Source organism: Lytechinus variegatus, chromosome 9 (genome assembly GCF_018143015.1).
Source record: "Lytechinus variegatus isolate NC3 chromosome 9, Lvar_3.0, whole genome shotgun sequence".
NCBI classification, from domain to species: Eukaryota; Metazoa; Echinodermata; class Echinoidea; order Temnopleuroida; family Toxopneustidae; genus Lytechinus; species Lytechinus variegatus.
In genome coordinates, this window is record NC_054748.1 from 26,864,376 (window position 1) to 27,008,554 (window position 144,179).

At 37.5% G+C, this 144,179-nt stretch overlaps 5 protein-coding genes across 5 annotated transcripts; 3 read left to right on the top strand and 2 right to left on the bottom strand.

The window, feature by feature from the left end:
- Nucleotides 1-15,571: 15,571 nt before the first annotated feature.
- LOC121421910 (uncharacterized protein K02A2.6-like) lies at nucleotides 15,572-17,569 on the bottom strand. Its single transcript, XM_041616711.1, has one exon. The coding sequence runs from the start codon at nucleotides 17,567-17,569 to the stop codon at nucleotides 15,572-15,574; it is 1,998 nt and encodes a 665-aa protein (XP_041472645.1).
- A 5,619-nt stretch (nucleotides 17,570-23,188) lies between these two features.
- On the top strand, nucleotides 23,189-31,858 carry LOC121422136 (RWD domain-containing protein 3-like). Its single transcript, XM_041617026.1, has 5 exons — nucleotides 23,189-23,367; nucleotides 26,280-26,588; nucleotides 27,498-27,661; nucleotides 30,129-30,238; nucleotides 31,422-31,858. The coding sequence occupies exons 1-5, from the start codon at nucleotides 23,259-23,261 to the stop codon at nucleotides 31,558-31,560; spliced, it is 831 nt and encodes a 276-aa protein (XP_041472960.1). The 5' UTR covers nucleotides 23,189-23,258; the 3' UTR covers nucleotides 31,561-31,858.
- An 8,880-nt stretch (nucleotides 31,859-40,738) lies between these two features.
- LOC121421596 (carboxy-terminal kinesin 2-like) lies at nucleotides 40,739-65,298 on the top strand. The gene is given in 17 exon segments (XM_041616350.1): nucleotides 40,739-40,794; nucleotides 41,998-42,123; nucleotides 42,726-42,951; nucleotides 44,675-44,749; nucleotides 45,889-45,980; nucleotides 47,546-47,691; nucleotides 48,017-48,227; nucleotides 49,733-49,900; nucleotides 51,831-51,909; nucleotides 51,912-51,973; nucleotides 54,889-55,011; nucleotides 56,114-56,287; nucleotides 57,323-57,487; nucleotides 58,345-58,483; nucleotides 60,544-60,757; nucleotides 61,525-61,600; nucleotides 65,243-65,298. Coding segments are annotated over 17 exon segments (2,133 nt in total). The 5' UTR covers nucleotides 40,739-40,782; the 3' UTR covers nucleotides 65,288-65,298.
- A 9,494-nt stretch (nucleotides 65,299-74,792) lies between these two features.
- LOC121421599 (DNA damage-binding protein 1-like) lies at nucleotides 74,793-113,277 on the top strand. The gene is made up of 25 exons (XM_041616353.1): nucleotides 74,793-74,993; nucleotides 77,884-78,032; nucleotides 79,840-79,956; nucleotides 80,762-80,907; nucleotides 86,733-86,808; nucleotides 88,837-89,049; nucleotides 89,869-90,027; nucleotides 91,155-91,238; nucleotides 93,840-93,956; nucleotides 94,713-94,815; nucleotides 95,118-95,193; nucleotides 97,264-97,372; nucleotides 98,190-98,368; nucleotides 98,881-99,038; nucleotides 99,866-99,973; nucleotides 100,433-100,640; nucleotides 101,930-102,279; nucleotides 103,050-103,233; nucleotides 103,609-103,684; nucleotides 104,312-104,482; nucleotides 104,836-104,945; nucleotides 105,835-106,004; nucleotides 106,894-106,996; nucleotides 108,217-108,340; nucleotides 112,512-113,277. Exons 1-25 carry the CDS (start codon nucleotides 74,933-74,935, stop codon nucleotides 112,590-112,592), a joined length of 3,432 nt encoding a protein of 1,143 aa, XP_041472287.1. The 5' UTR covers nucleotides 74,793-74,932; the 3' UTR covers nucleotides 112,593-113,277.
- Nucleotides 113,278-117,390: 4,113 nt separating this feature from the next.
- LOC121421911 (meiosis 1 arrest protein-like) lies at nucleotides 117,391-144,018 on the bottom strand. Its single transcript, XM_041616712.1, has 13 exons — nucleotides 144,008-144,018; nucleotides 140,005-140,084; nucleotides 135,714-135,871; nucleotides 134,959-135,117; nucleotides 133,432-133,545; nucleotides 131,878-131,986; nucleotides 130,570-130,659; nucleotides 128,038-128,123; nucleotides 125,400-125,534; nucleotides 122,285-122,398; nucleotides 120,231-120,458; nucleotides 119,380-119,511; nucleotides 117,391-118,166 (listed from the first exon to the last, which is right to left on the bottom strand). Exons 1-13 carry the CDS (start codon nucleotides 144,016-144,018, stop codon nucleotides 118,020-118,022), a joined length of 1,563 nt encoding a protein of 520 aa, XP_041472646.1. The 3' UTR covers nucleotides 117,391-118,019.
- Between the last annotated feature and the right edge of the window lie 161 nt (nucleotides 144,019-144,179).

Genomic DNA, 144,179 nt, shown 5'->3' on the forward strand with positions numbered 1-144,179 from the left:
ACAAAAAGGGCGACAAACATGACATTACTAACTACAGACCAATTGCATTATTGCCCCTTTTCTCCAAATTGTTAGAAAAAATAGTTCACATTAGACTTTACAAATTTCTTTCCATCAATAACATTTTAATACCCCAGCAGTTTGGATTCCGGAAGAACTTCTCAACCGATCTCGGTGTACTGAATTTATTTAATGTGATATCTGATAAAATAGACATTGGAAATTACTGCCTAAGTGTTTTTATGGACCTATCTAAGGCCTTTGACACCATTGATCACAACATTTTGTTAAAAAAACTAGAATTTTATGGAATCAGAGGGGTCCCACTCCAATGGTTTTATAGTTACTTATCACACAGAAATCAATATGTAGTGATCGATGGTGTCAAATCCCATTTTAGTAATGTATCATGTGGAATTCCACAAGGATCTGTATTAGGCCCACTTCTTTTTCTTGTTTACATAAATGACATTATCAATTGTTCTCCAAGACTTAACTTTTCTCTGTTTGCTGACGATACCACTGTTTCAATATCACACAAAAATATACATCATCTTGTATCGTTAGCAAACATTGAATTGGATAAATTAAACAAATGGTTTGCTTGCAACAAATTATTCCTTAATCTTGAGAAGACCAAATATATGATTATTCGAACAAAAGGAAGGAATGTACCATCTAATCTTCCTGATGTTCACATTGGTGGTAATCTCATCACACGGGTCGACAATATACAATTCCTTGGTGTGACTTTAAACGAACATCTCTCTTGGAAATCTCATATTATTTCTATTAGTACAAAGATATCAAGATCCATTGGTGTTCTGTCCAAGTTACGACATTATGTTCCTAAATCAATTTTGATTACTTTATACAATAGCATCATACTACCCCATTTGAACTATTGCAATGTTGTCTGGGGCTACACCTTCAAATCACACTTAGATAAACTACGTATTTTACAAAAAAAGGTAGTTCGCATTATTTCAAACGCTCCCTACCGCACTCATACAAAGCCTCTATTTTCTCAACTGAACATAATGCCATTACAGGACTTGATATCGTTTCTCTGCTAAGAGCAGCAATGCCCGAATTTTTGGGGACCTGCTGACTGACTGGATTCTCCCATTGGCAATCCGACAAAGATAATGCGGATTGCCAATGGGAGGATCCAGTCAGTCAGGTCCCCAAAAAGTTGCTTCGTTTATTCCAGTGATATTCATGATTGGAAATGTTTTGCATATTTAATGAGCTGGGTGCAAACGAAAACACATCTTTAAATTCGGGCATTGCGGCTCTAAGTATACATCAAATTTTTTAATTTTGGCGTCATTAAAGAGGAGAATTATTCTTTCAGGTCATGCGCTTGTATTCATTAAAAATTTTGTGATGAAGGTGAAACGTTTGATCTAAAACATGCTACAAAATATTTATTCTTTAACCTGACAAAAGTTGTTAATTTCATTTCTGTTTAAGCCTTAATGACTTTTAGATCATGATATAATCTTTTGACTTCTTGATGACCTTTGACCCATCATCCTCATGGATACACATATAGTATGACCCAAGAATTATATGTGGAAAGTATGAAAATGAATGATGCAGATATAAAGAAATCAGAGCAAGTTGAACAAAAACTTCATAAAACAATGGACATGACCACATATCATTTGACCTTTGACCCCTAGTCGACCTTCGACCTTATCATCCTCATGGACAGATATGTAGAATTATCCAATGATAATATTAATCAAGTATGAACATACGTGATGTAGAAAATGAGAGCAAGTTGAATAAAAACTAGCAAGAAGTCTGATGATCAATATTTAATAATTTTCTGGCATTTAGAGCAAGCCTTTTTTTTAACCCCTCACAAAAACGTCTAGTTTTTGCTCAAGCATGAAGAAACATTTTTTCAAAGCATTAGAAATATAAAACATCAGAGCATCTATTAACATCAAAATATAGACATCGTAATTTGAAACAAAGTTTTGATATACTTTTCCAAACTGCTCCGTTTTTTATACGCACTGTATAGTAGGTCATGTGCATATTTTCAAAGAATACATTATAGAAGAAAAGGGGTGTGTATTAAGGAGCAAAAAGAGACAGTTGGGGCCATTTTCACATGTAACATCACACATTTTTGTCGCATTGCCAATGGGAGGATCTCCATAGTATTAGTGATTGCAGTAGGCTCATAACTTTCTCATTATTTGTCTGATTTTTCTCAGAATTTTCTTTGATCTTATTTTTCAATTTTCTGTTTCAACACAAGCCCACTTGTTCCAAAGATTTATTGTCTATTTTGCATGTATATTTAAGATAATACTTAATAGGACAATACTAATCCTATTTTGTAATGTGGGACTGTGTCGAAATTTGTAGAATGATGATCTAAAAATGGTCGAATTCTAAGGCTTTTCACATTTCCAAACTATCATCACACAATAGTTCGCTCAATATCACGACATAATAGGCTTTGAGATATCAAGCAGATAAAGATATATAACATATTTGCAAGCAATTCGTAGGCGTGACCGCCATATGCATGTACACTTTGAACCTTCAATGAATATATTCTCGAGCGATAACAATCATCTTTCTCTTAAGATTAGTACAAATATATAAAGTATAATAATCTTATTTGTTCAAATAAAACACCATATTTCCAGGTAATAGGCCAATGTACAAGTCAATATTGAATTCAAACATTCTTGTTTCTTGTCTTGGCGTGCAAGAATAAACCAAGGTATCAAACAGTCATCTTAATGTACTTCTCCGATAACCTTGCCATTATTGATAATGAGTACAAAGCTACACGCTCAGAAAGGAGAACGATCGAGTTGGACTAACAAGTATATTTGCAATAATATATCTTTACTTATGTTTCATTGCTTAAAGATTCGATTCAATTTATGCTCGAGACCATCCAATTATGAGTACATCTTTCTGTAGCTTATAACCACCAGTTTAACTTATTTATGGTCAATTCAATGAGTGCATGGGCCTGATATGTAAAATCGTTTATCATTAAAAAAAGATATGGTATGTCCAGTGCGTTATCCTGACAAGCCCGCTCGAGGTGCATTTCGAGGGCGTCTCAGGAGTACAAAAAATTGTATTCCCTATGTCTCTCAAACGTGAGCAGGGGGCGCTCTATCCAATACCTCGTAGAACTTGATTTAAATTCCGCAGGTGCAAATTTATGTCAAATCGATCAGATCAATATCAACATTATCATTTTTTTTAACGCAAAATCATTTATAGTAGAGTAAATACTGACATTCAAGGGCCATGTGATAAAGTGAAAGTGACAATAAAGGTGCACACATAGATTAATTAGGTGAAAACATCATCGATTACATCATTAACCCCCCCCCGAAAAATATGAATAATTATATACACTTTGCTCAGGAAGGTATTATGGTCACGAAAAACAATAATTTGCTAAAGTTTAGTTCTCTTTAGTCTTGACTACACCCTGTTATAATGGTTGCCATCCTGGCAGCCAATTTGAAATCTATGAGTCCTTTTGAAATATCTGATAAGAGCACTTTGTGTCTTAACTGCGAGATTCTCCACTTTACGTTCCGCATCAGGGATATTGTTAACATTTAATTCAGCAAGTAATAGGGCTCGTTGAATAATAAATTTAGGGCAAACATATAAGAAATGGTATATCGTTTCTCTTTCATTACAAAATTCACACAATCCAGTCGTGTGTCTTCCCGTCTTAAAAAGGAAGTCATTTAAACCCAAACCTCCCAAACGTAATCTGTGAATCATTTTTTCACCTCTTTTATTTCAGATTCAGATTTTATTTCCAACAGAAATAGCAAATATACAAATCATTTTCATACATTTTAACAAATATTTACAATACATTAATGATAATAACATATAAAAAAATACAAAATATTTTATAGAAAAAATTATAATACTTTGGAAAGAAAAGTATCTGTGGAAATGGGGGATTCACTCAAAAGCATCGCTTGTATAATGTGAACCCCCCTAAAGGAAGAGAATAGAGGAGAGAGAGAGAGACGCAATGGTTGCTATTTGCCTACGAAGATTTACAGAATAGATGAAAAAGAACAGGATAACTCACAGAACAAGACAAAACGAAGAAATAATAAAAAGAAAAAGAAAAAACAAAACAGGACGACAAAAGTAGAATAAACGTAAAATAGAATCAGGACAAATTACGACCGAAAAGAGAGGATAAAACAAAATGATAAAGACAAAAACATAACTTGAAGTCTGAGAGATGATAACGAGCGGGAATTAGTAATGAAGACCTCGGTAGGATTGAAGTAAGAAGTTTTTCAGTTTTCTTTTAAAAGAATGTATGGAAGGGCTGTTTTTTATGTTAATGTCGAGGGAGTTCCAAAATCTAGGACCATCGAACATAAATGTACTCTTTGCCAATAAAGTTCTAAAACGGGGTAAATGAAATTCGTTAGATTGCCTAGTAGGGTAATTATGAAAAGACCGATTAAGAGGAAACATAGAATCAAATACACGTGGAAGTGTGTTTTTGTCAAATTTAAACATAAATTGTCCTAAATGAAATAAGTATAGGTCGCTTATCTTCAGCAATTTGCTATCAAAAAATAGTGGGTCAGTGTGTGAACGAAAAGCTGAATTATGAATAACACGAAGGGACTTCTTTTGCAGTAATAACAGTCTATCTAAAATGGTTTGGTGGGTGCTGCCCCAGGCAAGTATCCCATAATTCAAGTAAGGCAAGATCAGGGAAGAATATAGCATTAAAAGTGATGACGACGAAAAATGATATTTTAGTTTATTGATAATGCCAATATTTCGCGAAATAATCTTACATATACAATCTATGTGGTATTTCCAGGAAAGCTTATTATCAACGGTAACACCGAGGAATTTAATGAATGTGACACTTTCTAAATTAGGGTCATCTAAAACAATGTCCATGGGAAGTGTATCAATGGAATTGCTAAATAGCATATATTTAGTTTTAAGTAGATTAAGAGACAATTTGTTGGATCTTATCCATTGTGTGACTTTTAAAAGTTCATTATTAACAGTATTTACTAAGGTATATGGATTTTTATGGGAATAAAATATATTAGAATCGTCTGCAAAAAGAATGAACGAAAGGATAACAGATGATTTACAAAAGTCATTAATATAAATGATAAATAATAAAGGGCATAACAGACTGCCTTGCGGGACTCCACAATTAATGTATTGCATGTTGGATGCATGACCATTCAAAGATACAAATTGACGTCTGTCGGACAAGTAGCTTCTGAACCACTCCAAGGCCTTCCCGCGCACACTATAATGAGAAAGTTTATGTAATAAGATATCATGGTTAATGGTGTCGAAGGCCTTGGAGAAGTCCAGAAAAATGCCGACTAAATGTGAGCAATTATCAAAAGCGTGGGCCACTTTATCAACGAAATTCAATAGTGCATGTTCTGTGTTGTGTTTTTCTCTAAATCCAAACTGAAAGTTAGAAAAAATATTGTGAGATTTAAAAAAATCAATTGTTTTGCTATAAACCACTTTTTCTAAAATTTTTGACAAGGATGATAATAAAGAAATTGGGCGATAATTACTGACACTTAACTTGTCACCCTTTTTGTACAATGGAATGACCTTGGCAATTTTCATGCGATCAGGGACTTGACCGGAGGTTAGAGAAAGGTTAAAAATATATGTCAAAGGATCGATAATTTCAGATATTATACCTTTTAAAATAAAGTTATTGACATCATCATAACCAGGACTTCTTTTATTATTCAAATTAGATACAACGTCAGTAATATCTTTTTTGACTACGGGAGTGAAAAATATTGAACTAGAATTAGGTGTACCTAGGTAATCATGAAAGTGTTTTGTTGAAGGGGGAGGTCTCAATCTAGGTTAGTTCCTATAGATGAAAAATGGTCATTAAAAATATTAGCTATATTTTCAGGATCACCAATAATATCACCGTTAGACCTAATTTCAGTTATATCGGACTTGTTACTGGATAAATTCATGGCTTGTTTAAGAACTTTCCATGTCTTTTGAATGTCGTGTTTATACAGAATTATTTGATCAGTAAAATATCTTTTCTTTGCCAAACGTATTGTTTTAGTTAAAGTATTCTTATATGTGGTGTATTTAGTTTTTGCCTGAAGAGTACCTTTAAGTTTGGAATTATAATATAAACTGTTTTTTCTGTTGATTGAACGCAAAAGTGCTTTGGATATCCAAGGAAGTCTCGGTGATTTGTTGTAGTTAGTTTGTTTATCTTTTACTTTTGGAATATGCTTGTCTAATTCACTGTTAAAAATATTAAGAAAGTTATTGAAGCATGTGTTTACATCGTTATTGTTATAAATAGGCGACCAGTCAACAGATTCTAACGAAACACCCAATCTTGCAAGATTCTCGGGAGTAGGTCTCCGCCTTGATGGCTTGGAAGGATTAATACACGAATTTTTAAGGGGAAAATGTGACATAATGGGAAAATGATCTGTCAGATCGGATAGTATTATTTCAGAATCAGGAGACGGCATGATGTTACAAAATATGTTATCAATAAGGGTTGCAGAGCGATCTGCAATGCGAGTGGGTTTTGATATTAATGGCAAATATGAAGAAGTCAAAAATGTTTCAAGAAATTCATGGGCAGTATTGTTGCTGTCATGCTTCAATATATCGATATTAAAATCTCCTAATATAAAAACATCTTTGTTCACCAACAATGGATTTCTAACTAAGTTAGAAAGATAAAGTAAAAAATCATTGTGGTTGGAATTTGGTGGTCTATATATAACACCTACAATTATATTTTTGGAATTTAGGACATTGATTTCGATAAAAAGTGACTCTACATATTCATTCATAGTAGTGATTTCGTCATGAATTTTGTATTCATAATTGTGGGAAACATATAACGCAACACCACCGCCATGTCTATCTTTCCTGTTATTAAAAACGAAATCATATTGATCTAATGCAAATGGAATATTGGATTCATCAGTTAACCAAGTTTCTGTAAGTCCAATAATGGAAAACGAATGTCTAGATGAATTATTGTCTAAAAGCAGTTGGAACTCTTCGAAATGTTTATTTATGCTTCTTATGTTTAAATGTAATAAAGAAAAAATATCTTTGGAGAATTGTTTACTAGTGTTTTTGAATTGAAGTTCAGTGATGTATTCTGATGAAGGATTGCGAATTAAGTCATGATCAGTGTGAAAATCTAGAAGTTCTGATGATGCATTGATGTTGTTTGCTACAAAGTGGTTGTACGCCAAATTAGCCTGAGGGTTGCCATTTGAATTATGTGTATTCAAATTAATGGAGAGGTCATCATTACTCAAGGAATAAAACGGCATATCAGTTAAAGTATTCACGGAAGTACAGTTAGTGTCTCAACATTCACTACTACTTTCGGCATTGAGTTGGTAAAAGAAGAGTAATTAAAATAAAAGGTCCTGTGTGGGAACAAATAAGTAACAGAGATACATAGAAACACGAACACATAAAAACAAATAACGAATTCATAAAAGTTCGAGAGAGGGCAGCATTTAGCAGAAATCTTCGTAGGCAGAGCGGACAAACGCGTCAGAGAGCAAAGATGGTAAACATACATCATTGATAATTACTGGAGAGATGCCCAAAGAAAAAAATCAATATAAGAAATGCAAATGATGAAAAATAACGATAACCCCATACAGGTTGGCAAATAACAAGATTAAGCATATCAATATAAGCAAAATCCATATTGTGGACATGAAAAGAGGCGACAATAATTTTTGCCACGTACAATTGAAAATAGATAAAATTGTTGCTGTTGCTAATTTTGGTAAAGACATGAAAACAGGCAATTTTCTATGAAAAATATACACCAGAGCAATAAATACATAACAAAGGAGAGTACGCTATACCAGGCCAATCAATACCAATCAGCCAGTCTAAATTTTAAAATTCATGAAAACACAAGAGAAAATTGGCAATGAGCATTTTAAAAGCTTCCATGAAAGCAATGAAAAATACAAGAGCGTCGCTTAGCCAAAGACAAGCTATACTTAAACCGGTCAGGGTCGAACATTCACATTTGAATAAAGCAATCTCAATTGAGTCAAAGTATGTTTAGAGAATGCATTATTATGACATAATCGGGAAAAGGCGTGTAACAAATGTACGATTAGAAACATGCATCAAAGTATTGAACAATGAATAACAAACAACAAAAAAAAAACGGAGATAAAAAAAGTCGAGGAATACCCATACTAACCAGGGTCTGGTATTCACATATGAACAAGGTACTTTCATGCTTATTAGGAATGGCATTGTTGTTCTTTTTTTGTAAATGAATGTGGTAAAAGCTTACAAGCAAAATTATGCAACGATCGCTTGACCAGAACCAAGCATGCAATTTTCACTACCCATAACAATTGGGATCTGGAGTTCTGGCCAAATGCATGCTTAGAGAAAGTGATCATTGTTGCCATTTTATAAGTATGAACAACAAAGGCATGCAAACAAGGCAATGTATATCGATAAATAGGCGATGGTACATCAATAATGACATTTTATCAAAACACGCGCGGGAAATCGTTGAAAAGTCATTTCAAGAAAAAATACATTATAACATAAAGCACTGGATAACATTTTGAGGCGCTCATCCAAAACCGAGCGGCGCCCAAAACCAACCGATACTGCCTTTTACATTCAAACTTTAATTACCCCCAATTATAATGCACTGCTTAAGAATGTGGTTGTTATGAACAGGGTAAATGCATGCAAGCGAAACAATTCGTAAGTTGCAATTATATCCAAAGGGAGAATGCATGAAAACACGCGGGGAAATTGTGAAACACAAAAGCATTTCCCCAAAACATGCAATAAAGCGCGAGATTGATGAAAGGAACATTACATTCCTAAGGACATTGCTCGGCCTTGGTTGACTACCTGAATATAGTCACCAAAACCGAGCAATGCCCATACCAACTGGATTCAGGTGTACATAAACAATTACCTCCATACATTCGTTGAAACAGCCCAAAACATGCAATTAAAATATATTATCGCTCAACCAAACCGAGAAATGACCATACCAGTCAAGATTAGGACTGGTGTTCGCAATTTAACATCCTTCAAAACATGTTTTAGAAGAAGCGGTAATTGTCACTTTGAATAAAAGACAATGTAGAGTCATTCGAATAGATCAATCTTATGTATAATTTGGCGATGGCGCTTAAAAAAAAAAAATCCGAAAGCATGCAATTAAAGCATTATAAAGCATGATTAATGAGCATCGTCCAACCAAAACCCAACGATTCCCAAACAGAGTCACGTTTTTAAAACTGAGCTATAATTATCTTTAATGGAGCCCTGAGAATGTCATCATTGTATTTGAGAAAATGAACAAGGTAATGGCATGCAGTCGAAAATACATTCCTATGTCTTGCAATTTATTGTACTGGGTGTTTGTTTACTGGGTCGAAAATATACTATGAAAACATTGAGCATTTCCGACAAACGTATAACAAAGCATTAAACATGGTTTAGGTGCAACGCCCAACCAAAGCGACCTACGCTATTTCGCCCAGAAAAGACATTCACATTACTATATATACATACTATATATACATACATGTTTTGTTTTTGTTAAAGAGATGCGGAAAATTTGAATATGAACAGGGTAAAGGCATGCAAACATGTATGATTACCAATTCATCACATGCAGGAAAACGCATGGGGGCAACGCCCAACCAGAACTGAGCGAAACCCATACCATCCAAGGTTTAGCGTTCACATCTAAATTATGAATTGCCCCCCCCCCAAATCTCATCAAAGGAATGAGATAGTCGGATCACATAAAAAATACAAACACTCAAATGTATGCATAATGAAGTACATAATAGATGGTATACTTTATTTCAACTTGACATGTTTACACACGATAATATTGCATCATTTTATGTGATGTTGGATGTTTAAAGGTATGCAGTGCATGAGAAGTACAAAACAAAAAGGGGGGGTCACAGTGTATGTGATGAGATGGGCAATCAGGTTAAGAGATACTTTTACAAGCGATGTCAATACGACCCAATTGTAGGGCATGCACATTTTTTTTGAGCAAGAAAATTGCCCTATAAGGAAAATCAATTGTGCAGATGAAAAACCAGGCATATTCATGTCAATTGACATGCAAGTTATTTCTATTTAGAATAAAGGGAGGAACTATGAAAAGTAAAGCTGAATATCAACAGTACTAAACACATCCATTATTCTCTTGTTCATTTTTCATGGTTATTGAGTGACGAGTTTATTATTCAATCTTATATAAAGATTAAATTGAAGAGTGTTAAAGGGAAAGCATACCCCGAAGAAAACCCTGCTGCAAAAATAGCAGAAAAAACAATAAAAAAATACTGGCGAAGGTCTGAGGAAAATCCATTAAAGAGTAAGAAATTTATTAGAGTTCAAAACTCTGGATTTGTGACGACATAAACGAGCAGCTGCCCCATGTGTTATGTAATATAGAATGTATGAATTTCAAATTTTGTATGATTCCTGATGAATTAATTTTGTTTTCTTTTCATGATCTGCTGTGAAACGATTTGTCTATTGATATACAAAAGTTACAGTGAAAACCATTTTCAATTTTTTGAGAAAATGACATTTCATTGATTTTTTACCATTTGGTATGTAGGAATGCTGCTCGCACATGACGTCACAAACGAAATAATTGAAATTCTAATAACTTTTTAATTATTTGATGATTTTTTCCCAAACCCCCGGCAATACCCCTCACTATTCCCTCCGCCATCCCCACAACAAACCTTTTGTCAGGGCGAACCTCCCCTTTAAACCCAATTGTGAGGTTTAGTGCCCAGTGAAACATAATTTATAATAGTAAATAGTGGTAGTAAAATACGAGCTGTGATTGGCTGGATTTGTACCACGTGACCTCCCTTCAAAAAGTTATATTGTACATATGTACAATATAACTTTCGATTTTTGGATGGCAAAATCCATGATGGGGGGCTTAGATTAAGGGATCTATTTACTATAATAAATAGTGAACGTTCTATCATACAATATTACTGCACTATATGAACTCCAAATATAAAATTATCCCTCGTGCAAGCCTATTTCACCTCGGCCTTCGGCCTCGGTGAAATAAACATGCACTCGGGATAATTTTATATTTGTCGTACATAATTATAATCCAGTATATTGTACAATAGATTGTACACTATTTATATAAAATAAGCATAAAAAACATGTAGACATAAACGCTATAAGTTTCAAATTTGCATACAGCAAGCAACATTATGAAATACTTTTTTGGGTTATCATTCATTACAATGAATTTGATAGTTATCAAATTTTCTTACCATCAATCAGGCAGACCGACTAACGTTGTCAGAGACAAACATGAAAATATGTGATTTTACATACATATCAAAATGACAGGTCGACTTATGGAAGGATGAATATTTTCAGTTTAACGGGTAAAAGAGCCTGTCAAATAAACATCGTACTGTGGTCGTGCCATAAATGCAAATTAACAACAACATTCAACTGAGTTATTAGAGGAGTAAAAAACTATAACCAAGGTATCGGGAAAACAGTTATTTAAAGTTTTGTCAATAGCGTGATTAACTGAGAAATACACGAAAAAAAGAAGAAAAAAAAAAAAAAAGAATTGGCATTCGAAAATGCAATGTTCGCTAGGCATAGCGTTTACCTTTTTGGTTGTTGTTGCAAAGTTGAGCTTTTTTGGGGTTGTTGTTTGCATCTACAGGCACGTTTTGCACGAGAACAAGTGAATTGATACACAGAACTTTCGTCTTGCAAAAACCAATTCAAATAGTAATTTTCTTTTTAATAACGAATATTGACGAATACATCATAATAAAACAAATTCAGATACATTTAAATGAGAAATTTCTGTACTAGGCCCATGCATGATATCCTTGTAATGAATATGTTCTACAGCAAACGACATCGCTTATATAAAAAAAAAGGGTTCAGTACAACAAAATGCTGGCACATTCATAGGTCTATTCGTTCCTACCAAAAAATGTTAGTGTTTTTAATTATTTAATTGTCCTTGTTATTTTTTAACGATTTGGACGAATATTGATGATATTGGCTATTTTCCGCCGCATTTCTAAGTCGACTCCCATTCGATGCTTGTATAAGTCACTTGATTATTTCTGCCGCATTTCAAAATCAACTCCTTTTCGATGCGAGTATAAATCAGTTTCTTATGTCTGCTGCATTTTATTGAATCAACTCCTTTATCACTTTATTTTTAATGCCGTTTTTCAGAGTCAACTCCTTTTCAATGCTTATGTAATTTACTTTATTAAGGATCGATTAGGGTAAAGAGCGTGAAAGATAACTTGCCTTATCCTGTCCACGTATCCCAAGCGGTAGGTTGCGATCCACTGGCGGAGGCATGGCGGGTTTGGAGGATTACCTTGGATCCGACAAGACGAATTCGCGTCGAAACTTTCTCTTGCCGCCGGAGTCGATAAGCTTCTGCGGCAAGGCGTCCGCGTTCCTTCTTCAGCTTAGGGGGGAGGTCACTGCGGATGGTGACGCGAGAGAACATCAGGACACTTGTCGCCTGATGAGCTGGGTTTGATAGATTAGACTCGGGGCCTCTCTGGCGCGGTTGAGATTCAAAGGCGCGAAGTAGGCGGTCTCTGTCAAACATCGACGAAAAACGGATGATGATCGGGCTAGGTCCGGGCTCTTGCTGGGGTTGGCCGACTAGTTGCTTAACGTTTCCGTTGCGAGGCTTTGGGCAAACGATGGGCGTTTACTAGGGGTATCTTCCGGGCATCGTCTGGGGCGATCCTTAGGAAGCGGCACAAGATTTCCTGGACAGTAGAAACAATGTTTTCATTTAGCCTGTCGGGAATACCGTAAACGAGAAGATTCTGCTTCCGATGATGTATCTGTGTGTGTGTGTATTTGAGTTTTGTCAGACGTGTATCAATCAGATATGATTATTTACGTCTGGGACCGACCTTTAACGTCACCATCCGAAAGACGTGACCAGGGCTCGAACATCGACCCTCTGCATCAATTTGTAACTTCCCCACAGATTGGATTACAGGCGCACGCCACATCGCCCATCTCGATTAGCGTACCGTAAGGGCACTAGTATTCAACCCGTTTGGAGAGTTTCCTCGAATGTATAGAAACATAGAATTTACCTGAATTTCAGACCCGTCTTATTTCTAAGAGCAAATGCTGGTTATTCTTTTTCCATTATTTTTTTCTTCAACCAGTCGACTGTGTGCGCGGGCGATCGAATTATACGGCGACGGTTTTTTGCACTAGTATTCAACCCGTCTGCACTAGTATTCAACCTAGCGATGAAAGATGGTCCTGTCTCTCAGTCTGCCCTTGTCCCATCCGACTATGGACTAGACCATTTGAGATGAGACCAAACAGGGAATTAATCAAAGCCAGAGACTTACATAGATCTTGTTATGTTCTTGTGTTGTGGTTCTTAAAGGGAGACATAATAATCCCGGGGGGGCCACTTCCATTCACAAGTGGATACCATGCGCGACCAGGAGGTATCGAAAAGCACCCTAAACACGTAATTTCCATATTCTGAAAATACACCCCTTAACAAGTATTGGCATGTGAAACCCTACCCTTAACAAGTATTGGAAACAAAACGATACTCTTGGCAAACTTCCCTGAAATGAACCCCTAAACAAGTACAGGAATGTTTTATTGTTACGGGTTCTTCGGTCGTCGGCTTTACCTTATTTGGTTTAGTACGACCCCACCTTCTACACCTCGTGCAAATCGGACTCTAAACACGAAGTTTTGGGGCAAAAAGGACATCCTTTATAAAACATTTTAATTTTGTTTTATCATCCCCGCATATTCGACCCTAAACACGTAATTTTCCTAGCGAAATAGATACCCTTTTTTCATTATTTTTGTGTTTTTGACACCCTTATCACGTTACGTACGTAACGTGCCCTATCGTGAAAAAGACATCCTTTTTACGTGTTTTTTTGGTCGCGCATGGTATCCACTCGCCAATGTAAGTGGCCCCCCCGGGATAATAATGAGATAATCGCACAGCGATGTAGAGTAGTGTCTGTCATTTAATGTTACGCCATCTTGCTCTCTCTCGCGCATGCTTACAACGCTGCACATCAAGCTTGCGTGGTTAGTCTTCAATTCCATACATCACATTCCTCCCCTTTTAATTGGGAGCATATCCTGCTTCATTTCAATCGGCTAATGTAATACATTCACTACCCATGTATAACACTAGATAAAACAAGTAACACTGTATAACTTGTAACCAGATAACAGTAATATTAAACCAGGCATGCTAGGCTAAACTTCGCCATAATACTTTGCTTACTCAACAATTAACCATAATCAATTAAACACACATGGCTATTTGAAACTAACCCCTTTAAATATACTTCATCCCAAATCTCACTTTGTAAAGAAATAGCTACATGTGGCATATTACTTCATTTTGTTATCTGTTAATTGCTCACTAGCATAAACTGTGTGACTATTATCACATGAAACAGAATATAATAATGTAATCCTTAAAACTGTATCATACTAACCTTATCAATAAGTTTGCATAAATGTGTTTGCATCAATGAATAATGTCCCGTGAATTACTCCAAATACAATGTTCACAAATCATATGACGGCTAAAACCTATGACATTTTGTTTGTTTTTTTAAATCTGACTAGTTTATATACAATGCGAATTATGTGCTTTTCATATTTCTCCAATAAACAACTTTTAAAAATACCACACTTGTGATTGTCATTATTTTCATCCATATCAAATTTAGAGGTAACACTATTTCTATCTACCTATAGAACTTCATTCTTTTCTCTTCACCCTCTGTTTTTTTAACAAAATCATTCAACTGTCAAATTGAATTACCAATTTAAAACATACCTCTTTTCTTTACAAATTAGTATCAATACCAACTAGAAGCCTTCTAACTTGGCTATAATTGTTTCTCTTTACTGTATATCCAACAACTATTTACAATCAAGTTAACAACTTTTTTTTCAATTCTTCCTTTTTTTTTAATTATTTTTTTAGCTGCTAACGTGTATAGATTTAATGATATACAATGAAATCTCTTAACTTTGAGGGTGTCTTTGATTTCCGGGTGGACATTCGTCTTTCTGACATGTCCTGAGAATTTGGCATGTTTGGCATGACAGCTCCATCAGAATCACTTAGAGACTCTGTTTGGACCTGCTGTGGCATGGCTGTAGCATCAGCGTTACTCTGTTCAGTGTTTGAAATTAAGGATTCGCTAGTACTAGGTGCCATATTGGGATTCTCTGTCGTCTGGCTTGGATACTGTGACTGTCGAATCAGAATCTCTGGTTGCAGATTGGTGTACTGATCAGGCATTTCTTCCTTGTCATGATCATTTTCATGCGATAGAGTGTAAAGTCTAATGTGATCCACATGGCGGCGTACCTCTCTACCATCCTGTAACTCTATCACGTACATGACTTCATTGAGTGTTTCGATTACTATTCATATGAGCCAAGTTGGTCCGGCTGCAAAGTTCTTCACCAGGACAGTATCATTCAACTTGAACTGTCTCATCTTTGAGCGCTTGTCTGCAGCCTGTTTCATTGCAGATTGCTGCTTCTGAACCGACTTGTGCATGTTTGGACGAACCTGATCCATTCTACTTCTGATTCTTCTTTTGAACATTAGTTCACTTGGTGTTTTCATGGTAGTCCCTTGTGGAGTTATCCGATAGGTCATCAGGAATACTTGGATGCGCATCTCCAATGATGTTCCACTGGTTTTCTTCACTCCATTTTTCAAGGTTTGCACAGCCCTTTCCGCAAGGCCATTGCTGGAAGGGTGTTTCGGGGCTGTCTGAACATGTTCTACATTGTTGAACAGGAAGTTCGAAAAGTCTTCAGAGACAAACTGGGTGCCGTTGTCACTTACGACTGTTTCTGGAATACCATACGTTGCAAATAGGCGTCGCATGGCAGTGACTGTAGCTGCTGCAGTGGCGTGTGCTACTCTAATAGCTTCAATCCACTTGGTGTAGGCGTCAACAACAATCAGCACGTTCTGGTTATCGATGTAGGCGTAATCGATGTGGATCCTACTCCAGGGTCGTTCTGGGAACTCCCATGGGTGGATAGGGGCAGGTGGTGGGCTTCGCTGGTGCTCCTGACAAGTTGTACAGGTCTTCACCTTCTCTTCCAAACTTTTGTCAATGCCTGGCCACCATACAAAGGATCGTGCAAGTGCTTTCATCTTGACTATGCCTGGATGAGTCCCATGGAGTTCATCAAGGATCCTTTGTCTCATCTGCTTGTTGTCTGGAATGACCACTCTATGTCCCCATAATATGATGTCGTCCTCAATCGAGAGTTCTTCCTTCTTCTGCGCAAAGACTTTGAGCTCTGGTGGAACGTTCTTGGGGTTTGGCCATCCATTCATCACATAGGCTGTCACTCTTGCAAGAACAGGATCCCTTTTGGTGATTCTTCTGACTTCATCGGCTTCTACTGGCCTTGTGTCAATATCCAGCATGTTGATTTGAACTGGAGGCTCCTCATCCAGCTCTGCAAGACTCTGGTGCGACCATACTGTTTGATCATCTGCCAAGGGTAGGCGTGAAAGGGCATCTGCATTCTGGTGCTGTTTGCCTTCCTTGTGTATGATGTCATAGTCGTAGGCTGAGAGGATCATGTGCCACCTGGCTAACCGTGCTGAGGCCATGGGGCTTGCAGGTTTGGTGTCACCGAAAATTCCTAACAGCGGCTTGTGGTCTGTGACGATTGTAAATCGTCTTCCGTACAGGTACTTGTGAAATTTCTTTACACCAAAAATCACAGAGAGTCCTTCCTTTTCATATTGGGCGTAATTTGCTTCACTTCTGGTGAGCGTGCGCGATGCAAATGAAATTGGCTGCTCTAGACCGTCTGTTCCTACATGGCTGAGGACTACACCTAGACCATAGGGGCTTGCATCACATTGCAACAACAAAGGCTTACTGGGGTCGTAGTGTGTCAACACTGTGTCACTCTGAACCAGTTCCTTTGATTTCTGGAAGGCTCTTTCTTGGTCTCCTCCCCACTTCAGGTTTGGATCTGCTTTGTTCCGGTCGCCTCGCTTCTTTGGCACTGAAGCATACTCTGCCTTCAACAGTGTTATTAGTAGGGCTATCTCTTTGGTCAAATTCGGTATGAACTTCCGATAGTATCCCAGAAGTCCTAGATATGCCTGTAGTTGACTCTGGTTTTGTGGTCTTGGAGTCTTCTTTATGGCTTCTATCTTGTCTGGGAGTGGGCTAACTCCATGCTGATCCAGCTTGTGGCCAAGGAACTCCACCGAGTCCATCATGAACTCACACTTTTCCCTTTTCAGTCGAAGTCCATTACTCTCTAGGCAATGCAGTACAGCTTGCAAGTTGGCGATGTGCTCTTCATCTGTCTTCCCGCTAACTATAATATCATCTAGGTATGGGCGACACATTGGTGTGTCGGCTAAGAGTGACTCCATTGCTCTTTGGAAGAGCGCAGGGGCTGTGGCTATACCAAAGGGTAACCTGGTGTACTGAAACAGTCCTCTGTGTGTATTTACTGTAGTGTACTTCCTTGCTTCTTCATCAAGTTCTATCTGGTGGTATGCATGTGAGAGGTCAAGCTTGCTGAACTGTTTACCTCCACCTTAGTCCTGGAGCATATCCTGGAGCGAAGGAATTGGGCACCGTTCCACCCTTAGAACTTTATTTGCTGTCAACTTATAGTTGCCACAGATGCGGACTTTACCATTTGGTTTCTTCACCACTACGATAGGACATGCGTAATCAGCAAACTTCACCGGCTCAATCACGCCTTGATCCTGTAGCTCATCGATGGCTTCATCAATTTTTTGGCGCATTGCATATGGGACTGGTGCAGCTTTGTAGAACCTGGCTTTATCTCCATCGTCTTGTGGATGCACCTTTGCCTGGTAGCCTTCAAGTTTACCAACTTTTGAACAGTCAAACACTTGCTTGTGCTTCACTAAAATGTCTTGTAAGGTAGTTTTTATCTTATGCACGGTTTCTGGATTGTTGGAAACATGTGTTTGAAGTTTGAGGTGATCCTGTAGGAATCTGTAAATTCCTCCTGGTGTGGCTTGCATCCAGTCTCGGCCCAGTAACGCAACACCTTTCTCAACTACAAGAAGTGTCAACTTCTTTGGTGGTTGGCTGGCATCAAACTTGACTTCTACCATTGCCTCACCAATGATTGGTACTGATGACTCTGTGTATGTTTTCAAGGAAACATTTGTTTGCTTCACATCAGCTCGATGTCCCAGTTTATGGAAATCCTGCTGCGACGTCATCGTCCAGGGGCTTCCTGTGTCTATTTCTAAGTTAACTTGGATCCCATTTAGGCTTAGGCTAGTCTGGAACGGTTCACTGTACTTTGCCATCTTATTTACCATTCCACCCCTAAGGTGTCTGAGTTCTACACTGGGCATGTTTTCTGTCAGTTCTGCACCTTCCTCACCATCCAAGTGGTTAGATTTCTTTCTAGATCTGTATTGCTTGATCTTCTCACACTGGCTGCGGGTGTGACCCACTTGAGAACACTGATAGCATTTCTCATCCTTAAATCTACATGCTGACTGGACATGATCACCTGAACCACATCTCCAACATCTTGAGGCAGGTTTTTCCTGTTTCTTTTGACTTGGCTTTTGAGGCTTTTCCTGCACTTCCTGCTTCTGTCTTTGATGTGTATTTTTATGCGATGAGGACACAAATGGTTTACGCTGGCTTCTGCCCTGCATCTTCTGAACTGTAGGTGACTCAGTCCCTTTACTCAATACCTTGAGCTTTTCGACATCTCTGTCGGCTACCTCCATAGCTGTTGCGGTCTGAAGTGCATGTTGTAAGGTTAGGGATGACTCACTTAACAGCTTGCGTTGAATTGCGATATCCCGGCAACCCACTACTAAGCGGTCCCTAATCATGTTATCTAATTCTTTGAAATTACAGCCTTCGCTTAACTGGCGCAAATTTGCCACAAATTGCGGTATGGACTCATCTTGTTTTTGCACACAAGTGTAAAACCTATAGCGCTGAACAATTTCGGTAGGCTTTGGTACGAAGTGTGACTGAAGCGTGTTTTTGCATACTGTGTATGTTTGATCTATTGGTTTACTAGGCTGCAAGAGAGCTCTGAGAATGTGATAGCTCTTGCTACCAAGATTTGTCAGAAATATTGCCCTTCTTTTCCCATCTTCCTGTACATTGTTAGCATCAAACCATGCTTCTAGGAGTTCAAGCCATTCGTCAAAATTGTACCCATCACTCAGTTTGGGCACACTACCTATATGTTGGCTTGCCATAATTTTGTCTCATGTATTGTACAAAATCCAGCTGTTAACTTGATTGTAACTAGACAATAGGTAGCTGTATTACCAAGTATCTAGACTTATTGATCATAATACGATTTTGATCTTGCCATTGCGTGTACGTAAGCAAAGCTTATTTTCTTAGTACTTAATGCAAACAAAGCATTATTAATGTATACCTGAAACAATTGAGCTATAGTCAACAATTGACCATACTATATCACTACACACAACTGGAATATGTGGGACTACCCTCTTGTGTGGTGGGGCTGCAGTTATTCAATGGAATAACAAATACCTGGACCTTGTTGTTGGTCCTAAATTTCATAGGCCTGGTCTTACTTGCATAGTCTTAGACCAGCTGATTGGACTGACTTGCTATACGACTACGGCATAAACTTAGCTTAGTTTATAGTTATTTACTGTATAAACATCAGACCTCAATTCAGTCTTGGGCTTGGTCCTGTTGATTCTAGACCTAGATCTATAATTGCTATTTTAATGACCTAAATCTAAATACTAAAACCAGTGTAACAACTCACCAGGGCATGTACGGTACTTTGTTACATTAGACCAGATCTATGTTTCGACTTATTCTTTACTTCGTTAGTCTACAACGTTGCAGTTACAACCATAATGTATTTTTGGACCTGGACCAATTTGTCTTAGACTTAGTCTTACCTTTAGTCTTAGATTAAGCTTCAGTTAACAATAAATAAATGCTGTGTTTATTATTCATAATAAGTCCATCAAAAAGTCTTAAAGTCTTTGATGTTTTGTTTCTGTTTGATTCAAATACATATGCAGCTTGGCTTGAAATATTTTATCAAGTCTTAACACAGTTCTTGGCACGACAACTTTGTCCTTGCTTGCAGACTCAAAACTTGCTTGGCTGGACTTGACTGCAACACCGTCTGGGCTGAACCTGACAAAAGAGGTCTCGGCTTGGGCTCTGTTGCTTGCTGCTTCATGGGCTGGGCGGGGCTGCTTTAGACTTCGGGCTTGAAGTTGGCTCCAATTTGCTCTGTCATCAAGACAACAGTCAAAATGTAATCTAGTCTGGGCTAGGCATGATTTACAACAGTTATGCCTATATGGTATGGCTAAGGGCTGCAGACACTACATAACTCGGTCTCAACATAGGCTGGCATGAGCGGTGTGAGGCTTCTGCAAAACGTCCATTTCAACAATTAAGCCACTTACATCCCGTCATCCGTCATCAAAATTACGGCTCGGCTGCGATTGTCCAATCGGCGATCACACTATGCTGGCTGGCACTGCAGTGTATCATCAATGACAATGTCCGCGACAATATCCGCGGCCAATTTCCAAAACTTATACGGAAATTCGGAATGCATGTCACTTACTGGAAAACAAGTCCAATGTATAATCTCATCTTTATCCCTGCATCCTCGTCGCCAAATTGTTATGTTCTTGTGTTGTGGTTCTTAAAGGGATACATAATAATGAGATAATCGCACAGCGATGTAGAGTAGTGTCTGTCATTTAATGTTCGCCATCTTGCTCTCCCTCGCGCATGCTTACAACGCTGCACATCAAACTTGCGTGGTTAGTCTTCAATTCCATACATCACAGATCTAGAACTAATTTACCAATATAAACCCTTTTGAGATTTGCTATCTATCCTCACTAGGTTGAATACTAGTGCAATTCAGTGCAAAAGGCCATCGGCGCATAATTCGATCCTACGCGCATACAGTCGACAGATTTATAAAGAAAATACCGACAACAGATTACCCTGGAAATAACAAAGGTATGAAATTAAGATAGTTTCCATATTTCTAAATATTTTTGGAAATATGTCAAAATCTTTGAATTATGCCGGGTTGAATACTAGTGCCCTTACGGTACGTAGCCTTGTCTCAATCTCCTCCTGCATGCTTTTTTATTTTTTCCTTTAGAAGTGGGATTTCGTTCTTTTCCAGGGCAGACACTTTGTCAGTGACGAAATTCACCTTCTTATCAACTTCAGAAATTGACTTTTTGGTTTCAGCTAAATCACACTTGATGGTAACTAATTGGCTCAAAACGCTATCCAGCTTTCCTGACAAAGATGAATTCATGTCGGCCATGCTAGCCAAGCACTCGATCTGAGCCCGCATCAGTAACGTCGCTCAAGTCAAACGTTGAGGCAGAGTCACTTGCCGGAGGTCCGGCCGTAGGTCTTTCACGTAACTCGATCGGTATCAGCAAGATCAGCGGCGTTATAGGTAGCCATACCTGATACTGAAGGTTTTGAAGGTTTAGGTTGATTCTTTCCTTTGCGTTTGGTTTTAGGTTCGTTAGCTTTTCGTAGATTATAAGTGGACTTCTTCGGCGATAAATGTTTACTCATAACGATGAATTTATGTGCCACCAAAATGTAGATTACAAATGCATTTCTCAAAGTAGGTTTGAATTTAGCGGGCAAGAGCTCCCCAGAGACGCGTCCGTTCGCTACGAAGGCATGACGTATTGTGTGCAGATCGAGATAATCAAAGGGAGTTTTTTCGGAGACAGCTTTCTGGTATTTTCTTAATTCTGAAGTTGACTTGTCCCATCTCTTCTGCCATTCCTTTCTTGCAAGGACTCTTACAATCTTTTTTGTTTCTTGGATATTCAAACTATTATTAATCTCTATTTCTTGTTTTAGGGCTGCCTTTGCATAGAAGTCAGCCGTTTCGTTTCCATTAACCCCACAGTGAGATGGAATCCACTCTATGCAAATTAATATACCTTTATATTTAGACAAGTGGCTGTAATTATGGTTTTTCTAACGAAATTATCCTCATTGTTTTCCTTCACCGCTTCAATAGCACTCAAATAATCGGTAAAAATTACCACTTTATTATAATTAAACGTTCAAATTTTCCAACCACTACAGTGCCAAGAATATGGCGACCATGTAATTCCGATCTTCAAATATATGTATTTTTATTTGATGTAATTTGGTAACAGTTAATGGTGTTCTTATTATCTTTGAATCTGTTTTAATTATAATCTATAACATTTATGAACATGGCTTTCACTGCTAAGTATTCTAAACACTTATCTGAAAAAAGTGTGGTACTTCAAATTGAAAAAAATAAATAGATACATTGTAATCTCATAAAACATTAATCTGTGCACACTGGCAGTTAGGATTTCCAGTTGCCCAACTGGTTCCAGTTAGGATTTCCATTCACCCAACTGGATCCAGTTAGAAATCATTTCCAGTTGGATGTCATTTTCAGTTACCCAACTGGTTCCAGTTAGGATTTCCAGTATTACCCAACTGGATCCAGTTAGAAATCATTTCCAGTTGGAAGTCCAGTTACTCAACTGGTTCCAGTGAGGATTTCCAGTTGCCCAACTGGTTTCAATTGGTTTCAACTGGAAATGGTTAAATTCCAGTTAAAACCAATTGAAACCAGTTGAAACCAATTGAAACCAGTTGGAAATCCAACTGCAATTGGTCCTGGGATATATCTTAGAAGTCATAGGATAAGCGTTAGGATTGTGATAGAGTTTTTGGTTCAGAATATTGTAATGATTACGATTAGGGTTTATTTAGTTTTGGAAGTTAGATTTTATGTTTTGCTTAATGTGTAGAATTTCCATCGGAGCAATTGTCGTCGGAGCAAATGTCATGGAACCTCTTTCCACGTGTACGTCTCGCCTCTACGGATCATGTGACTCGTCACGTGCGTAAACATCAGAGATGGGGAAAAAGAGAGTCTAGGCCTACCATAGAGAACAATATACATCTCTATGAGGCCTACCAAAAATAACAAAATTGTTGTGGCATCATTTGCAACGTTCGTCGAGAGTTTGAAGTCGGACAATTGCAACTTTCAGCATTATGAACGCTGACTTAAGCTGTAATTCAGTTACAGATGAGCTGCAAGTATTAGAATCTGTCTTTTGTCAAAGCGGAGAATTCACACTCCATGATTTGAATGCAGAAGCAGGTAATTATAAATAAGAGCGGTCTGTGCCTCTCGAGCCAGCTCCGCGCTCCCCGGCCGGCCGCGCCAGGCGCGGCGCGTTCCGCGCAATGCACGCCTGGCCTGGCGTGCACTCCAACTGAGACTTGACTGCAAGCCAAAGTAAGAGCTCGAGACGAGAGCTCAGTCTCAGACAGAAGTCGTCAGCTTCAGTTGATCGTAACTCAAAAGAGGGTGTTGCAACATTAATAATATAAGAATGTCTCGATCGTTCTTAACTAGGCCTAGTGAATAAGAATATTATTCATTATCATTAATTATGACCATGACAATAATCTATCATGCCTATCAGTAGAGGCGCTGGTCAGAAAATTGGGATCGTCTCAGTTTACAGGGACTGTCTCAGTTTATAAGGATTTCTTCACACAAGAAATCTAGGAAAGTTCATTCACCTGTCAAGTGCCAACACCAATCAAGTGTGCTAGTCAATGTAAACATCAGGTTTCATAACAAGATTATTGGAAGACGGTAAGTCATGAAAAATAGACGGTGAACTGGGGGAAATGAGGTCACTGAATCTATTTTTAGCACTCTCAATTTCCGTAATTGCTTTCTTTGTCCCGTAGGGGGAAGTGAAAAAAAAACGTCCCGATAAACAAGGACAGTCTCAATTTATCAAGACATGATTTGTCTTGGTTTATGAGGATATCCTTGTTTTCTGGGACAATCCCAATTTTTGGACCAGCGCCTCTACTGCCTATTCTGTGGCTTTTGGGTATTCTTCAAAAGGGCTGTGCAGCATATCTCGAACTTCATGTTGAAGATGAAATTGCACTTGGATGCACATTAATTAGGAGTGAGGGGTATGTTTAAGATGATTTAGCTTTTGGAAGCTGTCATTGTCAAGCAAAATTGCATTTACCATTTGATGAGAGAGTTAATTCCATTCAGGGACAGATCGTTGGGCACAGTGTAGACCAAAAGCTTCGGTCTCTGTTATGTTGGTTGTTCAGCTGAACACTCTGTTGGCTTCACTCACCAAATACAGAGACCAAAGTTCTAGCGCGATCTGTACAGGGGACTCAATGGCCATATGTTTATGTACTTAAGATCGGATAAAACGGAAGTGAATTTGCGCGACAGCAGAGGTAAGTCACTGTTTTTGTTTCTTTTCAGCATCAGCAATATAAGGAAGAGAAGGTAGTCCTGTAAGTCTTCCGTTCGCTTCTTCTTAAGGAATTACAGACGATACAGCTTTGAGGGTACGCTAAAGAGTTGGATCACGTGCTACATAGTGAAGGTTGGACCAATGAATGTCCAATAGTCTTTTGAATGTACTTAGACTTGGTGCGGTGACCACTGACTCGGGAAGATTGTTCCAGTCATTGACAACTCTTTGACTGAAAGAGTGCCCTCTGAGGTAGAGTCTGTATTGTTGCTTAAATATTTTCAATGAGTGACCTCTAGTTTCGCGGGCTTGGTGCATCGTGAAAAACTTATCAACTTGGCAGAAATCAATACCATGAAGAAATTTGTAAACTTGAATCATGTCTCCACGTTTCCTTCTATATACAAGTGAATGAAGTTTCAAATATTTGAGTCTCTCTTCGTATGGCTTGTTGGCTAAGATTGGCAGTAATTTTGTGGCACGTCTCTGGACTCTTTCAAGCTTGTCAATGTCCATTAAAAATCTTGGATTCCAGGCACTATTCCCATACTCCAGATGAGGTCTGACAAGCGATTTATACAAGATGGGAAGTGTCACTTCACTCAAATAAGAGAAGGATCGTTTTACAATGCCAAGTATTTGATTAGCTTTGATAACTGCAAGGGATACGTGTTTGTGGAAAGTCAAATCAGGATCAACAAGAATGCCAAGGTCTTTCTCTTCAGTGGAAGATTGCAGAAGTTTACCTTCCATGCTTTAGCTTGACAGTGGATTTCCTCGTCCGAGGTGAAGAGTTTTATATTTAGTGTTGTTGAATTTTAACTGCCAATCGTTGGACCACTGGACTGCAGAGTCCAAATCTCCCTGAAGGTCAAGCACATTGGATACACTTCTAACTGCCCAATAAATCTTTGCATCGTCAGCATACATTTGAATATTACTTGTTATTATATCTGGCTTTTAACTTGATTTTTCTCAGTTTTTTGGCAATTAATGCCAAGAGGGAATATTAATTTGCATTTTGTTCGCGTTAACTTTCAAAATTTTTATTCATTAAAGACAAAAATTGAAGAGCCCCGACGGGGGGATTTTGCATTGCAAGTCCCCTAATGGTGGCTGCACGCTAGCGAGCCGTCTGTGTACGAGGAGAATTTTTTTTTAAAATGTTTAAAAAACTCCTCGAAACAGACGGTTGCCAGCTGTCTAGGCACAGTGCTGCCTGCTGGGCAACACTTGTTTTTTTTACCAAACTATAATTAGACCTATTAATATTTATCTAGCTTCTAGCAGATGTCTCGTTCTAAGTTGAACTTCTAGTTTGTCTCGTTCTAAGTTGAACTTCTAGTTCTCAGTTCTGCTTCTTCTTCTAAATCTTCAATTTGAAAGGGCTCTGTTATTCAAATGCATTGGGTACTTGACCTGAGCTCAATTTTGCCAGGACTGGCAGGTGCAGTACACTGGGTGAATATCCTACTCTCTGAAGAAAAGTGTATTGGTTTTAACGTGCATACGTTGCAACTCTCCTATACACACATTCTTTCCAATGGATGGGGTGCTTTCCTACTGCATTCATACCTGTGCTAAATACAGTGGTGAGGCATGCTAACACACAATGCTATAGCATCAGACGTTTTTGTTAGATGCGTTTCAGCTGAGCAGGATTCAAACCCCTCACGTTGAGATCTACGATCTTATCTGAAACATGCGTGCTAACTGACTGAGCTATGCTGCCTTAACTTATGATATTTTATGATATTTCTATTTTCAGGGTCAGCTCGATACACAATTACCTTATCAGATTCATCAAACAATGAACAATCTCCCAACCTCGGCTCAACCATCGCCATCACCTTCGCACCAGGTCCATTCTACCCTAAATCCGTGCCAGATATCAGTTTGACCTCTGACCTCCTGACCAGGAAAGCTGCTGATAAAATGAAGACCAGCCTTCTTGAATATGCAAATGAGCATCTTTGTGGTGAACCAATGGCAATGGAGATCGTAGAGTGGATCCGCCTTCATTTTAAGGAGTATGCAAATTATGAGAACCAGCAGGAAATGACTCCTGATAGCCAAGGTGAATAACTGTTTCATATTTTTTGATAATTTTTATATTGTCAGGTTAATAGTTCCTATTTTGCCATCAGTTCTAATAGCATTCTCCCATCAATGTAGGTATTTGAGCAAAGGCAGAAAGATATGCCCGAGTGTCTTTAAGGATTGGTCATATAACAGTGACCCCCTGCCCCTCCCCCCCCACACACACAAAAGAAAATAGAATGATGATTTTGTAGGTCTAGGCATGTTAGCAATTAATATTACCACCATTTGAACACTTTGTTGTTAAAAGTAAATGCTAGTTTTGGTAACGATATCAAAATAAGTTCGTACAGAATCCAATGAAATGACCACCAAAGTGGCTGTTTGTATAAATAAAACACATGTGCCAAAGGATTCTGGAAGAAATTGTGTAATTGCTGAGAAATCAGCAAATAAGCACAGGATTCTGGTAGAGCGTCGGGTCCAACGCCCTAACAATAACTATACATTGTCCCACATGCGCTTATCTGTGTTGGGGATCTTCGGTGTGAACATTTTTCAGCGTAGATTTCAAGATTTCACAAAGTTCAGTTAATGTAACTGTACCAGATCTAGATCCCCGATGATATACTGACAATTAAGCCTTGTTTTACAGACTTTCTCATGAAATCAGTGTTTACTGCAACTACTGGAATTTCTCTTTAAATATCCTTAACCACAACACCTCTAGGAGAGAAAGCAAAAAGAAATAAACTAATACTTTTAGAAAGATGAAACTATATAGCAATTACGAAGTCTAGCAGCTTGCAGACGAAACGTCCCTTCCCACTATGTTTGTTACTTTGTGAGACAACTGGTTATTTCTTCTACTCAATCCTTCACCACGATGAACCTCTTCCACATCAACAATTACCTTGTTTATTTGTGAACTGATTTTGTCTCTTAGGGACTTGTGTGACTTCATTGCTGCGGCTTGATCACATGAGGGCTAAGGGTCGCTACATCAAGACATTAACAAGCTGGTGTGAAGAGCTAAGCATCATGGGAAGGATAATCTTCGTTGAGAGACTCATCTTAATCCTTCTTGAAGGTCATCAGGCAAGAGTCAAGGTCAGTATTATTGAAAAAAATGTTATGGTGGAGGTAATTTATTTGTAATTGCCATCAAGCCATGAATGTTTCCAAGCAAGGTGGAAATCAGAGGAACAAAGTTTAATAGTTTTAAAAAGAAACAAGTGCACATAAATTTTCCAAAAATGCATGTAGCATTTTCATTTATATGAGTATATTAGGATAAAAGAGCACTGTCAATTTAATGCACTGCTTAAAGGCAGAAGTGTCAAGGCCGGGAATTGAATCCGTGACTTTCAATTGTCTCGTCGGGCGCCTTAAACCACATGGCCATGGCACCTGTCCACAGGTTTGTTTTCATTACCAAAGGGCACTAGTATGTAACAAGTGAGAATCGAACCCAGGGGGTGTTTTACAAAGATTTAAGTATGAGTCATGTATGCATTGACATTTAAAGGTCCTATGAAATAATTGTAAAACTTTCAATTTTTCGTTGAATAAGTGTTCCCACATCGCAATTCTCCGCACCATTCTCTTTAGGAAAATAAATTTTAATTTCACAGCGAAATGAAAGTGGAAAATTGCCCATTTTCTGTTCCAATACGCCCCGCCCATAAAAATTCTGCAGAACGTCTTTTCGGAGTATCACGTGATCAGTGACGTCACTCGAAGAAAGCAGCACCAGCGCTGGTGGTTTGTTTTGCTGCACGGTCCATAGGTTTCACGTGTGGATCGACAGGGCAAAAAACTTGTATTAAAAATAATACAAGCAGATCTTTCACATTACACAATTTTTACCTGCCTGATAAATAACCATATTTTTATGTAGCATACTCAAAATCTGGATATTGTTCTCCGAAAAGCTCTAATTTTTTATTAGAGTATCACTCACAAGATAAAAGAACGTAATTTCGTGATTTTTTATTTGACTCGGTCCTCGAGCTTGCTCAACTTTCTTCTGGAATTTAAACCAGCCTTTTTACAATTCTTACAAAAACTGTTTTCTGAATCTTAATTTCATGCAAATCTCGATCTTTACAGAATCTAAGGCATACCACACAATCGTGATTTCCAAATAAATTTCGAGCCTCTGGGCCTCGATTCAGTGCAGAGTACGCGGCAGCGCGAGCAGCGTATCCGGCATAGAGATCACTGGCGCTAGTGCACCGTGCATGAACGAATCGAGGAGCTCGCCCAAAGCAAGAGCATCGACGCATTTTTTACACCACAGACAAGTGGAGGCGAGAAAATAAGAGACCTAAATGAGATCAAACATACATGTACAAATTGGGACTATTTATTATACAAAAACTCAGATAGATTGTTATTGAATAGAAATCTGGAATTATAAACCTACCAATAGTTGTCAACAAGCCTTTGTTGATCCAGATTGGCATTGCCATTGGCATCATCTTCCTCCTCGTCAGCTCCGTCACGTCACTGGGAGCAGGCTTAAATTGATATGGATTAATTATTCCATCATTTCCATTTCTACCATCATCAGACTCGAAGCTAGATCTTTCGGAGAGAGAAAGTAGACCACTCCGATGCTGACTCTTCATCCCAAGGGGAGGAATTCGCCATTACTATTAGTAAAGGTCAATCTCCAGTTCAGTAAAGTTAGCTCAGCTCTGTCAAAGTGCACGCAACATTACAGTAAATAAAGCCGAACGCGAGCCGCTAGCGAAAGCCAACTTCTGAAAGTGACGTCGTTATGATTGACAGCTCTATTCAAGGTTTTCGCCAGAAAAAAAGTGGGCTTTCCCTGTCAAGTTCTTTGTCAGGGAATAACTCTGAAACTATCAATCGTACGCAAAAATAGGTCACAGATTCGCAATTTTCATGGCAAAATACCTCTATTAACACATCTTTAGTTTTAATTTCATAGGACCTTTAAGTGCCACTCTAAGTCATAATTAAATCTTTGTGAAACACCCCCATGGTCACCTTAATGCAAAATGATCAAACCACTGCTCTATGTACTGAGCAATCAAGCGTCTTCTTGTTTTGAAAAAATTTGACAAGCCCCCCAAAAAAGAAGGTTATCATCGCAAATGTAAGGTCATTTCGACCAAAATAAATTTGACAAGCAAAATAAAAGTAGGTTATCACCCAAAAAAGTTAGGTAATTTCATCCAAAATATGTGTTTGACTTCGAGTTTGAATGATGTATTTCTTTCCATCATAAAAGACCATAAATAGTAGGAGGGACATTTGATATTCTGTCCCCCCTACTATTTTTAGTAGGGAGGACGCATCCCCCTGGGATTTTCGCCCATGACCAGATATAATGACACTCAGACAATTAAAGATATATAGTAGATGATATACAGCAATTGAAAAATTATTGATAATAATCTCATTACATCGTTCATTCAATTTGAAAAGGTGGGTTAACTTTGATTGAGATATGGTTTCACAAAAAATGCTTTCAGGCCTTACCACTCTGGGAAGTGCATACATCTTCCATGCTTGTAAATTTATTTCCTGATCTGCTTTTTTTTAGGAATTTATTCTTCGACTGAAAACACAGAAGGTTGATGTGGATTCAAATGGGAAGGCGTGCAAAGAGAAAATGATGAATGTGTTGAGTGAGAAGCCTACTGATAAAAACAGGTTTGTCATGGACATCAATTTTGTTATTATAAAAAATAATAATATGTCCATTTATATAGCGCAGTAACTGGCATCCGTCTGTTTCGAGGAGTTTTTTAACATTTTTTTAAATTTCTCCTCGTACACAGACGGCTCGCTATCGTGCAGCCACCATTAGGGGACTTGCAATGCAAAATCCCCCCGTCGGGGCTCTTCAATTTTTGTCTTTAATGAATAAAAAAATTGACAATTATTGCGACCAAAATGCAAATTAATATTCTGTCTTGGCATTAATTGCCAAAAAACAGAGAAAAATCAAGTTAAAAGGAACAAAAACAGTGACTTACCTCGACTGTCACGCAAATTCACTTCCCCGTTTTGTCCGATCTTAAGTACATAAACATATGGCCATTGAGTCCCCTGTACAGATCGCGCTAGAACTTCGGTCTCTGTATTTGGTGAGTTAAGCCACTGGAGTTCAGCTGAACAACCAACATAACAGAGACCGAAGCTTTTGGTCTAAGTTACTGTGTGCATATACTCAACTGCGATTTGCTACTTGGTTTCATATTATTACCCGGCTGTAGCTAAGCCGCCATATTAATAGGCGCTAAAGCGTTCAAGAAATAAATCCTACCAGGTACCCATCCACCTCACCTGGGTCGAGTGCAGCACAATGTGGATACATTTCTTGCCGTAGGAAATTACGCCACGGCTGGGATTCGAACCCACGACCCTATTTACTCAATCAGGGGCCATATTCTGAGAGTTGTTATAAAAGGAAAAGTTAACCTTGATATTTTGGGGGTATTGAAAAAGCAGGAAAATAGAAAAAATAATATTCGTGAAGATCCTTCAAGGAATAACAGAGTTATAAATCATTAATTTGTATCCACCCTTCACTTGAAGAAAGTGGTTTGATTATGCAGCCAAAAGTTGTGCAGGGTAGGTCCATCAAACAGCAAGGTGTATTTGTCCTAGTCTTGTGTCAAGACCCACTAGTTGATCAAATTTTCATTCAGGGTCTATGACTGTAGCCTAGGTTTTGTTGGCGTGACTGTGACATTTGGTCATTCTACCTGAATCAATCACATAATTTTGTTCTTGGATTGTCTTTGCATGACAGGTTAGGATATATGCATGCTATCATTTTTTGTAACAATACTATTTTGTAAGTACCAAACTTCCTTTTACATTTCTACAGGTTTTCATCGTTCGAGGTTTCAGAGATGGGAAGTGTCCAGGAACTGAGAAAGTATTTTGATTCGCTGAATTTATCACAACTTTATGACGAACATCTTCAACCATTGTGTAGACATCCAGTGCAGGGTGCCATAAGATGACAAGGTCATCTCCAGGACACCAATGATCATTTTCTGGTATGCTTGCCCATTTTCATGATCAGCCGATTACAAGGTCACTCAGAAGGAGACATGCTTACTGAGGACGTGCACCGACAGTAGATTTGAACTGTGGAGTCACTCAAAAACATGGAAATCACACTGGAGATATTGCTTTTTTATCACCATCAGTGGCGGACCGTGACCCGGAGGAGACAAAGCATTGGAGGGGCACTGTATTGTTTGTGAACAATGCTGTGCCCCTCCAATGCGTTGTCCCCTCCGGGTCATGGTCCGCCACTGATCACCAGAACGGTGGTTGGACACACTGCCTGTGACTGTTTGGTAAAAAACAATAAATGAAACTTTTACCAGATTCTTATTAAAAGGAAGTTTGATTTTTTTTCTGTGTATGGTACTCTCGTTGCTGTCATACAGAGGAAATAACCATTTTGTTAAAAATGTTTTTTGTGGAAGGTTTGTTTGCATGCCTGTACTGATATTGCATTCCATCGCTGCCGTGCAGATGGGGGGGGGGGGTGAACGGGCCCATCACCCACCACCAAAACTAAGAAACACACAAGAAAAGAGAGAACAGAAATGGGTAAAGGGTGAAACAAAATAACATTTTGGAAATAGTATGTCAAAATCTATCACAAAATATATTTTGTATTAAAAAGGTCAAAAATTTCAGTTGCTTGCTCCGCTCCATTGCCTTGGGGAAGCGGAGTTGCTGCGTGTATTATTTCCCATAGCCATAGGCAGCACCACCCTGGGGCCCGTTGCATTAAACTTTTGCCTTAAAAAAATCTGGCAAATAAACAAAAACTCTGGCAAATGGAAATTATGCCACTGAAAATTATACGTGAAAAAATTCTGGCAAAAAAATTGCCTGAGTATTCTATGGCAAAACTTTATGCAATGGGCCCCAGGAATTCTGGAAGGTGTTGAAAAATTGATAAATATATTCCAATTGACCTTCATTTTGTAGTGGAACCTTTTTTTTTTTTTGCTTTTCAAATTTCTCGGAACCTAAATGACCTCCATTTTGTAGTGAAAACCTTTTGTTGCAGTGATAACCCCCCATCTTTTCATTTTTTGCTTATCGAATTTATATTAGCACCCCTATAAAATGAGGAAGAAAAGGAAGAAGAGTAAAGGGTGAAATAAATAACATTTTGGGAATAGTATGTCAGAATCTATCACAAAATATATTTTAGAAAAAGTCAAAATTTTTAGTTGCTTGCTACACTCGCTCACAACTTTTTAGAAATCTTGCTCCTCATGCCACAGCTGTCCCTGTTAAAATGTTTGGCTCATTACATCGCTGTATTCTAAAACATGTAGGCGAGGAATAGGTAAGAGAACAGATGGAAGAGATAACAAGAGTGAGAGGGAGAGAGAGAGTAAGAAAGTTAGAGAAAAATGCATGATCGCAAATAATGTGTGATGCCAGGGTATATTGGTAAGGGGGGTGGGGTGGGGCAGGGAGCCACTGGACTTCACTTTTTTTTTATCTCGGGTAACAAACTAGTAATATATCTTAACGGGTAGTACGTTTTAAACGACCCTGACCCCTCTCTTGACACACATCAATTCCCTTCATCTTTTTTTTCTAGCTCTATTCTCCCATTTTCCACCTTGCCTACTAGAATATTATATAGGAATGGTTGCCCCCACTCCCCGGCACAGATCCATCGAATGGTCGAGGGGGCCTAGAGTGGCCATGGAATGAGAAAGAAAAAGATATTAAGGAAAAGGGAGAAAGCCAAAAAAAAAATGAAAGAAAAGAAAAGAAGGCGGAAGTAAATAAAATAAAGAAAGATTTTCTTTTTATTAAGGAGCGAAATTGACTGAAAGAAAGAAGGTTGTTGGGGGAAGAAATGCCCAATTTATTGTTTCTTTCTTTATTTTTAAAACGATAAGAGGCTTAAGTCCATTGCCTCACGTTGTAGCTAGGCCCCACCAAATGAATGTAGCAGGGAAATCAAAAGCCAGAGACGAATCTGTATGGCCAAAAGTGACTGCGTTCCCTTATTGGTGTCGGAAAAAGAATATAATTTTAAAAATGGATAAAAATGTTAAAGAAGAATAGACATAAGTGATGGAGGAATGGAAGTAGATTACAAAAAGAGAAGCGGGGTGCATCCAAGGAGGTGCTGTGTGTATTAGGCAGCACCCCTATAGGAATTCTGGTATAGATGTGGCAAATTGCGGGAAAAATATAGGAATAATTAAGCACAATTTTAGTGAAAACTTTGTTTTTTGCTTGTCAAATTTCTCGGCACCTAAACGACCTTCACTTTATAGTGAAAACTTTTTTTTTACTTGTCAAGTTTACTTCCGCACCCCCAGTAAAATGATCGTTCCCAGGGCCCCGATTAGCAATTATAGCAAATCTTTCATATAAAAATGCTTGTTACACTGCTTCACGTATACGTTAGCACTGTCCGTTTCATTTTTGTGTGTTTTTTTTTAGTTAACTCGACTTACATCAGCATAGTTCCCTTTTTATTGATCCTTCATACTAGTATCCCGCAATTAGTAACCATTTGGAATAAAATTATTTGAAATGGTTTAACTGATTTGAGTAGGTATGGGTGTCAACATTTACCCCCCCAAAAAAAAAAAAAAAAATTAGGAGGAATACGGGTTGGGGAAAGTGGTTTATTTTCAAGGTTAAAGGTCAATGACCTTTTTAAATATACTGTATAATAGTATCTCCCAGATAAAATATTACAGGTCGGTGATCATGGTGTCAAAATATGCCCAGATTCTTACAAGAAGATCAAATAAAATGATGTACCGCATCTTCATCATCATCATCATCCCTCTGCTGTTTGGAAATACTTTCAGATGATGCTAGCTGTGACATGAGAGTTAGACCTATACTATCCATTTATAGAAGATTAAACTAATAGATTACATGGTTTATAGTATTTATTATAGCGTTGAGGTGAGTGGCCTATCGCTGGAGAGAAAAAGACATTAACCCTCTTTTTTAGATATTATGATGCATTCAATGCTGCTACTTCAGATAAAATCATTTCAAGTTATATTCTTGATTTCATTAATTTTTTTTATTGTTTTTGGCAATGCATCGCAATATATGAAGAAGTGTTATTCGGTTAACTTTTTTTTTACTCCATTTCCACTGACAATTTGGAAAGAGTTCATTAACCTCTGCCCCCTAAATACATTCTCCATGACCTCCATTATTTCATACTGAAATTATGAAACCTCCACGTTTTCATTACAAATTAGCCATCTTTCTTAACATTCACAAATAAAATATGAACATAAAGGATAAATTTCTGGTTATATATACTCTGATCTTGGATTTCAACTTGGTGAAAATTTATTCTTGATACATATTTTTGTGTTATTTAATCTTCTTGTATAAATCTGTGCATTTTGGCACCAAGATCACCCACATGCGGTGCTTAATCTCAGAGATATTATCATATGGTATCTAATGTTAAAAGGACATTGACCTTTGACCTTGAATTTTGTGGGTGAATGTGCATTCTATTTCTAGGTACTTAACTTTATTTCATCTTCCTGTAATAATCTGTGCATTTTGACACCATGATCACCAACCTGCGCCTTTTCATCTCAGAAATACCATAAAGGTCATTGACCTTGAAAGGCATTGACCTTGAATTTTATTGGTGAATGTGCAAATAGGTACTTAATTTCATTTTAATTGATCTTCTGGTAAGAATCTGTGCATTTTCTGTTTGTGGTAACTCCCGCAGGAGCTCAGCAGGACAGCATTTTGCTGGTAAACGCCAAGCTGGTATATTACCAATTAACGTTTTACGTCTAGGTTAATCAGTCATAAGTGGCTGACGTTATAGACGACAGATATCACCGACAGATATCATTTTGACACCCGCATGATCACCAACCTGCGCCTTTCCATCTCAGAGATACCATTATAAAGTCAGTGACCCTTGACCTTGAAAAAACCCACTTTCCCCAGCCCGTATTCCTCCCAACATTTTTGGGGGTAAATGTTGACACCATATACTTACTTAAATCAGTTGAAAAATCATGTCCAACAATTTTATTCCAGATTGGCTTTTTGGGGGTCTAATTGAGGGATACTATAACATTCAATGCCACCAAAACACTGCCCTAATGATTTCACATTTCCTCCCCTGTTTTTCTTGCTTTTGAAAATTTATGTTAATCGATCCCCGCCCCCCCCAGCTACGGGCTTTGCAGCCTGTAGGATTAAATAGCTTGAACAGTGCCTAGCAGGCCGGGGCGGATCCAGGTTTTTCCGAGGGGGGGGGGGCACACTTTTCCCCGAGGAAATTCCTTTGACAATAAAAAAGTGCTGTCTCCGCCAGTGCCTTAATATCATAATAGGCCTATACAGGCCTGTCTTATACTGATTATTTACTTTAAAGGGGAATGAAACCTTTGGAACAAACAGGTTTGTGTAGAAACAGAAAAATCAAAGAATAAGAATAAAGAAAGTTTGAGAAAAATCGGACAAATAATGAGAAAGTTATGAGCATTTGAATATTGAAATCACTAATGCTATGGAGATCCTCCTATTGGCAATGCGACAAGGATGTGTGATGTCACTAATGAACAACTTTCCCTTTGGTAGACTATAAAATACACTCAAAATGTCTCTTTTTGCTTTTTCTATGATGATACAAACTCTTTATCCATGATGTATTCTTAAAAAATATGTATTACATGCCCTCATGTAGAAAGAACACATGATCTATGGATAGATGTGATAAAAGAGGCAATTCAAGTGAAATATATACTAAAGTAATGGGGAGAGTTGTTCCCAAGTGACATCACACATCTTTGTCGCATTGCCAATTTGCTATCTCCATAGCATTAGTGATTGCAATATTAAGATGCTCATAACTTTCTCACTATTTGTCTGATTTTTCCCAAACTTTTGTTGATCTGTTTCTTTGATTTTTCTGTTTTCACACAAGCTATCTTGTTCCAATGTTTTCATTCTCCTTTAACTTTTGAAATAATTTGAAACAAAGAAAATATGTAAAACAAATGCACTATACATCGTTTTGTAGCCTATACCAACTCTTAGAGGACAAGTCCACCCCAGCAAAAAGTTGATTTGAATAAAAATAAAAAATAAATCAAACAAACCTAACACTGAAAATATCATCAAAATCGGATAAAGTTATGACATTTCAAACTTTAGCTTAATTTCACAAAACAGTTATAAATGCACATCTTGGCTGGTATATAATATATGTATATATATATATATATATATATATGCAAATGAGGAGACTCTGACGTCATCCACTCACTCCCTATTTCTTTTGTATTTTGTTATATGAAATATTCTAATTTTCTCCTCATTGTCAAGTGATGCAACGATTAATTCCTCCCTGAAAACGTGCAATTAGCATTATATGGTTCAGTCAAGTTAGTCCTTATATTGTCAAATCTGTAAAAACTGAAATATTGTATAATTCAAACAATTAACAACAAAAAAAATAGTCAGTGATAGGCATCATCGACTGACTCACTTAGTTGTGCATATCACCGTTTTGTGAAAAATAAGCGATTCTTTCTATGTCATAAATTTCTTATCTTACATCCGATTTTGATGAAATTTTCAGCACTATGTTGGTTTGATTTTCTCTTTTTATTCAAGTAAGCATTTTCCTTGGTTGGACTTGACCTTTAAAGCCCTTACAAGATTGCATACATTACTAGTGTAGATTAATAGCTTATTATTGTGTCTATAAAGTCATTGGGAAACATATAATGGCCATACCAGCTGAATGTCCAAGTATAAGCAGAGAGTACTGAGGTTAAAATGTTGAAAATTGTTGATGAAAAGGAACGAGGAAAAGTGGAGGGGGTATAAGTATGGGGAGGAGGGGGGCAGATTGTCCCCCCCTCCCTGATGAGTCATAATTACTGATCCCTGACGAGCCCCCTCCTTTGAAGTTTATGTTGAAGACCTTTTTTTTTGCTTGTCAATTTGTTTTCTGGTACAAAATCCTTTATTTGTGGTTGAAGACCTTTTTTTTTGCTTATCAAATTTTTGGGCGGACAATTTTGCCCCCCCCCCCCCTTTGGAAAATCTTAGGTACGCAACTGATGATAAGTGAAAACTAGCTACGTAGGTCGCAAATGAAAAAAAAATTGTGGATTTATATGTGAGCGTTATTCGTGTTTGTGTGGTAGATTAGGTAGCTGGAGGGGTCAAAGCCGGCCCTAGACCAAAAGCTCCGGTCTCTGTTATGTTGGTTGTTCTGCTGAACTCCGTTGACTCCACTCACCAAATACGAGGATAAATCATAAAACTCGTCGAAACAGACGGCTGCCAGTTGTCTAAGCCGGCCCGTGCACCCATTTTGAGAGGCATGCACAATGAAAATTTGTTGTAATGTAAAAATGCTGTGGACGGAATCCCCTTTTGAAACCTTTTTTTCAGTTTGTTTTTACTTGTCAAATTATTCCTCGGGAAAATGGGTCCCCCTTCTTTCGAAAAATCCTGTATCCACCCCTGGCAAGCAGCTCAGTGTGAGACTCTCTCTCGAATCATCCCGAGGCAAAAACACAAACCGCTTTCATTTTTTCCCACCGCCCCAACTCCCCGCCTGCCCCCCACCCCCTCCTGTTAATATGTATCGTACTATTAGCCAATCATGCGAGTGGATTTGTACTTTTAATGTCTGCGCATGCGCGTGCGGTGAATTTGAAAACAAGAAAGCGACGAACTGTTTCCGCGATCGGTGGTGAATTAAAGTCACGAAGAAACCGGTAAGATACAAGTGTTGTAAATTGTTTCCATGCCTTTATTATCATGATGTATTTTGTTATATTACTAAAATATGCGTTTTACATTGTAACTATTATCAACTTCACTCCAGTGAGATTTGCCCCTGACTTATCTCTGCACACAAATGACGAATCAACTCGCTGAAGACAACGGTACGGCAAACCTTGGCTGTCCCTGCCTGTGCGCCCGGCCTGGCGAGCCTCGCGTAGCCCCGTCGCGTTTGCGGCGCGGCTTCACATGCAAGTCGGCCACACAGCTGGCAAGTGACTGACACAGTGTCAGTGACAGCACAACTCACACTGTTGATTGTTAAGTCTAAACAGTAAACTAGTACTGACTGTAGCCTAGATCTAACTTATTTAGGTTTTTGACTCATTGTGAGCAAGATGAAGGCGAAGGCAGCCTGTCGAGTGTCATGCCTGTGTGACTGTGACTGTGAGTGTGACATTGTCAAATTTATCATAAATCTTAGTTTAGGCCCCTTTTTTCAATGTGCAGCAGCCACAGACACAGTTGCACTTGCAGAAAAGTCATGACAAATTGTGTGATCAAGAGACAAGACATCTCAAGTGTGTTTTTGGTTGTTATTAACAATGTTAATGTTGGTCTTTTCTTGGTAATGGTGGTTGTCATGGTTGTTGTCTGTTAACATGGTTAATTCAATCATGTTAATAGTTCTACATATTGTAATTTGCAAATCTATTTTTAATTTTGTTAAAATTTATAAAATTAATTTGCACTGTCTGGAGTTTTTTCTACTTTGTCTTCTGATTAATGCTTAAATATTGGCAGACTGATGACGTCACCCACTCACTATGTCTTTTTTACAAGTTCATTATTATTAGGCCTATATGAAATCAGGAAAAATTCAATTTTCTTCTCATTGCCATGTGCAACAAAATTTTATTCCTCCCTGAATATGTGGTATTACCATTATTTTAACAGTTTTGGTTCACTCAAGTTGGTCCGTATTGTCGAATAAAAATCTGTAAAAATTGTATTCAAACAAAAAAACAAACAAATAGTGAAGGACATCATCGATTCTCTCATTTGCATATCGCTGTCGGAGTTAGGCATTTTAACTTTCTTGTGAATAATAAGCAAAAATTGAAACTCATAACTTTCTAATTTTACAACCAATCCACATACATGTAGAGGACGTACACAAAAATATGCCCCAAATTCAAGTTTTTGAGCACTCTGGCAAATACAAAAAATTATTTCCAAGTTACATTAAATGGAAAACAAATTGCAAATGTATGGAAATTATTATTTTTGGTAAAAGAAAATGTTATTTTAATGATTTCTTAAAGTGTGTTGTGTACTGCATTTGCATACCGTAGTCCTACCTGTAGATTTCCCACAGACAGGATAGTTAACTTGCACCCCGCAACAAACACCGCATCTTTGTCTTCTATTAATAACAGACAACCACCATGATGACTACCAAGGAAAAAAAAACCAGCAAATTTTCTTTGACTTTGTGGATTAGAAATAATATTAGATCTAAAATGGTAAATGGAAATGGTAAGATCAACACACACACACACACAAAAAACATAAATGGTTTGCAATTACATTTTATATCTTGGTCTTTATTTCAGATGATTATGTGTTCTTGTCCATAGGGTCAAAAGAAACCCTGAATTTCATCTTTCCAAACATTAGTAAAAAAAAAAATCAGTTCAGATTGATCACCAGCTGAATTTCCCCCCAAAATGTGCCCTTTTTTCCCTCCCAAATCAGCCATTACTTTACAGCGTGGCTTCAGACACCCTATTTTGATTTAGAGTCAGAACTCGGATTGACTGTGAGATGATATTGAGTCTTTAAGTCTTGATGCTTCATTTTTGTTTCGCTACTTTTCATTTTTTTTTTCCATTTATTTTCCTACTGAAATTGTGAAATTAATTTTAGATTCGAGAATCTACAATGTAGCCCTACCGGTGCACCTTTTTTCAATTTAACATTTTGAGCCTTTCTCCATGAGTCCAGTTCTCTCTAGGCATGCCTTGATCTCAATGTAGACATGATCTGTCTTGTGTTTGAGGATGTACCCTTGATCTCATTTTCAATGACGATCCTCATTTTCAGAATGGCATGAGTCACCACAGGCTCCACTATTTACAAGAGAAGTGGAGAAAGGCTTAAAACCCATGAGAATTTGAGAATGGTTTCTCTGAAGTCACTTGACCCTCACATAGACAGCAATGACCAGAATTGAGAGTGTAAGAAAAACTTCAGGCTTTAGATTTTTACAAACCTTACTTGTTAGTGAATTTGCACAAGTGTTTGCACTCTGCTGTTTTGTATCCCTAAAAATTAAACTGAGGTCACTATAAAAAACTAACAATTTCTCTTCAATATTTTTTTTTCATGCAGGAAGAGAGGATCGAGGAGAGCTCTTTCATCGATCAGAATTCATCATGTCTCGTCAGGTAAGATAAGAATCCTTGAATTGTAAAGGGGATGTAGCATTAATGATTAAACCAAGGCCTGTGTCAAAAGTTAATCAACCACAAGAATTTGATGTTTTTTCAAGTGAAAAGAAGACAAGAGAGGAAGAAAATGGAAGAGTGAAAAAAGTGCAGTCTGGATTGTTTAATTAAATGTTAGTAGTCTACTTCTTTCTACACCAGTTATTGAATTGAGGAAAAAAAATGTCATCTTTTACTTGTAAGTTGACTCCCCTTATTGAAATACAACCCCCCCCCCCTCCCTCACTTGGGTTTATGTCACTGATTCCAGGTTAATATGGATTTTCTATCAATTGAAACTTCAAAGTTGTAGTATTTCAATAAAATTATCATACATGTACATTGTATCATGCAGTCCAGCTTTACCATGTAGACTACTAGATAAAAAAAGCAGGAAGACTGTATGATCCAGTCTTGTTTAGTTTGTCTTCTACTATCAAACCTGACTCTTAGTGGACATAAAAATTGTGTCCCATTTGGAAGTAAACGGTAATAGGCCTATGTGTTGCAAAACTTCTAGGGGTAGTCCAGATTGCATTGGCGGATGCGATTGCAAGATGAGTTAATTGGCACTCGGTTTGAGTCGGTTAGGAATTGGGAGTCAAGAGGCCCTCTATGTTTCAGTAGCTTAGAGGTCTTCTGTATCAAAGTCCAATCTGGACAAAGGTGGTTTTAAAAACCCATGATTGAGTCGATGGTTTATGCAGATTTCCTTACGCTTAATTTAGCACATATCAGGCGCTTGTATAAAAATGTCCAATGCTGATGCACGCTTTTGTCACAGTGCGCCAAATTGACGCCTGTTGTTTCCATGGTTAGATATGCTATTTTATTCATGAGTCCACTGTGTGAAGAGTGGACTCATTCAAACAGTGGACTCATGAATAAAATAGGGTGGATAACCACAGCAACAAGCATCAATTTGGCGCACTCTGACAAAAACATGCATCAACATTGGACATTTTTTTAATATACGCGGTCAAATAAGCTTAATTTATACAGGAAATCAGCATAAACCATGGACTGGACCATAGGATTTTAAAACCACCTTTGTGAATTCAGGCCTAGGGGTTTCATTTTCTGTTTCCCTGGGTTGCCTTAATAGAAGAGCTAGACTGTATTCATTTTGCTAATTCTTTGATTCTGTTTGCAATTCCCATACAGGGATCGGCACTATCCACTCAGGATCCTAACGTGGTCAGCCGTGTAAGCAAGCTGAGACCACCTTCTAAACTTCCTACCAAGCTTCCCCAACCTGGCTTCAAGAGGGCCCTCGTGGCGGATAATCAGGTAAGGTATAATAACGCATCACTGAGGGCACTAACCTTTTAGATTGTGAAGTTAACAGTAGGCCCCATCTCCCCCAGACCTACGTTGTAAATTATCATGAGTGATTGCTATACGTGTGGACGAACTCAAGAGAATGGAACTGTAGTAGTCCTCCGTCCATTAGTCAAACAATCACCGTTCTTCATCATAAAATTCAGTTTAGACAGTGGGTGATTTCAAGTTCAGTGTTGACCTATTGGTGTTGGTGTTAAGTCAATTTTTACACAAGTTTAACAACAAACAATCAAAAAGGAAGATGTTCCTGAAAAGTCACTCACTAGTTTCTGAGATGTCAATATTGTGATCTGGATCAGTTTTCCAAACTCAGAATAGATTTTAGGGCTAGGGGAAGCAATCAAAATTCCAACACTAACACCAAGACCAATGCCAACACCAGACTTGAAATCACCCATCCTCAAAGGCAAATTTCACGAGTCGGGACAAATTTTTATTGTCTTAGGAGATTCTACTTGGAGACAAAGTCACAGATTCGCCGAACCCTCCTCTCCCCTACCAAATTTCAAAGTTAAAATTGATATTCTCTTAATTTCTCTAATAAATAGGCAGAAAATGCTGCCCCAGAGAAGAAGAAAACTCGACTTGATACGACGGAGGCTGCACCTGCAAGGAGACCTGCCCTTCCTGCTGTGCGGAAAACAGGTTCAGCTGTGACAGCCAGGGGAGGAACTGCGAAACCAATTAGTAAACCGGTAGCTGCTAGACCCGGTTTGGCGACAGCAAAACCACGGGTCGGAGCGCCGTCAAAACCAGCTGCACCTTCTAAATCAGGTTTGTTATTAAATTTTAAAAAAATAAATATTTTTATTAACATGGTTACAAACATTATGAGAGCATTGCACGATAAAGGAGGCTACAGCAAATGTAATATTCTTGAGCTAGTCTTGAGCAGGCTTATTATAGCAATGTCAGATATTGCTTGGATCTTATTTTAGAAAAAAACTTGCAGAGCTATCAATATTCTAGCCTTTGATGATAACACATTTCATTTCTTTGCAATCATTGGCCTACAAAGAGTGCTGTTATCAACCAGTGCCTTTGTTCATCACATTCTTCTTGCTATTAATTTTATTGGAGTTCTTTCTCCATCTTATTTCTCATTTGTTCTATCCTTTCCAACATGTTTTTCTTTTGACCTGCATGTTTCACCTATCTCATTATATTCTTTGTCATTGGGTTGGGTGTTTCATAAAGCTTCTTGTAAGTTACAAGCGACTGGTGATCCTTTCCTGTGGTAAATGGTCTACTGCAAATATTCATTGGTGTCGATTTAGCTTCTAAGAAAGAATCACCGACACCAGTGCTTTGTAAAGTCACTTGTAATTTACACTGACCCACCTGAGGGGTGTTTCATAAAGCTGTTCGTAAGTTAAGAGCGACTTTAAGAACAACCGGTGATCCTTTCTTGTGGTAAATGGTATATTCATTGGCGATGGTTAAGCACGTATATAAGAAGGATCACCAGTTGTTTTTACCAAGGCTTAGTTCTTACAGTCGCTCATAACTTACGAACAGCTTTATGAAATGGAGCCCTGTACAAGTTTTGTTTACATGTACACTGTCCAGTCAAACCTGTAATAGAGACTGCTCAAGGGAGCCAAGAAAAGTGGTATTTTGAGCTGGTGCTCTTTATAGACTAATTCCTATCATACTGGTTTCAGTAGGGAATCTCTTCAAGGGTATTTAAACACACTTGTTGTCTAGGTTATGAACAGGTTCTTGAAACACACTTTGGAAATGGGGAATGTTGTAATGGAAACTGAGTTTGTTGCCTTTATGAGCAGGTAATGGGGGAATGCTATTCAATGAAAACCCACAACATTACAGAGCTGCCAACCAGTACTGATTTTCATTATTTATTACTGAAAAATGAGAAGAATAATGATGGTTTCGTGCAAAATACTGATTTCTGCAGTTTCAGTCTTAGGTGTTGTGCTATGGTATTTCTTTGAAAATACCGATTTCCTCACCAAAATACTGATTTTCAATATTTAAAATACTGACATGTTCGTGTTCAGGTTGGCAGCTCTGAAATTATAATCATAGTGAACATTCGGTCCTTTGTAAGTGGTCGATTTACAGGTTTGACTGTGTAATCTTCTTGCACCCCTGCCAAAGTGCACCCCAAAACTAGAGAAGGTTGCATCTACATAATGTGAAAAATGTGAATAATGTGAAAAGCATCATTACTCCTGCATATCGCCATGGAGCTGTTAAAAGCCTGTGTCTCAGAATTCGGAAAAGGAATATATAGCAACTTTTTTTTTGTGAAAACATGAATGTAGTTTTATTCTGTAAAGAACTCCTTCCAGACAAGGTTGCCATTTAATTCATGAATAGAAAATCCAGCCTTTTCTTTTAATTTGTGTCTCGCATTTGTTACATACATTTTGAGATACATGCCTTTAAAAGCCCAGCAACAATATATCAATCAACTCACTAACTCTCATGCACCCATCTACCCCGCCCACCCCCCCCCCAAAAAAAAAAATAGCCCCCAAATCAAGAGCAGCCCCCGCTACCACCAGACCTGGCACCAGGACAACGGCTCCACCACCAAGCAAAACAGGTAACATCCAAAGACGTCTACTCAAAGACCGTTATGATCACTCTCTTTGCTCAAGTTATATGTTCAACTTTGCACTTTGCTAGATTGAATTTTAGACATTTCTTTATTTCATCTCATACATGTAGTTGTTTATTCATTTGCTGTTGTGCATCTAACTCGTAATGTCCGCAAACAAATTTAGTTTAGTTTAGGGTTGACAAGTATATTTTCTTGAATCTTGAACAAATAATTGGCAGAAATGAACATTGCATATATGGATTTCACTGAAAACGCATACTCTTTTGAAGCTTTTGAATGTATAAATAAAACTGAGAATTCTTGTTTCTAATTCTCATAATCTCATTTCACTGCTTGAATCATTGTAGGAGCATGTGAGATATTCAGTCTCATTTTAAAACGTCTGTGGTTCGCTCGCGCATAAGATGTGCAAGATGCAGTGAATAAATTTGTTTAAAGGACAAGTCCACCCCAACAAAAACTTGATTTGAATAAAAGAGAAAAATTCAACAAGCATAACACTGAAAATTTCATCAAAATCGGATGTAAAATAAGAAAGTTATGGCATTTTAAAGTTTCGCTTATTATCAACAAAATAGTTATATGAACGAGCCAGTTACATCCAAATGAGAGAGTTGATGACGTCACTCACTATTTCTTTTGTATTTTACTATATGAAATATTTTTATTTTCTTGTCATTGTCATGTGAAATGAAGTTTCATTCCTCCATGAGCAATATTTTAACATTTTGTGCTTCAGGCAATGAGGTCCTAATCATCAAATTTGTAAAAATTGAAATATTGTATAATTCAAACAATAAAAAACAAAAGAAGTAGTGAGTGAGAGACGTCATCGACTCTCTAATTTGGATGTAACTGGCTCGTTCATATAATTATTTTGTTGAAAATAAGCGAAACTTTTAAATGTCATAACTTTCTTATTTTACATCCGATATATATGAAATTTTCAGTGTTATGCTTGTTGAATTTTTCTCTATTGATTCAAATCAACATTTTTCTGAGGTGGACTTGACCTTTAAATTGACATGTGGAAGAGACAAAGGAGAAAAATGCCAACACAAATAACTTTTATTGGAGAACCTCTTGAAATATTGATTAATGTTTAATCTTGATTTTCTTAGCTGGTGCCAAGAGCAAGAGGCAGCCATGGGACTTGAAAGGTCGGTTGGCAGACATGGAAGCCGCTATGGGAAGCAGGTTAGCGGCCAACCAGGTAATAATTAGAGATACCAGTCTCCTGGGTTTTTACCTGATTTCAGGGGAGTGTTTCACGAAAGGACCTGACGTTCATCTGACAAGTCCTGTTTTATTCTACAGACTTTGCCATCGTAACAGTGGTTCCCAGCCAATTATAGTCTTGGGGAGTATTTCTTTTTTGACAACTTTCCTTGATTCTGATTGAATGAGAAGCACTTTTGTTGGATAAAACATCTGGGCCCTGTTGTACAAAGAGTTATGATTGATCCGATCAATCGCAACTATGGATGGCCAGCAACATCAACATCTTTTATGCATGTTTGTTCAAAATATTTTCTAGCTGTGATGTATTGTCATGCATTCATTGTTTTCTTGAAAATTAACTGCACTTCTATTTGCATAAAAAGAACATTGTGCAAATTTTTCAAAGATTGATCGGATCAATCGTAACTCTTTGTACAACAGGGCCCTGACAACTTTTTTCATGAAACGCTCCCCAAGAAAGTTCTCAGATATGACAACTTGTCAGATGAAAAGTATTGAAACCTTTCCCAGGCCCTGACAATAAGTTGAGGCCTACTCTGGCTTTATTTCATGTACCGCACATATGGGGCTATAGTGTCTTTTTGCCATGAAAGCTGGCATTTGCTTTCGTGTTTTTTTCTTAATTTTTTTATGGCTTTTATACTTTTTTAAAACCTCAAAGGAAGAATCACAGAAAACATTGACCAAACTGCTTTCTTGGAAAGCTTGAAATAGCAGTTTTATGGGACAATGCAGATGAAAAATATTATATCTAATCAGGATAATTCCTCTACATTCTAGTTACCCGTGAAATATGTTACCAAGATGAATTTAGTCTCAGCCAGTGGCTATTTCATTTGAACTTTTTCTAGGACCTCGAAGGAAGGATCACTGAGAACAATGACCATGGTGTTGTTTCATAAAGCTGTTCGTAAAGTTACGCTCAACTTTATGCATGACTGGAATATGTTCTTAGTTCATAACCCAATTACACAGAGATATCACATAGCACAAGAAAGGTTCACCAGTTGTGCGTAAAGTCATTCGTATCTTACGAACAGCTTCATGAAACACCCGCCAGATTGCCTACTTGGAAAGTCTGAATCAACAGCTGCAAGACACTGTTCAGATAAAAAGAGACTTTATCTAATCGAGATAGTTACCCTGATATGTTGTCCTGGGGCCCGTTGCAGAAAGAGTTGCGTTTAAACGCAAGTCAAAAAATCAATCGCAAGTCCCAAATGCGCGCTGTTGATTGGTTGAAAATCAAGTTGCGCATGATTTTTAGAGTTGCGATTGATTGCAACTCTTTCTGCAACGGGTCCCAGATGAGTTTAGTGTCACTCACTGACTATTTCATTTGTATTTTCTCCAGGATCTTGAAGGAAGGATCACTGAAAACAATGACAGAATCGCCTACTTGGAAAGTCTGAATCAACAGCTGCAAGACACTGTTCAGATGAAAAGAGACTTTATCTAATCGGGATAGTTACCCTGATATGTTGTCCAGATGAGTTTAGTGTCACTCACTGACTATTTCATTTGTATTTTCTCCAGGATCTTGAAGGAAGGATCACTGAAAACAATGACCGGATTGCCTACTTGGAAAGCTTGAATCAACAGCTGAAAGGAACGGTACAGATCAAGGAGTCTTTATCCAATCAGGCAGAGGAGACTATAAGATCTTTGGAGAGGAAACTCAGGTGAAAATCTAATAAGCAATCTTCTAACCTTAAAACTAGAAACAATTCTAGAAACCAATTTAACCCTAAAAGAGCCTGGTTATTTGGACCAATCTCCCCCGAAATCTGAAAAATAAGAAGAATACTGATGGTTTCATGCAAAATGCTGATTTCTAATGTTTCAGTTTTATATCTTGTCCAATGGTGTTTCATTGAAAATACTGATTTCCTCACCAAAATACTGATTTTCTGCTTTAGAAATACTGAAATGTTCTTGTTCAGGTTGGCAGCTCTGATTATGTAGGAAATTACCTCTGAACATTTATCTCTTTATTTGTGATTGTAGGGATGCTGAAGATGAACACGCTATAGTTGAACGGCGTCTCAATCGAGAGAAGGAAGACTTGGAGATGACGAGATCGAGTCTCAAAAGACAGATGGAGACATTAGAGGGCGACCTTTCAGCATCTCGACAGGAGTGTTCTGGTCTGAAGAGCTCTATAGCGTCAATGACAGCAGCTCAGGCCGGTTATGTTGCCCAGTTGGACGCCACTAAGGTATTGATTAAATATAATTTGTGGTAGAAAAGGAAATGATTATTAGGAGCTAGCAAATTAATGCCATGATTCTATTCAATTAAATTCAATAATTATTTAAATAACATGAAATACACTGTATGAAACAGTAATAACAAGTACCAAAGTAATAAAGTGAGAAAGAGTACAGAAATAAAACACTGATAGCAATACAATGATCAGACATAGTTATTGGGTGGTGATGTTTTATGCAGTTTCACTGACAAATTTCATTTAAAGAAAAGGCTTGCAGCAATCTGAATTTTATAGTATTCATAGTATCATGCTAAACTTCAAACATGATAATATTACTTCTTGGAAGTTGGAACATTTACATTTAAAGGGATCTTTTATCTTTGTGAGCAGCTGATTTAAAAAATTCTCAAACTGAGACGAAACATGTGTATGAGTGCCTGTATTTGTCCTCAAAAACCCTGAAACAGACAATATAGGATGAAAAACTCTAATTTAGATACAAGTAGCAATTTATTAGCTTGATTTTGAGAACCGTCTAGTAGATGGGTTCCAGCTTATGACCAGTTTTCTCCAATTCAAAAAGTCTGTTGGCTATGTTGACTGCCTTCTGCTGTGTGTATCTCCTATACACATGCTATTATTAGCTGCACTGTACATTCAGTGTATACCTTGTACACACTGTATGTAGGTCATGCTGTGTTCTAGAGTTAATGTGTTGTGTTGCACAGATTCGCTCTATACACATAGTCATTGAAACCAACTCCCAATTATTTTCAAACTTTGGTTTACATCTCCAAGGTTTTAAAATTGATCCTGTAGATATAATACTTTGAAACTTTTGGGATGGTATTTTTACACTATAAGCCTAATGTTTAGCCCATTTTCAAGAACCAAAATGAGAATTTTTAAAATCAGAACAAAGTGAAATGATCAAGATATCATTGTCAAGACGCGGTTTGTTACAAATTCACATCATTTCAAGTCTTGTAGTGTGTTCCCAGCTTTCTTCTTTGCACTCGAGTGTCAGCATTTGGTTGAATATTCATTTTATTCACCCATTCTCCCTCGAGGTGCATTCAGTGAGGAATAGCTTGTGACTTGAATTTTGAAAGTAGAAAAGTAGGCCTCTCTTGATAATGAACATTAGTCGTGCAAATACAAAAATAATACATAAATGTATGTACATTACTGGTGCATGTATTTTGAAATACACAAGTTCAGCATAGATAGATAGATAGATAGATAGATTAGATTAGATATATAGATGAATATTATCTATTATGACAACATTCAGTTCGCAGCCAAAAATGCTGAATTACACGTACATGAATTTGTACAGAGTAAAATTTCAGTATACAAACAGAAAGTAAAAAAAAAAACAATATATATCAATGCATAATACATGGAAGGGGATACAGAGAGAAATGCATACAAAGGAAGAAGTAATGTCAGAAAGGAGAAATGGAAGAGATTAGGAGTACATTTGTGTTATAATTGCTTTCCTGACATAGCACCAGCTGGAGCAGTCTGTGGAGTCCGGTAGGCAAAAGGACACCAGGATATCTGATCTGGAGGCGGAGGTCGAGGCGCTGAAGGCCAGCGTCGCGGAGAAAGAAAGCAGGATCAGGGATGAGGAGACAATCAGGAGAAAGCTTCATAATACTATACAGGAATTGAAGGTGAGTCTCAAGACAGTGGCCCGTATTCTGAAGTCGGGTTTAACTTAAACTCTGGTTTAAAGTTGTGTTTTAAGTATGGATAGCCAATTGTTACATAAATCACTAACATTAGCGATATAATATTTCACCTCATTTGGCTCTCAAATCATTCATAATTATGTAGGAAGTATTATTATTATTATTCGGCATTTCAACAAAAAAGTTTACAATCAATTTACAGGAGAATATACAATTACAAAGTGAAAAGGGATGTTTGCAGAACTAGTCCAGGTTGCCAGGAAAAGGAAAAAGTTAACTAAATAACTGTAGCCCGCAGGCTATCCTTCCCGACCTGGACTTGTATGTAAACACCCCAAGAATAAAAACATGTATTTCGATTATTATATTAATTCAAAGAGGAAAAGCATATTGAAATTGATATGTATAAGAACAATCCAATTTAGTGTGATTGAAACGTAATTACAGGACAACTTAAAGAAGTTGTAGTAAATTGGTATTTAGATATACATTTGAATTGGCCAGGTAAACTTTAAAATGAAGTACATTGGATTGGGGAAAGGTGTATAAGCAGTAAAAAAAGGAAACCTAATAAGATTGAAATTAATAAAAAAAAGAAAATATGAATATTAGAATAATGTACCGGTAAATGAGTGTATATTTAAACAGAAATTTGTCAGGTTAACAGTTCACTTAGGAATTACAATATATATGTTTGTTTAACGTAATTCAAACTAAAAGTATATAAAAGCAAATGGATTAAAGAACATTAGATTACACAAATTAATTAATTATGAATAGATAATTAATTATGAATAGATGATTGTCTTCACCATCGATGTATCAGAAAAGAACACAGCAAACATAAGAAACATACAACTAAATAAAAAATTTTAACACTTTTGGCTTCCCATAATTTTAGCACAGATTTAGACCATGATCCAAGTTAAACCTGACTTCAGAATACGGGCCAATAAATCCAAGGGGCGTGGGTTGAATACAGGGCTAACCGTCCCAAGATTATCATAGGGCAAGCTTCTATGTTAATTCTCATTCGCGACAACAACCAAAGGTCTGGGATGTAGGACACAGTGTGAATTTGCCTTTCCTTTCTGTGCACTGAACCAGAAAGTCTACTTGTTCAGTGACGTGTGACCCAACAACTTCCGGTCTGCTCATACTGTAGTTAGCGCCGGTGTAGTTACATCTGCTTTTGCAATGCGTTCTCATATTTCAAGTTTATTCTTGTATGAAAACTAAGCTGATCATGTAGCCTTTATTCTGTTTGTGGTAACTCCCGTAGGAACTCGGCAGGACAGCATTTTTTGCTGGTAAACTGGTATATAACCAATTACCTTGGAAACATTTTACGTCTAGGTTAATCAGTCATAGTGGCTGACGTAATAGATGACTGATATCACTCTTGGGCCTTTTTATCAAAGTGGAGACAATGGCAGAGTTGGCATTCGAACTCACAACCTTGCGATTATGAGTCCAATGCTCTAACCACTGGACCACACGACCCCGAGGTAGGCCTGCCTTTCCCCTCGTGACTTTGCAGTTAAATGCCTCTTTAATGTGGTGCATTGTTCCTAAGTGTATTAGTCGACCTTGAATCGAATCCAAGCATTATCTTCAGCAAACGAAAAAAAGATCCACAATGGGCTGCACTCAAACACAGGTGAGGTAAATGGGTAATGGCAGGAAGTAATTCCTAAAAAAAGCTGTGAGCACCGGATTCGGTGGCCTACCCTACCTGGGGTAAAATAGAAGTGAGCACCCAACAAGGTAGATGTGTTTACTATATAGATACAGTATTATTAACATTATTATTATCATGATCATTGTAATTATTATTGTATTATTGTTTTTATCAATATTATTTTTATTATTATGAATAATAATCAAAATCTATTTTTCATATTTCATCCAGGGTAACATTCGTGTCTTCTGCAGAGTGCGCCCTCTCCTTAGCTCAGAACAGGTTGCAGGAGATGATATCCCTCACATCAACTTCCCGACGTCGACGGTAAAACACTGGTGCTGGACAAACTCAGTGATGTTAGCCTCAATGAGGTATGTCTTTTATATAGAATCCTACTTGTATATGTTGTGTTTATAGATGTCCCTCATATTAACCCTAAATCTCCCGGGGTATTTTGATTCTTGTCATTCCCGGGGGGGGGGGGGCATTATGGCCCCCCTTAAGATCTCGGCCGCTGATCGCGCGAGCGACGCAAAAATTTGCACACTGGTAGTGTGCGATGTAATCCACAAGGCTGTATGGTAAAATTTTCCAAAATAATGAGATTATATTTTATATGAATTAATTATGCTAATTTATGCATAAATCATACTTTTTGCTCTAATTCACTAAATAAAGCCCTTAGAATGCTAATTTTTGGTAAAAATTTTCTTTGTAGCATTCTTAACAATCATAATTCAAAAAAGCTTTGGTTTGGAAATAAATTTCTTATGTATTTTATTGTTTTATGAATTTCTTATGTATTTCTTTGTTTTTTTACTTTTTTTTTTTATTGTTTTTTCAATGGAAATTGTTCCAGACATAATTCTGATCATAAACAAGGCAAAATTAATTAAGTTTAATCAGTAAAAGTAGAAATAATGAAACATTTATGAATTTTGGCTAAATACACAATTTGCATTGGATTTGTACATGAAATCACGTTTATGAGCAATTTTGGGTCTGACATGCACTTGCATAATGTTGCGTAATGTCGTAACCGCGTACCCGGGCGTCACAAATTTGGTCTCAAAGTTTGCGTGAGACTTGAATGTAAAAAGTCAGTGAGCTGCGAGGTGAAAAAATTTCGCGCAGCAGATATATCGCGAAAATTGTTGAGGGGGGGCATTATGGCCCCCCCCCCCCGGGAGTATTAGGGTTAAAGGAGAATGAAACCTTTGGACAGGATAGCTTGTGTGAAAACAGAAAAATCAAAGAAACAGATCAACAGAAGTTTGCGAAAAATCAGACAAATAATTGAAAAGTTATGAGCATTTGAATATGGCGATCATTAATGCTATGGAGATCCTAAATTTGGCAATGCGACAAAGATGTGTGATGTCACTGGTGAACAACTCTCGCCATTACTTTAGTATATATTTCACTTAAATTGCCTCTTTTATTACATCTATCAGAAGATAATGTGTTCTTTCTACAGTGCGTATCAAAAAAAAGTTTACACTTAGAAAAAATCCTGTAAAATTATATATTTGTAATATCCTGACGATTTTTCCACATTTTAGCATTGGTACAGATCCATTTAAGCAAATGACGATATAACTGTCGAAAAATATTTCCGCTTGAGTGAGCACCACTTACTTTTGAAAAGTTGGTGAAAAATGATTTGCGCAGAACTTTGAAATAGTTATGCGAATAAAAGTAGACCTTAATCATGAAGAACACGTGGAAATTAGCAAGTAAAATTGATATGAAGATATATTTTACCTTTTTAAACTTGTTTCCTTGCCCAAAACACTTCGAAGAGTGCATTGCGCCCCATCCCACTCCCCCACACACCGAGTCCATCGTGACGATATTTGCTTTACACTGAGCTGTGATTTACATGAAATGGCTTAGGCTTGATTTTCATTTTGTTAATCATTACCAAGCTTGGGAAAAGTGTGGAGAAACAAGTATTAAATGAAAATGAAATGTGAACCAACTTTAAATGATAATAACTTAGTGAAAAATGTTGGAGATGTCTGATACAAACTTTTGTTCAGATTCAGTTATGTCCCCAGATCCAGCTGGCACAAAAAGGGTAAAGGTTGTGCTTACTAAGTGTTGAAATTTCAGATTTGGGCGGCAAAATTGTTACAAAATGCTTGAATGTATCCGTTTTATTTCAATTGGCTAAAAGTGCTAGGGAAATTTATGAGAAATGCTTCACAGGGTAAGTTTGATTTCGCCCTTTCCCCTTGACACAGCGTGAAAACAATCATTTCTGCGCAAACAGATTTCTTCGAGCTTTACAAAAATGGACATTGCTCACTCAAGTTTAACATTCTGTCAAAACTCTTACTTTCATTGGAAAGATGAGACCCAAACCCAATATCATATGTGAAAAAATTACCCACATGTTGTATATATTTTAATTCCCAGGGCTTTTTCAAAGTGTAAACTTTTTTTTGATACGCACTGTATAGGAAGGCATGTAATACAGATTTTTTAAGAATACATCATGGATCAAGAGTTTGTATCAACATAAGAAAAAGCAAAAAGAGACATTTTGAGGGTATTTATAGTCCATCAAAGGGAAAGTTGTTCACATGTGACATCACACATCCTTGTCGCATTGCCAATGGGAGGATCTCCATAGCATTCGTGATTGCAATATTCAAATGCTCATAACTCTTATTATTTGTCCGATTTTTCTCAAACTTTCTTTGTTCTTATTCTTTGAATTTTCTGTTTCGACACAAGCCTACTTATTCCAAAGGTTTCATTCCCCTGATGTTGTTGGTAAGACACTTGTTCTGGACTAACTCAGTGATGTTAAGTTATGAAAAGTACCCCCCCAAAAAAAAAAAATCAAGTTTTTGCCTAATAGTGGGTACTAGATATTCCTCATCCCTCTCTGAAAATAAAATAATATCTTGGCCCTTGTTACAAAAAATTTCACTTGATCCGTTCATTAGTTGCAACCATGGAAAGCCTGCAACACTAAAAGCTAGAATACACACTTTCTCTAAAAATAATGAATACTCCTGCATGATTCAGCCCCCTCTCAATGGGATGTGACCCGACAATTTGATGGGATTTCATGCTTACAATGTATTTTTTTGCTCATTTCTCGGCAATTTCACAACACATTACAGAATCCTTTTGCACAGATTTGTATTTATACATACAGACGCCTAGATGGTAATTTGATTGAATTCTGTATAATCTCAAATTGAGTTACCACAACTTATCTTTAACTGTATTTTTGGCTAATTTATGTTTTGCAATGCGTTTCTCTTCACAGAGTACAATGAGCACGAGGAATGGGCGAAACGGAACATCCCATTACGAGTTCAATTTTGATCGTGTCTTTGAACCCGTCTCAAAGCAGTCCGAGGTCTTTGAGGAAATCTCCCAGCTTGTCCAGGTAAACACTGCCAACAGCTGTCGGTGCTTTGGCTGAGTGGTCTAAGGCACCTCACTAGACATGTGAAAGTCTGTACCGATCATGACACCTCTGCCCTTGAGCAAGGCATTTAATCAACAGTGCTCTTTTATCCCTCATTTAAATATGGAAATGCTATATCTCAAAATTACAAAATTTTGAGGGCAGCTTAGAAAAGGCTGTTATTTAAAAAATATAGCAATTGTGGCAGTCTCGTATTGTCTAAACAGTTTCCTGATACCTGTGAAGAGCTGTTTTGAGACAAAAGAAGGTTGCAACTCATGTTGTAACTCTAAAATCTAGCTTAATCTGAGCTGTCATCACAATATTTAAATTTTGAGATACAAAAGTTTTATCAGCCCAGGCACGATATGCATTCTTGGTAAATATGTGTGCGCTTGTTGGAAAATATAGATATGTGAATATATTGCTAATTTGATCAGCTTAGATGCAATCAGAAACATTGTCTATGATTCAAGTCATGGTTTCAGCTGTTGTCAGAATAATTGCAGTCTTTAAGCAGACTAAAGCAGGCTATCATATCCATTATGAAAAACTCATGTCACAATAGTTCTCATCACACCATTACGAATTATCTGGTAAGCTTTGAGTCTGTTTTTCATTTTGATATGAGTGATGTAAAGAGTAGCAAACGATCACTATATTACAAGGCCAGGTGGATCGTAGACAATTAATAAGACAATGCTTGAGTTGTATACCAAAGCCCCGTCCTACAAAGAGGTGTTATTGATATCATCAACCGCAATCACGGAAAGCCAGGAACATCAACATCTAAACTGCATGTGTGTTTGAAATGTTACCTAAATATGATGTACTAGTATATTCATAAATGCATCATTTTCTTGGGTCAGCATGCTTCCTCTTTGTCTAACAAAGGACATTGTGCACATTTCCTGTATTAAAAATAATGACATTGATGGATTTCTATAGAGTTGAGGTTGAGTGAATCAATCATAACACTTTGTATGATGGGACTCAGGTCTTAAGATGGTGCTATTTTGAAGTGGATTTGTTATATTGGCTTTAATGTTTGGGTTTTTATCACCATTGTTTCTTACAACAGAGTACCTTGGATGGATACAACGTATGTATCTTTGCCTACGGTCAGACAGGAAGTGGTAAAACCTACACGATGGAAGGACCTGAAGAAGTCAATGAAGAGAACGTTGGTATGATCCCGAGAGCTGTTCAGCAAGTCTTTACAACGGCTGCAGATCTAGAAGAGAAAGGTTGGAAGGTAGGTGGCATGATCTCTAATGCTAAATAAATGTAAGGGGATTGGGGTTAGATAGTCATTTTCACCTACATGAAGACAATGTTGGTATGATCCTGAGAGCCGTTCAGCAAGTCTTTATGATGGGGGAACCTAAAGCTACGCACTTTGTTCACAAACGATAAAAAACTGTCAATTTTAATATTTGAAAAAAAATTATCTTTCACCAATTTGTGGCAAACATTCTAAAGATCATAAACCAAGAAGAAGATATCGCAAAACTCACAATTACGAAAATCCTGCCATGTTTTTCAAACACCTCTTAATTTTGCCACCCGATGTGGAAGTTGTCCTAAAGCTACGCACTATTTGCCATGCAAAAAAAAATGCATTTCTTGTGCCTCAAATACTAAAATGAGTTCATAATATTATTATAGGAAAAAAATGAAATTAAAGTGAATGCAACTCCAAAATTCCAAAGAGTTGTGGGTTTTTTCTACATTTAGAGATTAACTGCTGCCTCTGTCTAAGAAAAAATGAATAGGAATTGTTTGTCACTCTGCAGTTCACATAGAGAGTGCGCATTTGCCATGGAAAACTGCATGCGTGATGAGTAGTTGCGAAGCTTTAGGACGCACGTAGCTTTAGGACCCCCTACCATACAACGGCTGCAGATCTAGAAGATAAAGAATGGAAGGTAATGTAGTACGATTACACAACCTTAAATGACAGGGTAGGGCTGGTTGGTGTGGTCCCCATCAGTTTCCTCAAGATCTACAACAAGACAATCCATGATCTGCTAGGAGTGCCTAACTTTAGGGTCAAGCACGAGGTCCATATGTGATCTTGTTCTTGATATAGAATTTCATTTATTGCAGTACACATTCCTAACCAGTTATCTCTAAATCTACAAGAGACTATTGTTGATCTGGTAGAAATACTTAATTCTAATCTTATTTATTGTAGTACACATTCCAAGCAAACTTCCTTGATATCTAAAATGAGACTATCCATGATGTGTTAGAAATACCTAACTCTAGTCTTATTTTAATATTTTAGTATACATTCCAAGCAAGCTTCTTAGAGATCTACAACGAGACTATCCGTGATCTGTTGGGATCGCCTAATTCTAAGGTCAAGCACGAGGTCCGTATGGTGGAAGCAAAGTCCAGTGAGGTCGAGGTGACGAATATCAACATCGTAGATGTCACGTCAGAGAATCAGGTGAGACAAAGAATGAAGGGTTTGTATCCACGTAGTCTAATCGATTTGGTCACTGGGGAAAAAAAGTACACAGGGGCTCAGGGCAACTTTGCTACCCTCCCCCAAAATGCTCAAAAGATCCCTGGAAAATCCTCATTTACTGCCCTAAAGCTTATCAAATGATGCAGATTTAAGTAGTAGGTTGTGAACTGTAGCCCCTGGAAATTGAGGGGGAAAAGATGAGTTTTTGAGATTTGGTCTTATATCATGTGGTCCAGTAATCAATTCTTACATGTACATCATTTAACACCATACTGCCTAAACCCATTTGGGCCCCATAACACAAAGGTTACCAATAAGTGACTAAATGTAATAGACTATCAAGATTAGTGTTGCATGCGCATTTTGCTAGGAACCAGTCAGAATTTTTCTTTGAAGTTTGTGATAAATCGCTAGCCTGTGTGTTAACCCTAAATAGACTGGGCTATTTTGACGCCTAAGAAAACTGGGGGGGGGGGGGGGCTGATTCAGCCCCCCTTATGATCTCGGCCATCGATCGCGACGAAAATTGGCACACACGTTACCAATGGCATTATCTACAAAACAATATCAAATTCTGCAAAAAATTTTATTTGCCAGGTGGATGTTTCGTGAGGCTGTTCGTAAGATACGGGCGACTTTGTGAACGACTTGTGAACCTTTTATAGGAACTACAGCAAACCCTATGACCACGATAAAGGGTCACCAGCGACAGTTGTTCATAAAGTTGCGTTTAACTTATGGACAGCTTTATGAAATAACCATATGGCCTATTTTACTGTTGTAATACGAGTAAGATGAATCAATAATATTCTCTCTGTTATACCCATTCGCTGCAGGTGAACAGTCTCTTACATAAAGCATCGCAGAACCGAGCCGTAGCAGCGACTAATTGCAACGAGAGATCATCAAGAAGTCACAGCGTGTTCAGATTGAAACTCACTGGTCAGAACCAAATCACATCAGAAAATTGCCAAGGTAAGCTCTTATACCATTTACATACAGAAAATAATATGTGACCAGACACCTCCAAACCAGCAATAAGTTGCGAGAGAAGGTTCTCTGTAAGTATATAAATATTTATTTGGTCTCCAGAAATTAATGAAAAATTAACTTCTTCATACTGTCAAAATTTTGAGTCGTAAAGGTGAATATTAGATATGATAGAAGACTTTCTTTGACAATTTTATTTTGGACTGCTTCGAACTTTTATTGGGATTACACAGTGTTCACATCTCATGCTTGAGTGAACCCCAACTTCAAACATTGTTTTTTATTTTTTCATAAGCTCTCACTTATTTTTTTTTTCTGGAATTTAATCAAATACTAGTTTGGTAATTGTTATGTAGTTTTGACAAGTTATATATGTAGAGGTGATGTGGCTCAGTGGATAAATCTCCGGACTGTAAACCACAAGGTCCGGGGTTCAAATCCCACTGCAGCACTGGCGTCTTTTGGCAAGGCGTTTATCTACATTTGCCACTCTCGACCCAGGTGTAGTAAATGGGTACCTGGTAGGAAGAAATTTCTTGAATGCTCGATGCGCCCGATCAGGGTAGCCGTGCTAAAGCCGGGGTAATAGTTGGCAGCGCTTAGAAACATTTGTATTAAGCGCTTTATAAATGTTGCATATTATTATTATATGTATCATTTTAAAGCTTAGGATGTGAATCTTCAAACTGAATGAAATTATCAAATTTCAGTTTTGGCCATTTAATGTTGGTTTTGGGGTGGCAGGTCAACTTTCCATGTACATGTCGTTTCATAAATACACCAGTGGTTCATACAAACACATTTGTAATATTTCTCAGGATATGATTAAAGTGATTGGTTGACACTGGTTTGTCTTTAAAAAAATCTGAGCGAGAAGGTCACACTTGTCACCTGTGTCTGTGATATGTTACAAAAATGAAGCCCAGAAAAAATTGCATTCGAAAATAATTATTTAGTGCTTCAAAAATTGAAATATAAAGTGACCGGAAACACCATCTTAATTTCATCCCACACACTTATGTGTACTATTTAGGTGTCTATAAGACGCCTATTTACAAAATCGGGGTTTGCCTTGTAGTTTTAGCTTTTCATTCTCAATAATGGTTGTTTTCAGGGTTTATTAGTTCTAATACATGCACTTGTACACATGTTTCATCTTGGTTTGAGATTTTTTTAAATCGGCTGCTCACAAAGTTAAACAATACCTTTAAAATGGTTGTTCCACTACCACGCATTGCAATCTCGATCATTAGATTGGCGGAGAATGGGAAACGAATCAGTTGAAATCTGGAGCTGCGCCAAGTAAAGTTTGATACATCATCTCTCTTGAAAATTCATTGAAAGCTGTTCCTTAATTCAGAATCTTGCATCAGAGTATTTTCAAAAGAGATAATTATGCAAATCAAGTAATTTTGATACTATTTTGTTTTGTTTTCTTCAATTTCTTGTACCACATGAATATAGGTACGCTGAATGTGCAAAGCAAATGATACTACTGTTGTGTCTGTTATTTTTTCTCTCCCTTTCTTTGCTTGAGAATAAGCTCATTAAATCTGTTCGATTTAGCTGGGAGTGAGCGACTATCACCATCTGGTCTGACTGGAGATCATCTCAAACTCAGAACACCAAGAAGAGTCTCAGTAACCTTTCGCTCTTGCTCTCTGTTATTTAATTGAAAATAGGCAGACTGAATCTGGTTGATTTAGTGGGCAGTGAGGGACTATCATCTAGTATAAATGGAGATTGTCTTAATTGAACCGAGAAATCGACAAGAGTAATTCTAACCGTTTATTCTCTCTCGTCTGGTTTGACTAGCGATAGGCTGAAAGAAACCCAGAACATCAACAAGACTCACCTGGTTTTTATTGTCTCTCTTGCATTATAATTTGAAAATAGGCACATTGAATCTCGTTCATTTGGCTAGTAGCGAGTGACTATCGTCTTCTGGTTCAACCAGCGATCATCTCAAAGAAACCCAGAATATCAACAAGTGTCTTAAGTAACCGGTTTTTCTCTCTCTCTCCCTTTGTTATTACGCGGAATAGGCACACTGAACCTGGTTGATTTGGCTGGAAGTGAGCGACTATCATCGTCTGGTTCAACCGGCGATCGTCTCAAAGAAACCCAGAACATCAACAAGAGTCTCAGTAACCTTGGCAAGGTGATCCTGGCCCTGGCAAACAAAGACTCTCACATCCCCTACAGGAATAGCAAACTGACTCACCTCCTTCAGAACTCACTCGGAGGAAATTCAAAGACGTAAGTTTACCTGGTACTTTTTATCAGCCCTCTTGTACTCTTAGAACAAGCTCATTAGTGACATTGTACCACTTGTCGTAGCTAATTTATATGTGGGTTGAGGCCGGTTATTTAGCATTAGGTGTAAAGTGCATACGAACCAGCATCCTGAATCTTTAAAAGGCGAGGGATGGAATCCATCCACCCCTCTCAAAATATATTTTGTGATAAATCTGCAACAAGAAAAGCTGGTGCCAAACAGATCTGGGAGGGGGGATCTGGATTCAAATTTTTTCTTCAAAGATATGTATTTAATATACTAATAAATGTAGTGTCGTAAATGAACTTTTAATTTAATTTTTTGATTGAATTTTCTTCTAGTAATTTATTTTGCTATGTTTTTGTAATTAAAAATATCATTTCCATGTTTTCTTGCATGGAAGTAGCTGCTATTATTATGATACTATAATGTATAGTCCTTTTATGTACAATCATGATAGTCAGCAAATCGGATGTGAGACATAACTAAGGGGGGGGGGCACCGGCAGGAAGTAATTCCTTAAAAAGCTGTGTGTACATGAATAGGTAGCCTAGCTTAGCTGGGTAATAATAATAGCAGGGCCCGCTGGGAGAACAGTGTTCGGAACTGAAGTGGCTTCCCTGGCTACATATCCTCTTATTATTATTATGATTAGTATGTAATAAATATTTTGTTTTGATTTATATCAATGATATGCCAGTGGTTCCCAGATCGGTGACTTCATGTGTTTGGTTGTTTTTTCTTATAGGTTAATGTTTGTCAACATTTCACCCAAAGAAGAGAACTTTCAAGAGACACTCTGTTCTCTGAGGTTTGCTACCAAGGTAAGCCACTAATTAGTTTATTGTAAAAAAAAAATAGCTGAAAATATAATACAAAATATAGGTGAAGGTTTGAGAAATATCCATCAAAGATTAAAAATGTTAGAAGTTAGAGCATCCCCACATATTATATCGTGGAGAAAGTAATCAATGAAATGTCATTTTCTTGAAAAAAAAAAAAAAAATTGTACCTTCAGGATATCAACACAAAAGTCATTTCACACCTGCTCCTGAAAGAAAATATTAGTCATCTTGAACCATTATAAAAATTAGATTTATGCGCAATATAGTATATGACATCATCAATTTAAAAAAAATTGTACTAATAACTTTCTTTATAAATCTTTGATGGATTTTCCTCAAACCTTCACAAAAAATAGATTGCCTTATTTTTCTCATGTCGGACCAGTAGACACACCTTTAGGTTTTCTATTTTTTACTTGTCCCCAAAAAGTAAAGAATAAAACGTTGAAAAAGGACTTTTATTTTGTTGTTTTTGTCTCACCTGCGAAGCAGAGTGAGACTATAGGCGCCGCTTTTCCGACGGCGGCGGCGGCGTCAACATCAAATCTTAACCTGAGGTTAAGTTTTTGAAATGACGTCATAACTTAAAAAGTATATGGACCTAGTTAATAAAACTTGGCCATAAGGTTAATCAAGTATTACTGAACATCCTATTAGAGTTTCATGTCACATGACCAAGGTCAAAGGTCATTTAGGGTCAATGAACTTAGACCATGTTGGAGGAATCAACATCGAAATCTTAACCTGAGGTTAAGTTTTTGAAATGTCATCATAACTTAGAAAATATATGGACCTAGTTCATGAAACTTGGACATTAGGTTAATCAAGTATCACTGAACATCCTACATGAGTTTCACATCACATGACCAAGGTCAAAGGTCATTTAGGGTCAATGAACTTTGGCCGAATTGGGGATATCTGTTGAATTCCCATCATAACTTTGAATGTTTATGGATCTGATTCATGAAACTTGGACACAATAGTAATCAAGCATCACTGAAAATTTTGTGCAAGTTTCAGGTCTCATGATTAAGGTCAAAGGTCATTTAGGGTTAATGAACTTTTGCCGAATCAGGGGTATCTGTTGAATTACCATCATAACTTTGAAAGTTTATTGGTCTAGTTCATTAAACTTGGACATTAGAGTAATCAAGTATCACTGAACATCCTGTGCGCGTTTCAGGTCACATGACCAAGGTCAAAGGTCAATGAACTTTGGCCGAATTGGGTGTATCTGTTGAATTACCATCATAACTTTGAAAGTTTATGGATCTGATTCATGAAACTTGTACATAAGAGTAATCAAGTATCACTGAACATCCTGTTCGAGTTTCAGGTCACATGATCAAGGTCAAAGGTCATGTAAGGTCAATGAACTTTGGCCATGTTGGGGTTTTTTGTTGAATAACCATCATATCTCTGTAAGTTTATTGGTCTAGTTCATAAAAAGTGGACATAAGAGTATTAAAACCATGTATCACTGAACATCTTGTGCGAGTTAGAGTAGTATTCAAAGTGAGCACTGCTGCTATATTGAACCGCGTGATGCAGGTGAGACGGCCAGAGGCATTCCACTTGTTATAGCTTTTATTGACCCCAAAATACCATACAAACAGTACTACACACACATACAACATAATTCATGACAGCTATTTCTCAATTTTAAAAAGATGCCGGAGCCATTTTTTATAATATACTAAGTGGAGAAAATATCTTTTGTATCAGTGTGATATATTTATTACTGGTCATGTTTGACCAGTAAATCTGGCTTTTTCTGTAAAGTAACTGGCCCAACAGCAATTTTTACCGGTCTGGGACTGGCGGCAGTGTTGTGTGTTGATTATTAACAATTTGAAAAGTGCACATACCCATCTTGATAAATGCTCGAGGTGCTCCTATATTACCCCGGCTAAGCTCTTCAAACAATGCCGGTGCTCACAGCTTTTTGAGGAATTACTGCCTTCCAGTAACCTAACCTGGGTCGAGTTCAGCACATTGCGGATAGATATCTCCCTATAGGATATGTCAAAATTCAATTCAAAGTCTTCTTTATTCGCATAAAAATGCACATGCATAAAAAACATGTTTTCCAATTTACAAAACAAACATATTCAATATACAAAAAATACACTTTATAACATCCATTCAACAACAAAAAAAAGAACTAATGCTGTAACCGATTTTTATTCCAATTCCCGATCCGATTTTCCCCTTTTTTGTACATTTTTCCGAACTCCGATTTTTGACCATTGGGGAAAAAATCGGATTGGAAAAACCAAAACATAACAAGACAAAAAAAAACATGTGGCGACATGTTTGCCGTCAAAATGCGCTGGTGATTTGTTTTGATCTCAGACAAAAGCGGTGGAAGGAAAAGAAGATAAAGGGGAAGAAAATCATGATTTGTTTTTATCTCCGATATTAGCAGAAAGGCAGGTGGAGAAGAAGATTGATTTGTTTTGATCTCCGACATAATCGGGGAAGAACAAAACTATAACGATAATTGGTGATAATTTGTTTTGATCTCCGACAAAAATGGAGGAAGAAAAACAACGAAAAGACGAAATGTTTTGATCTTAAGCGGAGGCAAATAAGATTTAGTTGAACACGCTGACATGCGCGGTAATATTTACGACTATCTGACTACCGTATACGTCCTCTAAGAGTTTACGATTACCTCCGCTATCAAGGTGAATATCATGGTAAACAACTCTGGATAATAATGCGTCTTTTTCGGGAGGTCAAGCGACCTTTAAGAGTTTACGATTACCTCCGCCATCACTACGATGTTGTAGAGAAGGTGAATATCACGGTAAACAACTCTTGATAATAATGCGTCTTTTTCGGGAGGTCATGCGACCTTTATGAGATTACGATTACCTCCGCCATCACTACGATGTTGTAGAGAAGGTGAATATCATGGTAAACAACTCTGGATAATAATGCGTCTTTTTCGGAAGGTCATGCGACCTCTAAGAGTTTACGATTACCTCCGCCATCACTACGATATTGTAGAAAGGTGAATATCATCATAAACAACTTTGGATAATAGTGCGTCTTTTTCGGTAAGTAATGCGGCCTCTAAAAGTTCATGACGGACTCCGCCATCACCACGATGTTGTAGAGAAGAGGCCTATCGTTGATCGGCGGTAGTGTCGCGCGCTGGAACGTCATTATCTTATTTTCCTTCCTCCGATTATGTCGGAGATCAAAACAACTCATCTTCTTCCTCCGCTTTTGTCGGAGATCAAAACAAATTCTGCCATCAGTCCACGCGCCGGCCACATACAAATTTTAATGTATTTTTTGTTTTTGAATATCTTCCGATCCGATATCCGAACCGATTCCGATTTTAGGAGCAAAACTTCCGAACCGAACTCCGATCCCGTAATTGCTCTAACTTACAACATTAAAAAGAACCCAGGTGGGACCAGGAATTAATATGCCTGTAGGCACAGAGAGCCAATCAGTTCCTTCAATTCACTTTCAGTTAAATAAGATACATCCTTTTCATCCCTCATTGTAATGAGTTCCCTAATTTCTCAACCTTGTGATCCACATTAGCTAAGTCTTCAGACTTGGTCTAAAGTCTTTTCTGTCTTTATCACTTCCTGTGTACAGGTTAACCAGTGCAACATTGGGACAGCGCAGAAGAAGATAAAATAAGCGCAGCTTCGGGGTAACCATACATGGATGAGTGAACTCTGTGTCGTCTATCAACGTGTTATACAGAGCTATTATTGCAGGGCAGCATTTCATCAGCATTTTTCATCCGACAAGTTGTCAGGTCTGACAACTTCCTTGATTTTGATTGGCTGAGAAGCACTGTTACCATGGCGGTCAAGTCCTTTCTTGAAACACTCCCGAGGTAGTCTTCAAATATAAGATAGAAAGAATTAGCCAATGATTTTATTTGTTTTAGGGAAACTTAAGTGATCTGAGGGGTAAAATACGTGTTTAGCTACTTGGGAACAGGGGTGTGATTTCAGATTTTTTTTGTTTTGATTTTCAGCTGAATTTCAGCGTATATTTGGCTTTCCTCTGTACAAAAAAGTATGGGAGCTCTTTCTATTTCAGACTTTTTCAATACTCTTCAGCTCTTTTCAGATCTTTTTATTTGTGGCCACTCACACCCCTGCTTGGTAACATAATTATTGTGGTACGAATGCATTGAGTATTGATTTAGTGTGTTATCATTCAAGCGGTCCTTTATTGACTCCACTGTGCAGAACGTTGCCATTTTTCTCACAAATTGTAACCTTTTTTACCGGGAATTGGTTTAAGCTCTCTTCATCAGATTTTCTTCAAGCATGCAACACATTTTTTTTTATATAGCATATTTGTGATATCAGAAAAGGAGCTATTATCTGAAATATGTATGAAAAATATGATTCAGAATTTTCCACTTTGCTTTAGAATAGTTACCAGGAAATGTTCCATTGCATGAGAGATTGTCATGAAATTTGGAATTCGGTTTCAGGACTTTTGCTTTCATTGTTGAAACATTGGCATGGAGTGTAAACTTTAGCAGTTGAACACGAAGCTAGAACTTATACAGAGTACAAAGTGTATGCAGGAATTTCATCTGGTTGAAAATGGCAGATCTCCTCAAAGACGGTGCTTTCTGTTCTTACTGAATCATTTATTGGAGTAATGCTTGATATTGCTTATTAATTAGGAGGCTGCACTCTACAAGCTCCGCTTTTTAGCAGCCTCCTCCATTTCCAACCTGGTGGGTGTTTCATAAAGCTGGTCGTAAGTTAAGAGCGACTTTAAGAACGACTGGTGATCCTTTCTTGTGGTAAATGACATACAACCAAAATGTTCATTGGCGATGGTTTACGTGTAAGAAAGGATCACCAGTCGTTCTTAAAGTCGCTCTTAACTTAAGAACAGCTTTATGAAACACCCACCGGATTTGTAATAATCTTGAATATAATTTTCTGTACAGGAATATTTGAAATATGTTTTGTTATATGTCAACATGTACAGAAGAAACTGTAATTGTTGGAAATGGAAATAAACGAATGAAATGAAAAAAAAAAGAAATTTAATTTAAAATGATGTATTACCATTTGCATTGACAGCGAATGAGCAAGTCATGCCCATCTAAATTCCTTTTCACAATTCATTATTATCTGTCAAAACGAGCATTGCATTAGATGTCGCAATTCTGCCATTTTGTAAATCAGAGAATGATTAGTGAAGCGGATTGAGTTGGATTAGGATGGAATATTTCGTTTATGGTCTAATCTCCCCTTTCCAGCCATTCCAGGTCCAGTCTTCAAAAAAATGATAATCACTACAAGGAATAGCCTGCAATAGGTGTCTTGGGTGAAAATTCAAGAAATGATGCTGCCAAGATATCAAGCCAATTGATCAATAATCCAGGCAGGGGTGGCGCAACATGGGGGCAGAGAGCAACATCCCCCCCCCCCCTTCCATCAAATTACTCTGATTTTGGAAGAATGGTGAAGGGATAGGGGAGGTTAGACAATTGCATTACATGTAGACTGTAATGATAATAAAACAAGAACAATTAAATTGTATTGACAATGTAAATTTCTTGTAAATAACTTTTTGATACTGTACATATATGTAAAATGATAAAGAGGCGTCGATATTTGCTGATTTGCCTTTTGTAAATATGCATCATGCGTACAATTTGTAGTCAAATACCACAGCGGTTCAAAGTGACTCGTATACTCTTTTGTACATTGATGTACGATCTTTGTTAAAGTTGTGGTATGTACACATTTGATTCTCCAGCCAAAACAAGTTCTGTGATAGATCTACTGGCATGTGATATAATTTAGATAGCATTTTTTTCTGAAATGTTTATTGTTTTGGTTCATTTGCCGTTATATGTATGTGATCCAAACAATTTTCAGATGATAATTAAGAAATGTAGAAAGAATATTGATATTGTAGCATTTCAATGAACTCAGACCCTGAAAATGCATATAAGTTTGTCAACAATCGCTTTATTTTTTTGATTTTTATGGGATTGAATTTGGACTAGGGAAATGAATTTAAGCTTTGTCGCAAGTACTATATTTATTTCATTTCTGTGGGTCTAAACTTTTTTGTTAGGGATGCATTGATAAGCAATGGATAAGCCTACCCTTGTTAAACTTTTCTCACGTTGTAAATAATCATTGATTTTTAAAGGATGCTTTTTAAAGGGAAGAAAGGTATATTTAAATTTCAGACAGTTTTAGATTTGCTGGATTATATTTATATCGCCTTGCTCTATTTAAATAATTGTGATTTATAAATTATGATATAAATAATGTGCCATTATGATTTTAACTTGGCAACGGAGCTCAGATGGTAATCAAGTTTTCTTTGGTAGCATAATAATTGACTAACTCTCCACATAATTGTACAGTTTTTGTGAATATTCATGAAACAGGCCTCTCATTACTTGTATAAATGAAAATGTAATTGAATATAAGTTGAAAGTGCCTGAGCCCATTGTTGTATATTACATTGTTTTGTATGTCCAGGGGCCTGTTGGAGAAAGAGTTGCAATCGATCCCAATTCTAAAAAATCATTCGCATCTTGATTTTCAACCAATCAACAGCGTTAATTTTGGACTTGAGTTTAAGCGCAACTTTTTCTGCAACGGACCCCAGGGGCCTGTTGCATAAAACTTTTTACCTGAGAAATCTCAGGTACTTTTTACCTGAGTTTTTGCCCTGTGTTAAAGTCATTGGCAGTAATCAGACTAACCTTACTTTTCAGTTTTTACCAGAGTTTTCTCAGGTAAAAAGCTTTATGCAACAGACTGCAGTATGCGTTTCATAAAGCTGTTTGTATAACTTTGTAATGTATGAGAGACTTTACGATCCAATGGTGAATGTCATTCTATTTGTAGGAACTAAATCGGCACCTAATCTGGTGTGTATTATCATGGACCTACTAACACATAGGTCCATGGTATTATTAACCACAAGAAAGGATTACCAGTCGTTCGTAAAGTTGCTCGTAGGCTACAAATGGCTTTATGTAACATCCACCAAGATACTTCCAGGTTGAAATTACTGGTTACCTTACATCACTCGAATCTTTCATAAGAAAAAAAAATCTGTTCAATTGAAGATAAATTTTAACATATCTTTTGCAAAATCTGATCGTCAAACTTTCCTCAACTTGGGCGAAAATTTTGACTTATGGAAGGTTGACTTTTTTACCTGAAAAATTATGAACTTGCAACGGTAGGCAGAGTTTATTGTGTTTTTTTTATCAATGAATAATGAAAGGTAGGGCCCACAAGTAAGAAAAAAATAGGGTACATGTCACTTCAAAGATTTATAGTATTTGTGAATTAAACTGGAAGGGGCTATGTTCATAAAGGCCACCGCACACTTTATAATTGGTCTATGACGGTCATGACCCGATTTTTGGAATTAAAGAGTAGAATGTGGCTTGAGACGACGAATATCTTACTGTAATGTTCTAAATCATAGTACAAATACATGTTCAGTCTGTCACTGTGCTATCAATCATTCTTATTAGAATAAAAGCAAATTTAATATCTGGTTGTAATGATGTCATAGCAATCGTACAAGTGGCTATGATTTGAAACTAATTTGGCCTTCCTCCAAAATAAAGGCTTGCAATAATCCACAATTTTCATTTCTTTTGGTATTCTTTCAGTTAATTCAATTCACATTTCAGAAAATAAGCAAAATGCGATATGTTCCAAAATAGGATCGTGGACCAGTCGTAAGGTGTGCGGTGGCCTTTGGAGAGGGGTCAAAACCCAACATTTGGGGGTAGGGGCTATGTGCTGAAATTTCCTCTGGGGTACAAGTGCACTCACCAAGTTTATTATTTGATGAGTAGTATATGATTAATTTCAAAGAGTGTAGTTTGCAAGCTTTGTGAGACCACGTTTTTTCTTTGTCTTTTATTTAATGAGAATAGATATATCTGTAAATAGTGATTCTTGCATTGAAATGCCTTTTATTAGTGTGTAGCAAAGACTTAACTTTTTAACTTTGTGTGAGAAGGCTTCTTTGACATTTGCTCTCGCGACAGGCACTCCCATGGAAAATCTGTGCGTTAAGCCGAACATAAAACTTATACTTCCAAAACTAAATAAACCCTAATTCCTTATCTTTACATTGTTTTTAACCTATGTGATATTACGTCTTGAGCATATGTTGTGTCACCGCCGATCTAGTTCACCCTGACGAAAAGTTTGTTGTAAAAATAACAGAAAAAAAAGTATTTAAAAATATTGATGAAGGTTTGAGCAAAATACATCAGTTATTAGAAAATCCCTCTTCTCTTACCCTTAAAATTCCCCCTCATGGTCACTGATCACTCCACGTGCATAACTACATGACGTAATACTATTCAAGTGGGAGGGGGTGGCACAATTGTTCACTCCCCCCCCCTTGCTGCTTAAATTTATGCCCGTGGATCACACAAAATCTGGATTTTATTAACCCAATATTGGTAACTGGTGGGTTTTTCTTATAGCTGTTCATATGTTAAGAGCGACTTAATGAACGACTGGTGATCCTTGTGGCAAATGGTAAAATGTTCATTGATGATGATTTATCGCGTAAGAAAGGTTCATCGGTTGTTCAAAAAGTTGCTCTTAACATCTTTATGAAACTGCCCCCTGGTGTGTTTTAACAGAGCTGCTGTTAGTTCAATTGGGCATTTTATCAGAAATAGTTAAAAATGAGATGGAGGAGTAATGGAGTAGTAATGCCATGGTCACATTTGTTCTACGGCGAGTCGAAAACAGCCGTTTTAACATTTTTTGTCCAACTACATATCGGTGGTTTGAATCAAAATTGATAAAACGGCTGTTTTCGACTCGCCGTACGGCCGCCGTAGAACAAATGTGACCATGGTATTAGCTGTAAGCTGTATAGAGAGAAAGAGAGGGGATAATGAAATTGACAGTCAGTGAAGAAAAGGAAAAAAAATGAAGAAAGAAAGAGGAAAAGACATAGAAAGTGGATGGAAACGAGAGGTAAATAGGGGGAGATTTAGAAATCAGTTACAAGAGAGATGAAATTAGATTGAGGGAAGCAGTCGTGTGGACTTGGAAAAAAGATAAATAAAAAAAAAGCACCTTAAATAAAAAATAAAAATATAAAAAACATTTTTATTCAAATAAGGATATTAAATGATTAGTTTAGGCTTCCCCTTTCTTCTCCCTTTCCATCTTCTTATTATTTCTTCTCCCTCTTCTTCCACCTCTTCTTTAAGGCTTCCTTACTTCTTCTTCACCTTCTCCTTCTTAGCTAGATTGATAGATAGATAGAAAAATAGATAGATAGTGTAGGATGGTTATTGAAATTTTCCTGTTTTGTTCATTTTCTTTAATTTGTTTTCTTTTGCTGTTTACATTTCTGTTCCGTCTAGACTTGAGTTCATTTGCATTTCTTTTTAGTACTGCCCTTGCAGCCGGTACGAACTTCGTTTATTTTATATTCAGTTTTAATTCATTCATCCTTTTCCACATTGAATTCTTTTCCGCTAATTCTCTACATCTTCATTCCTTCTCTATATTCAGGTGTTCAACTCATTCCATGGTACCACCATCCCTCACTTGACTCCTTAGTTTCTAATGCCATTATTACATAATCACCCAGACATCTGTGACCTTCATCTTATTCCTAGGGGGGGGGGGCGCGAAGCGCGAAGCTTTCGATGTTTCATAAATTAAAATGAAAAGGAGCCGTCTCTCTTGTCTCTAGTATATCAGTTGACTATATTGTGATTTTGAACCTTGTTTTAAAATTGATTGTGAACGCACAAAAAAGGAATACAATGGAGGAAATTAAAATAATAATAACTCCGCGCGAAGCGTGGAAGCTAGAGCGTTTTGTCATTTTTTGCCATGAAAAGGATCCCGAGAAAAGGGTGTTCTCAAAGACATATTGAATACTTCCCTGGGAAAGATCAGATTTTATTACAAACAATTTAGCGACAGTGCTTTTTTTTAACTCGCAAAACAGAGGAGAAGTGTATATGCCGGGCGGCATATTCCTCCCCGCGCAGAGCGATTCTGAAATTTCAAAGGGCGGACGTTTCATCAAATACAGATATCTCCAATACCCCCATCGGCTCTAATTCAATTGATTTTCTAGGATTATTGAACTTCATTACAAGGAAAATGGTGCGCAAAAAAGTTGAAATTTCTGTGATTTATTGAAATTAGATAAAAAAAAAGGATGCCTTATTTCTTTGACTTATCCTAAAGCGCTTCATTTTGAATTATAAAGAAACTTACGTGTCATTCAAACTGAGGGCGCAAAACAGGACAGGAGATGAACGTGCAGGGAAATGACATGAAGTTTAATAGAATTTGATAAAAAGGTATTGTACTTTTTTAAATTTAATACAAGAATTTTATACCTTCCCCTTTTTTAAATTAGGAACCTGTTTGGCCTCAAAATTATGGTTGTTTAGTAATGAGCTGAAAAGCGGAGATATTGACTTTATGGAGGTGACGGCAGAAATTGATAAAAAGACTACCCGCTAAGAGCCGACCCGACCAGAACTTAGTTGCGCGATCAATTAAAAAAAAAAGATTACTTCATATACTTCGGCCTAACCTAAGAGTCTAATTCCATGCCGCAATGCATACAATTGAACTTTATAACTGGCAAGAAACACATATAGCTGAGATGGAAAAACAGGGTCTAGAGAAAGGGTGGGGAAAACAATGGAGATCTTCAATATTGTCATTTAAGAAAAAAATAAAGAATGAAAAGAAGAAGAAAAAAAGCTACCTTTCCTCCCTTTTCCTTTTCTTCTCTCTTTTTTCCCTTCTTTTGTTTTTCTTTTTGGGGACTTTTTTTTTTTTGGGGGGGGGCGACCGCCCCCACCGCCCCCTGGCTACGCGCCTGCATGATCATTTTTTAAATGAAAAATATAAGTATGTACATGTAATTGGTTTTAAAAAAGAAGGCGTACCGTAAGGGCACTAGTATTCAACCCGTTTGGAGAGTTTCCTCAAATATATAGAAACATAGAATTTACCTGAATTTCAGACCCGTCTTATTTCTAAGAGCAAATGCTGGTTATTCTTTTTCAGTTATTTTTTCTTCAACCAGTCGACTGTGTGCGCGGGCGATCGAATTATACGGCGACGTTTTTTTGCACTAGTATCCCGGGGGGGGGGGGGCACTCAGTATATAATGCATAGTGGGTATATGTGCCGCGGAGGGGACCCCCATTTTTACACTCAAATTTCCGTTCCAAGGCATAGCATTTTTGTCTTATTGAGAAAAAGAACAAAGAAAGCCGCTCCAAGGCATACCATTTTCTTCTTATCGAGAAAAAAATAAGACAGAAATCCGCTCCAAAGCTTCGCATATTTTTCGTTACGCCGTTCCGGTCGCATTGATCTGCTGCGATTTTGGTGAAAAGCGGCCGCCGAGCGCTGTCCGACCATCGTCTCTGTGCGAGCGCACCCGGCGGAGGCCGCGCTAGCTGCATCATGCACGCTTGCCCATTCCATAGGGGTGCACTATGCACGTACTCATTTGCTGGCGATCCGTTCCAAGGACCCCCGTTTTCACAAAATTGTAGTTCCGAAGCCCGTTCCGAGGACCCTCCTTTTTACAATAAGCGCCGCTCCGGGGCCCCCGTTTTTTGTCTCGCCCGCGGCACACCCCTACCACTTTTTTGGTCGAGTGCCCCCCCGGGACTAGTATTCAACCCGTCTGCACTAGTATTCAACCTAGCGATTGAAAGATGGTCCTGTCTCTCAATCTGCCCTTGTCCCATCCGACTATGGACTAGACCATTTGAGATGAGACCAAACAGGGAATTAATCAAAGCCAGACGTTACATAGATCTAGATCTAATTTACCAATATAAACCCTTTTGAGATTTGCTATCTATCCTCACTAGGTTGAATACTAGTGCAATTCAGTGCAAAAGGCCATCGGCGCATAATTCGATCCTACGCGCGCATACAGTTGACAGATTGATAAAGAAAATACCGACAACAGATTACCCTGGAAATAACAAAGGTATGAAATTAAGATAGTTTCCATATTTCTAAATATTTTTGGAAATATGTCAAAATCTTTGAATTATGCCGGGTTGAATACTAGTGCCTTTACGGTACTATACCCTAAAAGCTGAGGCATGTGGCGGGATACGCCTAAAGACAAAAATACAATACAATAAACGATACAAAGGAAAGGGTGCGCAGAGAAAAGCCGGTATGATGACAGTTAGAACTATGATCGATGTGGATATCAGAAATATAAATAGGAGAGAGGGCCTATAACAACAACATCAACAATAAAAAAAGAAGAAATGAAAAAATATAGTGAGTGATTGTATTACCGACCGGCCTTGTATTACCGAACGCGCGCATCATATGCGTCAGAAAATAATCAAATACGCTCAAACCTTTGCAACTTCCTTCCAGAGGGAACTTAAATAGAAAAATGATGAAAAATTATCAAAAACACAATTTCGAAGTCTTTATATCCTCAAAACAATAAAATATGGTCAAAATAGCTCATCAGTGACTTTGTTGTTTTCCCAACTTTTCCCATAGAAAACACACGTTCGGTAATACGATACCTTTTTATGTGACCAAAATATTTCACTTGCGAAGAGGGGTCCGATTGGAAGCTGATGTCGTAAAAATGAAAAACAATTTCGGCAAAATTTCTGCATGTTTATATTTTGTAGGTATTTGTGTATTTATGGTGAAAGTTTGGTGAATTTTATTGGAATAATGTGTTTAATATGATCAAATTCATGAAAAGTGTTCGGTAATACGATCCACTACCATACAACGCAACTCCCTTTGACCCACTTGTTTTTTAATTTTACCCATTTTCCCCGTGGGGATCGGGAATTTGGATACACAAAAAAGGCGTATACAGTATACGGGAGGAATACAAAACTGCATGAAGAGGACAAGGAGAATGGGGAAGCAGATTCCACTTTTGTGGTGTGCTTTTTTAAAATGTAAATTTACGAAACGAATGATTTGAAGAAATATCAAGCTTTAAACCTTTTCAAGTAGGGGCCTATTTCGTTGGGTGGGGGGGGGGGGGGGGATTCCCCAGGTGCGCGTGTGCATGTTGTGTAACAAGGGTAAATGTTATGTGCACGTTTTTCCTCCAATGCCTGGGTTTAGTACAGTCCCGCAAACTGAATTCCCTGTCTTTTTGTGAAAACGCGCGCCACGAATTGGAATTGTAGCGCGCTGTTGTTCTGACTCCAGCGACGTAACACTTTTGGGTCTTGTTTGTAGAGTAAAACTACATTATTTATATTTCAATTGAACTGAAACATTCAGAAAAATGGCGTACAACTATGTTGTTACTGCGCACAAACCAACAGCTGTTAATGGATGTGTTACAGGTGAGAAAGAAGTGGTTTTATTACGCTGGGGAGCACCCTAACTATTGCGGAGTAACCTTGGCCTTGCTCAACCAATGTGCATGCTAGACAGGACTAATTTCTTGTGCAAATCGAACCATTGTATCATAGAATCGTGATAGCCCCCATAGGATATATGTGTGTAAGAATTGCATGCACAGGTAATAGTAATGGTAATTGTAATTGTCCTCTTCTCCCAAGGCCCACTTCGGCTCTCATAATTTGCAATGTTTGCCTTGACTTGTTTAGTAATAGGCTGAGTAGTCAGGAGGCTTCTAGAGAGTAAAAATCATTTACTAATATATGCTTACTCTCCATTCCCGTGGACTGGGGGATTCCAATGAAATGTCAATGATCTGCGACTGCCAGTGTGTGTACCGCCAAAATTACGCCTGAAACTTTTCAAGTCCAACTTTCGCTCCCGAGAATTTTTACTTCCCTTCTAATAAAAGATCTAACATTAGTAAGTTAGATCTTGCCCTTAATCAGTAGAGGCGCACGGCCAATATGGGAGACTCTCTCCAATAAGGGAGACAATCTCCCATATTGGAGACTTGCTTTGCAAAAGAACAAAAGAAACAACACCAACAAAAGCATGATTTTTTCCACCCAAACTTTTGTCCCACTGAGGTCAGAAGCCCATTTGTTTTGTGTGTGGATGACAACAAAAATCCTTATAAAAACAAAAGTAGACGGTGAATTTTTAAAGTAGACGGTGAAAAGGGGTAATATTTCATGAGGAATCTGCTTATCACATTTTTATTTGCCGCCAAGGTAATCCTTTTTAAGCAAATGTAAACAAAGAAAATTGGTCTCCCAAACTGGAGACTGTCTCTGAAATTGGATACCCAAATTCTTTATAAAAGTCTCTGATATTGGAGATGAGCTCTCTCATGGGAGACAGTCTCCATTATTGGCCGTGCGCCTCTACTGTTAATTAAGAAATGGAATACAACTTCATTTCCGATATTTCTGCGGCTACCTAGCCTGGAGGCGTCTGGGGAGTAAAAATGAATGTAAAATTGTAAAATATTTGTTTCAGTCAAAAAATATCATTTAGCACGTGTTATGATATTTTTTGAACGAAAAAAGTATTTTACAATTCATATTTATCGGCCGATTCAAGTATTTTTTTTTAATTCTAAGTTGGCACCAGTGGCACTAGTGGTACCAGTACTATAAATATAACTCAGCTTTATATTCTTTTCTAAACACAATTCACAGCAATCAAGCAAAACTTTGGTATTCATGAACTTGGATAAAAGGGATGACGACAGTTAATACAACTTCTGTTTACGTGCGGGAATTATTGTCGATCATGATCGACCTGAGTGGAAGCAGTTCTCTTGACACCACATTTCACGCATGAGCACTTATGATTTAAATAGGTGCACGATCTTGGATTACGAGCCAAGGTCGCTCATCCTTCAAAAAACCTGGGTGGATAGAACCAGGAGATGGGAGACAATCCTCCAGACTGTTGGGTACCGGGGGATATCCAGACCTTCATTTTTGAGGAGCGCGATCGTGCTGGCGCTCCTAAAAAAAATTAGGCGAGCAAAAAATCACGCTCCTAAAAATAAAATTAATTAATTAAAAAAAATTGCTAAAATTTCACATTTTACACCTTTAAATCCATGAAATGGCCATCTACTTTTTCCATAATTCCTTGAAATTGTTTTGATTTAGTTGAAAACTATCAGAAAAATGAAGAATATTCACCTCTTTCCCAACTCTGATTTGAATTTGAACTTGGTAAATATTGTAGTCCCATATGTAAATTTTTATGTCAACACCATTGAAGTCTACATGTGGGACTACAATATTTACCGAGAATAAGTTCAAATCAGAGTCGGGAAAGAGGTGAATGTTCTTCATTTTTCTGATGGTTTTCAACTTAATCAATATAATTTCATGGAATTATGGAAAATAGATGGCCATTTCATGGATTTAAAGATGTAAAATGTGAAATTGTAGCTTATGTAGCAATTTTTTTTTTTTTAGCAGAAGCGCGATATTTTGTAAACATATTGACCCAGGCCTAGTTTCACCACAGATTAATTAATAGCTACACAGCTATTGCATATGCAATGTTACGAAAAATCTACAATTTATCATACATGTATTGTATTGAATTGATTTGAGCTCCTCAAGGAGAGCAATTCTGAGGAGCTCAATCAAGCTCCTCAAAAAATTAAGGAGAGCGATTTATTCTCCATGAAATTATAAACGGGAAGGACTTGATATCCTGGGTGATGGGGGACAGTCTGAACAGGGGGATTATTAGCATTATTTTACTGTTGAATGAAATTTTATTGATAATTTTGTGGGTTTTTTGGACATCGTGATTGCCATTTGAAATGCCACTTTCCGTTTCAAAAGGCCATTTCCGTGAATTCTGTCTGTTTTCCGTGATCACGGAAAATCACTGTCCCTAGACAAGGTCTGGAAAACCATTGTCTAATGTGGATGGCAGATGGTAGTTAATTAAGCTGCCATAAGTTGAAATATGTTGAAATATTCAGCATACTATTGACCAAAAAGTGATTATTAAAATTCTTTTTTCTTCGGAAAGGCCAGGCCTAATTTGTGTTTAGGAACCGCAAGAAATATCCCCCAATGGTCATGATGATTATGCTGCCATCATGGAAAGCAGTTGTGCAGTGGCTATGGGCTGATCACTCAGCCGAACAATTGGAACCCCGCATAGTTTCAAATTGTCTTTGAAAAATGTGGAATTTCTTTCTTAACCTATTGGCGAGAAAGGCTCACAACTTGGTGCGCGCTATTCTCATTGACATGCATACCTTCTTTGGCCTAAATGTTGTGATGATGATGGAGATGACAATTCATTGTTATTCATTTCCTGTAGGTAATTTCACATCCGCTGATGACCTCAACTTGATCATTGCCAAGAACACTCGGCTGGAGATCTACGTTGTAACACCAGAGGGATTGAGGCCAATCAAAGAAATAGGAATGTATGGACGCATCGAGGTCCTCAAACTTTACAAGCCTCCAGTAAGTACTCTCGTATAATATCCCTAAATTGGTTACATCCCTTAAAGCAATTTCTTAAAAATGCATCATGTAACCATACTCATCCTACATGTACATGTAGCTAGTATGATATGAATGAAGTTGTAAGCACAATGCCCCTTGAAGAAAATTTGCAATGCTATGAAATCAATAATTGAATAGTGCAGCACTGTTCTGTCTTGGACAGCACAGATCTGGGGTCGTTTCATAAAGATTTAAACCCATTGTAACCTTGTCACTGTGGCAACTACCATGGTAAGTGCTCAGCAGCAAATTGCAATAAAAAAAATCCATCGAACTTAAGTTTGTAAATAGTTTAAAGTCTTTATTGAATGGACTTCGGATATCTTGATGTTACCCCCCCCAAAAAAAAAAAAATTATTTTGAAAGTAAATATTTGTTAACAGGTGTATGAATCAAGACTATAGTAGGGAGGTAAATTGTACATTTGGATTTGCGTTTGTTTATTAACATCTATTCAGTTTGGTATGTTCTTCAGTTTTAATAGGAAGTTTTGCTCAATTCATCACACTAGTCACTGTCCTCTAGTCATCTTCATTCCTTTCCTATTCAGATGTGTCATTCCTTCCATCCTCACATTTTGTTCTTTTGTTGAACATATTTCATTACATAATCACCCTGGCTTATCCATCCTCATCCTAGTTCTTTCTCATTGATCATTTTTATGAATTGGGGTACTACATTTTAGTTGGGTTGTTCTATTTTATGTAAGTTCATTTGTTATCTTTAGGTGAATACATATTGTTATGTTTCCTTTATTTTGATGTGGGCCAGGAAGGCCCAGAGTATCAGAGAGAGTTAATAATATTTCTGATAAAGACAGATAACAGATTCAGATTTCCACAGACACAGGTATAGACACTCTGGCCAGTATTCTGAAGTCAGGTTTAATTTTAACTCTGGTTTTAAGTTGTGGTTTAACTATGGAAAGCCAGTTATTACATAAATCTATGACAGTAGAGGTCCAATGTATCAGCTCATTTGACTCCCAAAACATTTTTAACTGCCTGGGAAGGATAAGTATGATAGTTTTCTTCACCATTATTAGTAAAGAGCACAGCAAACATGAGAAGCATTCACTGTACATGTATTACACAAAATTGTGAACCGTTTGGCTCCCCATAATTTTAGCACAGAGTCTATATTTAAACCCGACCACAGAATATGGGCCTCTAAGTTTATTTATTTCGTCCTCTGCTCTGTTACCGTATGTTTACATGTTCCTGTTCCTGATTATTTAAACTTGTATTATTTCCCATTTGCAATGATACATTACCAGTCTACACTACATTATCAATGAAGCATGCCGGCCTGTCATAAGAAATTTAGTATTAAGCTCCTAGAAGGAAAACTTGCATTTATTTTCAGATAGTAAGAAATCTGTTTGCGCAATATTTGTGACAGTGACAGCCAAATACACTAGTCTGAAGTTGATATCAGTTGATATAAATTTAAAAAGTCTTAAAGATTTACATATTTGTGACAGAAAAAAAGTGGCAGTCCTTCTGAGCAGTCATATGGTGATATATACTTCTGGCCATTCTCTTATTCTTCCATGTTGAAGATAATTCAAAGATCATCCTTATTTGATACTATGATGTTTCTTTTTGTTTTATCACCAATGAACAAGTTTGATTCAGTCATGCGTTTTTAATAAAAGCTTGTCATAATTTCTTATTTGCTATAGGGACAACCTGAGAACATTCCCAATGAACAAGTTTTATTCAGCCATTCTTCTTCAAACTTGTGTTATATTTTTTTTATGCAGGGACAGCCTAAGGCCTTGTTATTTGTGTTGACAGCCAAGTACAATGCCTGTATCTTAGAGTGTGTGACAGAGAACGGAACGGAAGAAATCATCACAAAAGCACAAGGAAATGTCCAGGTTTGTTTCAATTTTCATCTCCTCCATTTCCCCTACAATTTTGCGAAAATGTTACAATTGTAAAAAAAAGAACCCAAGTATTGGTGATAAACAGACAAAAGAAATGTACATTTTTTTTTTTTCGGGGGCTACTGTTAACAAATTACTGCGTAATTCTGAAACATGAGATGAGCTTTAACATTGTAATGAATGCTGATTTTCCAGAGATTTTTTAGCGTTTTGGTGGCGAAATTGCCCCGAGGCCCCTTGTAATTTTTCCCTGGTATTGAGTGACTCATCTTCTATGCAGCACAAATCCCCCCTGTTAATCTTGAAATCCGTTCTTAGTCACCCTAGCCTTTCGACAAGGCATCTTGATTTGGATTCTTTGTTGAATAGTGGCTGATCAGTCAAAGAAAAGAGCTGGTGAAACCTAGATGAATGCGAGATCAAGCGGCTTCAGTCGCGAGGACTTTCGGAACCTGGATTTTAATGCTTGCTATGAATTATTCTTGAGCATGTGAATGGGCCAATCCACACGTTCGATGCCTGACGTACGTTTGCATCTGTGGTACAGGGTCATACGGGGTTGTGTATAGGGATGTGTAGGTTCAATGTTCATCTATGGAGTACGACCAGGTGAATGACAAAGATGAATTGTCTTGATTAATGATGGCAAATGTCCTGGTTCTTGACTGCATTTCAGCAGCAGTAAATTGAATATTACAGGTATGTAAGGAATGATACTCCCGATAGTCACTACTAGTGACCAATCCCAATTTGATTTACTTTGATTTGAAACAGATTTGTTTGCTTATCTTTGCAGGATCGGATTGGTCGGCCTTCAGAAACTGGACCGATAGGAATCATTGATCCAGAATGCCGTATGATTGGATTAAGACTCTACGACGGTCTCTTCAAGATCATCCCACTTGACAGGGATAACAAGGAACTCAAGGCTTTCAACATCAGGTTTGTGATAATTGTGCAGCTGCTGGAAATGATAGCGCATACATTCGTAATTCCGACGGTTTGTTAGTCCGAAAACAAAGTGAGGTTCGTTCTTCCGAAGGTTCGTTAATCCAAAAACGAAATAAGGTTCGTTGTTCCAAAGGTTCGTTAATCATTTCGTTTTCAGACTAACGAACCTTTGGAATTACGAACCTCATTTTGTTTTAGGGTTAACGAACCTTATTTCATTTTCGGATTAACGAACCTTCGGAATAACGCCACAAATGTTCAAATTAACGAACCCTTTTACGTTTTCGGATTAAGAAACGTAGAGGTATAGGCAATTTACGTGTTTCGGAATTACGAACCTTCGTAATTAAGAACCGTCGGAATTGCGAAGTGTAACAGATGATAGTTCTAATTGTTAGTTTTAATTCAATGCTTATTCATCTTAAAGGAACAAAGTTAGCACAGTATTTGAAAACGACATACACAATCATCAAGAAAATTGACTGACTTCAAATGATGCTGTTGGGACCGTATATGTTAGCAGGCAGCTATTTTACATGTCTACTGTCCTCTTGTGCAGGATACATGTATGTAGAGGAAAAATACAAAGCAATTGGACATTACTGATATAGACCACAATGTTTACCAAGCTTTTGGCTTCAAGCCTTCTTCATTGGTTCTATAACAGATAAAAAAAATTTAATGAAACATATGAGTAGTACAAAGGAATAACAGATGCATGTATGTACAGTTATAATAGCACAGACTGCACAGTCATATATCTCTCCAAATGTTTAAAGCTAAATTAAAGTAGTCGCAGTAAAACACTGATTTCGTGAGAAAGTCTGTAAATCCAAGGTTAAGTATTACTATATCATCGTCAATCTAGATCTGGTACAGTTACATATACTGAACTTTGTGAAATCATAAAATCTAAGCTGAAAAACAATCACGCTGAAGATCGCCAACACAGATGGGCACACGTGGGACAGTGTATATCATATTGTTGGAATAAAGACCCGACGGAAGTGCCCGTATCCGTGCTTATTTTGCTTATTTCTCAGCAATTATACATTTTCTTCCAGACTCCTTCGGCACATATTTTTTATTCATATAAACAGACACTTGGGTGGTCATTATATTGGATTCTGTAAAAAGTCATTTTGAGATTGTTACCACAACTGGCATTTACCTTTAAGTATGAAATAAAGTGGTTAAAGTCATTTTACCTGGATCTTCCAGACTGGTGTATGTATTCCGTGTTGCAAAAAGTTGATTTAGAGAAATTCAACAGACGACATCCATCAACAGGTTTGTTGACTTCTGTGACCGATGATGGGGGGTTAGCATTCGCTACTACATGTATGTAACCTTTGACATTATGGGAGATATTAATCAGGTTTTATTCATTCATTTTGATCAAAACATGTCAACATAAATATGTACAATATGATACTGAATGACAAAGTTACAGTGATACAGTAATCAAAGACAATACAAGTAAGCAAAGACAAAGTTATACAATACATTTATCAAAGACAAAAGCTTCACAACCAAATAAAAAGTCATTGATTTTAAATGCAACAGAAAGTATTATTTATACAAAGAAAAATATTATCGGCGATGCAAATGTTTATGCAATCATACGCAATGGTCATAAAGCACACTTTTTCTTGAGAAAAAAAGAAGTGTACTACTGCTCTGGTCAAGACATCGAAATCTTGACTTCATTACCCCAATATGGCGTTCAATGATGCAACGCCCTCGTTGCTGCCGGTAATTGAATTGTTCTCTGTGGTTCGAGGGATGGCGAACTGGTGTGATGAGGTACTGGCTGATTGGATAAGCGCTGTTGCCTGGCAACCAATGATCTTGTCTTTTTATATGTGCGAACCCTCTCATCTCAAACATACAACATGAAGCAATGAATTTCTCATCTAAAAAAAAATTGTACAGAAACATGCCAAAATATATATTTCAAAAATTTATGAAGACAAATACTACCATAACAATTCATGTTTCAAACAACATACACAATCATTAAGAAAACTGACCCACTTCTACTGATATTGTTAGGACCGTGAGCACTTTCTTGATGATGCTCCTTTTGTCCACTTGCACTTTCACCGGGCCAATCTTAATTTATTCGGATATGTCCACTTTGGTTTCAACATGTTCTCCAATAAACAGACTGCTATCTGTCCAGCTGCTTCTGTCAGATTGTTACTTCTCTTATCCTTTTTTTACCGCTTCCTCCTCTTATTCTAGTAACCTGAAATAGTAATAATAAAAAAATAACATAGTGTTGAAATCCACACACCATTAATTCAGCCCAGAGAATTTTTTCAATTTAAATATGTTCCAAAGATGATGTCCAAAGGGTTCTTTGTGGTCTTTGTGGTCGGTTCAGCATTCGCTTCCACATACGCAAGTATTCAGGTTTTATTCATTCATTTTGATAAAAACGAATATCAACGTATACAATGTAATTCTAAAAAAACAACATTACATAGATAAAGTAATCAAATACAATACATTTTTCAAAGATAAAAGTTTCACATACTTAAAATAAAAGATCATTGATTGTACATACAATGGAAAGTATTATTTATACAAAGAAAAATATTGGTGATGCAAATGTTTAGACAATCATATGCAATGGTCATAAAGCATACTTTTTCTTGAGAAAAAAAGAAGTGTACTACTGCTCTGGTCAAGGCATCGAAATCTTGACTTCATTACCCGAATATGGCGTTCAATGATGCAACGCCCTCGTTGCCGGTAATTGAATTGTTCTCTGTGGTTCGAGGGATGGTGAACTGGTGTGATGAGGTACTGGCTGAGTGGATAAGCGCTGTTGCCTAGCAACCAATGATCTTCTTGTCTTTTTAAATGTACGAACCCTCTCATCTCAAACATACAACGTGAAGCAATGAATTTCTCATCTAAAAAAAAATCGTACAGAAACATGCCAAAATATATATTTCAAAAATTTATGAAGACAAATACTATCATAACAGTTCATGTTTCAAACAACATACACAATCATTAAGAAAACTGACACACTTCAACTGATATTGTTGGGACCGTGAGCACTTTCTTGATGCTGCTCCTTTTGTCCACTTGCACTTTCACCGGGCCAATCTTAATTTATTCGGATATGTCCACTTTGGTTTCAACATGTTCTCCAATAAACAGACTGCTATCTGTCCAGCTGCTTCTGTCAGATTGTAACTTCTTTTATCCTTTTTTTACCGCTTCCTCCTCTTATTCTAGTAACCTGAAATAGTAATAATAAAAAAATAACATAGTGTTGAAATCCACACCCCATTAATTCAGCCCAGAGAATTTTTTCAAAAAAAAAAGTCATCAAAGATGATGTCCAAAGGGTTCTTTGTGGTCTTTGTGGTCGGTTCAGCATTCGCTTCCACATACGCAAGTATTCAGGTTTTTTTCATTCATTTTGATAAAAACAAATATCAACGTATACAATGTAATTCTAAAAAAACAACATTACATAGATAAAGTAATCAAATACAATACATTTATCAAAGATAAAAGTTTCACATACTTAAAATAAAAGATCATTGATTGTACATACAATGGAAAGTATTATTTATACAAAGAAAAATATTGGTGATGCAAATGTTTAGACAATCATATGCAATGGTCATAAAGCATACTTTTTCTTGAGAAAAAAAGAAGTGTACTACTGCTCTGGTCAAGGCATCGAAATCTTGACTTCATTACCCGAATATGGCGTTCAATGATGCAACGCCCTCGTTGCTGCCGGTAATTGAATTGTTCTCTGTGGTTCGAGGGATGGCGAACTGGTGTGATGAGGTACTGGCTGAGTGGATAAGCGCTGTTGCCTAGCAACCAATGATCTTCTTGTCTTTTTAAATGTACGAACCCTCTCATCTCAAACATACAACGTGAAGCAATGAATTTCTCATCTAAAAAAAAATCGTACAGAAACATCGTGCCAAAATATATATTTCAAAAATTTATGAAGACAAATACTATCATAACAGTTCATGTTTCAAACAACATACACAATCATTAAGAAAACTGACACACTTCAACTGATATTGTTGGGACCGTGAGCACTTTCTTGATGCTGCTCCTTTTGTCCACTTGCACTTTCACCGGGCCAATCTTAATTTATTCGGATATGTCCACTTTGGTTTGAAAATGTTCTCCAATAAACAGACTGCTATCTGTCCAGCTGCTTCTGTCAGATTGTAACTTCTTTTATCCTTTTTTTACCGCTTCCTCCTCTTATTCTAGTAACCTGAAATAGTAATAATAAAAAAATAACATAGTGTTGAAATCCACACCCCATTAATTCAGCCCAGAGAACTTTTTCAAAAAAAAAGAAGTCATCAAAGATGATGTCCAAAGGGTTCTTTGTGGTCTTTGTGGTCGGTTCAGCATTCGCTTCCACATACGCAAGTATTCAGGTTTTATTCATTCATTTTGATAAAAACGAATATCAACGTATACAATGTAATTCTAAAAAAACAACATTACATAGATAAAGTAATCAAATACAATACATTTTTCAAAGAAAAAAGTTTCACATAAAATAAAAGATCATTGATTGTACATACAATGGAAAGTGTTATTTATACAAAGAAAAATATTGGTGATGCAAATGTTTAGACAATCATATGCAATGGTCATAAAGCACACGTTTTCTTGAGAAAAAAAGAAGTCTACCACCGCTCTGGTCAAGGCATTGAAATCTTGACTTCATTACCCCAAAACAGTGTTCAATGATGCAACGCCCTCATTGCTGCCAGTAATTGAATTGTTCTTCTCTGGTTTGAGGGATGGGAACTGGTGTGATGAGGTACTGGCTGAGTGGGTAGGCCCTATCACCTAGCAACCATCCGTTTATCCTTCGCTTTTCCATCACACGCTTTCCTCAGGAGTTGGTCACGATGTAGACCTCATAGGTGGATCCCTTATTGCGTGCAAGTACATTCAGAGCCTTCATTTGTGCATCACACATTCCTTGAGCATAGAGTGAACAATTTTGCATTTAATGTATTCATGTTCGTCAACTCTTCGTGATTTGATGTTTTGGTAGCTTGCATGCTCTGTTGAAGTGTTGCTTAATTCGTACTTGATCGTCTTAAAGAGGGAGCTTAAAAAACTGTCCTAAGCACCAGCCCGTCCCTACCTTCGGTACAATCTGTTGCTCCCAAGACATTCGGTAGCTGGCATGCTCTGTTGAAGTGTTGCTTAATTCGTACTTGATTGTCTTAAAGAGGGAGCTTAAAAAACTGTCCTTAGCAATAGCCAGTCCCTTCCATGGGTACAATATGTTGCTCCCAGGACATTCGGTAACTGGCATGCTCTGTTGAAGTGTTGCTTAATTCGTACTTGATTGTCTTAAAGAGGGAGCTTGAAAAACTCCTCAGCACCAGCCAGCCCCTTCCATGGGTACAATATGTTGCTCCCAGGACATTCAGTAGCTGGCATGGTCTGTTGAACCATTCTTGATTCAAAATTGACCTTTTAAAGAGGGAACCTTGATGAACCATCCTGAGCGATGGGCAATCCATTTCATCACCCGAGTAGAAAGATATAAATGAATTGATATGAATCACAAGAAATATCTTATACACATACATGTAGGATGAATATATTCACAGATAAACATGCATAAATAATAATTTTTTTGTTCTAACCACTAACATGCATGTATTCATATATTTTGTTAAACAAAATGCTCTTGAGGAAAATAGGTCCCAAGCCCCCATGTAACCTTTCCCCTGATTTTGTTTTATAGTTTAACCACTTATTTTTGGTTTATCTTGTTTTCCTAGACTTGAAGAACTGAATGTGATTGATGTTCAGTTTCTCTATGGATGTCACCAACCGACCATTGTCTTCTTACATCAGGTAATTCAAGTTTTTTATTTTTAGCTGCAAGCAACCCCTTACTTCACCCCTCCCCTCGGAGCCTTGCTGCCCATTGCTTGCAAGGTTCGGTCCGACCAGAGAACTCCCATCTCCCAGATTAGGGTCCTGTTATGTACACAAAAGTTAGCGATTAAAGGTCAAGTCCACCCCAGAAAGTTGTTGTTTTGAATCGATAGAGAAAAATCAAACAAACATAACACTGCAAATTTCATTGAAATCGGATTTAAAATAAGAAAGTTATGACATTTTAAAGTTTCGCTTATTTTTCACATAACAGTTAAATGCACAACTCAGTGATATGCAAATGAGAGAGTCGATGATGTCCATCACTCACTATTTCTTTTGTTTTTTATTGTTTGAATAATACAATATTTCAATTTTTACAGATTTGACAATAAGGACCAACTTAATTTAACAGTCTGTTAAGATAATGGTAATTCAACATGTTCAGGGAGAAATAAAACTTTGTTTCACTTGACAAGGGGGATAAAATTAGAATATTTCATGTAATAAAATACAAGAGAAATAGTGAGTGGGTGACGTCATCAGGCTGCCAATTTGCCTACCGACCAGGATGTGCATATAACTGTTTTGTGAAATTAAGCAAAACTTTAAAATGTCATAACTTTCTTATTTAACATCCGATTTTGATTAAATTTTCAGTGTTTTGCCTGTTTGATTTTTATCCCTTTTATCAAATCATCTTTTTGTTCGTGTGGACTTGTCCTTTAACCTTAAAAGGACGGGGGGGGGGGCTGATTCAGCCCCCCCTCGACATTTTTCGCAATAAATCCGCCGCGCGAAATTTTTTGACTGCGTCCCTCGCTGACTTTTAATTTCAAGTCTCGCGCAACTTTTGAGACCAAAATTGTGACCCCCGGGTACGCGGTTCTAAAATTACGCAATATTTCGTAAGTGCATGCAGACCCAAAATTACTCAAAAACGTGAATTTGTGTACAAATCCAATGCAAATAGTATTAGCCAAAATTCATAAATGTATCATTATTTTTCCTTTTGCTGCTTAAAACCAATTTTATCTCGTTTATGGTCAAAATAAATTCCCCGACAAATTCCACTGAAAAAAAAAAAAAAAAGTTGAAAACAAAGAAATACATAAGAAATTTAGAAAACAATAGAATACATAAGAAAATAAATGTGATTTTGAAATTTTTTTAAATCAAGTTGATCAGATGCCTATTTAGAGTATGTGAAAATTAGCATTTCAGGGGCATTATTTATTTAATTAGAGCAAACTTATGATTTTACGCATAAATTAGCATAATTAATGAGCAATGAGATTTTTGCAGAATTTAATGTTATAGTTCTGTAGATAATGGCATGGGTAACGCGTGTGCCAATTTTCGTTGCGATCGCGCGATCGACGGCCGAGATCATAAGGGGGGGCTGAATCAGCCCCCCTGTCTTCTTAGGAGTTGAAATAGCCCAGTCTATTTAGGGTTAATGATGTGCTTGATTTTCACAATTAATTGTACATCGTAGTCAATGCAATCAATTGTAAAAAAACTGTTCTATGTGATTGCTATGAATGCTTTGTGTTACAGGCCCTTTATCAAAGTGTCTGCTGCCTTGCTGCAACATTCGTCAGTATTTTTAACGTTATTGAAAAAAAAGGAAGAAAATTTTGGTCTGTACTTTTGTTTAATATTCATGTGAGGAAAATTTTGATGAATAACCATAATAATTTGGCAAGATTACTTCGATCTGTCAGGTTATGGACCTACAACACCACCGCCCCCCATCCCCCCCCCCCCCCCCCCCCCCCTCCCCCCCCCCCCCCGTCTCCCTCTCTATTTATTACAGATTTGGAGCCCACACTTTGAACGGTCAATGGCGTCTTCTGTTTTCCCCATATTCTCTGTAAATGTTTACAAGTCTCTTTGGTATCTATGTCATAGAATGCATTCTACATTTTTTATTACAATTTTTATTTACATCAATCGGAAGTAAAATAAGTTGAAATAATTGATTTTGGGTGCCTACCACAGGATCCTCACGGAAGACATGTCAAGACCTACGAGGTCAACTTGAGAGAGAAGGAGTTCAACAGAGGGCCGTGGAAGCAGGACAATGTAGAGACTGAAGCAACCATGGTCATTGCTGTGCCGCAGCCTTATGGGGGCGCCCTGATCATCGGACAAGAATCCATCACCTACCACAAAGGGGATAACTATGTAGCCATCGCTCCACCAACCATAAAGGTTGGCATCTTGTCAGAATAACTCTTATTGAATAGAAAATTTTCTATTCAGGGAAAGGAAAACCACCATGTTAACCTGTTTATTCCTTTTTCATGAATGTGTATGTAATACACTCTGTGCACTTTTCGTGCGGGATTGAAATGAATCCAATGACCGGGGTAATAATATGCTGTAACGCGCTTTGAGCCATTCTGGGAAAAACGCTTTATAAAAATTGGCTATTATTATTATTAATATTGAATAGGAAATATATGAATTTTTTTATTTCTCCCATTTTCTTAGTAATTAATACCATTTTTCACATTATCAGGGTTGTCACTAGCCAACTATTTTCATATGTGGTTACACACACTCTGGTATTATGTTTACAAAAAAATGAAGCATATCGGTAACAGAATATAGTTGCAGCAAACAATTATTTCCTGAAAAGTCTTTGAAATTAATTGTCACCCAATCATCATGGGTGTAGATCGGGTATATTAACATATCTACTTAACTTTGTGAAATCACAAAATCTTAACTGAAAACTGACACTTATGATCACTAACACAGTAAGGCATATGTGGGACAGTATTAATTTTTCTCAGAAAAATGTGTGACATTTCATGGAATTTGGTGTGTATTTTGCTCATTCTCAGCAATAACACATTTCCTTCCAGAGCCATTCAACACATATTTTTTTTATAAACACTTAGGTGGACATTTTATTTGATTATGTTCTAACTCATTTTGAGGTCATCACCACGGCATTTCTCTTTAAACGTAAGCTTTAATTTGAACTCGAACTTGTCATCTCAATTTCATTTTTGAATTTCACAGACTAGCACACTGGTCTGCTATGGTCGTTTGGACAACAACGGTTCTCGATATCTGCTTGGTGACTTGACCGGTCGTCTGTTCTTGCTACTACTCGACAAGGAGGAGAGTATGGATGGGCCAACTACTGTTAAGGATCTCAAACTGGAGTTCTTAGGAGAGGTGAGTCCATGAATACAGATTGCATGATTTGGGGTTAGGAAACTTCCCATCTGATCGGGAAGGAAATTGGGAGCTTGAGGCAATTTTGCCCCCAAAATGCCCCAAGAGCCCTGGGAGCCGTTTCATATAGATGTCTGAAAGTTAAGAGTGACTTTAAGAACGACTGGTGATCCTTTTTTTGTGGTAAATGATATTCACCATTATATATTCATGGGTGATTTTTTAGCTCATAAGAAAGGTTCGTCAGACATTCTTAAAGTTGCTCTTAACTTACGACCAGCTTTATGAAACACCCACTTTGAAAAGTAAGAAAGATCGCGGGAAATGCCACAGGGTCCAATCTAATGTGTAGTAGAACGTAGACATTTTGGCTGATGAGCTCAAGAAGTAGCCACAAATAGTTTTATTTTGATTTTCCATTGGTATTAAGAATTTGTTTATAAAATGCCACCTTTTTGCTTATCTTTGAATATAGCACCGAAGTGATGACGTCACAAAAATCTTTTTTAGCATTTTTGATACCATATTTTGGTAGAGGATGATGAGAAAAACCCCACTACCAAAATTTGGTGAGAATCGGTCCATGGGGGCCTGAGATATGACCTCATGAATACATAATGAGCCCCATTGAAGTTAGTGTATTGTTATGAACCAGTCCAAGAATACATAAATTTGGGTTGTGGGGGGTCTATTATTATGCTCTATCAAAATATGGTATAAAAATGCTGATATAGAAAAAAGTAAAAATTGATGATGTCAAACTTTGGTACTTTGTGGCCCGTATTCTGAAGTCGGGTTTAACTTAAACTCAGGTTTAAAGTTATGGTTTAATTATGGATAGCCAAGTGTTACATAAATCACTGACAGAAGAGATATCACATTTCAGCTCATTTGGCTCTCAAATTATTCATCATTGTCTAGGAAGTATAAATAGATGATTGTCTTCACCATCGCTGAATCAGGAAAGAGCACAGTAAACTTAAGAAACGTACAACTTAATGAAGATTTTGACATGTTAGGCTTCCCATAATTTTAACACAAAAGTTATACCATGGTCTAAGTAAAACCTGACTTCCGAATACGGGCCTATATGTTTGACTTGTCTTTGCTTATTCTTTATCTTGCAGACTTCGATAGCTGAATGTCTTACGTACCTTGATAATGGAGTGGTCTTTATCGGATCTCGTCTCGGGGACTCACAGCTGGTCAGGGTAAGACCCTAAAGAGAAAATATTTTTGATAACCACTTTGATATGCCTAAAGGCCACCGCACACCTTACGAACCGGCTGGTTGGCGACTGGCTTGCGACTGAGTGAGGGGAGATGAATTGCAAGGTAGTCATAAGCCCCGGCACCGCACGCCTTGCGACTCGATCTGCGACTCACGCATGCGCTTTTTGCTTTTTGGTAAAGCAATTGAGAAAGTGCGCTTACTACGGCGTATGCGCGTTGTTTATCATGTATGCGTCGTTCAACTCTGCTGTCTGATTGGCTGGAAGTTGGATTGAGGATTCGACATGTCAAATCCTTATGATTTTCCTTGAGACTTGTCTCTGACCGGTCTGCGATGCTCAAGCTGACAAGAACCGTGACGTCGCATCTCCCCTCACTCAGTCGCAAGCCAGTCTGGGACCAGTCAGATCGTAAAATGTGCGGTGGCCTTTACATGTAATAAAGATCATTAAAAAGGAGAACGATGGTACTTCTGTTTTGTGAATTGGCCCTTGATTTTTACAGTTTGACAGATGTAAACAAAATGAATGAGTTATGATATGAATATCTATATACATTGATGATGGTAACAAGGTTTGGGAGTCAATGGCTATTATTGTTGCTATGGTAGTTATCATAATGGCAAAGTTACAACAAATTTCAGACTTTGTGAAACAGGCCCCTTGCTTCTTAAAGGTCAAGTCCACCTCAGAAATATGTTGATTTGAATCAATAGAGAAAAATCAGACAAGCACAATACTGAAGATTTCATCAAAATCGCATGTAAAATAAGAAAGTTATGACATTTCAAAGTTTTGCTAATTTTTAACAAAATAGTTATATGAACGAGCCAGTTACATCCAAATGAGAGAGTTGATGATGTCACTCACTCACTATTTCTTTTTTTTTTATTGTTTGAATTATACAATATTTCAATTTTTGAATTTGACGATTAGGACCTCCTTGCCTGAAGCACAAAATGTTAAAATAATGGAATTCCACGCGTTCAGGGAGGAATGAAACTTCATTTCACATGACAATGACGAGAAAATCAAAATATTTCATATTTCAAACAATAAAAAGAAAAGAAATAGTGAGTGAATGACATCATCGACTCTCTCATTTGGATGTAGCTGGCTCGTTCATATAACTGTTTTTGTGAAATGAAGCGAAACTTTGAAATGTCATAACTTTCTTATTTTACATCCGATTTTGATTAAATTTTCTTATGTTTGTTGAATTTTTCTCTTCTTATTAAAATCAAGTTTTTGTTGGGGTGGACTTGTCCTTAAAAATGGTAAAGAAAACTCGAAATTCCATTTGTGCTCTGATAGTGAATTGTGAGCTGGATCGTCATACTCCCACTCTAATAAGCCCCGAGTTACCCTTCCTGGGGCCCGTTGCAGAAAGAGTTGTGTTTAAACGCAAGCCAACAAATCAATCGCAATTCCCAAAAGCGCTGTTGATTGAATATCAAATTGGGTGTGATTTTTAGAGTTGCGATTGACTGCAACTCTTTCTGCCACGGGCCCCTGGTGGAGGACTTCAGGGAATCAGGCCTGTGAAATCTCCGCTATTTTCATTTTTAAGACCGATTTCAATTTCCGCTTTTTTCCTGTGTTCCATTTCCGTTTTTTCTTAGTCAAAATTCCGCTATTTTATCCAAAACGGCTGGAAAACAAGTCTAAGTAAATGGATGCGAGCAGAATGTGTGTGTTGTGAATATACACGTTACGGGGCCTTGTTTTTTGCCTTTGCGAAGTTTCGAATGAAACTGCTGCGGATCCATAGAGATATATCTCTATGTGCGGATCACACCGTGCACCGTTGCCGTTGTTGGCATACAAGCGCAAAGCAGCGGCTCAAATCGCGATATTTTGCGACTGGTAAATACGTCTGTAAGGATGATGACGTCATCCAAGATGGAAACTTACCCAACAACGAAAGGATCGAAGATGACGATGTTTCGATCATTATTTCAAAGAAATTAGCGGTAACTGCGGTCTAAGGTACGATATTTCTGAATTTTAAACATTTTTTCGTAAATATGGATGTGATTTCTTTTTCATAATGTGACATTTTATGTACAAAAAAAGATCGGAAAATCGGGTTTCCACTGTTAAATCTAACGTTACTGCTAAAATACGTTGTCTGTACTTACGGGCGTCCAAGCTCTTCAGTCTATGTATTGGTGAGTGAGCCAACGCAGTTCAGTGGAATTTTTCCGCTATTTTTTTGAAACCCCTCTCACTGGCCTGGGGAATGGAACTACAGTGGAGCGTTGTGGCCCAGTGGATTAGTCTCCGGACTCTGAAACAGAGGGTCGTGGGTTCGAATCCCAACCATGGCGTAATTTCCTACAGCAAGCAATTAATCCACAATGTGCTGCACTCAACCCAGGTGAGGTAAATGGGTACCTGGCAGGAATTTTTTCCTTGAAATGCAGCGCGCGTAACAGCTGCACTGCTAAAGCCAGGGTAATTATGCTGCATATACTGTAGAGCGCTTAGAGACTTCTGACAAAGTAAGTGTTAAGCGCTATATAAGCAAGTATAATTATTACAAGGTCATATCATTTTTGCTCGTTAACAATTTTTCAGTTGAATACAGAGTCGGATGACAATGGATCATATGTGACAATGATGGAGACGTTCACCAATCTTGGACCGATCGTAGACATGGCTGTAGTGGACCTGGATAGGCAAGGACAAGGACAGGTAAAAAAGCAAAGATCTCCTATTTCCTGAACAACTCGTTGATAATAATGTAATATTCTAATCTAATCTAATCTATTAAGGCTTTCCCTTTCTAGTTGCCTCCTCATTCATTTATAAATTATGTACACTTTTTTTTATTTAACTGTTTCCCAGCTTTTATTATTGTATTATCTGCAATTTTCCAGTGTAAACTTTGTATGTGCCTTGTATTTGTTTTTATGATGAATGAAATAATTGCTATGCTATCAATATTCAATGGACAAGAGGTGGATTGATGGAAATATTGCCAGTCCCGAGGGGTGGTTCACAAAGATAAAAGTACGACTTAAGAGTTGCACTTAAATGCCTAGTTGCTTGCATTATGAAAGGCATGACTGCATTGGTCAGACCATGCCAAGAGGACGCGCACTACTGCATATTAATCAATAAGATTGTGCGTTGCATGTCATATGCGTGTCGGCATTTAAATGCGACTCTTAAGTCATACTAAAATCATGGTGAACCCCCCCTGGTCCTAGACAATATTCCTCATGAAATATGTAATAAAATACTTGTATGCAAATAATTTTAAAAAGTTTTGTATTTTTTGTACCTTTTCCAAATTTTAAGATGATGACAAAATTCTCTAATAGTCAAGCAAACTTTAATCCTGCAACAGTGTTTTAAAAATATTCTCTAACTAATGGTTTCGGTATCAATAAGAATACAAAGAGTTCTGTATCTGATCGTTCCTATTTGTATGCATCTTTTTTTTAGTTGGTAACCTGTTCAGGAGCCTACAAAGAGGGCTCCCTTCGCATAATAAGAAACGGCATCGGAATCCATGAACATGCCAGTATTGACCTACCGGGCATCAAAGGTATGGTATCTGTGAAAATAATAACTGAAACATATTACCTACAAGTATATTTGCAATTTTGTGTGTGTATATGTTTTTATGCTTGATAATAGAGATGAAAAGAAATGAAATGCATCGATTTCAAGTATATTTGGCATTTTATGCATGATATAATCTTTTTATGCTCAAGAATAATAATGAACAAAATTAAATGTATTACCCACCAGTATATTTCAAATTTTTGCTTGTATTTATTATAAGTTTGTTATACACAAGAGGAAAATAAGAAAACCCTGAACTGTAATGCTTTGTTTTGATAACAGGTATCTGGCCATTGAAAGTGGATATGAACTCCCAATTTGATGATACTTTGGTGCTTTCTTTTGTTGGTCAAACAAGGTGAGTTTATTCATTTCATTCATTTTCAGATTTTGCAATATAAAATGTACGTAGGTTAAAAAAAAGAAGCTCCTAAAGAAGGTTATGATTATCCAGCAATGTCCTTCCTTACAGAAAACAGCAGCAAAAAAAGTTTAATAACCTTTCATCTCAAGGTTAAAGATGGCATGGGATCAGTCCAGCGCTCTCAAGCTTTGGCCTCAAGGTCCACTTTGGCTTTCAGTATTATCAGCGTATGGTCGAGGCAGTCGGCCAGTAAGTTTCAAATATTGCAGATTGAACTACTTCCTTGTTTCTTGCCCAATGCTTATCAGACTTGATTCACCCATTGGTTTTGTAGGAAGATGTGTGAGACTCATTTTTCAAGTGTGGCAGGCACCTACATGTAAATGTATTTCAAATGGTTTTGTGCCCACCTTGAAAAGTTGCCATGAGGAAAGGTAAATGGAGAGTAAAATATGACAATGCAAAATAAAACTGTAAAAAACTGTAATAATGTAATTATTTGAACCACAACACTAGACACCACCCTCCTTCATTTGCACCCCTCTCGCCGATTGCATGCCCAGAGCTGACAAGTAGTACGGATTTTCACTATTTAGTACTGAAAAATAAGAAGAATACTGATGGTTTCATGCAAATACTGATTTCTAAAGTTTCTGTTTTATGTGTTGTCTTATGGTATTTCATTGAAAATATTGATGTCATCAAAATACTGATTTTCAGCTTTAAAAATACTGAAATGTTGATTTTCAGGTTGGCAGCTCTGCATACAGGGGATAGAGTCCACGGGGGTTATCTCCCCTATCAAGTTTTGATTGGATTTCTTTCTGTTATAGCTTCCTCAAGAACTTGGATTCTTTGAAGTCACTGCTGTAGCTTGTTTTCACGAACATACTTGTAGACCCCCTTCGAAACTGAACTATCAAATTTTTCAGGTAGAGAGGGATCTTCTAGTTCTCTTGAGTGAAGAATGGCATAGTTTGGTGGTAAAGTAGCTCACAAGAGACCCCCTTTCTTGCCTCTTTTATGACATTGACATAGTCTGTGATGTCGCCGAGGGTGGAGTACATATTGAATATTTTTGTATGGTACCGTGAACGCTATCAGCAGACATAAATGAATAACCTGCCTTAAAGTAATTGAAAGTGATGTCTTGTGTACCAGTTTGGGTGTCATTGATAACTCTAGACATCGCAGAAAACAGGACCCAACATTTATTTTGTGAGGAGCAGTTATCACGATAAAAAATGAGTGACATAGCATCACGATTACGTCTGGCAAATTGGACGTATGTACTGGTAATATTAAATGCACTACAACCTGCTTCACCTTCATGCATGGGCGGAGATCCCAGGGGGGACGTGTCCCCATACTCAAAATAGTAGGGGGGATACAATAGCAAATGTCCTCCCTACTATTTGTGGTCTTTAATGATGGTAAGAAATACATCATTCAAAATCGAAATAAAACTTGTATTTTAGGAGATGACCTTACTTTTGGGATGATAACCCTTTTTTTTTGCTTGTCAAATTTATTTTTGTCGAAATGACTTTACATTTGGGGTGAGAACCTTTTTTTTTTGCTTGTCAAATTTTCCAGCCCCTTGTCCCCCCCAAATAACTGTCTGATTTCTAATATGATCACATAAAATTTGTCGTGATCTAAATTTTTAAAATTTTATTCCAATGTGAAGTGATGTGATTTAGATTTATGATTGAATTCAAGAAAATACACATATTCATTAAATTTTAGAAAAAAAATTCCTTATTTCTAAAAAAAGTGTTAGCTGACCTCACAAACCACTAGTGTGTCCAGGACCAGGGGACCGTTTTGGCAACATTTTGCCTTCTTGGAATTTGTTAGATCCAACAATTCTAGATTCTAGATTTTCAATGGTTGAGGAGCACAGGTGTTACTGGTTACAGTAGTAACAATTGATACAGACTTCGGACAAATCCGCCATGAAATGCTCAATAATCCAGGGGGATTGAGAGTGTGCATAAGATTTGTCTTGCAATGTTTCCCCACAGACATTTGTCATTCTTATTTGAATATTTTTTTCTGCAGGGTTCTGATGTTGAATGGTGAAGAAGTAGAAGAAACAGAATTACCTGGTTTTGACGGTGATCGGCAGTCGTTCTACTGTGGCAATGTAGCACACAATCAAATTATTCAGGTCAGTCTTCTTGTTACTTAATATTGTTTAGATATGCCCTTGACTCTAATAACAAATGAGAACTGCCCAGCAGTGGACGGATCATGTTTCTTTTAAGAATTGTGCTTAAAGTGGATTAGTCTCCGGACTTTGAAACAGAGGGTCGTGGGTTCAAATCCCAGCCATGGCTTAATTTCCTTCAGCAAGGAATTCATCCACAGTGTGCTGCACTTGACCCAGGTGAGGTAAATGGGTACCGGCAGGAAGTAATTCCTCAAAAAGCTGTGTGCACCGAATAGGTAGCCCAGCTTAGCCGGGTAATAATAGCAGGGCCCGCTGGGAGAACAGTTTTCGGAACTGAAGTGGCTACCCTGGGTAAATATACCTTTATTATTATTATAAAGTGAAAGATACCTTTGTTCTGGCCATTGAGATGGAATGATGGAAGAAAGTGATTATAAAATGTTTGATTTATCATGTACTGAAGAATTAGGGTATGCTGTAATATGTTTGGGTAAAGAGGTTGATCCAAGTCTGCAGAGAGCCACATGAACGCATCGAAGTGCGCAGAGAGGACGGTTTGTGGTGCGTGTGACGAATTGATTGAAACTAGCAATAGAAACTTTCTATTGATAGTACAGCTTTAAACAATGCAAGTGAATTTATATTTCAAGGAGCAATCAATCACAATTTAGCAATTACTTGTAAACTGACAATTGATTTTAAGACTTTAAAATTGACAAGTACTTAGTTGCAAGTTGTTTGCAAGTTCCCCTAGCATCAATCTCAAATGGCTAAATAAATTCTTGCTGACACTTGGTTTTTCTTATTTATTTAGATCACCGGTGCTTCTGTGCGTTTGGTCAGTACACCCACCAAACGAATGGTGAGCGAATGGCAACCTCAATCAGGGAAGAACATCAGTGTTGCATCGTGTAATAGCAGACAAGTAGTCTGTGCTGCAGGCTCGGATATATATTACCTTGAGATCTTTGAGGGAGAAGTGCGACAAGTCAGGTGAGTCTGGTATAAATGATGATCCACAGCATTTGTATTTCTGTTAAAAACATCCTTATTAAGCTAAGTACTACACATCTGCTGAAATAAGTGAGTTTTGAAGAGTTGAATGTTGTCAGTTTCACGGAGCGAAGAAGGGAGGGAGTTCCAAAGAGATATGTATAAATACACATGTAATGATTACAATAATATAATATATTTATATAGTGATTTCTATCTAGAAATGCATGCTATTTATTTTAAGGTGCATTATTATTATCATTATTATCATCATTATTATTATTATTACTCCAGCTTTAGCTCCATCTGCCTTTCAGCACTCAGTGCATCCAAGGAATTAATCCCACTGGTTACAATGTCACTTCACCTTCTTAAACCCAGTACATTTACCAAGAAATCACCCCCAAATATCACATCAATCTGCCCAGTTGAAAAAAAAATACTCTCCCTCCCCCCAAAAAAATTGACTCTGGTTACACTGGTAAAGTCTCACCTTTATTTTATTTTCTTAGCACTCTAACTATGGAGCATGAGGTTGCTTGCCTGGACATCACACCACTGACCGGTGACTTCACAGACCTCTGTGCTGTAGGTCTGTGGACAGACATCTCGGCGAGGATACTCAAACTACCCACCATGGAATCAATGCATGTTGAGCTACTAGGGGGAGGTGAGATGATGATGGCGGTGGTGGGGTTGGTGTTGGTGATGGTTATGGTGATGATATAATGGTAAAAATGATGACGATGATGGTGGTGGGGATGGTAGTGGTTTTGGTGTTGATGATGGTGATGATTATGATGATGATGATGTTGAAAGTGATGGTGAAGGTGATGATGATGGCTGTTGTGTAGGTGATTGATGATGATTATGATGAAGAAGATGATGATGATGATGGTGAGGTGATGGTGATGATGATGGTGGTGGTGGTGGTGGTGGTGGAGGTGATGATGATGATAATGCTGATTATGATGTTAATGATGATGGTGATTTGGTGATGATAATGATTTTGAAAGTGATGGTGAAGGTGATGATGGCTGTTGTGTAGGTGATTAATGATGATTATGATGAAGATGATGGTGAGGTGATGGTTATGATGATGATGGTGGTGGTGGTGGTGATGTTGTTGATACTAGTGAGGATAATTCTTATGATGATGATTGTGGTGATAGTGATGATGGTTTTGGTGATGATGATGATAATGATGATGATGATGGTGATTGTGGTGATGATAGTGATGGTGGTTATGGTGATAGTGATGAGGGTGGTGATGATAGTGATGATGATGAAGATGGCTGTGGTGATAATGATGATAATGATGATGAAGATGGTGATGGTGGTGGTAATGATGATGATGAAAATGATGTTGGTGGGGTTGATGTTTATGATGATGATGATGGTGACTGAAGATAAAATCTTTAAGTTAGAACTTTGCTCTCAAAGTATTTTTGACTTTTAGTGCTAATAATCTTATCTTGTGTTTTTTGTTTTCATCAGAAATCATCCCTCGATCTATCTTATTAACAACCTTTGAGGGTCAGAACTACATCCTCTGTGCTCTAGGTGATGGGTCACTATTCTACTTCCAGCTCAACGCTGAAACAGGTATGTAACCTGCATTGGAACACATTACTCGATCAGATAATACATCTTGTACTAGGGAATAAAGACACTGGCTATCATTTACCAATGACTTGTATAAAAAAATGATTAAGTGCATGTTGTATTTGATGTTATTCATATGGACAAAAAAAAGCACCCATGAAAATGAAAGCAATCAACTTCGTGCAGACACTTTGGAAATATCTGTGACTGAAGAATCATTCTTGATTTTATTTCCTTGTCGGCATGTCTTAATAATTAAGCACCATTTTGAGAGTGCCCTTTCCCAAGAGTACTATTACCATCGAGTTTATCAAACATTTCTGCATCAGGAATTAATTGAAAAATTGGATCATTGTATGATTAACTTATGACAAATCAGACACAGACCCAGCAATTTTATCAGTATATGGAATGTGATTAGGACTTATAAACCTCGTTATTATTATCTTGGATTCTTAGGTTACATGACAGATAGAAAGAAGGTAATCCTTGGGACACAGCCGACAGTCTTGAAGACGTTCAAGTCTCACTCAACGGTCAACGTGTTTGCCTGCTCTGACAGACCAACGGTCATCTATTCCAGCAATCATAAACTCGTCTTCTCCAATGTCAATCTGAAGGAGGTCAGCTATATGTGTCCTCTGAATTCTGATGGATACCCAGACAGGTAAGATTTCTCCTCATGGATAAGAGAATATACAATCAGTATTGTCAGTTTTAAGGAGACCAGGGCTGCCTCTTACAAATATGGAAAGCCAGCAAAGTCAGCATATGACATGCATGTTTGTTCAAAATTTGTTCTAAATATGAATGTATATCCACAAATTCATTGATTTCTTGATAATTTGGTGTGTTCTCCTTTGTTTAAAAAGGACATTTACAAATTTCCTATTGAAAAAATTATGACACTGATGGATTTCCATAGAATTACAATTGATTGGATCAATCGTAAATCTTTGTAAGATGGAGCCCAGCTATGTCTCCACTGAATTTTGATGGAAACCCAGAAGGAATACTCCCCATGGAGTAGAGAAGGTGCAATATTAAACTCGCCTTTTCTAATGTTAGTCTGAAGGAGGCCAGCTATTGAATTTTGATGGTTTTACAGACGGGTGAGATGACTCCCCATGGTAATTAATGTAATTAATGTATTTATGAAGAGGTAAATTTAAAGGAATTCCACTATCTGTGTCCTTTGAATTCTAATGGATACCCAGACAGGTGAAAGCATTCCTCATGGAGTAAAGAAGGTGCAATATTAAACTCGTGTTTTCTAATGTTAGTCTGAAGGAGGCCAGCTATTGAATTTTGATGGTTTTACAGACGGGTGAGATGACTCCCCATGGTAATTAATGTAATTAATGTATTTATGAAGAGGTAAATTTAAAGGAATTCCACTATATGTGTCCTTTGAATTCTAATGGATACCAAGACAGGTGAAAGCATTCCTCATGGAGTAGAGAAGGTGCAATATTAAACTCGTGTTTTCTAATGTTAGTCTGAAGGAGGCCAGCTATTGAATTTTGATGGTTTTACAGACGGGTGAGATAACTCCCCATGGAGTAGAAAATGTGCAATGTTTACCTGGTTTTAAATGTAATTTACGAAGAGGTAGATTTAAAGGAATTCCGCTATATGTGTCCTTTGAATTCTAATGGATACCCAGACAGGTGAGAGTATTCATCTTGGAGTAGAGAATTTGTAAGTATAAATTAATTCTCTTTTACGTCGGTCATATGGAAATCTGTGGTCTTTATAAACAGTTTCCTGTAATAGACGTTTCATTGGTTAACCAAACTCACAAGGAACCCTATACCTGGTCCTTACAGACAGGTATTCCTTCTCTACAGATTGTTGCTAACACATGTTCGACTGTACCGGTATATATTTTTTTTTTTTTTAAGAAGGTTTATTGAGTGTTATTGATTTTATTTCCTGTTCTCTTTTATGTAACAGCTTAGCTCTTTGTAACGACACAACCCTGATGATCGGTAGCATCGACGAGATCCAGAAACTTCACATCCGTACCGTCCCTCTTGGCGAGACACCACTACGCATCACGTATCAAGAGTCCTCGCAGACGTTCGGTGTCATCTCGACCAGGACCGATGTCGTCGATTCCTCGGGGACGACGGCATCCATGGGACAGACCCGACAGAGCGCGAGCACCAGTGCTCTGAACATCACGAAGAGCGGAGGTAACAAGGGGATGGCAGGGCAAGCTGGAGGCAGCGGGGAAGGGTCATCATTCGGAGATGAAGTTGAAGTCCACTCACTGCTCATCATTGACCAACACACATTTGAAGGTATGGGGCCAGTATGGAATTCATTGGATCAAGATATCATTTTACAACTATAATTATTTTTTTTCTCTAATGTGTTGATAAGAATATCAATAGATCGTACATAGGATATTCTATACTAAAAATGGTTATTAAGATTTCTAATTCAAGATTTTGTTCTGATTTTCAGTTGACTCGTATTGAATTATTGTAGTAAGAAGAATATTACAAAAATATTTGTGCACTAACCATAGGCCAACATTCATTCAAAGCTGTGGGACTAGTAATGAAATCATTCAAATTATGAGAATAGACAATGGTTTTTCAGTTGTGTGTGCTTAAATCAGGGGAGTGTTTCATGAAAGTCCCATTTTATCTGACAGTTGCCATAGTAACAATGCCTCTCAGCAAATCAGAATGAAGGAAATTAGTCAGATCTGACAACTTGCCTGACGAAAATGTTGATGAAACGCTGCTCCAAAGAGTTCCCTTTCACAAAGACTAGTTATGATAACTAATGCAAATTTTCTATAGCAATTTACTATCAGCCAATCGTTATGAAGGGTTTCAGTCGCTTTTCACTGACAATGCAAATTTGTCATAACAAGTTTATGAAACGGAACCAGAACAGGGGCCCGTAACACAAAGCTTAGCAATGATCGTAGAGCATTTTTCTTCAATTGATTCCATTGACTACAATGTACAATTCATCGTGAAAATCAAGCGTACGATTATTTGCTAAGTTTTGTGTTACGGGACACTGGACATTGATTTATTTACTCTCTCCTTTGCAGTACTCCATGCTCATCACTTTGGTGCATCAGAATACGCAACGAGTCTGATCTCCTGCAAGCTTTGTAATGATTCTAACTGGTATTACATCGTTGGTCTTGCTAATGTTCATCCTGATGAAGCAGAGCCGAAGAGTGGAAGGATAGTAGTCTTTCAATATATTGATGGTAAAAAAAAATTCTTTCTGTCAAGTGTCATATTATTACTGTTGATATAAATTAACTTTAACTTGAATAGAAATGAATTTTATCTTCATATTGTTACTGTTTTTATATTAATTTGAAGCTGAAGTTAAAACTTTATTTCCCCAAAAATATATTGGCATACAAACAAAATAATATATTTACTGTTAAAGGGGACTATGAAATAGCAGTTGCTGATAATCAGTTGTGGCACATTGTACATAATGTATAACTCTTCAAAGTAAATGGATACATACAAACGTATTATCTAAGGAATACATTACATACACTGAAAGCTAGTTAAATCAGTGTACAAATAGTTCTGTTCAATGCACGTTTATTTTCATCTCGATTATAGGCAAACTCCAAGAGATCGCAGGACTAAGGAGATAAAAGGTGCCCCATACTCACTGGTAGAGTTCAATGGCAAACTCTTAGCATCAGTCAATAGTGTGGTAAGTTCAAGAGAAAGGTGAATGATATATTATATTGACTGCTGGTGTGGACAATAGTAAAAGCTATTGCCCCAAAGTGATCTTGAGACTACATGTACGGTATATGCCTTCTATTTTCCTGAGACTAAAGGTTAAGAAAATAGTAGGCCTATAATCTCAAGATCAGGGAAAGATAAGATTTTTTTTTACTATTTCCTGAATAAAGAAATAAAGCAGCAGTCTAAATTGCTTTTCTATACCAATTCTTTGTTGAGAAGGGCAAGGCAATAGTAAAACTATTTAAAAAAATTATAAAGCAAATGTCAAAAACAAAGAGGTACATTATAGATTTTTTAAAACATTAAAGTACATAATAAAAATACCTACATTCTTTAAAATATACATGTAATATAAAAATCCTAAATAGTTTCTAGACCAAAATTTATCCATTTAGGTGCTTCACATAATGATTTACAGCCAATTATATGCATGAATTAATTTGCATAATTGATTGATTAATAATTTTGATTGATTTTGGAGAAATAAGATATTTTGCAGATTACGTCGCTGCTGACATGTCAGAGCCATTGCATGATCAACAGCCGACTATCCAATCTCACATGCATGAGTTTATATTTCATTTTTTAGGTTCGTCTGTTTGAGTGGACCCCAGAGCATTCGTTACGCGTAGAATGCAGTCATTACAACAACGTATTAGCCTTGTACCTGAAGACAAAAGGAGACTTCATAGTCGTTGGGGATTTGATGCGGTCAATTACGTTACTGGCATACAAGCCAATGGAAGGATGCTTGGAAGAGGTGAGTTGAAATATATAATGGTGATTAAGGAACACGTCCACCCCAACCAGAAGTTGATTTGAATAAAAAGAGAAAAATCCACGAAGCATAACAATGAAAATTTCATCAAAATCGGATGTAAAATAAGAAAATTATGACATTTTTAAGTTTCTTTTATTTTCACATAACAGTCCTATACACATCCTGGTCGGAATACAGGTTGGCATCTTTGGGTTTATGCAACTACAATGATAGCAGTACAGATAACCTTGAAATCTTTGTTTACTGCAACTACATTTATTTATTTACCGGTATCTTTGATTATCACCCCAATAATGCATGACTGCTTACTTTTGATCCTGTTTACGACCTAGATTGCTAGAGACTACAGTCCTAACTGGATGTCGGCCGTAGAGATCTTAGATGACGATACCTTCTTAGGAGCTGAAAACTCATCAAACCTCTTCACTTGCCAGAAAGACAGGTCTGTACATTAGGAATGTAGTCTAGGCGAATCCCGGCCACATTTTGCCAGCCTTGGCCTCGGCCTTAGTCACATGATCGCAATATCTATGGGAGAATATTTTCTCCAGCAGCCTTAATGACTCAAAAGTGACTTTAGTGTGGTATTAATTTTTACAATTGATTGCATTGATTATTGTGTATGATTTGTTGTAGAAATCTGTCAAATGATTGATTGCTAATATTCATATAACAGGCCGTGTAGGCCTACTTTATTTATTCCATACCTGTTTTTGTCTCACCTGCATAGAGTGAGACTATAGGCGCCGCTTTTCCGACGGCGGCGGCGATGTCAAAATCAAATCTTAACCTGAGGTTAAGTTTTTGAAATGACATCATAACTTAGAAAGTATATGGACCTAGTTCATGAAACTTGGCCAGAAGGTTAATTAAGTATTACTGAACACCCTATTAGAGTTTCATGTCACATGACCAAGGTCAAAGGTCATTTAGGGTCAATGAACTTAGACCATGTTGGGGGAATCAACATAGAAATCTTAACCTGAGGTTAAGGTTTTGAAATATCATAACTTAGAAAATATATGGACCTAGTTCATTAAACTTTGACATAAGCTTAATCAAGTATCACCAAACATCCTGCATGAGTTTCACGTCACATGACCAAGGTCAAAGGGTAAAGGCCCCTTTTTCCTTAAAAAGAAATAAAATTGCATGAGAATAATTTGTGAAATGACTAGATGAACATGAAGAATTGAAGCTATTTTAAAATCAGAAATTTATCAGGATCTCATCAAGTTTTCAATAGAGCATATATGAAACTTGGTGCATGATTTTGCAAGAATGATTCTACATAAATTATAAAGCAAACTCTCTATTAACATTTTTTTCAGTGCGGCAACAACAGATGAAGAAAGAAGGCACTTACAGGAGGTGGGTCTATTCCATTTGGGAGAGTTTGTCAACGTGTTCCGCCATGGATCTCTAGTAATGCAGAACATTGGAGAGAGCACAATACCCACAACCGGCAGTGTGCTTTTTGGTACCGTCAGTGGATCAGTAGGTAGGTCACTTAAAGTTACATTCGGCAATATGGTCTTGGGTACCATCAGTGGATCAGTGGGTAAGCCACTTACAACCAGCAATATGCTCTGTGGTACCACCAGTGGGTCAGTGGGTTCCTGTTAGATACTGACAACCTACAATATGGTCTTTGGTACTGTCTGTGGGTCAGTAGGTAGATTTTTTTTTAGATACTTTCAACTGGTATTGTGCTCTTTATTATTTTAGTGGGTCTGTAGGTAGGTTCCTATTAGATAATTAATCACAACCGGTAGTGTGGTCTTTGTTACCACTAGCGAGTCAGTGGTACCATTAGTGGGTCAGCAGGAAAGTTCTTATGAGATACTTAGAACCATTTGTGTGCTCTTTGGTACTGTTAGTGCATCAGTAGAAAGATTCCTACTTGATTCTTACAACCAGAAGTGTGCTATTTGATATCATCAGTAGATACTTAAAACCGGTAGTGTGATCTACGGTATCATCGGTACGTGGGTGCCTTATTTTCTATACTTTGCACCGGTGGTTTGCTCTTTGATACTGTCAGTAGGTAAGAAGGTTAGTTTTTTTTATAATTATCTCTATATGAAATGCTGGTATGAGAATTCACACTAATTCAAATGTTGGCATCCTTTATTATTTGTTGAGATAACAGGAACCAGCCGATAACAGCTACTGGAGACAAATATGGCTACATTATCAAGCCGGATGCATGCTGGTACAGCCTGCAAAATGGAAATGATTTCAGGGGTTCCAAATCTTACACTTTAAAAATTATTTGCTGTTATCGATCAGTATTGTTCATTTGTATGACGTGGGACACCCAAATTTATATTGTGTGCAACTGGAATTGATCTTGACCCTTTAATATGTTTCTCTGGTTGTTTTTGTAGGTCTGGTCACCCAGATCAACGAGGAGTTCTATCGATTTCTTCTTGAAGTCCAGAACAAGCTAACCAAGGTCATCAAGAGTGTAGGAAAGATCAAACATAGCTTATATCCTTTACTAATGATGGTAATAGTAATAGGCATTTATATTGCTCCATCTTTCTAGAAATAATCTTTTCTGAGGCACATCGTCATTATTATTACGTCAGCTTTAGCTCAAGCAGCCTTTCGGCGCTCAGTGCATTTCAAGAAATTAATCCTGGTGGGTACCCATTCATCTCACCTGGGTTGAGTGCAGCACATTGTGGGTGAATTTCTTGCTGAAGGAAAACGCGGCATAGCTGGGATTTGAACTTATGTCCCTCTGATTGAGAGATGAGAGTCGTAACCGCAAGACCACAACTCCCGCAAACTATGAGTGACATTCTCAACATGCCGCTATGGCTATTAGCATCAAATACCGCATATAAATCCCAGAGAGTGTCAAATTTATCACGCTAAGAGTTAATCTCATTACAGTTAATGTCAGATTCAGATCCATTTTGGTTTATTGCAGAACAGTTCCCTGTTGAAACAGTCAGGAGACTGATACAAACAAAGGTGACAAAGTCATTATAAATTCATAATGATGAAATAAGTGAATCAAAATAGCGAAATAAAGGCATATTGCATTACAGAGTGAGTCAAATGTAATAGTATGCTAATAAAGAATAGGAATGAGTGCGATGGTGCGAGATTTCGCATGAAGTGAAAGAAAAGATGCTCTATTTAAAGAGGGGTAAGCCAAGTTGAATAGAGCATCTCTTTGTTTCACCGAATGCGAAATCTCGCACCATTGCATGAATAAGAATATTCGCTTTTTGTGTTGTACAGCACCTTGGAATTCAATGAAAATATTAAAAAAAACAGAGTTTTTCACTGTAGTAATCTATGAAAAGGGAGCAAAAAAATTGATAGCGAAAAGCAAAATCCCACAAGCGCACATGACCTTGGGCAGCATTGCGCATTTAGCCAGCAAGCTTATACGCGTATTGCACCTTCATTTTACTGAGCGCAAAGAATTAAATCGTATTGTGATGTCACCTCCTAAAGCCGTGCAACTGTATATTTTGGATGGTATGCTTGCGTGCAACGGTACGATGTTTGAGATTCATCCTCCCATTTGCTCGTGTACAACAAGCTAAGTAGGCATTGTACAATATAAGTAGTAGTAGTAATATCAGTGGTGTTAGTAGAAGTAGTAGTGTTCTGGTAGAGTTACAAGTTGACCCTAAATTACGAGTTTGATATGAAAGCACGTGATTGAATTCCTTGACCACTATGTTTACCTGGAGATCATTCTATTCTGAGAGGAAGACGGAGCCGATGGATAACTTCATCGATGGTGACCTTCTAGAGAGCTACCTAGACCTCAGCAAGGATACAATGGATGAAGTAGCCCTCGGACTACAGGTATGATCTTCTACATTCCTCAAGAAATGTTGTTTGTTTTACTTTCAAAGTTTGTAGCCCTTCTCGCCAATAGTATTTTAATAAATAGATATGATTGCTGGGGGGGGGAGGGGGGTAGCTGCCATTGAAGACAGCATCCACAGGAAAAAGGACACAGAAAAGGGGTGTATTTCACTGGTAGGCATGGAATGCGAATAGTGTCAAAAGCACTAAGATGAGAAAAAAGCCTCCTAAATCATGATCACTTAAATGGGAAAGTGGTAGGTAATTTCCATCGATTTGGATGCATATGATTTTGGAGCTCCAGCTTGCTCGCTTAAATGCCGCCCTCTATAGGTCAAATTATGCAATCTCTTTGCCAAAACGATACACGCAATTGAACCACGGTTCAAAACTTGCATTAAAGTAGATGCTCATAAATTCGCTCGTCGATCTTGCCGCGAAATCCGCAAAATCTCCACACCGTGAAAATTTCCACTTTTACAGTATATCAAAATGATCAATTTAATCCCTGTTTAGGGTGTGGAAATCTAGGACATCTACAGAAATTGTTGTTAAGTGCAAATTAGGGGTGTCTTTCTGTATTTTGGTTTTAGGGCAATTGAATAAAATGATCAACCTTATTGTACATCCGATCCCCATTTTTCAAAAGTCTTACTTCACTTAATAAACTGGCAAAATCATGTTTATTTGACAGCATTACAGACCGTCAAAAGAACCAAAAATCAAAGGGCGAAAACTTCATGAAGGTCCCAAATATAGGGGGTCGGATGTACATGTTCTAAGGAATTGCCCTTTAGAAAATGTATAATATCTTATTTACCTTCATCTCAAACCTTGAAACAATCATGGACAAAGGAGTGATTATTATGATGAAATTGGGGTCACAAATCTGTTTGCCCCTGCGACTACCGACCACTGTAGCTATAACACTGGTCACAATTTAGCCTTCTTCATCTTTACTCTTATCACCATCATTGTTATTAACATCTTCCTTATCACTAAATCATCACCAACATCATCATCGCCATCAGTACCATCACCACCACTACTGTCATCACTGTCATCATCACTCCCTCTGCCATCATTGTTCCTACCACCATCTTTTTATCATCACTTTAACATCACCTACATCATCACTATCATCATCACCCCCACTGCTGTCATTGCTGCTACCATCATTACCACCACTACCACTACCGTCATCACCATCATCATCACTCCTTCTGCAATCATTGTTAGTACCACTACCACCATCACTTTGTCATCACTTTAACATCACCTACATCATCACTATCATCATCACCCCCACTGCTGTCATTGCTGCTACCATCATTACCACCACTACCACTACCGTCTTCACCATCATCATCACTCCTTCTGCAATCATTATTAGTACCACTACCACCATCACTTTATCATCACTTTAGCATCACCTACATCATCACTATCATCATCACCCCCACTGCTGTCATTGCTGCTACCATCATTACCACCACTACCACTACCGTCATCACCATCATCATCACTCTTTCTGCAATCATTGTTAGTACCACTACCACCATCACTTTATCATCACTTTAGCATCACCTACATCATCACTATCATCATCACCCCCACTGCTGTCATTGCTGCTACCATCATTACCACCACTACCACTACCGTCATCACCATCATCATCACTCTTTCTGCAATCATTGTTAGTACCACTACCACCATCACTTTATCATCACTTTAGCATCACCTACATCATCACTATCATCATCACCCCCACTGCTGTCATTGCTGCTACCATCATTACCACCACTACCACTACCGTCATCACCATCATCATCACTCTTTCTGCAATCATTGTTAGTACCACTACCACCATCACTTTATCATCACTTTAACATCACCTACATCATCACTATCATCATCACCCCCACTGCTGTCATTGCTGCTACCATCATTACCACCACTACCACTACCGTCATCACCATCATCATCACTCCTTCTGCAATCATTGTTAGTACCACTACCACCATCACTTTATCATCACTTTAACATCACCTACATCATCACTATCATCATCACCCCCACTGCTGTCATTGCTGCTACCATCATTACCACCACCACCACTACCGCCATCACCATCATCATCACTCCCTCTGCCATCATTGTTCCTACCACCATCACTTTATCATCACTTTAACATCACCTACATCATCACTATCATCATCACCCCCACTGCTGTCATTGCTGCTACCATCATTACCACCACCACCACTACTGTCATCACCATCATCATCACTTCTTCTGCAATCATTGTTAGTACCACTACCACCATCACTTTATCATCACTTTAACATCACCTACGTCATCACTATCATCATCACCCCCACTGCTGTCATTGCTGCTACCATCATTACCACCACTACCACTACCGTCATCACCATCATCATCACTCCTTCTGCAATCATTATTAGTACCACTACCACCATCACTTTATCATCACTTTAACATCACCTACATCATCACTATCATCATCACCCCCACTGCTGTCATTGCTGCTACCATCATTACCACCACCACTATCACCATGACCACCACCACTACCGCCATCACCATCATCATCACTCTTTCTGCAATCATTGTTAGTACCACTACCACCATCACTTTATCATCACTTTAACATCACCTACATCATCACTATCATCATCACCCCCACTGCTGTCATTGCTGCTACCATCATTACCACCACCACTATCACCATGACCACCACCACTACCGCCATCACCATCATCATCACTCTTTCTGCAATCATTGTTAGTACCACTACCACCATCACTTTATCATCACTTTAACATCACCTACATCATCACTATCATCATCACCCCCACTGCTGTCATTGCTGCTACCATCATTACCACCACTACCACTACCGTCATCACCATCATCATCACTCCTTCTGCAATCATTGTTAGTACCACTACCACCATCACTTTATCATCACTTTAACATCACCTACATCATCACTATCATCATCACCCCCACTGCTGTCATTGCTGCTACCATCATTACCACCACCACTATCACCATGACCACCACCACTACCGCCATCACCATCATCATCACTCCTTCTGCAATCATTGTTGGTACCACTACCACCATCACTTTATCATCACTTTAACATCACCTACATCATCACTATCATCATCACCCCCACTGCTGTCATTGCTGCTACCATCATTACCACCACCACTATCACCATGACCACCACCACTACCGCCATCACCATCATCATCACTCTTTCTGCAATCATTGTTAGTACCACTACCACCATCACTTTATCATCACTTTAACATCACCTACATCATCACTATCATCATCACCCCCACTGCCGTCATTGCTGCTACCATCATTACCACCACCACCACTACCGCCATCACCATCATCATCACTCTTTCTGCAATCATTGTTAGTACCACTACCACCATCACTTTATCATCACTTTAACATCACCTACATCATCACTATCATCATCACCCCCACTGCTGTCATTGCTGCTACCATCATTACCACCACCACCACTACCGCCATCACCATCATCATCACTCCTTCTGCAATCATTGTTAGTACCACTACCACCATCACTTTATCATCACTTTAACATCACCTACATCATCACTATCATCATCACCCCCACTGCTGTCATTGCTGCTACCATCATTACCACCACCACTATCACCATGACCACCACCACTACCGCCATCACCATCATCATCACTCTTTCTGCAATCATTGTTAGTACCACTACCACCATCACTTTATCATCACTTTAACATCACCTACATCATCACTATCATCATCACCCCCACTGCTGTCATTGCTGCTACCATCATTACCACCACCACTATCACCATGACCACCACCACTACCGCCATCACCATCATCATCACTCTTTCTGCAATCATTGTTAGTACCACTACCACCATCACTTTATCATCAATTTAACATCAACCTACATCATCACCCCCACTGCTGTCATTGCTGCTACCATCATTACCACCACCACAATCACCATCATCATCACTATCATCACCATCCCCACCATTATCACAACCATTGTCAAGCTTAAAATGTGATATTACCCCCTTATTTAGACATGTACTTCTTATTTTGTTTTTAGATTGATGACGGAGGAATGAAGAGAGACTGCACATCTAACGATCTCATCAAGATTATTGAAGAACTAACGAGGATTCACTGAAATTCCCCTACAGTACTACCAATACAAGGTACAAAACGACCCAGTTTCATAAAACCTATCGGACACATGGTCCTGTTAATAGCTACTGTTTTCTTGCAATTTCATTGGCCAGTAGGAAATATGTCATTGAATTCTGGTATTTATCATTGATAAGAAATGTTATGAAACATGCATGGGTCTATTATGGACTGTGCATTTCTTTATAATCTACATCAATGCTGTTGGACAACTAGCTTGTATGTATTTGCATGATTTTTGCATAAATCCAATGTAATTCATTAAATGACAACTGTTGTCTTTTTGAGGTCTGTTTTTGCCATTTTGTAATGTGTACCAATGACAAAATCACATTGGCCTGTAACATACACGTATGATTCTGAAACCTTATGTTGCCAAACCATGGATTGTTAATTTCATATATTAGGATTAAGTTAGGATGAAATTTACTTCCTGTGAATATTAATTATAGAGAAAACTGTCTCAACATGATTGTGAACGATAAATGTCTTTTGTCATCAAGCAAAAATCACCAAATATATTAGTATTATGCACCTGATGGGTTTTTTTTTGCCATAGGGCAATGAGATCACTTAATTTCTAATGAACCAACTCAGATGTTCTCAAAGATCACATGCACAGCACACAGATGAGCATTTATGGGACTACACCAAAATCGCTGACTCAATATTTTCAGCCCTTAATGTGTTAAACGCTGTATTTTGAATGTGAGGGAGTTGAAGTGTAATCCTTCGCAGTGAGAAATTTTGCCGTGGCAGTCTTAGTAAATGTTGAAATCAGGAAGCCAGTGACTGTTTCCATCTTTCACTTTAATGTGCATACTATATTGAAAAGGTGGTAAAAAAAAAACCTCACAGAATTGCATGTATGGGACTATACACAAATGCACCGCCAAAACGTATAAGTTGTTATATTTTCAATGTTAGGGAAACAGTTCTTTGCGATGGATAGGTTTTTTTACAATATATCTACAGACAAACATGATTAGAACGTGAAAATTCATAGCCATCAATTCTCTGATAGGTGTTTGCCTTTAAGCAGTGTAAATACTTGTATATTTTTGTAAAATAATGTACATGTATCATTCGTGCATGGTTTAAACTCTCTTTGTGTATAGAGCCACACTATGGAATCTAAATAAATGTTGGAAACTTTAATACATGGTACAGCTAGGGCCCCTTTCACCAAGAGTTGCAATAGATCAAATGAAAAACTCAAACTGATATTGATTTTAAATTGTATAGTGTTATAGAGATGGGATTTCTGATCAATTCCAGTTTGAGTTCAATTTGAAAATCTTTTGCAAGTCTTTGTCAGATTGGGCTCCAGACTCTAATGCATAAGTAGTGATCGATCGCAGTCACTTGGATGGCCAATCACAGTAGCTGGTGCATGCTCTTATTGATCAGAGTACAATCAATCAATCATTGTTTTATCCTTGTAATTTATTGCTAATATTTGTGTTACAGCCCCCTCCCTTTCATTCATTAACAGCCACTGTGTGGATGAGTGTACAAATGACTTTAAAAAGTATATCCAGACCTCTGAAACATTAAAAAAAGACAATTACAATCAACTTTGAATGGGTTGCCAGGGCCTTAATTGATTTTTACTTGTGTGAAATACAGAACATTTATATTTGTCTTGTATATTTGGAGGAAACCTTAGATCTCTTTGTGATGTAGAATAATTGATGATATAGTGTTCACAGGTTTGGGTAAAGGCAACTTGATAATGAGAATGATTATTTTTTACATCATATACCCGGTAATTAAAGAAGACAACAGCTGAGTATTTATATTTCATCCAACATTTGCTATTTATTTTGTTGAAGCAAAGTGTATTTACAGTGATATAACTTAAGGACAATGCCATGAAATATGTATGTCCGACCCCCTATATGTGGGACTTTCATGAAATTATCTGTCTATAATTTCTTGTTCTTTTGATAGTCTGTAAATGCTCTCAAATGACTTGGTTAGTCTATGAAGTGAAGTAAAACTTGAGAAAAATGGGGGTCGGACGTACAAAAAGGTTGATGATTTTATGGAATTGCCCTTAAGCAAGTAAGCTCAACATATTACAAATATCTTTCATGGTGGAGAAATCAATTCCAGTGAGATGATTAGGGGAGTGTTTCGTGAAAATTTCTGTCAGTGATTTTCACAGGCTAAGTTGCTGTCAACCAATCAGATGCAAGGATTTGCAGCAGCTTATAACAATCACTGAAAATGACTTGTTCATGAAATTACTCCACAGAGATTGGGAGAGCAGGGGCCCAGTTTCATAAAACTTGTCATAATAACAAATTTGCAATGACATATAAAAGCTCTTGAAATCCATCAGTCTGATTGGCTGATAATAGATTTTTTTCAATAGAAATTATGCATTTGTTTTTATAACTAGTCTTGATGAAACCGGCCCCTGAGCTGAGCATGACATCCAGAAGGTAAAAGGTACATAGGTCTAAACTGGGTCTTGACCCAAAGCTTCAGTCTCTCTTGTTGTTTTGCTCTTGCTTCTCTAAACCTCCTCCATGGATATGGCCCAAAAGAAGTGGAGAGGTAATAATGATGGATAGATTTCTTGGAATGTTCAAGACTTGATTGGCGTAGTTGTAGGTCTCAATATAAAGTCAATCGTTTTCTTTTTACCCTAAGGTAATGCAGTTCTTTGTCCACAACCATCAAAAGAGCACATAAATATGTTACAATCTTAGAAATGTGACTTGCTGTAATGAAGTGAAATGCATTGATCCTATTCAAAGTGTAATTTTGTTATGAAAAAGTTTTGACATTAAATTAAGTTGTTATACAAACAAACCACAATCTTCCTATTATTTGTCATCTCTTCTCGCTTATTTGGTATTCAATATATCAAGAAAGGAGAACTGATCGGTTTGCATCAATAAATAAATCAAGGATTATGAAATTGAGGAACAAATCATTTTCTACTTGGACTTTTAGCTGAATTGCTAGATTAAATAACAACTCATCAGGGATAGTACATGTTCATAGCATCCCAGAAAAAAAATTAGTGTAATTAATCAAGCATGTTGTCATGCAACTTTTTCTCGATCATGCGTCATTCATATTTTACGCATGAGGTAACATATGGAAGAGGAAAATATGGATATATTCAAGTTATGAAATTTGTTTTTCGAATAGATAGTAGTAAAAGCCATAAAGACTCATTCAAAATTTGTAATTTGCAAGTACAAATGAAAATTGATAGCACCACGTTCCATTTTTCTAACTCAGTCATTTGCATGAATTATGAACGAGCAAGTATGATTCTGTAATGAAAGAAGAGAAGCAAACCTTTCCATTCATGTACATTTCATGAAACAAATATTTATGATCATGAAAGCAAACAAATTACACCGAATCACAGTTTCTTTTTTTCTGGGATGCACTGTATGTCAGTAAACAAAAAGTCACAGATTTTTAACATTGGCTAATAAGCCACAGAATGAAATCCTTGCATGTGATTGGCTCAGAGCTGATATGTCAGTAAAAATCAACCAACAAGTAAAATCGCTGATAAGGAGTTTTGTGAAACCGTTACCGTGACATAATGCTTCGAGGTTGACCATGGGGCTGATTCCTGCGATTGATTGCATTGATTATTTTGTATGATCAGAACCCGTTACATTTGATTCGATCAACCACAACTTTGGAGGGCCAGCAACGTCAACATCGGAAATGCAAATTTGTTCAGAATATTTTAATGATATGTGATGTATATTCATACATTCATCATTCTCTGGAAGATTCAGTGTGTTTCTCTTCATTTACGAAGGAGATTGTGCAAATTTCCTGTAGAAAAAATTATGGTATGGATGGACTCTTTGTAAGACCGTGCCCTGGGCCCCATCTTACAAAGAGATACGATTTATCCAATCAACCTCAAGTATATGGAAATCCATCAATGTCATATTTCTTTCTTTAGGAAATTTGCAAAGAGAAGCTTACTGAATCATAAAAAAAACAGTGAATATATAGATATGCATATCTTGAAAATATTTTGAAAAATGTGTATTGAAAATGTGTATTTTAGATGTTGAACGTTGCTGGCTTTCCAAAGTTGTGATTGATTGGATCAATTGTAACTCTGTTAGTCGAGGGCCCAGATCATTAAAAAAGAAACAGCCTTATGGTCAATCACTAAGTTTTATATTAGTGTCCAGGGCTACTTTATGAAAGTTTCATTCCTAGAAACCTTGTAATGAGGTATTCCTAAAACGCTATGAAGTAATGAATTAGAGAATGAATGAAATACAATACATAGAATCAAGTGTGCATAATTATACTATCCCTCATCTTTCTATAAAAGCAGAACAAACAATATGTTCAGTGTACCAAATTTACTTGTGTTCCATGCTTTTATTGCGATATAGTGAGTTGAATTACTTGTTGCTACACCTGGCAAGACTGGCAAGGGGTAAGCTTTCATGTCCATACAAACCTTGTATATCAAGTATGCATACAATTTGATTATAGTGTATTAATAGGCCTATAGACAGACAATGAAGGTTGTATTGACCAGCCAAATTACTGTACATGTATCATGAAATCAATAAAAAATAATAATGTATCATTAACAAATATTTAACTTCTGGAACTTTCCAAAACACCCCAAAACGTTTCTATTCATTTCTCAATTTCCTTCATAATTCATGACTAGTGCCTTGAACCCAATAGAGTCGATTTGGTGCTATTGATGCACAAAAATGAATTCAATTTCAATTTTTGTTTTGCATTGGATATCAAACCTTCACACTTCACTGCATGTGTAAAGAATTTTTACTTGGGTCATTGAGAGGAGATATAGTTTCCCAAGCGCTGTGCGTACTTTGTTCAACACATTTCATTGACTCGCAATGAGTATCCATTAGCTCTTGATGGTGCTATCTTGTTTTTTCAATGATTCCATCTCTCCATTGGTATATTTGTACATACTATGGACGTCATACCCCTTAGCTCCAGATGCACCTCAATATCAATAGGATGCCCATAGGGAGGATGTTTTTGTTTGATGCATTTCACCAGGACATCACTGATTTATCTTCTTATAGCCTGTCTTCACACATCAAGACATTTTCACATAGGATTATTTTTTGGATACCATACCTCAAGATTTCACAAGCACATCGGCATCTATCTCACACTACTCGATCAGTTCTTTTGGACTAGCATGTGGAGATTGGGTGAGTTACTTCAAATTGTTCCTCTAGTCTCATTCTTTACCCTTGTTTGATATTCAGTAATTTGATAACCAAACGTAAGCCAGTTATCAAAGTGCTCAAAACAAACAGAAAAATCTCCTGTATCTGTCTTCATTGGAAAGCTACAGATTTTCTTTTAGTGGTGGCAGATTGAGATTACTTGTACTGGTTAATTGAGGTGATTACAATTCAAAATCACATGTATCTGTCTCCATTGGAAGGCTACAGAATTTCTTTTGCAGTGGTTGGTTGAGGAGATTACTTGCGGGTTGGAACTGATGAGGACGGGTCGATCCTCTTCTTCTTCCTCTTCCTCTGTCAAATGCAGGCTGTTAAAAAACAAAACAATGATGGTAACTCACAAACTTTTGATAGTTTTATGTTAATCTATTTTCTGCAATATCAACACTCATTGTCATAAAGAGGCCTTCTCTCCGTATAGGTTTACACCACAGCAAGCAATATCAGTAAGAATAGCAGTAAATTTCAAAAATGTGATGCAGTGTTTTGACACTTGCCTTGTGATCAAAAGGTCATGTGTTTGAATCTCACCAAGCCATTTGGGTTATTTAGGAAGGTCTCAATCTATACCTTGTCACTCTCTGTCCAGGTATTAGCTGGGTATACCTCAGAAGATGCAAGCCTCAATGTACATTTAGCAATTAAGAGCATCTTAATAAGCCAGTTCGTAGTTCCTTTCTGCGCATGATCAAAAGATTCTATGCATGATCAGAGGAAGGTCATTTGTACTAAAGTGACATGGTGGTTTAAAATCTAAGGAGATGAGCGCTAACTTTGATTTCTTGATTATTCATACATGTATATTCTTTTGAATTGTGGTTTTCATTTACATCCACAAAACACAACAATGCGTCCACGAATGACTGGTATTTCACATTTTGCCATGTACATTGTGCAACATGCTATGATATGCATTCAAATTAGGAATGCAACAAATACCTTCATAAAGTGTTCATTGGTGTGCTATTCTAGTAACCTGGGGGGTGTTTCACAAAGATTTAAGTATGACTTAGGTCGCACTTAAATTCCGACGCTTACATGATATGCAACACGCGATCTTATTGATAGATACGCAGTAGTGCGCGTCCCCATGACACGATCTGACCAATGCAGTCATTCCTTTTATATCGTATTCAACTCAGTATTTAAGTGCGACTCTAAGTCATACTTAAATCTTTGTGAAACACCCCCCAGGTCTATTCAATTTCTTCATCCTGCTATGTAAGGCAACATTACGTAATATCTTGCTTTGAAATCTGCCTATCATAATGAAAGAAATGAAAGGTCATTTGACCAAAATTGTTCATGAAGTAACTACGAACTGGTCTATTGATCAGTGCAGGTATACTTCCTAACAAGTAGAGATTATTAAAGGCAATCCAGAATCCAAAGGCTAGGGAATTAATTAGTCTGTAAGTAAAGCGCTTACAGACATCGTTCCAGAATGAGAGGCGCTATGTAAAAGCAGAATATCTATACGCATCCATGAGAATCCCCCGGACCAATGGTATTCCTTCCTACCTGAAAAGACCCAGCGGCTGTTTGTTTCGGTTTCCTTGGCTGTCTCGTCGATGTCTTGGTCATTAATCCAACCAAACTTGATGTCAGGTTGCAGTGATTCAGTAACGGGTTGTACTTATCCAGGACTTCCAGCTGAAAAAAAGGAGAAAATTTTAGGATGGAATATTGAAAACCATTTATAGGCAAAACCAGAGCTGCCAACCTGAACAAGTACATTTCAGTATTTTAAAAGCTGAAAATCAGTATTTTGGTGAGGAAATCAGTATTTCCAAAGATATGCCATAGGACAAAACATAAAACTGAACTTTAGAAATCAGTATTTTGTATGAAACCATCAGTATTCTTTTTCCATTTTTCAGTACTTTGTATCCTCTGGAAAAAGCACTATATAAATCCAATTATTATTATTACTTAATACTGAAAATCAGTGCTACTTGGCAGCTATGCAAAACTAAGTCTGATACAAACAACTCGCTCATGAATAAGAATGGGTATAGTTTAGCATAGTCACAATATTATGGTAATTTGTATGAGACTAACAGGAACAGGTGCCAGTCACACTTCAAGATTATGCACCCATTTAATACCTTGGTCACATTTGCTCTAAAGCGGCCCGTACGGCGGGTCGAAAACAGCAGTTTTATACCAGCTACATATACGTGGTATGAATAAAACGGAGCAAATGTGACAGAGGTACAATGCATGGCTTCTCTGAAAGGCATTAATCTGTATCCTATGTCACAAAAAAATGTTTGTGCAAGTTAGTTTTTGACATAATTGGAAAAAAGCATTTGTAACTTTTTTATTATATACATTTAGGCTTATATAAGCAGGGTGAAAGAGCCACTTACTTGATCTAGGTATTGTGCGACTAGATGAAGACTATCAGAAACTGGTGTTTCTGATGGTAATTGATAGTCCCCCGGTAGCATAAGTTCGTTGACTGCTACAGGTCTGATTAGAAGCGACGTTGACGGCGAAGGCAAGATGATGAAATGACCCCTAGGTTTAGGGACAGTCGAGCTGCTTGGGTACGTGGGGAATTCATTGGGCTCTAGCCGTGTAACGAGACACATCTCCTGGAAGAGGAAGACAAGGAAGAAGAAGAATATCGTAATGTGAATCATGAACTTAAAAGGATGGTCCAAGCTGAAAATATATCTTAAAACATAGAGTAGAATTCACTGAGCAAAAGGCCGAAAATTTCATAAAAATCGGATAACAAGTAATAAAGTTATTGAATTTTAAAGTTTAGCAATATTTTGTGAAAACAGTCATCATGAATATTCATTAGGTGGGCTGATGATGTCACATCTCCACTTTGTTTTCTTATGTTATTACATAAAATCATATTTTTTTCATTATTTCATACTTGTGCGAATAATATGTCTCCCTTATAATGAAACAAGTTGCAGCAATAAATATTTAATGCACTAAATCAGTTGTCAATCCAATTTTTCTAGTTCTTGGAGATTTTTTTTTAATAAACCTAATTTCATATAATAAAATACAAAAGAACAAGTGGAGATGTGACATCATCAGCCCACCTAATGAATATTCATGATGACTGTTTTCACAAAATATTGCTAAATTTCAAAATTCAATAGCTTTATTATTTCAGTGAATTCTACTCTAATTATGAAGCTATAAATACTTTCTGCCCGGATCATCCCTTTAAAATCATCTTATCAACATGTCATGTACCATTCTCCTAATTTATTCTTCTTAACACTACCATTCAGTCACGTTCAATTATGGAACGTTTTGGCCCAGTGGATTAGTCTTCTGACTTTGAAACGGAGGGTCGTGGGTTTGAATCCCAGCCATCTGTCATGCCGTAATTTCCTTCGGCGAGAAATCCACCCACAATGTGCTGCACTCTACCCATGTGAGGTAAATGGTTACCTGGAAGGAATTTATTCCTTGAAATGCTTCCGTGCTGTAAAAGGCTGCGGGGCTAAAGCCAGGGTAATAATACCCAAGTCCTTTTAAGCGCGTAGGGACGTTATGTCATAATGTGATATGCACAATAAAAAACTGAAAAAAATCCATTTATTCAAAATCACTTGATTCTCTTATATCCAACTGCACTCAGATTCAATGACAGCGTTATTCATCCTTTTTCATTGTGTATGTACACTATATACTGGCAAGCCAGATTCTAAATGAAAAGTTGGTGTAATAATACATTTATAGAGAAATGTCATTCCAAGGTGATAGGTGATATCTATTAAAAAGTGAAATATTTTTTTATTAAATTCCAATTCAAAGGACAAGTCTACCCCAACAAAAACTTGATTTGAATAAGAGAAAAAATTAACACGCACAACACTGAAAGTTTCATCAAAATTGGATGTAAAATAAGAAAGTTATCACATCACTTACACACTATTTCTTTTGTATTTTATTATATGAAATATTTTATTTTCTCGTCATTGTCATGTGAATTGAAGTTTCACTCCTCCCTGAACACGTGGAATTTCATTATTTTATCATTTTGTGCTTCAGGCAAGGAGGCACTAATCGTCAAATTCATAAAAATTGAAATATAGTATAATTCAAACAATAAAAAAACAAAAGATATAGTGAGTGACATCATCAACTCACTCATTTGGATGTAACGGGATCATAAATGTAACTATTTTGTTAAAAATACGTGAAAATTTGAAATGTCATAACTTTCTTAGTTTACATCGATTATAATGAAATTTTCAACATTGTGCTTGTCTGATCTTTCTCTATTGATTCAAATCAACATTTTCTGAGGTGGACTTGACCTTTAGCTTTGATGTTCCTCTTTGTTGGTGCATGCATGATTTAAAAAATGAAATTTAGAAAACATGTTTCGAGGTGGAATATCTTGTTGCTTGAACAAACCTTCTTAAAACCATTCTTGCCAACTTACCCTGTGATGTAGATGATGGCAAAGTGCATGGAAGTTCTGTTGATTTGAATCTAGTTCTTCCCAGTCTAGTTTCCAGCATGCTGTCGGCCTTGCAATCATCGGCTGACCAAACATCTTTATATAGAGAACATAAATAGAAATGAAAATGAAACCCATGACAAAAAACAAACAATAAAACAGTTGAAACCAACTAATACCTTGGTCACATTTGCTACGGCCGCCGTAGATTCTAAAATTTCTACGGCAAGTAGTAATTCTACGGTCGCCTCAGAATTTCCACGGCCACTTACTCTAGCGGTCACATATGTTACGGTCGCCGCACGGCGTATTTTTTAATTTATGGAGAAAAAAATCTGCGCCTGACGTAAGTCCTTGAAATCATGACGTACGGTCGCCGTAGGGCGACCCTGCGTTGGCCGTAGGTTTTTGACAAATTCTACGGCAGACGCGAGGTGGCCGCAAGGCGCCCTCACGGCGGCCGCAGGGGGACTATACAGTGAGTATACCATGAATTGCTTTTCACACTCATGATATTTTACATTAAACATTTCATTTCAGAAAGTTTTTACAGTTTCGCACCACGCCCATACACGCATTCTGGGCGGGAGGGAGGGAGTGGGTTTTCGGGGTCCGGCCCCTGAGTAGGCAAAAAGGGGGCGCCAAAAAGAGGGAGGGAAAGAAAGGGAAAGAAAAGGGAGATAAAAAGGGAGGGAGAAAGAAGAGAAACAGAAAAGGGAGAAAAGAAAGAGATAAGGAAACAAGAAGGGAAAAGGAGAAAGGGGGAGTAATAAAAGTGCGGGAGCACCAAATTAATATTCGACCTAGGAAGGGGGGTCGCCAAATTAATGTTTGACACTGAATATTATACGATCAGTAATGTTCGACCTAGGAATAGGGGGGACAAATTCGACCTTTGGGGTGATTCGCACGTCGCGCTCGCATCGAATAATTAGTTTGATGGACATCCTGTTAATGAATACCTAAATTGCGTAGAATGTCCAATTTTGGAACGGAATATAAAAAAAGTTCAGCTCGCTCTTGGCGCTCGCGTCGAATAATTTTTAAGTGCCCATCCTGTTCATGATTACCAATAATGCTTAGAATTTACAAACTTTGGGTCATTTTGGAATATAAACAATTTTCAGCTCGCCCTGACAGACAGATAAATACCCATCCTGCTCATGCTTACAAAATTTATCAGAATATTCTATTTTCAGGTTTATACACAAGCTAAAATCGCGTTCGCATTATTTATTTGGAGTTAAACATGTTAACTTGTTTGTAGGAATAAAGTTAAGATGTAAATAAACGCATTAGTCTTAAGTAAGAACTACACCCTATATAGGAAACAACAAAAATCAGCATTTAACTCCACATGATGATAATGATGTTAATAATAACAATAATAATAAGGTCATATTTTACCCAAGTTAGCCCCTGGTGAAAAGGCAATATCTGTGATTCCTGGTCACATTAATTTTGTTCTTAAAAAAAGTGGTATTACATCATATTCATGGATGGTTTGCTTTTAAAAAGTGGTCTGCAGTTGCCCTTTTTCATGTGATTATAAAATAAGATAATTCAACATGCATTTAAGGCACCTGTTTGCCTGACGAGGAGGGGTCGCCATTTTTTGTTCGAAAAGTACACATACATATGGGCCAAAATTATAGGTCGGGCCCCCGAGGTGCAAAATTCTAAATACGCGCCTGGTGGCTCCCGAGCAGATAACACAAAAGGAGAAGGGGAAAGGAGGGAAGAAAAACAAGAGGGCAGCCGCACGGCCACCGCACGCTCGACGTACGGCCGCCGTAGACCGTTCTACGCCATGCCTACGGCTAGTCTAATTTCTACGGCGAGCGTAGAAAAGAAAAAATGTTATAACTCCGCGTTAAAATTCTACGGCCACCCCTACGGCCTGTAAAAAGTAGGAATCCGCCGTACGTCGACCCTGCGGCCACCGTAGATTTTCTGCGGCCGCCGCAGAAATCTCTCGAATTCAGGTATCTACGGCCGCCGTAGAGCAAATGTGACCATGGTATAAACATCCACTAGATTGCAATAGGTGATCAATTAGTTTCAATTTGGACCAATGGATTTCAGTGTGTAAATCTTAGATTTTGCTTGGCATCCCATTCCAACATGTATACCAGGCATTGTGTCAGCTGGTACAATTGTTCCTATTGCATTTCAATAGAAATGTTTAGTTCAACTGTTCTCATTGTGATCAAATGTCAATTTGTTCAATCTGGGCAACTGGTTTCAATAGAGGGTGGGGGGGGGGGTGTCAATTTGCACTTATGCTGGTTGCAATGGGAAACAATTTATTTGGACCAGTGGGCTGAACACTTGGAATCAATTTGGACTACTGGTTTCAATGGGGGGGGGGTGTCAATTTGCACCAATAATGGTTGCAATGGGAAACAATTTATTTGGACCAGTGGGCTGAACACTTGGAATCAATTTGGACTACTGGTTTCAATGGGGGGGGGGGGGTGTCAATTTGCACCAATAATGGTTGCAATGGGAAACAATTTATTTGGACCAATGGGTTGAACAGTTGGAAGCAAGTTGGACCAATTGGTTTCAACAGTAGGTCCAAGGTTTCAATCAGGACCAATAGGGATTATGCATAAGCCAATTGGGCAAAGTTTACTTCATTTGCATATTTGCTCTTTAAAAGAAAAAAATCTATTACAATAAATTTCAAATACAAATAGATCTATTTTGCTAAGTCTTATCTAATAATAATATATAGCATTTGTGAGGCGCCGATTTATGACGCACTATATATTACCCCGGCTGTAGCTTCAGCTGCTAAAAGCGTTTGGTGCATTCAAGGAATTAATCCTGCCGGGTACCCATTCACCTCAGCTGGGTTGAGTGCAGCACAATGTGGATAAATTTCTTGCTGAAGGAAAACACGCCGTGGCTGGGATTCGAACCCACGTCCCTCTCATTGAAAGACAAGATTCGTAACCACTAGACCACAACGCCCCCACAATCTAATACCATACAATGAGGTTGGCATTGCAACTGCCTCCATATCTATCAAGTCATGAAAAAAGGGAGAAAAGAAACGAGAAAGAAAAAGTGAGATTGTTGTTATTTTTACCAGTGAGTCGCATATTCCCTGGAGTTTAACCATCTGCATAACCCGTAGTCTGCTGACTGGGGTGGTTTGTGTTACTGTAGATCCTTGCATGGATGATACAGATGTTTTGGGTTGTGGACCACTCATCATCACCTGCTGTTGGAAAAAAATTATTAAAAAAAGTATAATGGGTGATAAGTGTCATTCCATGGGGTAAGGGCAATTTTTATGATAGATCAGAACGAAAAATAACTGTGGAGCGTTGAGGCCCAGTGGATTAGTCTTCCGACTTTGAAACAGAGGGTCGTGGGTTTGAATCCCAGCCGTGGCGTAATTTCCTTCAGCAAGAAATTTATCCACACTGTGCTGCACTCAACCCAGGTGAGGTGAATGGGTATCAGGTAGGAAAAAAATTCTTTGAATGCTTTGAGCGCCTAGGCAGCCCAGCTAAAGCCGGGGAAATAATAATAGCAGGGCCCGCTGTGAAAACAGTTTTCAGAACTGAAGTGGCTTCCCTGGGTAAATATACATGTACCTATATTATTATAACTGTCTCCTTTGAAGGGACTTGCTTGGCATATATCTGCCAATAATCACTTCAAGAAAAAAAAAGTTTCTCACTAAGGTTTAATAATCAAACATGATGTATTTCAATTTTAGACAAAAGGGGCTATTGTCAATGATTTGATGCAAAAAAAAAATAATTTGAACTACAGAATGTGAAAGTGATTTCAATTTTTTTTTACATGGATGTCTGTGATAGGACACCTCCTCAAATTTCAAACTTACTAATATTGCAAGTAAATTCTTTTTTTTTTAAATTTTATCGGTGACTTTTCCACCAGTGCTTGCACAGCAGAATCAAATCAAGGGTTTCATTGGCGTTTCCAATGACTGCAAATGATGCATGCACATGAGTTCATTAGGCGATCTATCCTCACGCGTGTTGAGGCTCCGTTCAATCTATTGCACGAAGACGTTAGGCTGAGTGCAATGGGGTGAACACAGCCTCAACGAGAGTGGATAGGTTACATAATGGACGAATGAAGGCATGCATCATTTGGTTTATACAACAAATTTTCTAGATTTTGTTATATGACAATAGATAAGAAAAGAATTAACAAAAGCAGATGGAATAAAGAAACATTTTGCCTTTGTCTGACAATTAATTTTCTCTGAAAATATTTTTGTTTTCCCGGTTTATGAAAGCAGTTATTTGTGTTCTTTTGTGACGCACTTTGATTCATGAATTTCAGTACGCACAGTCGATCAGTTGATGCGCTTATTTCGACGCGCGCAAACACACACATACAAAATGTACGTATACACACATGGTTAGTGGTACACACTGAAGGAGAAAGCTCAACTGTGCAATGGAAAAATAAACAAGTGGAATGCCTCTGGCCGTCTCACCTGCATCACGCGGTTCAATATAGCAGCAGTGCTGACTTTGCATACTACTCTAACTCGCACAAGATGTTCAGTGATACATGGTTACTCTTATGTCCTCTTTTTATGAACTAGACCAATAAACTTACAGAGATATGATGGTTATTCAACAAAAAACCCCAACATGGCCAAAGTTCATTGATCTTACATGACCTTTGACCTTGATCATGTGACCTGAAACTGGAACAGGATGTTCAGTGATACTTGATTACTCTTATGTACAAGTTTCATGAATCAGATCCATAAACTTTCAAAGTTATGATGGTAATTCAACAGATACACCCAATTCGGCTAAAGTTCATTGACCTTTGACCTTGGACATGTAACCTGAAACACGCACAGGATGTTCAGTGATACTTGGTTACTCTAATGTCCAAGTTTAACGAACTAGACCAATAAACTTTCAAAGTTATGATGGTAATTCAACAGATACCCCCGATTCGGCCAAAGTTCATTGACCCTAAATGACCTTTGACCTTAATCATGAGACCTGAAACTTGCACAAAATGTTCAGTGATGCTTGATTACTATTATGTCCAAGTTTCATGAATCAGATCCATAAACTTTCAAAGTTATGATGGGAATTCAACAGATATCCCCAATTCGTCCAAAGTTCATTGACCCTAAATGACCTTTGACCTTGGTCATGTGACGTGAAACTCATGCAGGATGTTCATTGATACTTGATTAACCTTATGTCCAAGTTTCATGAACTAGGTCCATATATTTTCTAAGTTATGATGACATTTCAAAAACTTAACCTCAGGTTAAGATTTCGATGTTGATTCCTCCAACATGGTCTAAGTTCATTGACCCTAAATGACCTTTGACCTTGGTCATGTGACATGAAACTCTAATAGGATGTTCAGTAATACTTGATTAACCTTATGGCCAAGTTTTATTAACTAGGTCCATATACTTTCTAAGTTATGATGTCATTTCAAAAACTTAACCTCAGGTTAAGATTTGATGTTGACGCCGCCGCCGCCGCCGTCGGAAAAGCGGCGCCTATAGTCTCACTTTGCTTCGCAGGTGAGACAAAAATGCACGGTCGCCATGCAATGGAAAATAAAATTTGCATGCAGCACAAAATGAATCAAATACTGAATGGCTTTCAACCAATCAAATTACAAGAATCTTTGTAGGAGTTGTATAATACAATTTCAGGTGTTACAATTCATGTGATTTGAATTTAGACTGGTATACTTACAAACTGTGCGTTGAAGGGTAGCAATGCAGGGTCGATGAATCTCTCTTGTAAGTCACACTTGAGCACCAGCTTGTCTGAGGACATTACTTATACACAAATGATAAGAAACACAACTGGAATAAGCATGATCAGAGCTTGTCTGAGGACATAACTAAATACACAAGGTCAGGAATGCAATAAAAACAAGGATGAGCACTAGCTTCTCTGAGGACATCATTGAATATACTCAATCTCAGTAACACAAGGGAAACTTAGCATGAGCACTAGCTTGTCTGAGGATATATAAATACACAAGGTCAGGAAAGGAAGGACAGCATATTAAGCACTTAAAGCACTAGCTAGTCTGAGGACCTTACGAATTATATACATACAAAAGATCAGCAACACAAGTAAATGATTGTATTATGAAAACTATCTAGCCTGAGGACATTACTAAATATAAACAAGATCAGCAACAAAAGGGGATAAACATGTGTTCACAAGTTTGCCTGAGGATGATAACAAATATACACAAGCTTGGTAACTATATGGGAAATAATGCACAAGCCGTAGTGTCTGAGGACATCATCAAATGATTATATATTAAAAATTAGGTAAATGTAACTTAAAGGACTGCATCTACCTAGTTTGAGGAGACTGCCACATTTATGCACCCAAAAAACATAAATAACATTCAGTTTATTGCAAAAAGAAAAATAACACTTTGAAAAGAAAAAGAATGAGAAAAAATACAACAGTCACATTATTGGAAGATGGTAATATACTGTAGCTAGTTTGAGATTACCACAAATGCACACAAAATCCAAAATAATGTGTTTTTTAATACATATTCAAAAATTACAATGCCGTAGTATTCTGAGATAGAAAATAGTTGGATAGAGTAAGAAACAAAAGGTATCATTATTAGAAGATAGTAATATATCATGATAACAATCAGAGACTGAAACAAGGCATCATGAATTCAGGAGAATTGAGAAAATATGTACAACAATAATATCATAACACAGGTGAAAATCACATATAACATCAAGGGGGATTGGGAGGGGTAGGTTTTAGTTATTGAATATGCACCAGATTTAAGAACAATGTCCTTATATGAAATGGGTTTATTCTTTTCCTATCACAACATAATATTTTCATATCTACCTCTGATTTGGATCTAAAATCACATGAGCTGAAAAGTCTTAACTTTATTTTAGTGATCGTCACAAGCAGAAACGGGATAATAATTTGCTCAAACTTCCACTTTGCTTTCTTGAACTTTTGTTTGAACTCATTTTTAGGTGTAAGATATGATGTTGTGATAGGGGAGGGGGTGTCATTTAAAATTTCCAAACACGTAGGGAAACTTGTCTATACCGTATGTATAATGGTTAGCATGGTTTGCATACAAATGGTTGGTCAGCCAAAGACATGTACATGTATCCATGTTAAACATGAGTAGAATGAAAGGCTTAAATTGGTTACCATTTTAACCAAACAAAAATCCACAAACTTTTTTATTTTGGGTAATATCAAATTCTACTATTTAGCCAAGAAAATGTTTGCCCTTTTTATATGATCATCTAACTGAAGACCCAGACCGGACCCAAAAATGAAATTGACAAATTATATACCAATCGTAAGCTTATAAGCTACTAAATACAGCAATGTATGCTTTATTCATTTTTATCGCTTCCCAGGTGAGTATTTGGCTTAAGAATATTCCAATTATCGGGCTTCGAACCCGGCTTAGAAAATAGGCTTTATTGTGCTTTTCACCTTCCTCGAGACCGTGACGTCACGTTGTGTAAGAAGCGTCGTGATTCCATAGGTTTGTACACAGTAGAACTGGGTGTTTTTTTGCTTTCAAGATAACGCATTTCATTCTCTTTACTTCTATCACAGAGGGATACACATATATTTTTTCCCACAAGCTTGAATTTATGAAATCTACAGTTTTGATCTAGTTTTTGCCATATTTTATTTCCTGCTTATTTGGCGCAGATTTCAATTCTAATTGCATTTAGATTATGTATAACAACTTTTCCTGACATTGCAATTTAGGCCCAATAAGAGCCAAACAAAGAAATCACAAAAAAGGTAGTGAATAGTTGTAGGTTTACATCAATTTGAACAGTGAATAATTTTGAGTGCTATTTTCATCTGGAAACGAAAAAAAAAATGGATTCATAACATGGAAATGGAAGAAATTACCCAATGCTTATTTATACAAACCTATAGAATCACAACCCTCCAGACACAACGTGACGTCATCATTTCCAGGCGACGTGGGGTTGCTCAATCGAAACGTAAATTGGAGAAGTTTCTTTAATTTTTATTTAATATTTTTAAGAAATGGAAGGAGATATATGTAATATTTTCGGTACATTTGTATTCTATGAACCATTACCTTTATTTTGATATATGATTGTTTTTACACCGGTCAGGGTCTTTAAAGCGGTATTACTTTTGTAACCGTATGTAAAAACGTACCTTTTGCCTCCAATTTCAGGTTTTGTGGCTTACCCCTATCCAGTATTGTATGCCTACCTCCGTTTGGAAACAAGAGATGCAACTGTTCTCTGTCAGTTCCACAGTCATGAAACCAGCCGGTGAAAAATGACTGGAAACTTAGCTCTCCTGAGAAAGAGACAGAAAGGGCGGAAAAAACAAAGCCAAATGAAACCAGCCGGTGAAAAATGACTGGAAACTTAGCTCTCCTGAGAAAGAGATAGAAAGGGCGGAAAAAACAAAGCCAAATGAAACCAGCCGGTGAAAAATGACTGGAAACTTAGCTCTCCTGAGAAAGAGATAGAAAGGGCGGAAAAAACAAAGCCAAATGAAACCAGCCGGTGAAAAATGACTGGAAACTTAGCTCTCCTGAGAAAGATATAGAAAGGGCGGACAAAACAAAGCCAAATGAAACCAGCCGGTGAAAAATGACTGGAAACTTAGCTCTCCTGAGAAAGATATAGAAAGGACAGACAAAACAAAGCCAAACAAACTTTATCATTCAATTAAATTCACTGGCCCGTATTCTGAAGTCGGGTTTAACTTAGACCACGGTCTAACTCTGTGCTAGAATTATGGGGAGCCAAAAATAAAAAAAAAATCTGTGTATATTTTATATTTCTCATGCTTACTATTTTGTTTCTTTTTGCTTTCATAAGGAGGGAAAATGCTTCAAAATACTTATAGTATAAATAGATATCATTCCCAGACAATTATGACCAATTTGAGTGTCATATGAGGTAATAAATTGGATGTGTCCTGTTAGGGATTTGTGCCCCAAATGGCTCTCCATAGCTCTCCAGAACTTTAAACCATGGTTCCATTTAAACCCGATTTCAGAATACGGGCCAATGAGATATCCTCATGTTTATACAGAGACGAATGGAAACTTTAGTAAAAGTTAAATTGGAAGAGATAAGCCTCCTTGTGGCAGGCGCCTGATGATAAATATGTAGTGCTTCATAACAGTGTAAAATAGTCTGACCGGAAACACCAGCCCAATTTCATTCCATAGACTAACATTCGTTAACATTAATCTCCCCAGTGGCTGCACAAATTTAATATTAGATACAATGTTCAGAATTTTAAAAAAATAAATAATAAGCTGCTTTTAGGATTACCCTAATAATTTTCACACAATTTACACTAATCGTTATTCATGTACAATGGAGGACCGTGGCCTGGAGGAGATAATGATTAGAGGGGCACTGTATTGCTTGTGAACAATGCTGTGCCCCTCCAATGCTTTGTCTTCACCGGGTCACGGTCCACCAATGTTCATGTATGATAGAATAAAATGAATTACTTAGAATTGAACTGAATGTTAACCTTAGTCTTTACACAAACCTGGCTCGATAGTTGTTACATCCAGTATGCCGGTGAGGTTGTCAGAGGATGCACTAGAGCTGATTGGACTGTCATGACTAGAACTTGCCAGACTCACAACAAGAATCTTCTACAAAATCAAAGAAATCATGCTCCAATGAGAAAACCACAATTTTCAGAGTATGAATTGGTAAATAAAAAAATAAATAAACATATCAGTTTGTTTGATATTTTAGCACAAAATATATTTGCATACAAACCTTACACTTCTGGAGAACATTGATAGGACTCAACAGATGTTTTATCTGACATAGTCTGTTTTTTTTCCGGCAGTTACCATAGTAACAGCAACATACCACAGCTTTTCGGCCAATAAACACCAAGGAAAGTTGTCAGATCAGACCGCTTGTCAAAGTCCTAACAAATATTGACATATTTCCTTTTTTTTTGGGGGGGGGGCGGGGGTGGGGGTATAATCAGTATTATAAATATGGTTCATTATGTTAAACAGAATAAAGTATAAAAAGAAGTCTCCATGTGACCTCTGTTTGTAAAACTTACAGGTAACTGTACAGTTGACCTGTCATAACAAAATATGCAATACAGATAACAAAAAGTATGAGGTAAAGTCATTTTTTGGGGGGGAGGGGGGGGGGGTAATAGAGGAACAACACAGATAAATCTTTTTGGGGCTACTTTTTGGGCTCTGAAGGCAAAATTTGTTAAATTGTATTACAAATTACATTGCACTGTATGGGAAGTTCAAGGGTTCTTTTTATACGCCCCTCCTACGAGTCGTATTATGGTATATCACACTCGATGTCCGCCCGTCCACTAAATTTTCCTTGTAAACGCGATAACTTCAGATTAACCTAACCTAGGCTCATATAATTTAAAGTGCATGATACTAGCATCGATTTCAAGAAGCCTACTGATTTTGAGGTCAAAAGGTCAAGATCACAGTGACATGTTTTCATCCTACCCTTCTGCCATCCTTGTAAACGCGATAACATCAGTTAAAGTTAACCTTGGCTCATATAATTTGGTGTGTATGATACTAGCATAGACCTTGGAAGCCTATTGATTTTGAGGTCCAAAGGTCAAGTCGCCACCTTCCCCTATTCTTGCGCAAACAATAACTCAATTTTCCGCGTTACAGGTGGGTGTATCATGAGCTTGCCCCAGCGACACTCTCGTTGGCATTTCAAGGGGAATCCACCTTTGCCCCCTGTATTTTCACCTCGGAGACATGGGCGGAAATATCAGGGGGACACATCCCCCTTACCCAAAATAGTATGGAGGACACAATATCAAATGTCCCCCTTCTATTTTTGGTCTGTCATGATGGAGAAAAAGAAGACATTCACAATCGAAATAATACGTGTATTTTGGACTAAATGACTACTTTTTTTTTTTTTACTTTTTTTTTTGGTTAAAATGGGCTTAAAATTTTGGTGATAACCTTTTTTTTCTCCAGCCCCCGGTCCCCCCTACCTTTGGGGGCAGATTTCCGCCCATGCTCAGAGAGATAAAGAGAATATGGAAGGGAACGAAGGGGGGGGGGGGTGAACATACCCTAAGACTTTCCAGGTCCATTTCAGTGAGTATTTGATCGAGCTGTTTAGAGACTTCTCCTCCTTGCTTGCAGGTTATGATGATGACTTCCAATTGACAACTAAAACTTGTTGTCTAAAGAAGAATAGAAGCATTAAAAAGGTTATTGACAATGTAAATTCCACTAAGTTTATTTTAAAAAAGTTTAGATAAAATATTTCAAAAATATATTTATATGATGACTAAATGTGCATATCTTATAGCTATCTTGGAATAATAACAAATACAACTTTCTTTACTTCTAAAGGATGGGGCAAGGACACATTTAACATCAGAAATACTCATTACAAAGCATTGTGCGTTCCATTATGTAAGTGCATGTCAGACCCAAAATTGCTCATAAACGTGAGTCATGTACAAATTCACATTGTGTATTTAGCCAAAATTCATAAATGTATCATTATTTCTACTTATACTGATTTAACTTAATTAAATTTTGCCTTGTTTATGATCAGAATTAAGTCTGGAACGATTTCCTTTGAAAAAACAATAAAAAACAAAAAGTAAAAAAACAATACATAAGAAATTAAAAAACAATAAAATCCATAAGAAATTGGTCTTGGTACCAAAATTTTTTAATTCACGATTGTAAGGAATGCTGTAAAGAATATTTTCACTAAAAAATAGCATTCAAGGATATTTAATTAGTGAATCAGAGCAAAAAGTATGATTTCATGAATAAATTAGCATAATTAATTCATATAACATAAAAATATTTGAATTCAGTGAAATTTACCAATGCAACTGTGTAGATTATGTCATTCTCTACCATCATGCACATTTTTGTTGTGATCGCGCAATCCGCGGCCGAGATCTCAATGGGGGGGGGGGGGCATAATAGCCCCCCGGGAATGACAAAAATCAAAACACCCCGGGAGATTTAGGGTTAAAGGTCAAGTCCACCCCAGAAAAATGTTGATTTGAATAAAAAGAGAAAATCAAATAAGCAAAATACTGGAAAATTTCATTAAAATTTGATGTAAAATAAGAAAGTTAAGACATTTTAAATTTCTGCTTATTTTTCACAAAACAGTCATATGCAAAAGTCAAATGAGACAGTCGATGATGTCCTCACTCACTATTTCTTTTGTTTCTTATTGTTTGAATTATGCAATAATTAATTTCTTATCAATTTGACAAAAAAGACCAACTTGACTGAATCATATAATATTAAACAATGCTACTTTCACATGTTCAGGGAGGAATTGTTGTTTCACTTGACAATGAGGAGAAAAAATAGAATATTCCCGATTTCATATAGTAAAATACAAAAGAAATAGTGAGTGGAAGGTGTCATCAGTTTCCTCATTTGCATACCCACCAGGATGTGCATATTTAACTGCGTTGGGAAATTGAGCAAAATTTTAAAATGTCATAACTTTCTTATTTTACATCCGATTTTGATGAAATTTTCAGTGTTATGCTTGTTGGATTTTTCTCTTTTTATTCACAACAACTTTTTGTTGGAGTGGACTTGTCCTTTAATACCTGTCTCAAAGTCTGTGACTGACGTTTGAATTGCGTAACAGTATCCTGTAAGGCTTGTGGGAGGTTGCTCTCCTGTGAGATGGCGAAGGTTTTCAACTCATGAAGGGCATTCTGGAGTCTTGAGAAGTTTCCTTTGACATGCTGCAGTGGAAATAGGTTCTGTGGAGAGAGAATGATAGAGGGAGAGAGAGAGAGACAACAGGAGGGTAGGGAGGAGACAGACAAGAGAACAAAAGTCGAAAGAGAATGGTTTTCATACATCCTTACAACCATGGCCATATTAAGCAGTTAGCTCGGGGTAGGAGGAGGGGGTGTCCTCCAGAAATTTGGAAAACCTACTCAATTTTACTGCAAATCTTCACAGAGATGCATGACAACCAAATCCTTCTTTCCCCTTGAAAAAAAACCACCTTTGTGATTAACTCAGCTGCTTTAGTCCCTCATTTTTTTTGGCCTACCATTCAATTTAGGGGGGGGGGGAATCCCAAGTACTGCCTTGCTTCCTCTATTCATCTGCTCTTTGAATACCATACCACAAATAACATGCAGAAAGAATTACAGAGAGATGCAATCTACTTTCCTATTTCTCATTAATAGATCAAGTGGCATTTGTAAAAATATACCAAAATTCACACTCCAGCAAACAACACATTCAGTACAAGAGCCTATGGACATGCACATGTTAAAAGGGCAATCCCCCCCCCCCATTGATTCTTGACAAATAAAATTCAAATTCAAGTATTTGTAGCACATACCTCCGAGTGAGCACCAAGAGCGAACAGTCCAAAGAATGGAATCCTAGCGGGTCCAGACATATTACAGGCCAGGGCTAGGGTATGTTCCAGGGCTTGGTGGAGGTCATAGCAGATCTCAGCAGAGAAAGGATGGGAGAAATCAACCAACAGTATCCGGGCTATTGATACAAATAGATGGTGGTGACAATTTTTTTTTTACAATACTACTAATAATCATTATACAAGTTTATCATTAAGATGACAACCATTTCTTCATCATCATAAATTACTATTGTTGTTTTGATCATAATTAATTACCAATATCATTTATATCAATTGAAATTCTAATCATCATTATTACTATTAGCCTTATAATTGTTCTTGTTGTTACTATCATTATTTTCTAGTATTATCAACATCATCATTATGAGTATATTATCATTATACAATTATTTCGCTAATAATAAACATAATAATAATAAACATTTATTTGTATAGTGCAGCTTTTATATGGATATACAGTGCGTATCAAAAAAAACGGGACAGATTTGAAAAGTCTATAAAATTTTTGTTTCAAATAATGATGTCTATATTTTGGTGTTAATAGATGCTCTAAGGTCTTATCTTTGAAATGCAATTTAAAAAAATAAATTTTATTCATGCTTGAGCAAACACGGGACATTTTTGTTGGGGGTTCAAAAAGAGGCTTGCGCCAGAATTGCAGAATATGTGTAATACAATGATCAGACTTCTTGCTAATCAGGAGACTTCCTCTTGACCTTTTCATTATCTGTGCCACAATTTTCGAATTATGCTCTCAAATTTCATTTACAAAGTTATTTATTTAATTTAATTATTTCGTTTTTTCATTTAATCTTCTCTTACCTTTTAATTTTCCTTCATAAGTAACTGAGAAAAGAAGATTTTTTTTGTCAACCCAAGCAAGAAGATTTGAATGATTAATTGGGAAAACTTGTGATTATTAAAATCGTTTTATTATGTGAAACAAATAATGTTATGTACCTTTAAAAGACATGAATCTATTTTTCAATGGGTCATTAATTCCTTGACCAAGTTTAATTGCTTGACAGGAAACACAGGAAGGGATTCATGTCTTTCAATGACAATGGTGTATTGAGTCAATTTTGAAGGAGCTAGATATGGCAGATCGGGTAAAATGTATTAAAAAGTTGTGAGCGAGCGAAGTGAGCACGCAAATATTCCCACTTTTTAATTACAATATCAAATTTTGTGATAGATTTTGACATAATATTCAAAAAATAATATCATATTTTACTTTCTATCTGTCCTTTTATTTCCTGTCCACTTTTTTTTGGTCATGATTTTTTTAATTGGGGGGGGGGAGCAACCCGAGCGCACACCCATCTGTGTGGCTTTGTTCAAAAGGCACCATAATCTTTGTAGCACATAATGAAAGGATTTGAATTAAAAAATCCATGCTCTCCCATAATTCGGTTGAAAAAAAAAAATTTTTAGGTTGAAGAAGGAATATTCAAAGCTAACAGAAAGCATATTAAAAAGAAATAACAGAATAATTCAAGCAAATAAATAGATCTGAAAATGAATTTTGACCGCATGATTTGAAAATTATGGCAAAGATAATGAAAAGGTTAAGAGGAAGTCTGCTAATAAGCAAGAAGTCCGATCATCTATTGCTCATATTCTGCAATTCTGGCGCAAGCCTCTTTTTGAACCCCCAACAAAAACGTCCCGTGTTCGCTCAAGCATGAACGAAACTATTTTTTTTAATAGCATTTGAAAGACCAGACCTTAGAGCACCTATTAACACCAAAATATAGAAATAATAATTTGAAACTAAAATTTTATAGACTTTTCAAATCTGTCCCGTTTTTTTTATACGCACTGTATTCAGCTGTGCTTCTTCAGATCTCTTTTTACTTATATCTACACAGCATATTTTCTCAACTAAAGACATAGGTTTTTAATTTTGATTTGAAGAGAGCCAAGGATGGAGAGCTTCTTAATTGGCAGGCTATTCCATAGTGTTTGTGGGCAGCAAGTGCGAATGCACAATCACCAAGTGTGAATTTTGTTTTGTGAAATGGGATCTGAAACAATAATTTATCTTTGATGTAATTCTCTGATGTACAGGGAACCAGTGGAGTTTTCTCAGAAGAGGTGTAGTAGATCTGAAATTTGGGACACGGTAGATAGTCTTGCACATAAATTTTAGACTCTTTTTAACTTAGAAATAAGACTATCAGGCATTCCAAACAAACCATACATTATAAACATACTTCGTTATTAACCTACAGACATTCATGAAAAAGACCGTTGATGAGAATGGGTATGGAAACGTTTTACTGACTCATGATCTAACAGTTCTGCACAGAGTGTAAACACCCAGTGCTCAGTCTGTCAAGACCCCCATGTAAAGCAAAGGACTGCAGAATAGGGATTATTACTCCTGCAGCCAAGACCATCACCCCATTACAAAAAACCATGTAGATCTCCCACCTCAATCTGGGCTAGCATACATTAAAGGAGAATGAAACCATTGGAACAAGATAACTTGTGTGAAAACAGAAAAATCAAAGAATAAAAACAAAGAAAGTTTGAGAAAAATCGGACAAATAATGAGAAAGTTATGAGCATTTGAATATTGCGATCACTAATGCTATGGAGATAGCAAATTGGCAATGCAACAAAGATGTGTGATGTCACTTGTGAACAACTCTCCCATTATTTCACTTAAATTGCCTCTTTTATCACATCTATCCATAGATCATAATGTTCTTTCTACATGAGGGCAAGAATACATCATGGATAAAGAGTTTGTATCATCATAAGAAAAAGCAAAAAGAGACATTTTGAGGGTGTTTTATAGTCCACCAAAGGGAAAGTTGTTCATCAGTGACATCACACATCCTTGTCGCATTGCCAATGGGAGGATCTCCATAGCATTAGTGATTGCAATATTCAAATGCTCATAACTTTCTCATTATTTGTCTGATTTTTTTCAAACTTTCTTTATTCTTATTCTTTGATTTTTCTGTTTCTACACAAGCCTATTTGTTCCAAAGGTTTCATTCCCCTTTAAATCACAAGTAAGAAGTAATTTTGTTCCACTTAATAAGTTTTTAATTTTTTCAATCGATCTACGTCATACATGTAGTATGTGCTAGATCTAAATATCTATGATGTCACATCGATCAGATCAACCAAAACTTTTTAGTTATTCCACATATAATTAGATTTAGATTTATTATTTCTGTTCAACAATTTTTTTCAAAATATAATCAAAGTAACAATACATATTCAATATAATTGATAATACAGACAAATTATAAATATGATATGTCTAGATCTAATCAAGACTAATGCAGGTCTGACCTAATTGTAACGTTAGACTATCTTCAGTGTCATACATTAATTTATCTCTTAATTGGGATTTGGGAGAAAAGTGAACTTGAAAAGGAAAACCACCATTCATTGACTTCATTGGCATTTGCTATATCATGCTAAAGCCTACATCATACATGTAACTTAGGCTAGATCATTTAATGGGACCCCTCTTCGCATGAGAAAAATTTTGGGCACTTTAAAAAGGTATCGCATTACCGAACGTGTGTTTTCTATGGAAAAAGTTGAGAAAACAACAAAATTACTGATGAGCTATTTTTACCATATTTTATTTTTTTTTAAATATCAATAGGCCGAATTTGAAAATGTGTTTTTGACCATTTTTATCATCTTTCTATTCAAGTTCCCTTTGGAAGAATGTTGCAAAGTTTTGAGCGTATGAAATTATTTTCTGATGCTACGATGCGCGCGTTCGGTAATACAAGGCCGGTTGGTAATACAAACACTCACTAGCCTAGTGAGTGTTTGTATTACCAACCCCCCTTACTTTGTTATTAATTAGGCCTAGGCTACCATTTCAGTGATTCCACATCTAAGTAAGATGACACGTCCAGTGGCAGTTCAGGTTTAATGTCGTTAAACCTTAATGTGGACTAAAGAGTAACTTGGTCTGGCCCGAACAGTGCTGCACGGTAGTCTGAAATGAGTAGTTACTTTGTTAGGTCTAACTTGTTTTAGGCCCACGTTACTACCGCTGGACGGTTGGCCAGCGCAGGCGCTCTTCTTCCAGCACAGCCGAGGCCCGAGCTAGCGCTGAGAACCCGAGCAATGCGGTCCGCATCTCTCACAGTCACAGTCACTCACCTAACTTTAGATCTATCTTCTTTTTTTATCAATCCAAATCTCACGTTAAAATGAACAAAATATGAATGAAAATGATCTTATGTCTATGAGAGCAGATTTTTACCTGGTTGCCTGGCGAATGCAGCTCTTGATAAGTTACTTTGTTTCTCCATGATCAACAAAAATCTCCCCCAAATATTTTCCCTCAAATTAATGATTATGAATCCTGAGACCGCGCGGCCGGTGCGGCGTCGGCCATAAAGGCCCTAGGCTAGGCGCCTAGGTTGGGATCGCGAGACCGACAGTACAGGCCACAATGCCGTTTTCATTGGAGATCGAGAGGGCCGGGTGAGGCCTAGCCTACTTACTACTACGACTACTACTATACTACTACTACTACTACTACTGCCACCACCACCATCACCACCACCCCCACCACCACCACCACTACTACTACTACTACTACTACTACTACTACTACTACTACTACTACTACTACTACTACTACTACTACTACTACTACTACTACTACTACTACTACTACTACTACTACTACTACTACTACTACTACTACTACTACTACTACTACTAACACTACTACTACTATACTACTATGACTACTACTACTACTACTACTACTACTACTACTACTACTACTACTACTACCACTACTACTACTATACTACTATTACTACTACTACTACTACTACTACTACTACTACTACTACTACTACTACTACTACTACTACTACTACTACTATTACTACTACTACTAACACTACTATACTACTATACTACTACTACTACTACTACTACTACTAACACTACTACTACTACTACTACTACTACTACTACTACTACTACTACTACTACTACTACTACTACTACTACTACTACTACTACTACTACTACTACTACTACTACTACTACTACTACCACCACCACTACTACTACTGCCACCACCACCACCACCACCACCACTACTACTACTACCCGCAGTACTACTGCTGCTACCACCACTACTAACATTAATACAGAAGTATACTGGTAATATACTATACTAGTATTAGATGTATATACTTCTAATACTTATTGTTCGACCTGCTCCCGGGGGGGGGGGCACTCGACCAAAAAAGTGGTGGGGGTGTGCCGCGGGCGAGACAAAAAACGGGGGCCTTGGAGCGGGCTTATTGTAAAAAGGAGGGTCCTCGGAACGCGCTTCGGAACGACAAATGTTTGTGAAAACGGGGGTCCTTGGAACGGATCGCCAGCGTGTGAGCGCGTATGCATCCCTACGGAACGGTCATGCATGCATGATGCAGCTAGCGCGGCCTCCGCCGGGGAGCTCCGCGGCCGCTTTTCACCAAAATTGCAGCTCATTCAACGCGATCGGAGCGGCGTAACGAAAAATATGCGAAGCTTTGGAGCGGATTTCTCTCTTCTTTTTTCTCGATAAGAAGAAAATGCTATGCCTTGGAGCGGCTTTCTTTGTTCTTTTTCTCAACAAGGCAAAAATGCTATGCCTTGGAACGGAAATTTGAGTGTAAAAATGGGGGTCCCCTCCGCGGCAAATACCCACTATGCATTATATACTGAGTGCCCCCCCCCCGGGGACCTGCTCTAGCTCAAGTTCTACTGTCTAGGCCTACCGACATCCAGACTGTTTACATTTACTAATGGGGAGCTGAAAGAATTTTGTCGAAAGTTGGTGGACCAGGCCGGGTAGCATCGGAATCTCTTGACTCTGGACAACGATATATTTGCAATTGGTGCAATCATTTTCGACAAAAGTCCCGGGGGGGGGCACTCAGTATATAATGCATAGTGGGTATGTGCCGCGGAGGGGACCCCCATTTTTACACTCAAATTTCCGTTCCAAGGCATAGCATTTTTGCCTTGTTGAGAAAAAGAACAAAGAAAGCCGCTCCAAGGCATAGCATTTTCTTCTTATCGAGAAAAAAGAAGAGAGAAATCCGCTCCAAAGCTTCGCATATTTTTCGTTTCGCCGCTCCGATCGCGTTGAATAAACCTGCAATTTTGGTGAAATGCGGCCGCAGAGCTCCCCGGCGGAGGCCGCGCTAGCTGCATCATGCACGCATGACCGTTCCGTAGGGATGCATACGCGCTCACACGCTGGCGATCCGTTCCAAGGACCCCCGTTTTCACAAACATTTGTCGTTCCGAAGCCCGTTCCGAGGACCCTCCTTTTTACAATAAGCCCCGCCGCTCCAAGGCCCCCGTTTTTTTTCTCGCCGGCGGCACACCCCCACCACTTTTTTGGTCGAGTGCCCCCCCCCCCGGGACGCGCGTTTCCGTTTTACACCCTGGCGAAGGCATTTTCCGGAAAAGTAGCCAAAAAGCGACTAGTGAAGAGTCTACACACGTCGCTGGTTGCATGCAGCGTGCGACACAGGCGAGTCCACCACCGCATGCAATTTGCACAGTTACTGATCAGAGCACAGAGTTCCTCGGCACTTCATGTACAGAGAGCTAGAGAGCGGCAGTCAGGAGTGAAATCCGAACATGCTTTTGCAGTCGCGTTGTTTATGATAGTTTTTTTTTTTTTAATAAATTATTGACTAAATGAATAGAATGACAGACGAAATAAAAATAAACAGATACTTATAATGGAAAGACAAATTGAAGTTTGATGGATTTAGCTGCCGAAAGATAGATATAGAAGACTGATAAATAGATAAAGACAAGATAGACAGATAGAAATAGAGAGAGAGAGAGGTGGATAGATAGATAGAAAGAGAGAGAGGGGAGAGAGATGTTGTAGATAGAAATATGGACGGACAAAGAGAAAGAGAGAAAAGAGACAGATAGATGCTAGAGAAGGAGAGAGATAGAGAAATTGAGAGACAGATAGATAGATGTTAGATAGATAGAAAGATAAAGAATGAGAGAGACAGAGAAGATAGACAAATTAACAGATAGATAGATACATAGATAGATAGATAGATATATAGATAGAGAGAAATAGAGAAAGACAGACAGATGGATAGATAGATAGAGATATTAAATAGATAATTAAAGAATGCGAGAGACAGAGAAGATTATTAACAGATAGATACTCTAGTTAAAAAATAGATAAATAGATAGAGAGAAATAGAGAAAGACAGACAGATGGATAGATAGATAGATAGAGAATTTGAGAGATAGATAGATGTCAGATAGATCAAGAATGAGAGAGAAGAGCGACAAATTAACAGATAGATACTGTAGTTACATAGGTAGGTAGAGAGAGAGAAATAGAGAAAGACAGACAGATGGATGGATGGATAGATAGAGATAGAGAATTTGAGATAGATAGATGTTAGATAAAGAATGAGAGAGACAGAGAAGATTATTAGATAGATAGATAGAGACAGAATTTGAGAGATAGATATATAGACAGATAGAGAGAAAGACAGACATCAGCAAATCGGCAAGGCAAATGATCAAGGCAAACATTCGTATTGAACCTGGAAAGTATAAGCTCATGCAGCCGCATTTGGAAGTACGGTATGTCATGTATGTTCTGCGGATAACTTCGGTGCATAGAGATGTATATATGTCAATAATATACATCTCTATGCTTCGGTGCGAATATACATCTCTATGCTTCGGTGCGGACTTTGGATCGCGCGCCCAGCTGATAATGTAAACAAACGTAGACGTAGACTCTTCACTAGTCGCTTTTTGGCTACTTTTCCGGGAAATGCCTTCGCCAGGGTGTAAAACGGAAACGCGCCCCCGGGACAAAAGTCTCTCAGCTCTCCATGCTTTGTAAAGAGTGTCTCCGGAGCAAATGCGAAAACTCCCTATTGACCGTCTGAGTGTAAGCTAGCTTGATAATTAACTTCTCGCTTACAAAAACTGTTATAGCGCCATCTCAAAAATTGCTATACAGTAGTGCGTATCAAAAAAAGTTTACATTTTGAAAAAGCCGCGGGAATTCAATATTATACAACATGTGGGTTATTTTTTCACATATACCCTTGGATTTAGGTCTCATCTAATAAAAGACAGAATGTTACACTTGAGTGAGCACTGTCCATTTTAGTAAAGCTCGCAGAAATCTGTTTGCGCAGAAATGCTCGTTTTCACACTGTGTCAAGGTAAAAGGGCGAACTCAAACTTACCCTGCGAACATTTCTCATACATTTACCCTGCACTTTTAGTCAATTGAAATAAAACGGATACATTCAAGCATTTTGTAACAATTTTGCCATCCAAATTGAAATTTGAACACTTAGTAAACACAACCTTTACCGTTTTTGTGCCAGTTGGATCTGAGGACATAACTGAATCTGA

Bases quoted from the DNA above. Each gene is read 5' to 3' on its own strand.
- LOC121421910 (XM_041616711.1), bottom strand. From the start codon at position 17,569: ATGGAGTCACTCTTAGCCGACACACCAATGTGTCGCCCATACCTAGAT.
- LOC121422136 (XM_041617026.1), top strand. From the start codon at position 23,259: ATGAACGCTGACTTAAGCTGTAATTCAGTTACAGATGAGCTGCAAGTA. The intron at 23,368-26,279 runs GTAATTATAAAT...TTCTATTTTCAG, and splicing joins TGATTTGAATGCAGAAGCAG to GGTCAGCTCGATACACAATT. The intron at 26,589-27,497 runs GTGAATAACTGT...TTTGTCTCTTAG, and splicing joins AATGACTCCTGATAGCCAAG to GGACTTGTGTGACTTCATTG.
- LOC121421599 (XM_041616353.1), top strand. From the start codon at position 74,933: ATGGCGTACAACTATGTTGTTACTGCGCACAAACCAACAGCTGTTAAT. The intron at 103,234-103,608 runs GTCAAGTGTCAT...AAGAGATCGCAG, and splicing joins GGTAAAAAAAAATTCTTTCT to GACTAAGGAGATAAAAGGTG. The intron at 106,997-108,216 runs ATATCCTTTACT...CACTATGTTTAC, and splicing joins GGAAAGATCAAACATAGCTT to CTGGAGATCATTCTATTCTG.
- LOC121421911 (XM_041616712.1), bottom strand. The intron at 131,987-133,431 runs GTATGTTCACCC...TTGATTTTGTAG, and splicing joins TGGACCTGGAAAGTCTTAGG to AAGATTCTTGTTGTGAGTCT. The intron at 125,535-128,037 runs GTAAGTATACCA...TTTTTCCAACAG, and splicing joins TACCCTTCAACGCACAGTTT to CAGGTGATGATGAGTGGTCC.